At 50.1% G+C, this 139,646-nt stretch overlaps 6 protein-coding genes, 1 long non-coding RNA gene and 1 other non-coding gene across 10 annotated transcripts; 4 read left to right on the top strand and 4 right to left on the bottom strand.

Moving 5' to 3' along the window:
* Positions 1-38,073: 38,073 nt before the first annotated feature.
* LIG3 (DNA ligase 3) lies at positions 38,074-56,915 on the top strand. Of its 3 annotated transcripts, none has more exons than XM_066635254.1 (20): positions 38,074-38,102; positions 39,326-39,898; positions 40,735-40,878; positions 42,153-42,350; positions 42,865-43,016; positions 43,347-43,513; positions 45,024-45,101; positions 45,346-45,514; positions 46,369-46,524; positions 48,018-48,149; positions 48,879-48,958; positions 49,082-49,169; positions 49,678-49,755; positions 51,552-51,675; positions 52,825-52,967; positions 53,158-53,232; positions 53,505-53,651; positions 54,214-54,388; positions 54,767-54,858; positions 56,462-56,915. In XM_066635254.1, the coding sequence occupies exons 2-20, from the start codon at positions 39,346-39,348 to the stop codon at positions 56,696-56,698; spliced, it is 2,988 nt and encodes a 995-aa protein (XP_066491351.1). In that variant the 5' UTR covers positions 38,074-38,102; positions 39,326-39,345; the 3' UTR covers positions 56,699-56,915. The 3 variants fall into 3 exon arrangements, with proteins under 3 accessions (XP_066491351.1, XP_066491349.1, XP_066491350.1); XM_066635252.1 differs by lacking the exon at positions 38,074-38,102 and adding an exon at positions 38,121-38,190; XM_066635253.1 differs by lacking the exon at positions 38,074-38,102 and adding an exon at positions 38,205-38,254.
* Positions 56,916-58,610: 1,695 nt separating this feature from the next.
* Positions 58,611-88,599, bottom strand: RFFL (ring finger and FYVE like domain containing E3 ubiquitin protein ligase). Its single transcript, XM_066636376.1, has 7 exons — positions 88,557-88,599; positions 73,289-73,479; positions 67,159-67,572; positions 65,815-65,898; positions 64,204-64,411; positions 63,265-63,288; positions 58,611-62,610 (listed from the first exon to the last, which is right to left on the bottom strand). Exons 2-7 carry the CDS (start codon positions 73,472-73,474, stop codon positions 62,417-62,419), a joined length of 1,110 nt encoding a protein of 369 aa, XP_066492473.1. The 5' UTR covers positions 73,475-73,479; positions 88,557-88,599; the 3' UTR covers positions 58,611-62,416.
* Positions 88,600-89,808: 1,209 nt separating this feature from the next.
* Positions 89,809-97,917, bottom strand: RAD51D (RAD51 paralog D). Its single transcript, XM_066636582.1, has 11 exons — positions 97,880-97,917; positions 96,564-96,665; positions 95,211-95,272; positions 94,575-94,693; positions 94,357-94,438; positions 93,828-93,962; positions 92,811-92,906; positions 92,457-92,547; positions 92,122-92,192; positions 91,479-91,646; positions 89,809-90,629 (listed from the first exon to the last, which is right to left on the bottom strand). The coding sequence occupies exons 2-11, from the start codon at positions 96,643-96,645 to the stop codon at positions 90,546-90,548; spliced, it is 990 nt and encodes a 329-aa protein (XP_066492679.1). The 5' UTR covers positions 96,646-96,665; positions 97,880-97,917; the 3' UTR covers positions 89,809-90,545.
* A 1,909-nt stretch (positions 97,918-99,826) lies between these two features.
* On the top strand, positions 99,827-117,727 carry UNC45B (unc-45 myosin chaperone B). Its single transcript, XM_066636581.1, has 20 exons — positions 99,827-99,935; positions 101,503-101,664; positions 102,362-102,398; positions 103,575-103,750; positions 104,431-104,520; positions 105,313-105,480; positions 106,006-106,174; positions 108,451-108,621; positions 109,067-109,238; positions 110,847-111,147; positions 111,872-111,966; positions 112,541-112,682; positions 113,461-113,601; positions 114,106-114,233; positions 114,644-114,710; positions 114,998-115,111; positions 115,407-115,522; positions 116,224-116,341; positions 116,465-116,620; positions 116,976-117,727. The coding sequence occupies exons 2-20, from the start codon at positions 101,503-101,505 to the stop codon at positions 117,240-117,242; spliced, it is 2,790 nt and encodes a 929-aa protein (XP_066492678.1). The 5' UTR covers positions 99,827-99,935; the 3' UTR covers positions 117,243-117,727.
* Positions 117,728-119,416: 1,689 nt separating this feature from the next.
* LOC136659344 (schlafen family member 13-like) lies at positions 119,417-126,759 on the bottom strand. The gene is given in 6 exon segments (XM_066636481.1): positions 119,417-120,266; positions 122,235-122,934; positions 123,786-123,905; positions 125,606-126,369; positions 126,371-126,547; positions 126,611-126,759. Coding segments are annotated over 6 exon segments (2,760 nt in total).
* Positions 126,760-127,245: 486 nt separating this feature from the next.
* LOC136658797 (uncharacterized) lies at positions 127,246-135,141 on the top strand. Its single transcript, XR_010794804.1, has 3 exons — positions 127,246-127,348; positions 131,563-131,670; positions 133,635-135,141. It is a non-coding gene; the product is annotated as an uncharacterized lncRNA (long non-coding RNA).
* On the top strand, positions 130,041-130,137 carry LOC136659603 (Z30 small nucleolar RNA). The gene has a single exon (XR_010794869.1). It is a non-coding gene; the product is annotated as a Z30 small nucleolar RNA (small nucleolar RNA).
* On the bottom strand, positions 132,009-137,635 carry PEX12 (peroxisomal biogenesis factor 12). Its single transcript, XM_066635672.1, has 4 exons — positions 137,550-137,635; positions 136,466-136,629; positions 134,293-134,840; positions 132,009-132,878 (listed from the first exon to the last, which is right to left on the bottom strand). Exons 2-4 carry the CDS (start codon positions 136,589-136,591, stop codon positions 132,479-132,481), a joined length of 1,074 nt encoding a protein of 357 aa, XP_066491769.1. The 5' UTR covers positions 136,592-136,629; positions 137,550-137,635; the 3' UTR covers positions 132,009-132,478.
* Positions 137,636-139,646: the final 2,011 nt, after the last annotated feature.

Here is a 139,646-nt window from a genome sequence, read left to right as displayed (position 1 = left end):
AGGAATAAAAACCCATTTTACAAAGCTTTCCTAATTCTATTCTGCTTCGTTTTTAATTTATGTTTTCGATATAGCTTTGGAGGCTCTTTAAAGATGCAGTACAAAGCTTTTAATAAAAATGAAAGGAAAGGGGGGGAAAGAAACATGTGTTTCAGATTGCAAACCAGACCTCAGTCCCTGTCTAGACTGTCAGTTAATTTGGGGTGCGGGGAAGGGGCTTGAAAGCTCAGCAGTTAGCAGACTAGGCAGAAAACAAAAGAAATATTTCTACAAAGACGTATTCAAGGCTGCAGAGACTCTCCAGTAATTCTAAGGGGGAGCAAGATTGTGTCTGCTCTTTTCACTGCCCCCCACATCAGTGCGCCTATTGATCCCACATACGCAGAGCCAGAGCAGGAGGGCAGTGGCGTAGCTAGAGGGGGTGCAAATCACTAAGTTTTGCAGGAAGGCTCACTGCAGTGCGCAAGCAGCCCCTCCCCCTCCCCTTGGTAGCCATTCCAGGTGATGGGGATTCTGGGCATTCATTTTGCTCCCACAACCTGGAATGGCTCCGAAGGGGAGGGGCCTCTTGCACACCACAGTGAGGCTACCTGCAAAGCTTAGTGCTTTGCACCCCCCTCTAGCTATGCTACTAACAGGGGTGCAGTCGGTGGGAGCGTTAGGGAATCAGATCTCCCACCCGTGTGCTGGCGGCAGGTACATGATCCTCTTGCTTGCAGATGTCAAGCTGGAGGTCTGGCCAGCAGGCAAGTGGATGTCAGGGGCAAGACCACATTCAGCAAAGGAGGAATTACTGGAGATGATGGTTTGCTGTGTTTAATGAACAGGGAGTCAGGTAGCAGCCAATTCTGGATGGTTCCTGCAACAAAAGAGATATGACTGAACTTCTCCCTGCCCTGAACAGTCTGGGTCGGTAGCTGTTCCACCTGGCCGGTAAGGAGCTTCATCAGGTAACTGTACAAATGATAACCAATATCTAAATTCACTTATTCTCCTCTCCTCCAACCACAATAGCTCTTTCGTTTTGCACTACGAGACCCTATGAAAAGCCCTGCAGGATCAGTCCCAAGGGGCCCATCTCATCCAGGACTCTAATGGCCGACCAGATCCCTCTGGGAAGCCCACAAGAGGAGATGAAGGCAACTGCCCTCCCCAGAAACTGACTTCCAGAGGTAAACTGCCTCTGAAACTGGAGGCTCCATCAAGCCAGCATGATTTGTAGCTTGCCTTTTTGTTCATAAGCCATTATTCTCAGGCCGTAAACCATCTTGAGTGTTTCAATGCAGGGTAACAAAATAACGTCGAAAAGCGTTCTGTGAAATGGTGGCGGAGAAACAGCTGCAGTCAATATCAGACAGATGAGCATTTATCTGGCTGCCATCCATCCGCTGTCCCCCCACACCCCTTGCAAAAGATCTGCACCAGCTCCCCCAGGACCAGACGCCAGCGCTTCTCCTTGTAAGCCTTTCACAATGAGTCTGTAGCAGGAGATAAATATGAAAAGAGCTCCGTCTCTGGAGATACCCTTTGACAGGCGGCATTAATAACCTTCCGCAGGCAGCTGGCGAGATTGCCCGTCGGTCCTCGCCTCCATCGCTCAGACCGACCCCTGCCTCACCCGGCTGCCTGCCCCACTGACGGGAGCCCATCTCAGGGCCGGCCTTTGCGAGGGGCCAGACACTCACGTATGTCAAGGGTGAACAGAAAGGGTGGCCACGTTTTCTATTATCGCATGTCTTCCAGCCCGTACAGGATCCCCCCAACACACCCCACAGCACTCTTCTCTCGTCACTCCCTCTTCCACTCCACCCCCCTTCCTTTTCCAATCCAGGGAGCAGGAGGAGCCCCAGCAGAAGCAATGGAGGCAAATGTCACCTTTCGCCAATCTGCTACCTGATGCAGCCATCTCAGTCGGTCTCAGGGATGGGCCGGCCCCATCAATATCTCTAGCTACCATTGCATCTGTTTGAACAAACTCAAGATTCCCTTGTTGGTAATCTATCACTGCCGAGAGGCAGCCCAAGTCCTACCAACTAATTCATACTCAATTGCTTATGATGTTTTAATTGTCTTCGGCAAGGTGTAGTTACCGTGACTTTGCCTGAAACCGGAGGAACGACAATGTATCTTCTGATCTCAGAAGGCAACGCAAGCTAATTGCTTTCCAATCAGGGTGCAATAATAGCAAGCAGCTGCCCTTTGTCTTCTTCAGGCAGAATTGTTCCTCGCAAAGGCGGCAACACCTGCTCAGCACTCCCCAAAGAGGACAATGTGGCAACGAGGAAAAAAGGGATGTTGCTCCTGAGTTCTGACGCAAGGCAGCACAAGAGTTTATTTTTCCGTGTCTCTATACCGCCCTTCCTCCAAGGAGCTCAGGGTGGTGGACATGGTTCCTCCCCTCCTTCTGTCCTCACAACAAGCCTATGAGGTAGGCAAGTCTGAGCGATAGTGGTCCCCCAACCAACCTCTGTGTACACCACTGGCTCACACCCCTCCTCTCCCAGCTATGACTTCAAAGGCAACCTTCACACAGACAGGATGTCAGCACAGGGGTGTATCTTCCTTTGAAGACTGTTCTGCCAAATCCCAATCCACTGGGCCTTGTGCCCGCTTAAGGCTAATTAGCTTCCCTTGTTAAACTCACAAGTGCAGCAGGCAAAAGTCAGAGTCCAGTCCCAGTCCAATAAGTGCAGATTGCCAAAGCAGAGTCCAGAAACAATATGCCAGGTCACAGTCCAAGGTCAGGTCAGGTCTCCTCTGGATCAGGTAGCGTCTCCCTCTGGGTCAGGGTCAGGGTCCGGCTCCTGGCTCCGTCAGGGTCCTGCTTCCGACTGGGTCAGTGTCCTGCTTGGCCAGCCCTTTGCTCCTTCTGAAGCTGCCTTTTATCCTGCAGCCCCTTGTTATGTCCAAATTCAGCTCAGCTGTGAGCTACCTTGTTAAGTCCAAGTTAGGCTCAGCTGAGCCATCTCTTCAGTCCATGAGTCCACGTCCATTCAAAGTCCCATCAAGGTCAAATGAAGCTCAGGTGTCCATCCAGGTCTCCATTGGCCTTGATTGATTACAGCTGTGGAGCCAGCCCTGCCCTTCCCAGAGCTGTCAACCAACTGTCAAAACAGGGAATCGCTGGCAACACCACATCATCCGCCTGATGATCTTCTGATCTTCCACTACAAAGACACACACATACAAACACTGATATCTCATCCTGATGGGAGAGGAACCAGAAAACTGGAGCCATCTCATGTAAATTGGAATGGCTGAGAAGTTGGGGGGGGAGCAGCCTTTTTGGACGTTCCTTCTGATTAATTAAGCCAACTATTTTAGGAACACTCTTAAAAGTGCTAATAAGAACTTCGCTGGGGAAGGAAATTAGTTCCTTCTCGAACTCAATTCTTTTGCCAGATCAGCAGTTTTCATATCACAGCAGCTACATTTTATGTGCTTGTTGCTCATTTTTTTTTTAAATTTCCACTTAAATCTGTTTCCCGGCCTGATCGGTCAGGTCCACCCTGAAGCGTGTTTCTCTTGTCTTTGAATTTCATCTCCCTCCCTCTGTTTTTAATAATTAGAAAACCAGTTCCAAATTAGGTCACAGGATAAAAGAGTTGCCCTCCCTCTCTTCAAAATGTCTTCAGGTAATGCAAGGGGTAGCCAGATGCTAAGGGGGACGAGGCCCTGCTGCTCCCATTAGGAAAGGAGTTCAACTGGTGCAGCTTGTCACATGGGGTGAGAAAAGCAGCAACAGCCAAAATTTCCTTATCTGCTATTCAAAGGAACTTCCTGACATCTTTTGCAGCTGGCCGCCATAGCTGTGCCAACAATGAGGACAGCCAGCAGGCCTAGTGATTAGTGTATTGAACTAGAGAGACCTGAGTTCAACTTCCCCCTTGCTGTGATGCTCACTGGGTGACCTTGAACCTGTTGCACTCTTTCCCTGCTATCTCCATCACAGGGTTGTTGCAAACATAAAAAGAGGGACAGGTGGATGGATGGACTATGTGTACCTCCTTAAGTTCCTTTGTAATAAAAAATATAATTAAGAGAGGTTTGTACAGTGCATCAAAACACTCTCGATGCCAGTAGCTTAGCTAGAGGGGGTGCAAAGCACTAAATTTTGTAGGGAGCCTCATTGCAGCCTGCAAGCGGTCCCTCCCCCTCCTCTTCAGAGCCATTCCAGGCCGGTTTCCCCTCTCTTCTGGGGTACACCTCCGTTTTGCTCCCCAGAAAGGGAAGGGCCGCTTGCATGCCATGCTGAGACTCCCTGCAAAACTTAGTGCTTAGAGGAGGTGCAAAGGAGCTACACCACTGCCTCCTCCTAACCAGGGAGACCCAAGACGGCTCCTGAAGAAACACATCCCATTCTTTCTGCATTTCGGTTTTTCCCAGGCTCAACGTACATTGTTTGCAGGTGTATTCTCGCAGCTGACAGCCTGTTTGCGCGTTGCCTATTAATTTTAACCTTAAGGCATCAGAAGGTAGCTGGAGGGGGTTCCGTGGAAAGAGAGGGTGTTATTGGTTTTTACACTGCAAACACACACACACGCACAAAAGAAAGACATATACACAAACATAAATTATTTGCACATACTGTACGTGGAATGCTGTGAACCCCGTCTGATTGCCCCGTCTTCACAACTGTGGAGCAGGAAAAAGTGCCGAAAAGAGGAACCAAAATAATTGGGAGCATCTTCATTATATATATATATATATATATATATATATATATATATATATATATATATTCATACCTTGCCTTTCCCTCCAAATAAATGGAATTAATTTATATAAAATAGGAACAAAATGTTAACTGCAATAATAGTCAAAATCATGAAGAACAGTGCCATAAATGCAACCACAAAACCCTAGAGCAACTTAAGAAGTGAAGGCCTTGAGGAAAAGGCAAACCTCTTTGGAAGGCTAACAGGGAGAGGCAGTTCTGAATCTCACTGGGAAGGTGTTCCATAATAAAGGGGCTCTCAGCCCTTCCCATGACCACAGCTGGCCCAAGACTCCTGGCCCTTGGAGTGTGTGCCAAAGGCAGCCCCCCCTTTATCTGGTCACGTGCCCACTTCTGTTCTTCCAGCTCCTATGATTGGAAGAGGAAGAGGAAATGGAGCAGAAGAGGAAGTGTGGAGGAGACGTCCTCTTCCATTCTGCCTCCCCTTTTCCTGTTCTGATCCAGGGCGTGGGAGGAGTCGTGTAGCGGCAGCAGCGGTGAGGCAAATGGGTGGGTGAAAGTGGGCATCCCCCTCACCATGGTGCTGCCTGAGGCAACTGCCTCAGTCTGCCTCAAGGCGGGGCCAGCTGTACTCAGTGCTGTTTGTGCCCGACTCCAGTTAGTTGGTCTGTGGGTTCTAGTCAGACAATCCAGAGAGACAGCACTGGCACTAGCCTGCTGTGGGTCCTAGACCCACCCGCCACTTGGTCACAGGGGGCAGGGAGATACGTTTCTCTGGGTACCATGCTTTGAGGGGGTGTCCTAGAAGCTGTTTTGCTGAAAACCGGAAGTGCCTTTTGGAAGCTTCTAAGACATCATATGGGGAGGTGTTAAAAATTTTTTTTGGGGGGGCGGTATTATGGGGTGTTAAAAAATGTTGTGCCCTGGCTGCCAGGTGCCTTAGCTACACTACTGCTTGGCTTCCACTGGATACTAGGGCTCCTGGGGGTGACCAAGCAGGCCCTCCAAAGGATGTGAGTGCCCCTCAGTCAGTGCCCCCCAGCTGACCCCCAATAAGCCACCCCGCCCCCTGAAAACAGATTCTATAAGCCCGAAGTCTGCCCACGCCTGGCTAAAACCATTTTCCCTTGAAGGTTTGGATACCTTAATGGGCAGCAGGTCTGGCAACGGCTGTTCCTCATCCAGGTTCAGAGGCAGTCTACCTGTGAATACGAGATGCCAGGGACAAACCTTCCCAGCTCTGTTTGCGGGTTTTGCAGAGACTCATGCTGGAGTTGTCCCCTGTTGTTGCTGAGAGGAAGCGGGGCTGCATGGATGGATGGGTCTGATCCAGCAAAATACTGGCATGTTGGACTTGTGGGGCCCTGGACATGTAGGCCTCCCCTCCACCCCAAGAGAAGAAGCCGACTCCTCGACTCCAGGCGAGGTGAGGGTGCTCAGGTGGTGGAAGAGAAGCTCTACAAGACTGCCGCCCTTTGGAGTCTCCAGTCCAGACAGTCCACCCTTGCCATACTTCCAGACGGCTGGCGCTGGGTAATTGTTTCGTATCTCCTCCACGTCCACCCTCTTTTATCTCAGTCTCCCTGCCGCAGCTTTTTGGAAGCGCCAGCGTTCCCCGCTCCTCAGGCCGCCACCGCGTGTGTACTTGAAAATCCTTTCATTGTCAGCCGAGATACTCACTGCTAATTGATGCCTATTATTCCTTTTGAGCCAGTAATTGCTTTTCCTTTCTGCAACTTCAATTGCCTCTGCTTGCGCCTCTAATCAGTTCAGTTTCATTCCTAGTCTTTGTGGGGACGCGAATCAGCTGCTTCTTCATCCTCTGTGCCTGGGTAGACCCCTTGGTGAGAGGAGCAGGGGCACCAGGGGACCATCCAAACCCCCTGCAGGGTCTCAAACCAGCATGGCAGGTAGCCAACACCTGCATGCTCAGCAGATTCTTCAGTATATCCAAGACAGGCACTGGGAGGAGCCCAGTCTTCTCCTGGGGCAACAAAGCAGGGACATCCACTGACTGCTCTCTGACTTGAGCCACTGACCCCCAAGTCTGAAGTTAGGGAGGAGGGGTTCGTGGCCTTATGACCCCTCTCCGCCCAACTGGGAGTCTCTCCAACACTTGGCTCCAGTGAGGCCAGAGCTCCATTCCAGACGTTCTGGGGGGCAGCATCTGCCTTTGCCCCTTTGTTCCCGTTGAAGCAAACCCAAACCCACACCTGAAAACCAGGTCAGAGAGTGTTTGGCAACAGGTGTCTTTGACACTCCCCCAAGAGGAGCAGCCACCAGCACTCCCTAACAGGGATATGGCCTGGATGGTACCAAAAGTCAATTCACCACTAGAGGCAGCAATGAGACAGAAAGGGGGGGGGTAATTACAGGCCAAGCCCCATCTTTTGGCCATCAGGCAGAACTGCAGTCAGGGGGTCAGAAGCGATGAAAAGCAAAATTAAAACACTTTGCCCAGCTCTGGCGGATTGGATCTTTCAATGACACTTTGTCGAAGTCAAAGTTGTGTTGAAAGTCTGCCAAACCTTCTCCAAATCAAAATCTTTGCACCATCACGACTTCCCCTTAGTCATTATGACTTTCATCGAATCAGTGACATCGATCTGTCGGTTGCTGCGTGAATTTACAAGCAGCATTTAAAAGAAAAGCTGTGCAATTTTTCAGGAGAAAAGCAAAAAGAGCCCATCAGCTGTCCACGTCCACCTGAGCTCTCCCCACCAGGCAGGTGCGTTTTTGTGGCGCTTTCTGTTCCGCTGAACTGATGAGGACTCTGTCGGCAGAGGATGCAAGGAAGGCTCGACAAGAGCACTTGCTCATTAAGAACATTGCTAACAGAGCGCAACGTGGCAAGACCGTACCCAGAGACAATCAACCGTGCTGCTTAATTAAAAAAGAAAAGAGGAAAACAGGCAATAAATAATTAAGACTTGTGTCTGGTATTCCGCTGGGCTGCTCTGCCACTCGCACAAAAGTTCGGCAGATTTGTGCGCACAAGCTGCGCTTTCAGAGTAAACAGAGGATGACGCCCATGCCATGTTTATTCCGCTCAGTAGAAAGCCCTCTCCTGTCAGACCTGCCAATTTCCCTCCTTTGAACAGGAGGCAACAAACTTCAAGGAGAATCGACTTGACTGATCTAGTGGGCCTCTCCTCGCAGTCCTGTCAGATAACACTCCAAAACTGCCTCTGCCCCCTTCCTCAGGCCTCGATTACAGTGATTGTCAACCTTCGTTCATCTCATCGCACACTGAAAAGGCTCTAAAATTGTCAAGGCGCAACATCGTCCAATTGACGAGGCACACCTGACTGCCAACCGGGGCCCACTTCCCCTAATGGCTCTTCTATGACCCTCCCCCAAACTCCCATGGCACACCTGCGGACCATGCACGGCGCACCATTGTGCCACAACACAGTGGTTGAACAGGGCTGCTGTATTAACTACACTGGATTACACCCAAGCAGGGATACAAATCTTTTAATTAACAAGTATATAACTTCCACCTGACCTGAGCCTGCAATCCACTTCTGACCCTCCCTGGATCCTCACTTACCGAAAAAAGTCAGTGGACAAAAAAAAAACCCAAGCCAAGAAAAACCCAGCGCATCTCTGAATCCAGAGGTCTGAGAAGTCCTGGTTCCGAGAATCTCCTGCTGCCTCAGACATGGCACTCTTACCTCTCTGGCCATCCTTTGTTGCACCACAATCCTCTCACCTCCATCCAGGTGAGATCAAAATAATCCACACCTGCCATCATTCATTATCACCACAAGCCAGCACTCCCCTTATTGCCACCCTGGTCTCCCCCCTCCATGGCCTTGCTCATTCAGCTGCACCACCCCCAGGTCTCCTGCTCCATCAGCCTCATCTCACCCAGCAGGCAACTTTACCCTTCTGCCCTTGATGTCTCTTCTACCTAGACATCCTTCCATGGAGTCCCATCAATGTCTTGCTCCCATCAGTGACTCTACATTCCCGTTCCCCCCAGTGTCCTTTAAGCCTGTAACTCCTCCCCAGCGCTGCCAAGATATCCCCATCCTTTCAAGGACTTCATCCACTCTCCCTTGCTGTTCCTGATGCCTGGAACGTCCTCCCAGAAGAACTCTGTGGTGCCTCCTCGCTTTCTTATTTCAAATTTCTCCTTCGAGCCCATCCTTCCACAAAGGCTCAAGTGATACTCCTCTGTGATGTCAAGAGCAACTTTTGTGCCTGGCCTTGGGGCAAAAGGAGGCTCAACTGAGAAAGCAACTCAGGCAAGGAAGGGGGAAAGACTTCAGGCCAGGCCTACAGCCTCTCCTCTCCATTTCTGTCTCCCTTGTCCTGAAACTCCAAGGACGGCACCTGCTGGCATTAAGGAATCCAGAGGCAGCTCAGCTTTTACCTTGTGCATCACAAAAAAAGGAGCTTCTGACTCTTCGCCCCCCCTTCTCTGAAGCGCATTCCATGAAAAGCAGCTGCACTTGAGACAGTAAGGGGAAAGGAAGCAGGCTTTGACAAACAAACACTCTGGGAATCCTTGACAATAATAATAGCAACTACATACTGTACAGAGAGGGGGCCTGTTTTGTTTGTGGGTTTTTTTTTTTTTAACCTTTCTTCAAAAGGAAAACAAACAGAAGCAAACATCTGGGGAATTCCTCACAACCACACCAGAGAAGGCAGGCAGCCAGGCGGGGCTTTTATCAAGATTTTAACAAGGAAAAAGTAACACAGGCTCCCAAACCCACACAGGGACCATTTCCATCAAATTTCCAGTACAAACCTCCCCCCTCCTGTCCCCAGATGCTGTTGACCATCTCCAGTGTGGGATCTCTTGGCTCAGGATAGCAAGTTGCTGCCTTTCCCAGAGGACTGCCAGTTTCAAGAATCTTTCCGACAGGGTCGAACATTTGGAAAGCTGGGCCTGAGGTGCTCAGGTATTGTTTTGGGAACTGCTGGGGAGTGAAGCGATCAACACATTAAATTTAAAAAAAAACAAAAAACAAGTTCAGTGGCGTAGCTACTGGGGTTGCAAATCACTAAGTTTTGCAGGGAGCCTCTCCATAGTGGGCAAACAGCCCCTTCCTTTTGGGGCCAGATGAACGCCTCCATTTTGCTCCCACTGTCCAGAATGGCTCAGAAAGGGAGGGGGAGAGGTCTTTTGCATGCCGCAGTGAGGCTCCCTGCAAATTTAGTGCTTTGCACCCCCTCTAGCTACAACACTGCTACTGAGTTATAGACTGCCTCTTTTATGTTTGAACATATGAGTTTGCCTTAAGCTGACACAGAACATAAGAACACAAGAACAGCCCCACTGGATCAGGCCATAGGCCCACCTAGTCCAGCTTCCTTTATCTCACAGCGGCCCACCTAGACTAGCAAGGTCTACTGTGACTGACAGCAACTCTCCAGGGGTCTTTTCCTGCCCCATTACTTGAGATCCTTTCAAGCAGAGATGCTGGGGGTTGAAGTTGGAACTTTTGCACACATAGCAGGTGTGCTACCACTGAGCTACAAATGCTTTTGCTAAGGGGCACTGCTTTCCTCGGAATCAGAGTCTTGGCCTCTCTAGCTTACCTCCTCTGATTGGAAGCAGCTCTTCAAGAGATACAGAAAGAGAGGTCTTTCAGAACCCTGCAACTGGAGATTCTTACCTGAAGAGGCTTGGGGCTAAAACTAAGGCCTTCAGTATGAAATATGCATGCTCTACTATGCAACAGCTCATTTGATGATGCTCATCTAACCCAGTACTGTCACCTGACCTTTGCAGGTTTGATAGCTGCAATATCACCTTTGACCATCGGCAATGGGGGTGCTGAAGAGCAAGCCAACAGCTCCCTCTTCTGGTGAGCTATGGCAGTGACTCAGAAACTATTACACCTGGTCCCAATTGCTTGAGTCCTCTGTTCAAGATCCTCAGCGACCTATAGCTGTGTATATTTGTCTATCGCACATCAACTTCATTTGGGAGGGAAGCTTGCATTTTAATATTACAAAAATGGAAAACGATCCCCACTGTCGTTGGGTAGCTCCAGTGAGCAGCCATCTCTTCTCTTAAATTAGACTAGGAAGAAATATTCCAAGTGTTCTTCCCTTTATAAATAAGTTAAACCTCCCCATCCTACCCCCAAATTTCCTGGTGAGGTTGGTATTCAATCTGTGTTGCTACTTCACTTGTCTGATCAATAAATAATACTATACATGAATCTATGTTGGAGGGACTGGTTCATGCCAAAGAGTGGGGAAGGAGTAAGAATAAGCTATATATGCTTTAAGAATCCTTAGTGAAGCCTCTGCTGTATTTGAGGACATCCTACGTGGCTGTCATCTATTCTTTGGAAGGCAATTGGTCTTTCTGTGATGGGAACTTGCATTGTTTTATTTATTCTGCACATTTATTAGCCACCCTTCAGCATAAGCTCCCAGGGTGGTTGCAATTAAAAGAATAAAACAAGACAGTGCAATGAAAACAAATCTGGACTGACTTGGAATTAGGTCGACTCACTGCCAAAACAAGATGAACAAAGGGGCAAGACTGCCCATCCTTACTATAAAAGGTCAAACTGGGCTCAGGCACCAAAAGTTGTTGCAAAAACCGTCATGTTGCATAGTGGCATAGCTAGAGGGGGTGCAAAGCACTAAGTTTTTCAGGTAGCCTCACCACGGCATGCAAGCAGCCCCTCCTTTTCGGAGCCATTCCAGGTGGTGGGAGCAAAATGGAGGCATTTGCCTCCCTGCCCCCCTCAATTCTCCTCTGTTTTGCACCCACCACCCGGAATGGCTCCAAAGGAGAGGGGGAGGGGCCGCTTGAGTCTCCCTGCAAAACTTAGTGCTGTGCACCTCCTCTAGCTACACCACTGATGTTGCGCTCTGAGCAACTTGCCCCAGTCCTGCTGCATTTTGAATGCACTGTCATTTCTGGACCCTTCACAAAAGGCGGCCCCACGTTCCAGTTGCTGAATTAAAATACCCCCCCCCCCAGTGCCAAACATGTAGACTCATGGAAAGTAAAAGCAATTATGCAAATATCCCCACCACTTCCATAAATATTAGGCAGGTCACAGATACCGGGTGGCCTACTGCAGGGATTCTTAATTCTTTTTTGTTTAGTATGAAGTGTGCTCAGCCTTCTCTGTGAGCCGAATACAGTTCACTTGCACAAGCTTGATCTCCTGTCGCCCTGATCTTCTAGAGAGGGGTTGTGTGATTGGTTTCTTTGTCTACAAGAGTGAAAGACGACAACCAAAGGGTTTGTGGATCAGATCTCATTATCCCCTCCTTGTGATGTTGCCAGGACTGACGCTAGAATCTCACCACTGTTCATACTGATTGGGATTTTTTGTTTTTGTTTTTAATGATTGCATATTTATACCTGCCGTAATGGCGCCCAGCCTTCCTTATCCTTCAACATCAGCTAGCAAGAAAAGGAGGCAACTGATGTCTGGGAAACCAGCTGACTCTCCAGCAGAAATTGGGGGAAAGAGATTTTGGGAGGGAGTTCGAAAGATGAAGAACTCCTGCAGAACACGGGATTGCACAGGGAGGGAGGCAGTCAGTGCTTCTGCAGCATGACAATCCCTTCCCAATAAGTCATTCCCATACCAAAACAAAGTCACCAGCAGAGGTTTGTGACAGTTAAACCTATACATTTCCTCCCTGCTGTCACTTTCTGTTGAACTCTGCTTGAGAAGTGGGGATGGTGTCACATTTAACTGAGCAAGACACGAGTCTGGGACTGCTGTGTTGGGGGAAAGGGATTCTTCTTGCTGCCTGGACCACAAGTGTTCTACAGTTACTGCTCAGGTTGCTGGGGGCCCTAGACAGGGAGCCCCCACCTGCATGCTTATGGCACATTGACTGTTCAGTTGTCACTGGAACTACTGAGGCTCAGGGTGTGGCCCAACCAGGTGGGCCCTATGAGGTGTGTACGCCCTACATCAGTGCCTCACCTGGCTGACTCCCTGACAAGCTGAACCTCAGAGAGAAAACTTGTGAAAATGACTTGCTTTTCGAGGACACTGCTTTGAGGGTGGTTGTTTTGCAGTCTCACAAATGGACATGATCCTTTGCTTCCAAAGAACTCTTTATTTTGCTTCTGCTCACTTGCATGAGAAGCTGATCGTTCCTCTCCTTGCCTTGCTCCTTGACGCTTCCATGAAAACCGGAAATGTGCTACTTCCAGTTTCATTCACGGGGCAACGCTTTTGCACTGCCCCTGTAATTGAAACTGGAGGCCCGACACTTCTGGGTTTCATGGTAGCACACAAGGAGTATGGAAAGTGTTTTAATGGGGTCTTTCCGTAACTCAGAGGCAGCATATCTGAGATGGCACCAGGTGGTGTTCTGAATTGCATCACCCCTTTGCATATCAGACAAGAAGAGGTTTGTTATATGTTTATACGCTCTCGCTCTCTCGCTCGCTCTCTCACACACACACACATCCCCCTCTGGTCCATGGGATTGATAAAAGGGCCTTCTCTGTTTCTTGGAGAAAAGAGGGAACAGAAAGAGGGTGCCCACCCACTCCTTGGGTCATGGCACCCAACTTTCCAAGTTTATGGAAATCATTTATCATTTTTGCTGCCTAGCCGGGGCTAATCTGCATAAAAAGCTCCGCCAGCCCAAAGCGGCAGCAATATTTCACAAACCCTTAGCAATGCATTTTTTAATAGAAAACATCAATCCAGAAAAAAGGTAGCCTCCGGAAAGAATCCTCGTTTAATCATCTGCTGCTAGAAGAGGAAGAGAAGGGACTAATTTTAGACAAAAGCTCAGGTCCTGCGAGCCACCGACACTGTGTAATTGCGCAGGCTGTTCTCAACTCCTCGGCAGGGGGTCAGGGAGGGAGAGAGGCAGGTTCAAGTCTCCCACTTCAAAGTCAGTTCTCGGATCCTGTATTAATTACTGGGGGGGGGGGAATTACACTGGCAAAGATACTTGGCTACACAAAGAGGGATGCCATCTGATCTGTTTCAATGTCGCCTGGAACTCAGTAGGAAAATATTTGTCAATGCAAAGAAGGCATTTGGTTACCTCCAGCACCCCCCTCCTGAATAATTCATCTCTGGGCCAGCAGATCCCAGATCTGTGCATTCCCTCTCAATATATATAAAGCCATATATTTTTATCTGTATGCTAGAGATACTGTATCTCTGCAATTGCAAGAAAACAGTTAGCTATGTGGCGTATGACTCCAGCAAAGATAGACAGGATATATGACTCTGATGAAGGCAATGGTGGCATAGCTGATCGTTTGCACGTGTGGCCAAATGTGAGACAGAGTGCTGCAGGATCTGGACGAGCAGGATTCATCCCCCGCATGGAATTTTTCTACCCCTACTTAAGACCCAAAGGGCTGCCTTTTGACTAATGTGAAATTTGGTGGCATAGCTAGAGGGGGTGCAAAGCACTAAGTATTGCAGGGAGCCTCACCATGGTGCGCAAGTGGCCCGTCCCCTTTGGAGTCAGGCAACTGCCTCCATTTTGCTCCCACCACCCGGAGTGGCGCTGAAGGGGAGGGGCAGGGGCTGCTTGCATGCTGCCATGAGGCTCCCTGCAAAACTTAGTGCTTTGCACCCCCTTTAGCTACGCCACTGGTGAAACTACCCTTCTGTTGAATCCTGCACAAGGGCACGATGGGAGGGGGGGCTTCTATCTAAGTGATGAGAAGGCTGCAATTACTCCCTCTAAAAATGAATGTCTGAGAAAAATATGGGAAATGGCAACATTAGTTAAATTAACTGCATCTTTGAAATCAAGTATGAAATTCCAAGACACTTTTGCCATCTGGCCTAACAGTCTTCACTGTGTATCGGGAGAAAAAAACAACACCATTCTTAATTCAACGGTTGAATTTTTAATCTTGCATGAAATAAGGCGCTTGAAGGAGACTCTATGTCGGCTGATAGATTTGTGAAATTTGCTCTGTTTCGTATGCTTGCAATTAAAATTTTAAACTTTGAAAAAAAGAAATCACCCACAACCAAAAATTGCTTGATTTGGTGGATCAAAGGACTGTGGAATTATGTTTCACAGGTTGACGCTTTGTGGCCAGAAGGTCAGAGCATCCACCTCTTTACAGGCAGCAGAGATGGAGGAAGCCTTTCCTGCTTCTCCCGCAGATTTATCTCCAGGTTTCCAGACTCCTGCGGCATAATCAAACACAAACGCAGAGGCACTTGTTTTTTTGCTATGCAGGCTAGAGCAGAACTATTGCCGAGGAGCAGACACAGGGTTCTTTGCAAAGTCCCAGCCAGCAGCCCAACCACTCCTCAAGTTGTCTTCCCATGGAACGAATCCACCAATGGTTCCAGTGAGCAGGGGTGTCGTGGAGGCAGAGCAGAGCTCCAGGACATCTCTTAAAGCAGCAGTCATTGGTGGGGCTCTCCGGTATTGCCTCTGAACATTTTGCCAAAGGGCCTCAGCCCAAAAGAAGCATCAGGCCCAACAGGAGGCCAATGGAGAAATTTGCCTAAGGGCTAATATCTAGGCCAGCCATTTTCAACCACTGTGCCATGGCTGGTGGGCCGCGAATGGTCCCCAGGTGTGCCGTGGGAATTTGGTGGAGGGTCATTTATTAATAGGACTATTGGGGATATGAGCCCCCCCCCCCCCGCAACAGCAAGGTGTGCCTTGTCCATTGTCAAAAAATTGATGGTGTGCCTTGACAATTTTAGTACCTTCTCAGCGTGCAATGAGATGAAAAGGGTTGAAAATCACTGATCTAGGCCATTATCTTTTCCAAGGTCTGCCTAGGAAGACAGTGTGTGGCTCCTGTTACACTAGTTGTCCAATCCTGTGCAGTTTACCTGGGATATCTGAAATGTTGTGGTTCTTGAAAGACAGAACCTTCTTCAATTGTAAAAAAATCCCTATTGGGATTTAGTATAGCCTGCCTATGTAAACCGCCTTGAATTAAAGTCTGAGGAGAAATCTGACGACCAAGAAAGGCAGTATAGAAATACCTGTATTATTATTATTATTATTATTATTATTATTATTATTATTATTATTATTATTGCCTTAGTCCTATTGAACACAGTCAGAGTTACTTCTGAGGAATTATACATGGCCTACCACTCTAACACACCTCTAACATTTATCTGGTGTATATTTTTAATTCAAATTTTCAGAATGGATTTGTTTTAAACAACTGCAACCTGCTTAAAGAGTTCGGGATTAAACAAACTAGATTGTTAAATCAAGTTTCATTCAAAGTGGGACTAAGTGGCAGGAGATGAAAATGCTGAAAAGTTGTCATTGCCATTGTGTAATCTTAGTGGGGCTTGGCCCTGGGTGTGGCTGTTGAAGGGGTGTCAAAATTACCATGACCCCACTGAGAGGGAGTCTGAGGAAGGCAGTAGATATTACAGAACATGAAAATGGCGTCCCTGTGTCTTGTGCACCCCCTGGACTTACATCAGCCAATGATGGGAGCAAGGTGTAGGCATAAGACACAAGGAAACTGGATTAGAAATGCCATTGGGGGGCACAGATCCCTTTTTTTTTTGTCCTTGTCTAATATCAGCTGGGGTGCATCACGCTGCTGATCAGTGAGTCAGTCTGGGAGCTGTTTGGAAAGAGTTCTCAAGAACAGCAGAAGACCCCTGTCGGAGGAGGCCAAAGGTGTCTAGTAGCCCAACACCCCTAGATGTGCAGTGGACAACCAACTGCCTCTGGGGAACCCCTAAGCAGGAGAGGACAGTCATAGTCCTTTCAAACTCCACAGGTAGGATCAATGCCCCCTTCTGCCATCTCTGCTTCAGCTCCCACTGGGCTTGAAAAGGGGATCAGGGGTGCTGAGAGCATCTTCCCAGCACCTCCGCCTGCATTCTTCAGCTCTGTTCCCCTCTTGCATGTCAAACTCAGCAAATGCAGGAGGAGAAGGAACAGCAGGAGCAGGGGCAGTAGCCTGTGCCTGCCACTTCTTCACCAGGGAAGGGGTGCCATGGCATCTGGATCCCCACCTTGGGTCCCATAAACATTTGGACTGCCCTCCAGCTATCAGGAGACATCAACCTTAGTAATAACTCATGCCACTGCTCTCGCAATTCTCCTGTGTGTGCAGTGCATGTAACACATGCACACCAGAGCATGCGTACAACCTATCATAAGAACATCAGAACAGCCCCACTGGATCAGGCCATAGGCCCATCTAGTCCAGCTTCCTGTATCTCACAGCGGCCCACCAAATGCCCCAGGGAGCACACCAGATAACAAGAGACCTCATTCTGGCGCCCTCCCTTGCATCTGACATAGCCCATTACTAAAATCAGGAGGTTGCACATACGCATCATGGCTTGTACCCATGGATTTTTCCTCCAGAAACTTGTCCAATCCCCTTTTAAAGGCGTCCAGGCCAGACACCATCACCACATCCTGTGGCAAGGAGTTCCACAGACCAACCACACGCTGAGTAAAGAAATATTTTCTTTTGTCTGTTCCAACTCTCCCAACACTCAATTTTAGTGGATGTCCCCTGGTTCTGGTGTTATGTGAGAGTGTAAAGAGCATCTCTCTATCCGCTCTGTCCATCCCCTGCATAATCAATGACTCCTCTCCACCAACACCTCCTCACCAGCACTACACTGCTGGCTACTTCTTCCTACAGCCCCACTGCAACAATCTCAGCAGCACTGGTGAAAGAGGAGCCCAGGCCTGCCCCCCCCCCACTCCCTCCTGCACTCACACTCAAAGGAGAGAGCAAGAGAAGAGGAAGGACAGTGGATGAGGGGAGCAAGTTGTGGGGTGACAGGTAGGTAGAGAATGGAGGGCGCTCCCCATCAGTTTGCCAACTCCCCTCCCTGCTGCCACTCAAAGCAGCTATTTCAACCTGGCCTGAAGGGCAAGTTGCCTCTGAATTGGAGGGAGGGGGAGGGAGAAAGAAAACTGAATGTGCAAACAAGAGGAGGGAAAGAATCCCATCCTGGTCAGCAGATGGAATTTAATGAAGTGGCAGAGGGAGGGAGGGAGGGAGGGAGAGATACTCAGCACTGTCTAGGTGTATGAAATTTGAAGGTGATCAAAGGTAGTGCATCCTGAGCAGGATTAAAGATGTTTAATGCAGCTTATTTCCCCAATAAGCCAGAGCAAGATGAAAGACCTGCCACAGGGCTCTGCTGGAGGCGCAGAAATTGCTCTGCGAAAATCGGCTGCAGTTGATAATTAAAACAGGAGCCTCTGGGGGTGGGGTTTGGCGGGGGGGGGGGACTTGGTTGCTGCTCAGGAAATCACATTTCTGGCCAGACTGACTTTTACCTGGATTCCTCCAACCAGCCCATCCAAAAACTCCATGCAGGAAAAATGTACACACTGGGGTTCAGTATTGTCTAGGCTGACTGGCTGCAGCTCTTCAGGCTGTCAGGTGAGAGTCTTTTTCCAGCCCTCCCTGGAGATGCTTCCAGGATTGAACCTGGGACGTTCTACATGAAAAATGGGCGCTGCGCCCTTTAACTACAGCCCCTCCCTCTGTGAAATTCCCCTGTTGGAAGTCCTAGGTTCCCTATTGCAGGATGGGACATGTAAGGGCCAATCTAAGCAGGGGAGACCATGTTTCTTGTTTGCTTCTAGGGATTTTGGGTCCAGCTGGGCAGTCCTTATGGGCAGAGTTGGAGCCCTCTCTGGGGGGGGGAGGTGATGCCCCTGTTTAGCATGTTGGCATTTGAGGGGCACAACCAAAGTGACAGAGAAGTAGTCAATGGAGCTCCCTGGGTTGGGTTTTCTTGCTTTCCTCAAGGCCTCCTCCTTGTTTTTGAAATGCTGCATTTTTGACAAATGGCACACATCCGTGACTCTGTCCCTCTTTCTCGGCTATGATGAATACGACACTTCAGTCTCCCTGACACTTACATTTATTCCCAGATATCTGATTTAACCCTGCAGCTGGGCTCGTTTTACTGCAGGCCATCCGATGAGGCAGCCGATAAAGGCCGTTTCATCCTGGCTCGCGAATTCTCTGTAACCTCAGCAACCCCCTGAAATCCCTCATGAAAACAACTCTTTCCCCATGTTTAATGCTGAGATTTGCAGCCATGGAAGGAGGAGACTGTCAGGCGCTCTGTGGACGGAGGTGGCCTGGATCCAGGTGACCTGAGAGAAGCGCTGGCCACGTGTTCTGCAGCTGGGTTGATTCTCTTGGGCCAACATTTCATATGCAAATGTGCATAATTCATGGCAGATTTTGTTCAGGTTGAAATCCCCCAGGGCTTTTGCACAGTGGAGGCTAAGTTGCCAAGGGCAAAAGAGAAGAGAGAAAAAGTTCATTGAAACTCACCAGGTCTCACAGACCAGTTGAAGCTACTTCAGAAGGATTTAAGAAGAGCCCTGCAGGGTCAAGCTGTAGGTCCCCCAGCCCAGCATTAAGTTGCCAGCAGAGGTCAGCCAGACGCTTTTGGGAAGCACACAATCAGGGCATGAAGGCAGAAACTTCCCACATTTTTGGTCCCCTGCATGTGGCATTCAGTGGCACACTGCCTCTGAGCCCAGAGGTCCCTGTGGACAACCACAAGCTCAGCAGGTGTAGACTTCCGGCCCTCCATGTACCTGTCCAATCCCCTCTTACAGCTATCTAAGCGAGTGGCTCTTCAATTTTCAGGACCCTGGACAGCTCCAAGTGGTCCCTTTGCTCCAACAAAGGACCAAGTTCTCAAACTCATCCAGGATCTGCCTCTGATGCCTCACATCCCTGCCTGGAGGATGGACAGTCGTAGAGCAACCCTCTGGCCTGGAGTCTCACACGCCTCCTCCACTCCATCAGGTTCTTCCTGGCTCACTGCTAGTGCAGGCATCCCGGCTCAGGAAAGAGGTGGATCTGTGAGGGACTTGGATTCAGGGAGGGGGAGCTGCCTCTGTGGTCTTCGGCTTTGGGGTCTGACTGCTGGCCATCCCAGGCTTCACTCTGTGTCATGGCCTGGGACTAGGTTCAAGGTTGATCCTTACGACCCTCATTGGGATCTGACTCCACACTACTGCTCAGTACAGGGACAGTGACATTGTGATCTCTGGCAGGGATCAGCCGAGTCAGGCACCAGTCAAGAACCCATATCCATCAATGAGCCCACCCGGCCAAGCTGATCCCTGAACCCTCAGGACTGGTACTGGGTTCTTCCTCAGAACCCTCAACTGTCCCTGTTTTCCCCAGATAGGCCAATTTTATGGTTTCTCTTTCTAAAAGTGTCCTGTCCCCATATTGGCCTCTTCCAGATGTCTTGCTGAACTCACTTCTGGAGTAGGAGGTGTTAGTGTTGTGTTGCTCTGAGGTCAGCTGAACCTCAAGAGACTGCAGGACCTCCATCGCAGAGTCAGGATTGGATGCAACTCTATGATGTGAGAATGTCAAATGTGTTGCGCATGGTCACCAAGGTGCCGTGATTTACACAACCTGCTGTTCTGCACACAACAGCTGCTGGGGGATATTTTTAACTGCAGATGAACAGACTGCAGGAGTATCAGGTCTTACCAGAATAGGTTGGGCCAAAAGAGCCATCACCCCCTCAGCATACGAGTCAGAGGAAGACAAGCCATTGTGGGAATAAACAGAGGTGACAAAGAGCCTTCAAATGAGGGTTTGGTTGGGTGGAGATCAGAAAACAATAAGGGTGTGAGAACGAGGGTGTTACAGACAGGTCTCTATTTTCATCTGCAAGAGGCTGGAGCTTATACTTTCCATATGAGTGGGGTAGGTTTACAATGAAGTAATGGGAACATGTTGCCTCCGGTGCCAAATTTGAGGGAGCTGCAGGTTTGGACCCACTGCCCCCACCCAACACACATGTTCACCTCTATGGCAGCACCGCTCTAGCCAGCCCAACTCTATGGATTAGTCGTGTTTGTCCCCTGCTTTACATGGTCCACCTATTTGAAGTGCCGCCAGAAGCTACAGGTGATGACATCATCACCAGTAACTTCTGGGTTGGGAGGCTGGATGTCATGTGACAAACACCAGTAAGAGGCTCAGGGTGGATGGGAGGGGTTTTTTTGAGTGCAAAAAAGCACGTTTTGGAGCTCTGCCTACCAAGCCGAAACTCCTACTGCTGTTGGTTGTGTTGCATTCCTGGTTTCGCTGCTGGGTGGCAGATGCCCAGGAGTCCTGTGAGTCTTACCAGACACCACCTCAAGTACTATGAGTGGTACCTGTACCACTGGTTGAAAAATATTGCTCTAACCCTACTCTATAGGGCAAGAGAGCCCCTCCCCATCGCCCTGCCTCGTCTTCTACATCCTCTCCAGCTCTGGGGTTGTTGGGCTCTCAAGTCCCACCGACTCAGCAGCAGCAGCATGCCTGAACCAGCAGCCGACTCAAGTCCCACCCACAGAGCAGCAGCCAGGTGTGTGGTGTGTGTGTGTGTGTTGTGTGAGTGCTTAATGAAGGCAAAAGGGGACAGCATTTGGTGCCCTTCTTCAGGTGCTAAAATGTCTCAGGTCACTACTGCACAAGCAAGTGCACAATCCAAGGCCTAGTGTGGGCACCAGTCAGCAGCGAAGTGGTCCACAGAGCAGACATCAGGACCACAGGCCAATCCTCTGGCCTTCTCCACCCCCAAGACGCAGCAACAGCAATATCATTAACATGGACTGAACTCCAGCAGAGTCGCATTCCTCCTCCTCTGGCTTTATTTTCTTTTCCACCAGAAATATAATTCTCTAATAATGGGCCACTTAACAATGTTCCATTTTGCCACACGCAACTGGGGATATTAATCCTATTAGCCGCGTTCATCTTTTTGCAAAAACAAATAGAAACATCCAATCTCCTGTTTTCTTCGGGCAACCAAAAAAAGGGGGGGGGAGGAAGAACCAAGAAACACACAAACTCTTTAGAGATTTGTGGTTTGTGGCAGTTTTGCAAATTAATCGGACGGAACTGGTCTCCCACGGCTTCTGCACAGAATTCTATTATCACCTAATAGGGTGTCACAGGCAGCTCCATGATAAGAGGCAATTTGTCAGATTAAACATTAACTATCATGTTTGCAAAACTGTACATTTTTCAGCTCACCAGGGCATCCAAACCAATATCCTAATCCTTCTCTCTCAACACCGCCCCGCCTTTCTTTCACTATAGCATTTATCTTGGGTCAGCCAGGTTTCCGTCCCCTGACTCATGAATACAATTCGCTGAGTAGGTCGGGGGGAAAACATGAATACCAGAAAATGAAATTTGGCTTCCTTTCTCGCCCACCCCCCAATCTAGTTCTCCACCACAACCACAGGAAAAGTTAAAAAATCCTCCCTAGAATTCTATGCTATGGTGCTTCCTGTGGCAAGCCTGCCACCTAGAGGTGAAAACATAAAACTTCCAACTGCCCACACTTTAGTCCACCACCTAAAATTAATTTCCAGTTTAATTAATTAATTTTATTTTAATTTTTTTAAGAAACATTTTTACCCCACTTTCCATATCTCTGGCAACCCAAGGTTGCTTCCAAGCAAAAGAAGAACAACAATTCATAAAAGAAAACCATTTAAACTAATTAAACAGTGGTTCCCAACCTTTTCTGCACCAGGACCCCTTTTAAGGCACAACAACCTATCAGGATCCCCCTAAGATCTAGGACCTGAAGTGGCCATTAAACAGGAAGTTATTTCATTAAACAAGAAGTGACATCATTGAGCTGGCAGGGTCAGAAGTGATGACATCAAGCAGGAAGCGAGGTCATTATTTTTAATAAAACACTTTTTGAAAGTCAAACGGACTCCAAATCCTTTTGAGAATGCTCTGAATGCTTTGTGTCTAAGTGGGTTTCATTGATTCAGCACTGAGAACAACACTGCACAGATTGGGCTTCTCTATGCCATTGCTGATCAAGGCATAAAGGCAAATTTTAGGTGGCACTTCAGAGTATTTATGTTCCCTGTGTGTTGAGACTCATAAGAACCTACACATGCACAGGGAAAGCACAGCATGCCCGCTCAGAAAGGGAGGTGCCACTGCACCATGTAGTGCAACAGGAGGCCATTGCAGGAGGTGGGTTCCACTTCACGATCAGCTGAGAGGGGGAGCTGGAGGCTGAGATTATGTTCAGAGGAGTAGATGATACTGAAATGTGTAAAAGGGGGAACTTAACATTTCTCCAAAGAGTCTCTGATATGCTGAAGCTCAGAAACAAACACTCTGCTTTTATCAGGATAATCACTGGTTCCGTTCTCCACTAAGGAGAGTCTTGCTCACTCACCACAAAATACTCCATCTGAAACCTGAAAACAATTCCCAACATTAAAGGTCCTCATTTTTCAAAGGTCCAGTTATGTCTCTGCACTGGGTCCATTTTCTGATCCTGCTTCATCATTTGTTCCCAATAACTTCAAGGTGACTACAAAAAAATTCAAGAGGCCTTCTACAATGAAAAGATCAGCCATGGTGGACAAACATCTCTTGCCCAACACCCCAATTCACTGCAGAAAGACACCAGAGAGAGTGTAAGGTGTGTTCTCAGCTCACATGGGACAACCGTGGAACCAAGTAGCCAGGACAGCCCCAGTATGAACCAAAAGCTCACCTTAGAACCAGGAGAATCAGAAAGTAGATTTCTGGGTGATCTGCAGAAGTTCACCTGCAGATCACTTGAGTTTGCCTGAACAGCTTAACCAAAAGCCCTTCCCTCTGCCCGACATATCAGGCTGCTGAAATTCAAGTGGACAGTTCAGGGTGGGAGGAGGAAAGAGACCAATTCAGGCTCAACATCAGCTGGGTGTCAGGCAGAGAAGGGTCTTTCCCAGCTCCACCCAAAGATGCTGCCAGGGACTGAAATTGGGGGTCTCCTGCATGCAAAACAGGGGCTCTACCTCTGACACATGGATGCCACTGAAGGATGTTGGAAGCTGCCTTCTACTGAGTCAGACCCTGACTGTACCTGTCTACTCAGGCAGGCAGTAGCTCTCTGCAATTTCAGGCAGAAGACCCCGGAGGCCAAACTACATATGATCTCAAAAGTGTTTCTAATTAACACAGGGCCAACCAGTATCTTGCTGAAAATGAGCCACATAATAAAAATTGGGACCATGGGAATGGGTGGTTAACCCCTTCTCCTGCACTCTCTTCCTTTTAAAAATCCCCCTCCCAAAGCTGGTATCCACAGCTGGATGAGACGGGCCTTTGGTCTGATGCAACAGGGCTCTTCCAGTGTCCTTCTGCCTGCAGCAGCCCAGGTCACATCTGTGAGCTATCTCCTCATGGTGCAGTTGAACCAAGCAGTGTGCATGCCTGAACCAGTCTCAAGTCTTCTATTAGTGAGACTGTGAGGGGGGGACATGGTAGAGGGGGCAGCTTTTAGACATGGGATATTGGAAGTCATTTAAAGCCGCTGTTAAGAAGTTCAAGGAGAGTATTATTGCAAGAATGACAAGATCCGCTGTCCCCCCGGATCTGAGACTTTTCATATTCGGATTTACAAGGGATGTGTCTTTATCTGGAACATGGGGAATTGGTGTGGAGTTTGATTGCCACAGTTCCCCATTTCCGCTGCAAAGAACTGGAAAGATGCCAAGGCGCTTTCCAGTCAAAGAGTGTTTAAGAATCTCTGGAAGATTACGATAATGGTAAATCTGGAACATTCCACCGTACAAAAGGAGGATTCTTTGAAGCGGTCTCGTGAATATTTGGTCTCGCTTTTGCAGAACGGTGGAGTGGACAATGCAGCTTATGCCTGAAAATATCTTTGTGCTTTCAGTTGTGTGGGTCAGACATTTTCCCTTGTATTTTGTAGATGGGTTCAGTGGGTTATTTGGATATTTGTTCATTCATCTGTGCCAGCCCCAGGATTGTCCTTAGCCAATCCATCATACATGGATCCCCTTAACTTAGACAGGGTGTGTAATCTGAGAGTTCTCTTGTACCACTTCTGGGTGCTTCTGTGCAGAGTGAGAATGGCAGAGATTTGAACTGCTCTTGGGCTTCTCTAGATGCCCCTCTCTGGAGCCAGCCTTGATTCATATATCTGGCAAACTAGGGGTATAGGAAGCTGCTTTCTTCAGAAGCAGATGCTTGGAGATTCCAACTGAATACTGTCTGCACTGGCAGGGAATCTGTCCTAGGAACTGACACCGGCACATTCTGTACGCAAGACAGGGTTTCTACCCCTGAGTGATGACCCCTTCCAAATATTCCCAGACATAATCCAATACTTAGTCCAGGGGTGTCAAACATAAGGCCTGGGTACTGAAAGTGGCCTGCAGAAGCTCTTTATCCAACCCTCGGGCTCCCAGCAGCACCACCAGTTGCTCTCAACAGCTGAGCTGAGCTGAGGAGTCACTGCTGAAAGGGCAGCCCATGTGATAATTGGGCTCTCCCTTATCTTGAAAATATGATCAAAATGTGCACATTATCTTCTGTCATTCACAGTTAATGAGTTCCTAAATGAGAAAAATGTTTTTTTTTCTGGTCATCACCTGCTTAATGACATCACTTCCTGCTTAATGACATCACTTCCAGCCCTTAGTAGGCATCATAAATGGTTTTTGGCCTGCTGTATGAAATGAGTTGGACACCCCCAATCTAGACCAATGATTTTCAACATTTTTCTTCTCATGGCATACTGACCTCTATGGTCTTCACCTCTTGCGATGTCACTTCCAACTTCTGGGAGACTCTTCTGGGTTCGGCAGCTCTGTTTCTAGGCCAACTGTCTGTAGTTCCAGCTCTGCCAGCGGAGAAAGGGGGACAGACAATTTGTTACTACAGACAATTGCCCTAGAAACACAGCTGCAGAACCCAAAAGAGTTTATCTGCTATTTTCAATGTTGTGCTCCGAATTCCAGTGGCACACCCGTAGACGTCTCATGGCACACGAATGTGCCATGGCACATAGGTTGAAAACTGCTGACCTAGACTGTCTGTTCTTTGGGGCAAGGACCTACTTTCTCTTTCTTTGTCACGTACCATGTACAGAGATGGCTAATAGTCATAATCATAAACCACAGCAAAACCATAATAAGAGAACAGGAAGCCGAAGTTGAATGCAAATATCATCCACGATGTACCAAATATTAAAAGAGGTGGAAAATGGGACTTCTTTGTACCTCACAGTCAAAAATTGGGTCCTACGTTTACCTTGAAACCGAAGGCAGCATTTCATCCCAGATCAGGCTGCACTGGGGTACCATGCCATTCTCCGCACCTGAATTTGTGGAAAAAGCATGGCCAGGACCTCTGCCTGTGACAATGACAGCAGCAGCCGTTCAAAGCCAGAGACCGTTTCTGCCTTTCAAACATCTGCCCAAAACAATGAGACTCATCGAGTCCTTTTCTTAAGTATTCCCCCACAGTGTAGCCAAAAAACGTTCAACGCCAGTGGCTTTTTCTTTCCAAACATGAAATTGGAGATGTGAAGTCAAGGCATGTGGAGCCGCAGAACAGGAGCCATCTGGGGCAACGGCAAAATGGCCCATTCAGTAAAAGCTGCCAGGTTTCATCTACTCGATGCACGGATGCCTTTGGGCACACTGGAGAAGAAGTCGCGGATTCCAGGCCATGCTGAATTCTCAAGGTCTGAACTGGAACGGTGGAGTTTTCCAGTGTGATAGCAGCAGCCCCTGGTGGCCAAGAGGCTGAATACCCTTGAACGGAGGGTCTGATGCCGTCCCTGCACTGGGCCCATTTTCTGATCTGGCTACATCATTTGTGTGCTTTCTCACAGGCAGTCTTAGGCCGCAATCCTAACCAACTTTCCAGCACTGACAGAAGGGCAATGCAACTCCAAGCTAAGGGAACAAACACTGTGTTACCTTGAGGTCTCCGTGGCTGCCCCCCAACTGCAGGATGCAGCACACGTCCCACTGACAGAGCTATACCGTTGTTGGCATCCTTCAGTCTCAGAAGACTATGGTATCGCGCACTGAATGGTGGTTCTGGAACAGAGTGTCCTCTCCAGTGCACGAAGCCTGGGTAAAGTAGATATGGAGGATAGACTGTTTCCCATGCAGCCAATCCCCCCTCTTCACGTCGCTGAAATGGTCCAACAGAAAGGCAGAAGCCAATATGGTTGGTTCCAGCGGCGTCGCAGGAGTTGCCAGAGCGTGACTGTGTTCAGCCATGAACTGCCTCAGGGACTCCGGCTCCGGATTTTGCCTTGAGATTGACTCCTGAAGCCTTTTCCATAACTGGATGTAGCCACAAGGCAGTGGAGGTTTGCGATCAGAGTTTTCCTTCTCTCAGATGAGCTGCCTTCCCAGGCTGACGAGTCCCATCTACCTGGTGGCTGTTTAGTCGCCTCTTACGACAAGTACAGCCAAACTGAGGGCCTATTCTTATCCCCAGCCCCCAGGGGAAAGAGCTATACCAGTGCTGTGGGTTAGGATTGCGTCCTTAGTTTCCTTTCTTTTTCTTGGCTTTCCAGCACTACGCTAGGGGTACAAAATTAGGTTTTAGGGAGGGCCATAGAAGGGTGACAGGCCACCAACTTTGCCAGCAGCCAGTGCCAAGTTCAACTCCTAGAATCTCCAGGTAGGGGAGAAAAATTCCTCCCTAAAGCACTGGAGAGCTGCTGTCAGTCAGGATCACAAGCCTAGCTGGGTGGGCACGTGGGCTGATTCTGTCAGACACAGCTTTCAATGTATTATTGTACTCTGGGATATCAGATTTCATCACTTCAAATGCAGTCTGTTTTGAGGAGGAGAGGAAAATAATTCTGAGAATGAGAGAGTGAGATGGAGATTGAACTACATCCCTCAGCTCTCCATCTTTGCTCCTGAAATGGCCAATATGCCTACCATCCAATCAAGCACCAATTCAGCCATAAATCTTGCCCCTTTTCTCATATTCTGGCTGGCATCTACATTTTTTGAAAATGAAAATGCAATATGAACATTACTTGATTCCTTCCCTCGATGTCTTTTTCTTAAGAAAAAAAATAAAAGTAAAAGCCGTTCTGTGGATTGCGGCAGAAAGATGGACGTTACAAGGGCTAGCCAATCGGTGCCATGCTCAGTTTCAGATTTTCAGAGCTTAACTGGAGAAGAAAAGGTATATTTGGATCAGTCACAGAGAGGACACTTCGAGGATGACTCTGCTGTTTTCAGCATAATACATCCATCTTCACTCACTCCATTTTATAGGAGAGATCTGGAATGATTTTTAAAAGCTCACAAACAACAATAAAGGAACAGGGAGGAGAGAGTTTCATTAAGACTTAGTGCTCCGGTTGTCCCATCTCAAAAGTGATATTGTAGAGCTTGAAAGGGTGCAAAAGAGGACAACCAAAATAATTGGAGGACCGGAACACTTTCCTTACAAGGAACGGCTACCAACATTTGGGGCTTTCTAGGTTGGAAAAAGGGAAGATTCGAAGGGACTTGAGTGAGACTTGTGAGATTATGGATAGTATGCAAAGAGAGAACTGTTTTTCTCCCTCTCTCACAATACTAGAACCAGCAGCTATCAATGAAACTCTGGCGTGAGATTTAGAATGGACAAAAGGAAGGACAAGTCACACAGTGCGTGCTTAGTCTGGCTACCATTCAGGATGGACTACAGGCTGCCTCCAGAGTAAGTGGCATGTCTCTAAACACCAGCTGCAGGGGAGCAGGGGTGGAGGAAGGGCATTGCCTTCCCCTTGCTTGGGGCTTCCCAGGTGCAGCTGGGGGAAGCAGGGTGCTGGGCAAGTGCGGCCCTCTCGGGCCAGTTCCAACCAGGTTTTTCTTACGCTCTTCAGAGAGAATTTGTAGCTTGCCAGCTTTCTCCAGCAGGGTGCCTCATTACCATAAATCCATTATCTTCGCAGCCGCCCGGATTAATTGGAAAGCTTCCATTGTCGCTCAGCGCATCCCCGTGCAAGCCTGGAGTGTTTTAGCCAAGCCATTGAAAAGATTTAGAATATTTCACGTTGCTCCATGAAAATTGTTAACAAAAACAGACATTCAGCCACAGCAGTCAGGACACCAGGACTGAGGAGGCTGCAAATGTGACTGCATAAAATCCCGATTAGCCGCACCGGGGACGCAGTTCGGTCTTTGTTCCTTACGACGCAGCCTCCTGCCGAGTCAGACTCGTGGGCCCCCTGGCTCAGCGCTATCTGGCAGCAGCTACTTGGTGGGGTCCCAGAGGGATTGAACTTGGGACCAGCAGCATTCAAACAGGTGCTCGACCACTGAACTGGAGCCCTTCTCCAAACAGCCTTGGGGGGGGGGGTGGAGTTGACATTCGATTGGTATAATCAGCTCAAAGTCATCACGACCCTAAGCAGCTCACCAAGGATGCCAAGAGGCTTCTTGGAGCTCCGTCTAGTGTTCCATAACTCCCTGACCTCCTTTGGCAGGCATGGCTGCCCCCTAGAGTCATGTCCATGTGGCCCTTTTCCAAAGAGTCGTGGAGATCTTCCAACTGCCTGTTGAGGGAAGCTGCTTGCATCTCTCGCTTGCTTAGCATACAGGTCTAGCAGAACTGCTCAGAGCTTAAGCACCTGCTTGGCATGTAGAAAGGTCTCGGATCCACCCTGGAAGCAGATGTGCTTACAGGTGGGCTGGGAAGACCCTCCCTTGCCTGGAATCCCGCCAAGGTGCAAGTAGCCCTGATCTGGGTGAACCAATGGCTTGACTCAGAGCCCAGCAGCTGCCTCTGCTCTCAGAAATCAGTCCCATGGAGCACACTCATAATGTGGGTATGCCGAGGACTGCAGTCTTAAGTAGCCGTACTGTGAAGGCTGCATTTGACTCCCTGGGGAACTCAGGCTGTCCCTGGCAGGAATAAGAAATAGCCGGCTGTGGGTTGTCAAGGTTTTGCACCAGTCCTCCTCCGCCCCCCATTGCAAATCGCCCGCCTCAGCTCAGGCTGGGAATGGCTCCAAAGGGAGGGGCTGCTTGCCCGCCTCACTGAGGCTCCCTGCCAGCCTGAGTGCTCCGCCCCCTCTGGCTATGCCACCACAGGGAGGCTCCCTGCACAACTTAGTGCTCCGCCCCCTCTAGCTACGCCACTGGTTCTCACCGTCTCCTAAGTCTTTTCATTTGACAGCCCGAAACATGGCCTTGTTTCCCCCTCCACTCTCCCAGCTGCCAGGGAATTCTTAAGTGCCTTTAACTCCATTACAGTGAGAAGTGTTCATGCTAAACGCAGCCTTACACTACTGCAGCTCCCTGGTGCTCTGGGATGTCGGCTGGCGCAAGCGAACAGATCCAGCAGCAGCAGAACATGAGATGAGGAATTACCACATTGAGGCCGCGTATGGTTCATGTCATCCATGCTCAACAGTCACAGCATGCTTTTGTGGGGGGGGGGGGTGCACTATTTCTGTCAGGACCATGGCACTGTGGGAAATAGGCTGTGGCCCTGATCCCTATCAGTCTCACCACAGCCTCTGTTTGCATTCAAGCACAGGCAAATGCAAAATCAACACATAGGCAAACCAGTGAAAAAATTACAGGCACTCAACCCCATTGCCGGTCTGGGATGTGTCACGCTGCTTTTCAGAGAGCCACTTTGGGGACCAGTTTGGAGTGGGGAGGACTGCTGCATCCGCCCCAAGATCCATCTAGCTCAGTCATCCTGTACCCACAGTGGTCACCCAAATAACCCCATGGGAATTCCAGAATGGGGCATGAAAGCCACAGTCCTCCACTGCCATTTGGATCCAGTAACTAGTATTCAGCTATACTACCTCTAAACCTGGAGGTTCCATTGAGCCTCAGCTAGACATGTCCTTGGCGGCTTTGTCTAACCCCCCACTAAGAAGGAACACTCTAAGAAGGAAGCATGTAGGAGTCAGTAGACAAGTCAGATTGTCGCACCACCTGCTATTGTCCAAAAACATATCACACCAGTGGCTGAGGGTGTGCACTGCATAGTGCTCATGCGTTCATTCGCATGTATTCATGCTACAGAAACGATGGGTCTACTTGCTCTAGGCCTCTCTGGGGAGGAGCCCAAAGCATGCTATGGGCAACTCACACTAACCAGCATTTCCAAAAGGCAAAAATACAGCTCAGCTTTTACCTTGTGCATCGCAAAAAAGGAGCTTCTGGCTCTTTGCCCCCCCCCTTCTCTGAAGCTCATTCATTCCATGAGCAAGAAAATGGGGGCCATTCCTGAGTTATTTGATTAATCTAAGGATTTGCCTTTCCCGCCCCACCCCCAAAAAAGTGGCTCACAGCAGCAAAAAGTAAAATGAATCACATAAAACAGCTTTTAATGAATTAAATGATCTCCAAGACAAGGCAAACCTAATTGACCTAGAGAACAATAAAGTCACAGCAGGCAGAACAGAATGATGGACGCAGCTGCCAGAGACCAGTCATGATCCGGACATTCTTTGTCCAAGCCTGACTCTGAGCAATTGCCAAGCACAAAAGGAAGACTGCTGGGTTGGACTATTGGAATTCCAAGAGTTGTTCTGCAAAGGTAAACATGTCGAATGACCCCGGGCTTGTTCAAATAATTTATTGTGACATTCGGGTCTGTCTTCTCCAAGGGATCCATTATGGGGAGTATTAAACAGCCCATCCTCCCCCAAAAAAGGAATTCATTTTTTTACAAAAGACAACAGAAGGAGGATTTAAAGCTGCGGTGGCCCAAAACTTTAATGGACAAGTTTGCAAATTGACCGTTAGATTAGAAGGTGCTAGATCATTAATTGATTTTGAATTTTGGGAGAGCAGCAGCCAGCTATGAAAAAAGCTCACTCCTTTTCAGCATGGCACTCTTTTTAAAAACTGCCAATTGCCCTGGAAGAACATGGCGGGGCTGTATCACCACCCACATCCAAGGACTAGCTGAAAGAAGGGGAGAGAATCTCACACTTTACTTGCCTCTCCTGCGCTTCTCTCGCCTCTGAAGGGTCTTCTGAGCTCAGCGGTGACCACACGTGTCTGCCTGTGGCCCCTGCTTGCTCAGAATGGTTGAAAAGGCAAAAAAAAAAAAAAAAGCAATTTCCAGTTTTACAAAAAAACCAGAAGTGATTTTTTAATGCCTCGTAAGGCATAGGGAGGCCTGGGGAGGCCTGGGGAGTTCACTGGGGGTTCTACTACCCCCTCACGCTATTGCTCTGACCGCACCAATCACTGGCCCCTAAATTGCTGCTGCTGCACTTTTCAGCCCAGGTGCAGATAAGGTGAGCTTAAAATAAAGCGGTGGGGAGCAAATTGAAAAAGGGAAGCAGCAAAGAATGGACTCAGTTTTACCATAACTGTCCAAATAATTAGCCCAGCTCAACAGCATAAATGCATGATAAAGGGCACAATCTGAACCTCTTATGTCAGTGCTTTCCAGTACTGACATAAGGGCAATGCAGCTCCGAGGTAAGGGAATAAACATTCCCTTACTTTGAGGAGGCCTCCGTGAGTGCCACCCAACTGCAGGATGCAGCACACGTCCCACTGGCACCGCTATGCCAGTGCTGGAAAGCACTGACCTAAGGGGTTAGGATTGCGCCCAAAGTTACTCTTGCTTCTATCAATGCAGCTCACAGCCACAATTACAAGGGGAAAAAAATGTGCAAATAAAGGCTAAGACATTTCTAAGTGAAAGAAAAAAAAAGGAAGACATAATAATTTCATATCCCCCCCAAACAAAAAATTCCAGAAAGCTTTTAAGCGAAGTTTCCACCAAGACCAGCAAAGTCTGGATAGAAAATCTTGTTGTGACTTCAGAGAGCTGGTCTCAATTAGGACTTGAATTGTGAATGTCACATTGCACACATTTTAGATTTCCTCTTTGGGTAATATTGTAGCCATGTTTCACATCGATAAGAACATGAGGCTCCCATCACATTAATGCAAACTGGGTTGGATTCAGAAGGACAGACACAATTTAGACAAGAGGGGTAAATATTCCAAATACTTTCCATTGTGAAGCTTCAAAATAGCCAATGATTACAGACTGAAGAGGAAATATATTTTACCCATATAAAATGAAAAATGGATGCAATTTAGAAGCATTATATAGAAAACATTCCAATTTTTTTTATTTTGAAATAGGAAATAAAAGAGATTTATGGACCTGGTGTTTGTTGCTGTGTTTGTTTCATCCAGCCTTGCAGACTGATGAATACACAAATCACAGCTTTTTGTGTTTTTGATGCAATCTGAATATAGCTGCTCTGTGCTCAGTGAAGAGAGAGAACAACCAGCATGTGTTCTGCCTAGTCCCAAAATGCTAGCAAGTTGAGCTCATATGAAAATATTTTATAAGCTGTTGGCTGCCTTAGCCAGCTGTTGGTTGGAAAGGTGGGGTACAAATATTTAAATAAAAGCATACAAAATAAACTCTTGGTTTCAGAGGCAGGCTGCTTCTGATTGCCAGATGCAGGGGAGGGCACCGGGACGCAGGTTATATCTGTTGTCTTTTGTGCTCTCTGGGGCATTTGGTGGGCCACTGTGAGATACAGAAAGCTGGGCTAGATGGGCCTTTGGCCTGCAGGGCTCTTCTTATGTTCTTATGAGATGCCTGTGTTGGCTTGGTCATGTTGTGAGAATGGGCGATGGTCAGATCCCAAAGGACCTCCTCTATGGAGAACTTGTGCAGGGAAAGCACCCTATGGGTAGACCACAGCTGCACTACAAGGAAATCTGCAAGAGGGATCTGAAAACCTTAGGAATGAACCTCAACAGATGGGAAACCCTGGCCTCTGCGCGATCTGCTTGGAGGCAGGCTGTGCAGCATGACCTTTCCCAGTTTGAAGAGACACTTGGCCAACAGACTGAGGCAAAGAAGGAAGGCCCATAGCCAGGGAGACAGACCAGGGACAGACTGTACTCGCTCCCAGTGTGGAAGGGATTGTCACTCCCGAATCAGCCTTTTCAGCCACACTAGACACTGTGCTAGAACCACCATTCAGAGCGTGATAACAGAGTCTTTCAAGACTGAAGGTTGCCAACATATGCATGTTCTTAAAACTCATGACAAGGCTAAGAGATGGATTGACTAGTGCGAAATTATGGTCTGGGCAAGGCATCAGTGCTGCAGTGTCTCAGAGAGGACATAAGAACAGTCCCGCTGGATCTAGGCCCATCTAGTCCAGCTTCCTGTATCTCCAAGGATCCTGTAGCTCCAAGGATCAGGTGGGTAAGGAACATTTTCTTTTCCAGAAGTAAAACTAATAGCATGCCGCTTCATTCCCTCCCCAAAAAAAGTTTTGATTGTAGAGAGTAAGACTGCACATTTGCATAGTTTCTCTGTGAGTAATTGTTCTGAGCATGCCTGCTAGCCAGTGGTGGGATTCAAATAAATTAATAACAGGTTCTGTGTCCTAATGACAATGTCCAGTCCCCCCAGTATCCCCCATCAGGTGTCCAGTAGCCCCCCCCCCCAGTATTCTCATCAATTATCCAGACACCCATGGGTGCACATGGGACGGGGTCAGGCCTGCTTGGGTCAGGGCTGTTTAGGGGAGGGGGGTCAGGGTTGCATGGCAGAGGGGGTCAAGGCTGCTTGTGGGAAGGAGGGTCAGGGCTGCATGGGGGTCAGGGCTGCTTGTGGGAAGGGAGGTCAGGGTTGCATGGGAGAGGGGGTCAGGGCTACTTGTGGGGAGGGGGGTCGGGGCTGCTTGGGGGTCAGGGCTTCACGGGGTCAGGGTTGCATGGGAGAGAGGGTCAGGGCTTCATGGGGTCAGGGCTGCTTGTGGGAAGGGGAGTCACAAGTACCACCAGAAAGTACCACTCCAGGTACCTGTACAATTGGTTGAGAAACAGTGTCCTAGTTACTGGTCTCGCTGCCAGGCAGTCGATATCAGGAGGTCCCACAAGTACCACCAGAAAGTACCACTCAAATACCACTGGTGGTACCCGTACCACTGGTTGACAAACAATGTACGAGTGTAAATATGATAGTTTCACCCTCATACATTTCACTGCAGATACAATATTAATTAACTCATTTTTGCCCAGCCTACAGGTGTACACATTTGTTCCCTGCTGCAAATATGCAACATTGGGCAGAAATGGTGTAACTACTCAAAACATTCTCCTCCAATTAGCATGAACCGAACTCCTGAGGACTCTGTGAGATGAAACCAACTTCATCTGTATAAGTTGTTATGCTGTAAAGAGGCATGACGCTACTCACATGGTTAATCTGAGTTTGCTTCACATGTTGTCTATATAGTTAAAATCAGAATACAAATGCCTCTTTAACCATAGATTAAGGGACACCCCAGATTTTAAAAAAATGAGGAAAAATACTGTGCCTACCACCAGATGCATAAAAATATAATTAACACCCTGAGGCAACTCTGAGTATAATTCAAGGATGCTCAAAGGAGCCAATCCCCTTCTGCATTTCATTAACAAAACTCTCCCCCACAGCTATTGCTGGAGAAGGAAGATGCCTGCAATAGTAACAGGACTGGGTGGTGTGTGGGTGGGTGGGTCAGTCACCTAGAGTGAGGCACAAGAAGCAGTCTCCCTCCCACTGCTCAGCCCTTCTGCAAATCAATGGGGGGGGGTTAAATGGGGCTAATGGAGCCCACCCCAAGAGCTGAGAGGAGCAGGGGTGGGGGAGGAAGCCCAAGAGGAGCCTGCGGGGTGCTGCTACCTGCCTACTGCAGAAGAAGTAGCAACAAGGAGGGACTCTGCTCCTCTCCTCAGCTAGTTGCCCTAGTGAGGAGGAGGAAGGCAGCTGCCCGTGTGAGGCGCCCGCCCTTCCCAACTGCCGTGGGCTTCCCCTCCTCCTTCTCCTAGGAGAGGAGCCGGCCAGGCGGGCAACGCAAAGCAGAGCAGAGTGGGGGAAGCTGCAGTCCCCTGAGGGAGCAGGCAGGGCTCCCCTTCGCCAGAGGGTTTCAGAAGTCAGTCCCATTCTACTCAATGGGGTTTACTCCCAAGGAAGTGTGGACAGTATTGGTAGCCTCACAGCCCCAGCCTATGCGAGTCTCCTCAGAAGTCAGTCCCATTCTACTCAATGGGGCTTACTCCCAGGGAAGTGTGGACAGGATTGGTAGCCTCACAGCCCCAGTCAAATCGATGGTAAGGCCACACCTGGAGTATTGTGTCCAGTTCTGGTCGCCGCATCTCAAAAAAGACATAGTGGAAATGGAAAAGGTGCAAAAGAGAGCGACTAAGATGATTACGGGGCTGGGGCACCTTCCTTATGAGGAAAGGCTACGGCGTTTGGGCCTCTTCAGCCTAGAAAAGAGACGCTTGAGGGGGGACATGATTGAGACATACAAAATTATGCAGGGGATGGACAGAGTGGATAGGGAGATGCTCTTTACACTCTCACATAATACCAGAACCAGGGGACATCCACTAAAATTGAGTGTTGGGAGAGTTAGGACAGACAAAAGAAAATATTTCTTTACTCAGCGCGTGGTCGGTCTGTGGAACTCCTTGCCGCAGGATGTGGTGCTGGCGTCTAGCCTAGACGCCTTTAAAAGGGGATTGGACGAGTTTCTGGAGGAAAAATCCATTATGGGGTACAAGCCATGATGTGTATGCGCAACCTCCTGATTTTAGGAATGGGTTAAGTCAGAATGCCAGATGTAGGGGAGGGCACCAGGATGAGGTCTCTTGTTATCTGGTGTGCTCCCTGGGGCATTTGGTGGGCCGCTGTGAGATACAGGAAGCTGGACTAGATGGGCCTATGGCCTGATCCAGTGGGGCTGTTCTTATGTTCTTATGTTCTTATTTCACAGTGGCCTATCAAATGTTCCAGGAGTACACAAGACTACAAGAGACCTATATCCTGGTGCCCTCTCTTGAATCAGGCATTCTGACATAGCCCACATCTCCTGTTGGGTGTCTCATTTGGATGGAGGCTCTTCATTCACTTACATGCACATTGACCGTAAAGGGTGGGGTGGCATGCTTGAACATGACTTGCGCAGGAATGAAGCTATGCACGCCTACAGATCCAGGGCCTCACACAGGGAACAGTCTTCTGTAACGGGGATGTGCACACCAAGGTAAGTTCATAGAATCATAGAGTTGGAAAGGCCCTAATAGGTCATCTGGTTCAACCCCCTGCCTTAGGCAGGAAATCCTCTTAGATTTTATTTGGCCCTCAGGCTCTCATTTGCTGAGCACTGCTGTGGTGTTACTGTTGAAAGGACAGTCCACATGAAAATTGGGATCTCCCATATCTTGAAATATGATCAAGATTTGCATATTTTCTCTTCTGTCATTTGCAGCTAATGAGTTCCTAAGTGAGAAAAAGTGCTTATTTTTGGTTATGACCTGTTTAATGACATCACTTCAGGACCTTAGCAGGCATCATGAATGCTATTTGGCCCTCAATATGAAACAAGCTTGACACACCCGTCTTACAGCATCTCCAGCAGGTGCATGTCGAGTCTCTGCTTGAATATCTCTAGTGGGGGAGAGTCCGCCACCTCTCTCGGCAATCTGTTCCACTGCCGAACTGCCCTGACTGTCAGGAATTTGTTCCTGATGTCTATATAAGTCCAAAGTCCAGCTGAAATGTCTGCGTGACTTCCTCTTTGCCGATGATGCAGCTGTCACTACCCACTCTGCCAACGATCTCCAGCAGCTCATCGATCGTTTTAGCAAGGCCTGCCAAGATTTTGGACTGACGATCAGCCTGAAGAAAACACAGGTCATGGTTCAGGATGTGGACTCACCTCCCTGCATTACAATCTCTGCGCATGAACTGGAGGTTGTCCATGACTTTGTGTACCTTGGATCAACGATCTCCGACACTCTTTCTCTCAATACCGAGCTAAACAAACGCATCAGTAAAGCAGCTACCACTTTTTCCAGACTCACAAAGAGAGTCTGGTCCAACAAGAAGCTGACGGAACATACCAAGAGCCAGGTCTACAGAGCTTGCGTCCTGAGTACGCTTCTATACTGCAGCGAGTCATGGACTCTTCACTCACAACAGGAGAGGAAACTGAGCGCTTTCCACATGCGTTGCATCCTCGGCATCACCTGGCAGGACAAAGTTCCAAACAACACAGTCCTGGAACGTGCTGGAATCCCCAGCATGTATGCACTGCTGAATGGCTACGAAGGGAGGGGCCGCTGAGGCTGCCCGCCAGGCTGAGCGCTCTGCCCCCTTCCAGCTACGCCACTGCGCTTGTGAAAGTGGCACCTGCCCAGTAGAAGCCAAGAAGCACCTGCTGGCCAAGACAGGCGAAGTGCTTCTGCGAGGCAGCAGTCCTGCCACGCTTTCCTGAGAGTAGGTCTCACTGAACACAGCAGGACTTGCTTCCGAGGAGACATGCCCCAAGTCACTCCAGTGCACTTCTAACAGCCCAGTCCTCTGTACGTCTACTCAGAAGTAAGCTCCATCAGTGTCAACGGGGCTTACTCCCAGGAAAGTGTGGCTGGGACGGAGCTGCAAGAGACACCCTGCGTGCGTCTACTCGGAAGAGAGCCCCGCCAGAGTCAACGGGCGCAGCGCTGCGCCAGCGCGCGAGAGGAAGAGAGGCAGCAGCTCTGCAGGGCGGGGCGTGGCCAGCAAGGAGGGGCGTGGCGGCCGAGCGGAGGGGGCGTGGCGGAGCCTCGCGCCTGCGCAGAGAGAGGGGGCGTGGCGCCAGCTCTCCAGGAATGAGAGGAGGGGGCGGCGTGGGTAAGTTGTGCGCATGCGCCTTGGCTCTTGCGAGGGGAGAAGGCTGGGAAATGCCCGGATTTAAAGGGGGCGCGCGACGGCGAAGGAGGTGCGTGTGAGGGGGGGCGGGGCACTCACTTTTTCCCCTTGCATGGCAGAGGTCTGAGGCCAGGGTGAGGGGCCTGTGTGTTGGGAGGGTCTGTGAAGGGAATGGGGATAGGGGTTTGTGTATGGAGAGGGGTCTGTGTGAGAGGTGTGGGGGGAGGGGTCTGTGGGTGAACGGTCTGTGTGGGGGGAGGGGTGTGTGAGAGGTGTGGGGGAAGGATATGTGTGTGGGAGAATGTGGGGTGGGGGGGTGTCTGTGGGAGGGGGAGTATGTGTGACTGTGAGGTATGTCTGTGTGTGTCTTTGTGAAGGTGTGTGTGGGGGAGTGTGATGGGCATATGTGTGTGAGGGAATGCCCCTTGATTCTGCCTCATTTGGGGGCTCCTGTCAAAGTGCAGTGAAGCCCCCCCCCCCGAATAATTCTCAGGATTGTGCCTTCTGGCCCTGATAATTGCACCATCCAAGAAAACAACTCCGGGGGAAAAAAATTTTTTTAAGGTATCTTTCCCTTTTTTTCCTTTCCTCCAAGGCGCTCATAGTGCTTGCTGTAAATGGTTCCCCTCCTCCTTTTGTCCTCACAACAGCCTTGCGCAGTTGGTGAGGCAGAGAGTGAGTGGCCCAAGATCACCTAGGAAGCTTTGTGGCTGAGCGGGGATTTGAACCCAGATCTTCCGGGTCTGAGCCCAGCCCCTGAACCTGAGTCTACACCATCCTGGCTCACTAATTCAAAAAAAAAGAAAAGAAAAGTTTTCGAAATGCTTGATTTTCTTCAAGTTTTTTTTTAAAGGTTTTTTTTTTCTTGATATGGTGCAGTGCATAGAAATATTAAGTTGGCCAAAAGGCTTCTGATGGTGGTTGAATGGTGCATTAATGTATGGAGGGAGGGATAATAGGACAGTTCCCCCCCCCATAGCATTTCCAAGATAAAATTCAGCACTAGGGAGGGGAGCAGTGGCAGGAGTTATCAGGGAAGAATATTCATTCAGTTATGCCTGCTTTGGCTCAGCGTAGTGAAGGAGGAGTGAGGGATGGTGGAACTTGTAGTGACAGCATCACTTGGGTGTTTTGGCCAGGGTAGACCTCATAATGATTGTGACTATTAAACTTTTTTTCCTATATGCTGTTGTTGTTTTGCACAGGGTTAAGCTAAGAAGCTTGCATGCCTGTCATTCTCAGAGTGCTGCTCCGACAGACAGCTAGGACCCTCTTTAGAAGTGAGAAATCAGGCTGGCTGCAGACCCAGATCTCTCCAGTACACTCTGGCCTTCTCAGTTTCCCAGACGCTGGGGTGTTCCGCAGGTGCCCATCGTTGTGGAGGACTAGTGTTCAGGTGTTGGCTGGCCAACACCCAAAGTGTGCCCAAGACTTTGCTTTCCCAGCACCTTCGTACGTTTGGTCTGTGAAGACTCTGTGCACAGCTTCTGAGATGGCAGAGCAGCGTTACTGTGTGGACTACGCCAAGCGAGGCACTGCAGGCTGCAAGAAGTGCAAAGAGAAGATCCTGAAGGGGATGGTGCGCATTGGGAAGGTTGTCCCTAACCCGTTCACGGAGTCTGGTGGGGACATGAAGGAGTGGTACCACGTGAAGTGCATGTTTGAGAAACTGGAGAGGGCCCGGGTGACAACCAAGAAGATCGAGGACATCACAGACCTGGAGGGCTGGGAGCAGCTGCAAGATGGCGAGAAGGAGCTGATAACCCAGCACATCTCGGGTGAGATGCACAAGTGGTGGTGGTGGTGGTGGTACACTAGGGAGTGTGTCCAGCCTTGCTGATAAGAAACTGAGCAGCAAAGCTGTGTGTCTCTGATTCATGTTGCTTCTGCTGTGAACTCACTTGGTGACCTTAAAGGAGCGTCTGTTTCTGGTTCAGCCTTCCCCACCATGCAACATGGAGAGGGTAGTGCCTGCCTTTCAGAGGCGTGGGGTTATCTCAGGATAATGCTTGTGACATGCTGTTAACGCTTTAAAGCACTAGACTGCTGTTGCTGCAGTTTGTATCAGATATTGACCTCCCTCCCCAGCAATGCTTTGAGGATTGCCCCCGTACTGCAGAGGGGGACATAATGAGGCTGCGAGACACTGATTTGCTCAAGGTTGCCATATGAGTTCATAATCGGAGTGAGATTCAGACTGGTTCTCACTTGCACCCACAATGAACACTAAAATTTCCTGAAGGTGTGGTGCTGTGTCATGACATGGCTTCTGTCCTTGCAGGACAGACCTGTAGAGCCTGTAGGATAGGGCGGTGTTTCCAAACTGGGTTGCAACTTGATGCTCCTGGTTGTACCACAAAGCATTTTGGGAGTCTCTGAAGGCAGCCTCTGGGTCGTGCTGGGCCCACGACCCACTCCATTGGCCTCGGTGGGGCCCAGAATGCCTTGGAGAAGCTACTTCTGGTTTGCTTCCGTGTGACTAGGAGCATCGCGTCATGACCCACTATGGAGGACGAGGTGGGTCACAGCACTAAAAAATTTGGGAACTGCTGGAGTGTGGCATTCTGAGACTTGCAGTGTTTGACTACATCACTTCTGTGGCCTCATTTTACAGAACTGACTTCCAAAACTGCAACCACACCGAAGAAAAAGGCTGTTGTCCAGGCAAAAATTTCTCCCAGTGGGCAAATAACCTCCCCCAAGAAAGTGCCACCTGCGTCTTCTGATCCATCACCAAAGAAGTTCTCAGGTTTCACAGGTGCGGATGCGTATTGGGGGCCTCTGATTTTGTTCGTAAGGCATTGTTGGTATTTTATCTCAAAGCAGAGATGGTGATTGGGAAATTGCTAGTTGGGAAATTGCTAGAGGTGACTGATCTCAAGATCAACGAGTTATGGGCAGCATAGTGCTTTTAATAGTACAATTGAATAGGTAAGTAAATGTCACTGGGCCTCCTACCGAAACCTCTATAGAAACCTCAGCAGCTATGAATGCAAGATCTACTGGATCACAACAAAGGTCTGTGTAGCCCAGCATCCTAAGGTGGCCAAACATGCCTCCTGGAGACACAAAAGGAACGTGTGAAGGCAATAGAGGTTCTCCCTCCCCCCCCCCCCATTTGTTTTCCAGGGCACTGCCTGGTGACAGCCCATTCCTCTTCCTCCATGGAGTTGTCAAATTCTTTTTTAAAGCCATGTAAGCTTTGACCATCGCTGTACCTTGTGGCAGTGAATTCATAAACTAAATATGGATATGTGGGGAAGGCCTTTTGTCTGCCCATCAACTTCATTGGCTGAATATAAGTTCTGGTATTAAAAAAGAAGGAAGAAAAGTCTCTTTCTTTCTCAACTGCAATTGTGTTTTTTAAGGTATTTTAAAATTCTGTTTCCTGTAACTTCTCAGTCTGTTTTGCTTTCATAGTAGGCTTTTAAGAGAGATGGAGCCACTGGGAAGAGGTTGTGACTGGGTGGCAGAGGGCATGCTTCGCATCTGGGAGGTTTCAGTTTTTATTCCGGGCCTCAACAGTTAAAGAATCTTGGATAGGAGGCCTGGGAATGACTCCAGAGATCAGCTACCAGGGATGCCCTGTTCCTTGGTATCAGTAATTCTCATACTGTGTGCCAGGGCTCTTTGTGTTGCTCTGAGAATGACTTCAATTAAAGGTTCCAGTGAGTCCAGTGTAACTACCCATGAAGGAATCTACCTTCTTTAACTCTGAATGAGTCACTGCTCTTGGTTTCCCTCCTTCCAGTGGGGAAGCTCATGCAAAATGAACTTCTCTAAGAGAAAACCATCATAAGCACCTTCCAGTCAATCTGCTTGGCTGTAAGAGCACAGCATATTTTAGTGTGGAGTTAGGGGGGCGGGAAAGAGTGCATATCTTTCTCACTTATTGAGAAACAGCTGCCTTATATAGCTCTTTAAAAAAAAAGCCCGTCCCAGGATGGCCTAGAAGTGTAAATAGGTCTGGGAGAGAGGAAATGGCCAGTCAATGGCAGCTTCTACCAATGCTCTGTGTCTTTTTTTGTACAGCTAAGCCAGGCAGCTCTGAGGAAGGTGCCCCCAGCACTTCGCAGCGATCCAGCTTGTCTGCTGAGAGATGTGACCCCAAGCACAAGGACTGTCTCCTGCGAGAGTTCAGGAAGCTTTGCGCCATGGTGGCGGACAAGCCCAGCTACAACGTGAAAACCCAGATCATCCAGGGCTTCCTGCAGAAGGGAACTGGTGGAGGTATAGTTGGTGTCAGTGTATTCAATCATTGGTGCAGGTTTAAATTGCAGCAAGGGATGCATCTATTAAATGCTAACACAAGAACTTCCTGATGGTAAGACTGCTTTGGCGGTGGTGGACTCTTCATCTTTGGAGGGCCATAAGCAGAGGTTGGAAAGCAGCTTGTTGGAGATGTTGCACTTGCCTGCGTTGGCAGGGGGTTGGACTTGATGATTTTGTAGGTCCCTTCCAATTCTGTGATTCTGAAGAAATACTGAAACCACAGCCTTGGAGTAGCAACAAAACATGTGAAGAGACACCAGGCACTAGACATTCCTTGACTGATTCTCGGCTTCCAGTGCTTTGATTAAAAACCCTTCTGTCTAAACGTCCCAAGTGGGGGTAACTTGGCAGGGTGTGACTTAGGTGGGGATCTAGATTCACTTACAGTTGGTGCCCTTCTCATGGACTCACACAGAGGCTAGACCAGCCTGTTTCTTGCTCACATGCGTGTACCCCGTCTGCCCTGATCCAGATGGTTTCCGAGGGGATCTCTACCTGACCGTGAAGCTGCTGCTACCAGGGGTCATTAAGAGTGTCTACAACTTGAATGACAAGCAGATTGTGAAGCTCTTTGGCAGGATTTTCAACTGCAACCAGGAAGACATGGTCCGGGACCTGGAACAGGTTGGTGAAGCAGGGTTTGCTGCCACTGGATTAATTGCAAGAGGACAGGTCCCTGCCCTGAGGGGCTTAGTTCAGGGAACTGGGCATAGGGTTACATAAGAGATGTCTTCTATGGCATTGAAACTGTTTTCTTGCCTTACTACGAATGAAAGTTACCCATTAAGATGACCTTCCTGCATTGTTGGTTGCTCACATGTCATGACAACTTGTCCAGAAGGGGCATGGTTTTCTCATTAGAGTGTAAGTGAAGAGTATCTGGCTCTGGTGCCTTCGTGCAGACATCCCAACCCTCCTTTCGTCTGACTTCTATATTTTCTTCTTTTAAAACAGGGCGACGTTTCCGAGACAGTGCGGCTCTTCTTTGAGCAGAGCAAATCCTGCCCTCCTGCCGCCAAGAGCCTCCTGACAATCCAAGAGGTGGACGAGTTCCTAGCACAGCTTTCTAAGCTTTCCAAAGAGGATGACCAGCAGAGCTTGCTTCAGGAGGTGGCAAACCGGTAGGCTTGATGAGATCAGCCTTATTGGGAAAAGGGACACCTAGGAGAAGGTCAGCTGACCAAGGGGAGTAGTTCCTAGTGGTTAGCGCTCTCACACCCCTTCTTGCTCCCTGCTTCTCTTTTACTGGACCAGCTGCTGAACTGGGGGGGGGGGGGCCTTGGTAGTTTCTGTCCACTGTTACAGGCAGAGGAGGGCTGTTGGGGGGGGGAAGAGAACAAACCCTTCCAAAAGAGCACTGAACCCCAGGAACTTTTATTAAAAATCAAAGCCACAGTATCATCTGCAGAATGAAGAGATGTGATAGTCCACTGTATTACCCACAATAATGGACCAGGTAAGGTAGGTCAAGGGTCAAAATTTAACTTAAGAACCTAAAAGAAGGGGGGATTAAACAATACAGGGAAAGAAAGGTGGGTAGTAAAAGTATGAGCAGGTGGATGGGAAAGGGTGAGCTTGGCTGGAAAGAAATATTTTTAGCAGACAGGTAGAACAGCAATTAACATCCAGCAGATGGAACGCTCAGCCCATGAACTGTTGCTACCTTGTAAACTTGGGGGGGGGGGGAAGAGTGTGCATTCAGACTGGAGTTGTAAAGCAACAAAAGGTCCTGATCATGATTTAAGTCCCTGGCTTAGGCACACTGTGCAAGGAATCTAGTTGTTATACTTACGGATGAGCAAGTAGATGCCCCTTTCCGAACTCCCAACGAATGGGATCAGTCAGGCAACTGGCAGAGAACAACCAGTTCCCTAGTATGGGCTGGGAAATACATATAACTTTGCTTTGATGAGGTCATCGAGTTATCCGAGCCAGGAAATGGAGCCCACCTGATCACACCATCCCACCCCTTGGCCTAGTTGGACAGGTTTGGCTGCCCATTTGCTAAGTGCTTGCCAGTCTCTGGGTGCAAGAAGAATTTCCCCAGTCCACAAAATGGCACATGGGGTTGGATAATGGAATTTCAAGCGAAGGGTGAAGGCTATTTGCAATGGGTACCCCAGCAGCATTTGAGGCTGGAGCTTCTGAGGAGTTAAGTGTCTGAAAATGCGGAAAACAGCCCCCCCCCCCCTCAAAAAACCAAAACAACAAACCTGAATTAATTGCAGACCTGTTGCAGATGGGAGACTCAAGGCTGTGGGTACCACAGTGCCTATTCCCTGATGGAGAGACCCATCCAAGAAAATTTCATAGTTGGGGGGGGGGGGGGGAGGTGGCTTGGTTTATTCCTGAAGCTGCAGTAGCTCAGAAATAAGCTGAGTTGCTTTACCACTTAATAGGGGTTGAGAGTGAACCTTTGTAAGATTCCAGCCACTGTGAAATCCAGAGAGCAGCCAGATGTCAAGGGAGTGCCTCTCAGTGCCTGCCGCAATATCATTTCACTGTTGCTGTGCCATAAGCCCCCTTAATATATTAGCCTACTTCTTGTTGTCATAGCTGGGGTCCTCCTGATTCCCTGCAAGAGGGGGCATTTAGACAAAGACCCACTGACTCAGCTACCTTTATCTTTAGGTGCACAGCGAACGACCTGAAGTGTATCATCAGGCTGATTAAGCATGACTTGAAAATGAATGCTGGTGCAAAGCATGTGTAAGTGCTTCCTCAGATTGGAACAACAGCTGGGGTGGGGGGGAGACTGCCTTTTGGTCTGCTTCAGCAGATCTCTGCTCACATTCTTATTACAAGAGACTGTGTAAATTATTTGATCAGCTTTCTTTTCTAAGAGCAGGCAGAATAGATGCAGGCAGTTCTCACCTGGGGAGGGAGGTACGTGATAATGAACCTACCACTGCGCCCAAATAAGTGGAATGTTTTTCTTTGCTGTTCCTTACAGGCTAGATGCCTTGGACCCAAATGCTTACGAGGCATTCAAAGCATCCCGCAACCTCCAAGATGTGGTGGAGAGGGTGCTGAGGAACCAGCAGGAAGCTCAGAAAGTTCCTGGCCTGAAGAGGACTCTCAGTGTGCAGGCCACTCTGATGACCCCCGTCCAGCCCATGCTGGTAACAGAACTGCAGCCGCTGTTGATGCGCTCAGGGGACCCAGCCCAGCCCAAGTGGCATCCCATTTATTTAAGTGGGCAAGTTAAATCAATTCTTCTAATGTGGACGAGACCCAGAAGTGCTTGAACACAGCTGGATACAACCCGTAGACTGACCAGTGATCTCTGTGGTCTCTCTAGCTCAGCACAGCTCGCCCCAACTGCCCTGCCTGCCTCTTTGGGCTTTTTCTGGTGGTGTTCTTGTTCACGTGGAGCTCTGGCCGTGGCTGCTGAAGCCTCTTGTGCTGAGACTTTGGCTTGTGTCCCCTCTTGACTCAGAAAAGCAGACTCAAGATGCCACAATCCAGCTCTTGAGTACACCTCCCCTCTTCTGTGTAACGTTATCTAAATGTGGAGTTGTGGTACATTGTCTTTCATGTCCTTACCTCCATGGAAATAAGTCCAAATGTACTTCAGTAGAAAAATATGTTCTGTGGACCTGTACTCCTGATAAGATCCTCTAGAGCTATCAGTGAGCTGTATCACAGTAATGGGGCACATTCTTTGAATGAGGAAGTGCCACGATTGGTCCCTGGCATCTCTGGAGGGCTGCTGGGGGGGTCTTGGGAGACTGTGGGTCTGCACTGTGGGCCAGGGCCGCAGCTCCAGGGGAAAGCACTTGCCCGGTGGTCGGGGACCTGCCGGGTTCATATCTGGCTGGGGCTAGGAAAGACCCACCTGAAAGCTCCTGGCAGTGAGAAAAGGCAGCACTGAGCGAGAGGAACCGGGGCCTGGCTCAGGGGAAGGCAGCTTGCTGTGCTCTTGTCAGGCTGTGGGCAACTGTCAAATGTGGTCTTCCTCTCCTTTCACTGGCAGGCTGAAGCCTGTAAGTCCATTGAGTACGCCATGAAGAAATGCCCCAACGGGATGTTCTCAGAGATCAAATATGATGGGGAGCGTGTCCAGGTGCACAAGAAGGGCGACCACTTCAGCTACTTCAGTCGCAGTCTGAAGCCTGTCCTTCCTCACAAGGTGAGCAGGGTCTTGTGACTCATTGCAACAGTGGCCAGCTCCTCTTCTTGACCTCATGGCTGCTGCTCGCATTAATTCCCCCAGCGGTTGAGAAATCCACTCAGAGCCCAGAGTCACTGGTTTCATGTCCCCTGCTGGCAGGGTGAAAGAGAATTGAGGGCAGAACATCCAGAGTCTAAGTAGAGGTGATTTGTGGCCTGGTTGTATTTGGACGCCAAGCTGATGACATACCCAAACTGGTGCAACCTCTGTTGCATCCCAAGCCTGTCCAGGCAAGATTATGGTGGTGCAACCCTTCCCAGTATCTTCCCCCACCCCCCGGAAACCCTGACACAACCCATTGTCCATGGAGCAGCACCTTGGCATTGGTGCAGCTTCCCAGGAATCTCGCTGCATCCAGCCTACCCCAGCACTAGTGGCCAAAGAAGTGCTCATAGGATGAACGAAGCAGGGGCAGGGCAGGTCCAATGAGTAGCCATCGGGGGGGGGGCAGCCCTTAGCAACACAGTGGCAGGCACTACCGCCAACCATGGGGAGATGCTCCAAGGACTACACACACAAGGATGCCACAGCCTCCCCCCACAGGAGCGACTGGCATCAGCAGTGAAGGAACAAAAGCAAAGGACTGCTAGGAATCTCCCCACACAGGATTCAAGTCCCCTGATCTCACCCACACAAACGCACGCACCCAAGGAACACTGAGCAGAACAGAGGAAGCATAGGAATTTTGCTTCCTTGGAAGAGGCAGGCAAATGAAACAGACACACAGGTCTCTCTGGCAAGGTTTGAGTCTGAGGGAGTTGATCAACTGGGAGGAACATTTTTTTTTGCCATGGGAGGGACTCGACCAATTCACAAGGGGAGCCACCACAGCACTTGGACAAAGCGGCACAAAGGCTCACTGCACAAACGCAGGCCAGGAGCCAGGCAAGATGGGTTTGGATGCCGCTGAAGGACTTGCCCTAACCGGACAGGCCAGAAACACCCATGGCAGGGACAAAAGAAGAGGAGATGGCAGGTCAGCTAGTCCACAAGGCTGCTCACTAACCACCCAGCCACAGCAGGAGCCGGGAAAGAGCCCCCTCATCTGGCATTGAACACCTTTGTGCATCATCACAAATGGGCACACCTGGCCAGGAGGCAGTAGGACAGAGACCTATTAGAGGGAGCACTGCATGGGCCAGGCATTGGTCTGGCATGTGACACAGTGCCTACTTCAACAGCATACCCACCTGTCTATGCTCCCATGCACGCAGTAGTGTGAATTCCCAGCGAGTCCAAGGTTCCGTTTTCTTCAGTCCCATCCCGATAGTCTAGCTTGCAGGGGTGTTGCTGTTGGTCTGACTTTATCAGGGCTTCTTCTAAGTATTGTAGAGAGAACTTGTGTGATGCACTTCAGACGCTTCAGGAACAGCATCTGTAAGCACAGCTCTAATGCGCATGATTGCTGATTGGCGGGATGTGGGTGCCTGCTTGTTTTTGTTTTAAACCAGGTGGCTCATTTCAAGGACTTCATTCCAAAAGCTTTCCCAGGAGGACACAGCATGATTCTGGATGCGGAAGTGCTTCTGATAGACACCAAGACCGGAAAGCCACTGCCCTTTGGGACACTTGGGGTGCATAAGGTACATGAGGGCAAGGATGGATGAGGCAGGCCACCCTTATACTGAAAAGTGATAAATACTGTTAATAAAAGGCAAGACCGTGAGCCACTCATTGTGTCCCTTGGAGAAACCCTGCCTGTGTCTTTCTGATGTTTGAGTCTGGAATTGTTTCATATAGCTGGGGAGGGTGTGTCCCTGGCTCAGAGAAGTAGAGCTTTTTACCCCAAAATTGACTCAGAAATAAGCTGACCTGTCCAAGTTTGAACCAACGGTGCACCTGCCACTTGCCCTCTTTTTTTCATGCTCAAGTAGACCTGGATCACAATCTGTTCTCCACTTCCTTCAAATCCGTACTTTTTCTACTATAGCCTTTAGTAGCCCACTTTTAACCCTTGTCCCCTGTTATAACTGAGCTTACCTACATGTAAGTTGAATATGCTTCTGCTCTCCTTCTGTTGTGGCAAAATCTAGAGGGTAAGCCCCTTGGGGGAGAGACTCATCTTCTCAATCTGTGTGAAGTGTCATGTATGTTGATAATACTATATAAGCAAGAGATATGTATATATAAAATTCCTATTTTGATTATTAGGTGCTTCCAAAATAGGTTGACCAATTAGGTTTCAGTGGGAGCCTCATCCACCCTTGTGAGCATACATGCCCCCCCCAACCCTGATCTTCCTGCCTCTCCATCCCATGGCTGCTGCCCTCTTTACTGTCTCTGCCTTAACTTTAACTGGCTTTCCCTTGCAGAAAGCTGCATTCCAGGATGCCAACGTCTGCCTGTTCGTCTTTGACTGCATCTACTTCAATGACGTCAGCCTGATGGACAGGTGAGTGAGGATGCTTTGGGTTTCCAGTGAGTGCCCATAAAAACTTGGGTCTAATCTATCATGGAACCACCAAGGCAACTTCCCTGGGATGACTTGATTGCACCCTGTTTTCCCACCCCGCAGACCCCTGCGTGAGCGTCGCAAGTTTCTCCATGACAACATGGTGGAGATACCCAACAGGATCCTCTTCTCAGAGATGAAGCATGTCACGGTAGGTTCTATTTCAGAAGGTATTGCCGACCCTTAAAGGGGTCAGAGTGCCCATGGAGACCCTGGAAGTCTCGCAGGGAGAGACTTGCTGAGAGGGAGAGAGAGGGAGGCTTGCGGTTTGATTAACCTTAATGCATCCTTCCTGTTAGTTCAGATTAGGCTCAGATGTTTGCATTCTCCTTATTGGCAGAGAAGCAGCAGCATCCAGGCCATAAGTGACACAAGGGACGTGGTGAGTCTGTGGGTGGAGGTCCCAGGTGCAACCTGTAGTTGGGGGATCCTGGGCAACAGGACTCAGACTGTGCAGAGCAGGCAGTAGTGGGCTGGGTAGGCCACTGGTCTTGTATGGGATAACTTAGCCCATCTGGGAGGGACTGTACTGATAGATCATCTACCTTAAACACACAGAGTCCCAGGCTGAGCCTTAAACATCTCTGCTTAAAAGTATTTCCTGTAGCAGGGCTAGGAAAGTCTCTCATTTTAACCTGGCATTTTCCTTTCAATTTCAGAAAGCTTCCGACCTTGCCGACATGATCAACAGGGTCATCCGAGAGGGGCTGGAGGGGTTGGTGCTGAAAGACGTGAAGGTCAGTCCACTGATGTCCATAATGGGGCATTCTGGAGAGGCCCCTTTTCAGACATACCAGAACTCTTCTAGGGAGAATAATTGGTCATCTGATTTGTTTACACCTGTTGCTATTTTTGTTGCCTTACAGTTACAAATCAGCTTTTGATAAAGGTTGGAAATTGTGGCTGCATTAAACATAAAGCAGTCTTGAAGGCAAAACATGGGAGGCCACCCACAATTCTAAGCTTGAGCGTGGCTCAGAAAAAGCCTGGGATTCTGTTCTCGTGGCCAAGCAGATAGACAACTTGTAAACCAAAGAGGTGGGAGGAAAGACTGACAGAACTGGGACAAATGTATTGATATCTGTTCTTTCAGTAACACTCGACTATAGCTAAATGGACCACTGCAGTTCTGTGATAGCACCAACTTCTGTTTTCTGTTAAATACCTTTCCTCATAAGCTCTTTCTTGTCATAACTGAGTTTGTGTCAATCTGAAAATCATCCTAATGAAAAGTTAGGAACTGCCATCCCGACACCATCTCGCTGGCTGGGCAATGTCCTTTCATGCTATTCGAGACAGGCTTTCAGGCAGACATATGGGTGTTGGGGGACGGGATGCTTATTTTAGGGAGAGGGCCCAGGGCAGAGTGTATGTTGCATGCAGAAAGTCCCAGGTTTTATTCCCTGGCAGCCAATCCAGATGGAGCAGGGAAAGATCTTCCCTGTCCAGAACCTGGAGAGTCGCTGCCCATCAGTGCCCACAGTCTGGAGCTGTCTGGACCAAGGCTCTGACTCTGTATTGGGCAGCCTTGTGTGACTGCAACTTAATTATGCATAATGCATCTCTTATTTGGTTTTGCTTTTGCAGAATGGCAAGGAGCTTTAAAAATTGTTAGCTGCTTTGTTCCCTTCTCAGAGGAAAAACCAGGCATCAGTTGAAGGTTCTGTCTTATGTTTCAGAATTATCGATTAGGTCAGGAGCATGATGGAAAGCAGCAGATCTCTGACCAGAGTTTGGTTCAGGGCTCTGGGCCAGAGTAGGCCTGGTTCCATGCTCGCTGTGCCCCAGGATGTAGATGCCAGAAACCCCTGAGAACAAAGAGGGTGGCAGGAAAGATGAGGCAACTGGAGCACAGCAAGTGAAGTTGCAAAAGCACCAGTAAAGGGAAGGAAACGTGAAAGGGTTTAGAAAGCAGTTAAGCTCTTCTGTCTCAGCAAAGGAGGCACGAAGCTTCTGTGCACAAGCGATTGCTCCTGGTCAGCCTGTGCCAGGCTTGGATCCTCTGCAAGGGTCAGGGTAAGGTGGGAGATCATCTTGAAGATGTGTTTAGCTCAAAAGCTGGAAAGGGGTCTGTTTGGGAAGGATTTGGGGAAGCAGAGTAGGGGATTCCGCTTGCTCTAGGACTGTAGCTTTTCCCCCTGTACTGAGTTTCTTTGTAGTTCCTTTTGCCTGAATTGGGATCATTGCATCCTGAAACCCTCTGTGCCTCCTATATTGGAGGGAAGGAAAGAAGATTCCAGCCCCCTGCCCTTGAAGACCCAAGACCTGCTATTTCTCCTGCAGGCAGCTGGAATTAAATGCTGACCATTGGAGCATCCCCCTCCCCCAGTGGAAATCTTTCTCATCTGCTCCTCTGACTTCAAAGAGATGGCAGGCAATACCCCATACATGGTTACAATCCAATTGTCCTATCAGTAAGACTGAGGAGCTTTACTTTATTTGTGAAATATGGCATGCATACACAGCTCTGCAGGAATTGCACCTGTCGCCCCTTCTGATCTCTCTGATGCTTTGCTCTCTTTCGTTTGTCCAGAGCACCTATGAACCTGGAAAACGCCACTGGCTGAAGGTGAAAAAGGACTACCTGAATGAGGGGGCCATGGCCGACACGGCAGACCTGGTAGTCTTGGGGGCTTTCTATGGTCAAGGCAGCAAAGGTGGGCTTGTGTTTCCTGGAAACCAGAGCAAGAAATGGTCATGGAAACCTGAAGAAAACTTTCCTTTCTTTGGGGGACAGACTTGGACAAGCCAGTTCAGCATGTATAACTCCTGGCTTCTTGCATGGTGCAGCTCTTCTTGGAACTGTGCCACTTCAGGATGCTGGGTGACATGTGGTGATACTCTCCCCATGTCAAAAAACAGACCAGCTCGTAAAAGCCGCCCCTACGCCCCTGCCATCGCTGGCTGACTTGAGAGAAGCCTTGCCTGGCTTTTGGGAAAATTCTGTGACTTGAACCCCTGGACAAAAGCCGTATCCTGGGAGCCTCCTGAGTTGAAGTAAATGAGGTTGTTAGTGACGCGAAAGACTGCTCCCCCAACCCTGGCTGCTCTCCCCCAGTCTGTGGTCATATTGAATCAGGAGTTGCATGCTGGTGGAGGCTCTGGTCTCTGGAGCAAATCAAGGGTTTGTGGCTGCAAAATGAAGGCACCTGTCTCAAGCTGGGGATGGGCTGCTAAGGCACAAAGGAAAGGTCCTTGGTGAGCTCAAAAGCCCTTCTGTGTCCCCTCTGGGGATTTGGGGCATAAAGGGCCAGGGCACAGACCCTGGTGGCCATTCCTTGCCTCATCGGCTGGTGCTGTGTCTGCATCCCCGCTCCATCTGCGGCCCAAGAACCACCCCAGACATTCAGTGATGACATCCTCACTGACTTCCAGGTAGCTGAGCTCTGAGCTGCTCACCTTAGAAGGAACAGTACTCCTTTTCCCTTGTAAGGATTTCTGCTCTTTCCCTCCTACCAAGAACCGCTTATGTGTAGGGAGAGTTGTGTGAGTAAGTGCAGAATATATTGCTCTGCATTATATTACTGATTCTCCTTCACTTTTGTTGTGTTTTCCCCTCAAGAAAAGGTACCTCTTGTTATGCCTTCAGACTGTCTTCCTCTTTTTGCTCCAGTGTGCGGAGCTGTGCCATTGGCCGTTGTGCTCAGTCCCTGCACTTTCCTGTGTGTGTGTGTGTGTGTTGCACACATCTTAAGCTGACATGTGACAAGCACTCTTAGGAGACAGTGATTGTCCTGGATTGATTCGCATGAAAAGCTCTTATTACACTGAATATAGAACTCTTTTCATATCTCCTTCTGTCCCAGGCGGAATGATGTCTATCTTTCTTATGGGCTGCTATGATCCCGACAGCCAGAAGTGGTGCACAGTGACCAAGTGTTCTGGAGGGCATGATGATGCCACCCTGGCACGGCTGCAGAAGGAGCTGGACATGATAAAGATCAGCAAGGTACAAGGAGCCTCCCCTTTCCACTGCATCCGGGGACGAGCAGCATCACTGCAGTGCCTGTTGCAAACTTGCCCCCGTCCCTGAGCTCAGCCATTTGTAAAGATCTGGGGCGCCTTCTGGACATGCTAAACTGGACTGCATTAAGATGATTCTGGTCAGGTGGCTAACATGTGCCTTGTCTGTCTCCTAGGATCCCAGTAAAATTCCAGGCTGGCTGAAGATCAATAAGAACTATTATCCGGACTTCATTGTTCCAGACCCAAAGGTAAGCTGCCTAAGGCACTGGTGGAAGGGGGGGATGCGCACAATTTGGAAGGGTGTGGTGTCATGGCTTTCTACAGCGCCTTTCTGAGGAAGGAGCACCTGGTCTAGGAACATTTGGTACTGCAGAATTGCTGGAATGCTGCCCCTCGCCCCAGCGTTGGTATGGGAGGCCTGTGTGTGAATATTGGGGCGGGGAGCGCCAGAGAACCCCAAGTTGTTGAGGGCAGGGGAGGCAGTGCTGGCCTGCTCCGCAAGTGTGTTGCTCCACCTTAGGAGGCTCCAGTGTGGGAGATCACAGGTGCCGAGTTTTCCAAAGCGGAGGCCCACACGGCTGATGGGATTTCCATCCGCTTCCCCCGCTGCACGCGCATCCGTGAGGACAAAGACTGGACCACAGCCACCAGCCTTCCACAGCTCCGGGTGAGTCGCCTGCTTCGGATTTCCCCGTGCAGCAGTTCAGGTTTCAGGCTGGAGGCCTCTTCTGTGTCGGAGGAGGGAGTCCTGGGCCAGGCTGCTGCTCTTCGCTTGCTCACTCTAAAGATGGGGGAGGGGCCAGGAAAAGGAAGCTGCTTCCCATAATGCCCCCCCCCAATAGCAGCCAACTGTGGTTCTCAGTGGTGGAAAGGATAGCATCTCACTGGCCCAGTTGGTGCTGCTTATCCTCAGTTGGAGGAGGAGTTGGGAGAGAGGAGGACACACCTGTAGGATGCCTAGTTCATCACGAGTGGCTCTTCTTTTGGTTGGGCTATATTCTTTGGGCCTGAAGCTTGTCTGCAGCTGGAGAACATTCATAACTATTTTTGCCGTGCACACCGTATGCATCTGAAGTATCCCATCAGTGGCTGGTTCTCCCACAGCTTAATCTAGCCAGGACCTCATGAGTGTGCTGTTCATTGCATCACCAAAAGGTGGGAGGTGACACAGGTTGGGAGTCTGTAGGGGTTTTTAATGAATCTCTGCTCTTTGTGGGGGGACGGGACAGGAGCTGTATCAGCTGTCAAAAGAGAAATCTGACTTTGTCGTGGTCGCCACGGAAGAGGAAACGTCCACAGCTGGCAGCAGTGGGGAGAACGAGGGGCAGTCCAGGTCATCTACTCCTCGCAAGGCTATCAAGCAGCCCACTGGCAAGTCACCCATCAGAGCCAGGAAGCCTGAAGGTGAGGCTAGAAGTGGTCTGGGAGGGGCTGCTGTTAGCCTGGACTTGTAGAAATGGAACTTCCATGCACAGAGGCAATCCACCTCCAAGTACCAGTGGTGGGAAGCCTCAGCAGAGAATTCCTGCCTTTGTGTCCTGCTGGTGGCCTTCACAGAAGCATCTGGTCAGTTAGTGAGGGAAGTGGGAGTCTGGACTGGTTGAATCTTCTGGCATGATGCCATCAGGGCTCGCCTTGTGTGTGGAAATAGTTAAACAGCGTGGCAGAAGAGGCCATTTGCCTCTGGTTGTGTATCTAGTGTAACCTTCTCCATCTTTCCTTTCTCCCCACCCCGACCAGTGCATCCTGAGTTTCTGACATGGAGGGTTTTTCTCCTTGCAGCCAGCAAACCCACCGAAAGGTCCCCCCCAAAGAAAGTTGAAAAGCGAGGAGAGAAAAGGAAGGCAGCTGAGATGGAGAGCAGTGAGAAGAAGGTGAGTGTTGTGCTCTGGCAGCTGGACAAGCAGAAGTTGGCAGCTGTACGAAGAAAACAAGAAGTGGCCAATTCGGAGAGGAGAGCCCTGGGTGCTCTGTTGAGACAAATGGGTTTTGTGTGGCTTTGCCTAATGTGCCTATATTAAATTCTAGGTTAATTTTCATCAGGGTGAAATCCTGAATGTTGAGTTGTGGGGGGTCCTGTTCCAACTACAGCTTGGGGCAGCAGGAGTGTGTCTGCAATTTCACAGGTCCCTTGAAACAATGAGCGGGAGAAAGTTGCAGGGATGTTTCTGGTCAGAGACTCTGTGCTTCCTGCAGGGCAGAATTTTTAACAGCCGTGTTGACAAGACATGTTCTGAGTAGGTTCTCTTCAGATGACAAGGAAACAAAATGGATGCAGGGAATGACCATGAGACATGGGAACAGGAACCATATTTTTAATGTTAAGAAACAAGCCCACACCTAAGGGGTCAGTCTGTTGATAGCGATGGGCGCTAAGGAACTTCTGAGTTTAAAAGGGATGGTAGAGTTGCGGCCTTCGTGCTGTGCTTCCCAGACGCCTTTGACTGCCCATTGCTGGAGACAGGACTGGGTGGCCCTTTAGTCTGAGTCAGCATGTCTGTCTTGGCTTCCCAACCATCTGCAAGGGGCCAGATGGCAACAGCCCAGGCAGGCAAGACTAGGCCAGCCAAACGTGGTACCATGACTGTTTTCTTGCAGATGAGGTGAGGCAGAGAACTGGCTGGCAGGCCAACTCAGTCAGTCAGAAGAAGGCACTGAGATCAGCAACCCCAGCTCAAGAACTAGCAGAGTCTTCCACAACAGCACAGTTAGTACAGCAGTCATTAAAGAACAAAGTGCAAGAGGTTGTCCGGGCCTTGTATAGGAGCAGGACTGGGCCATGCTGGCTTCTTGGGTTTTCTCAGTGCTGTGCAAGAGATTAGTTTGTCCCCTGACCCTGAAGCCAGGGGAGCCCCTGTTCTGCTCTGGAAGGCAGCAGATGCATTTCAGACCCCCAAACGCTCTGTTGTCCTGCTGCCATAAGGAAGTCTATGTTCTTTCTGATAATGTTCTCTTCTCCCCTCCCAATGTGACTCTTGAGTAGGCCTAGAACTACTGATATACACTGTCTGTGTATTGTACACGCTTTCTACCGCTTTTCAGCCAACCAGGCTCTAAAATCAGTAAGGATAGTAAAAGGTGTGATTTGGTCTTTAAGCAGGAGGTTTTAAGGGCTGCTTTTGCAAAGAACCATGAGGTCAGCCTCTGCCTAAGAGGCTAGCAGTCCTCTAGTTGACATAGGAGGAACTGGGGAGCAGGGTTTAACAGGCAAAAATGTGCATTTTTCAGTGCCTCACACTTGCGTTTAGGGACAACAGAGAGAGATTGGGTTTGAGAATGTGCGCGAAAGGATTCAAAAGAAAACAGCACTGCCCCGTTAAGTCATGCAGTGGCTTCTGCACTTCTGAGGGGTGGTGTTCTGACTCCGGGGAGGTCTTTGCTGCTCTCCTTCCTTCCACTAGAAACTATTTCCGAATCAAGCTCCCTTCCATTCTCTGCTCACCCCCCTCTTGTGTCTCTCCCCCACCTGCAAAACAGCAAATGCTGCTGGACATATTCAGCGGGGTGAAGCTATACCTGCCACCTTCCACGGAGGACTTCAGCAAAATCCGGCGGTACTTCATAGCCTACGACGGAGACCTGGTTCGTGAGTTTGACACGGCCTCTGCCACGCACGTCATGGGGGATGTGGAGGAAAACCCGGACGCCAAGCAGGTCTCCCCAGCCTGGATCTGGGAGTGCATTCGGAAGAGGCGGGTGGTGGCCCCTTGCTAGCCTTCCTGGGCTGCGGCAAAACACTGGCAGGAGCCCAGGGGCAGGCACATCAGGAATGGCCGCTTTAGTCTCTATGGACACCTTAACTATGTTTTTAATCAACACCCCCTAGAATGAAATGGGTGCTTCTGGAAAAGGTGACATTGCACAAATCCTTATCACTTTTTTCAGTTTTGTATGTTCTATAAATAGAAGGGCAACAGCCTTCTTGCTGGAACCCCCCACTGCCTCCTGTTATGTCTAGTAAAATGAATGACTCCCTTCTGCATGAGAGGCAGCGCTGCTTCTCCTTAACTTGAAGGTTGTCAAATGTTTGCCAGCTGGTGTCACTTGGTCAGCATGTCTGCTAACCTTTTGGAAGGTGTAGTCTCACTAGAGACTTTCTGAGTTGCTTGTAGCAGGCTTAAGGTGTAGGGGGAAGTTCAAATGCTTGGAGTCCCAGGTGCCTGTGACCCTTTCCTGCCTTTCAGATGCTTGTTTGCAATCTCTCTGCAGAACCATTTCTGCTGGTTTGAAGTGGGCATGTCACTGCCTCTGTCACTCTCCAGCTGTTTTGTGTAATCTGCCTAGAGGCAGCAGCAGACATGACAGACCCCAAATTCAACTACAAGAAGTCTAAGAGTGAACAGGACTGTCTGGCAGCAGGTGTTGCTGTAGCCCTGCTGTGATGGCATTGCCTTGGAGCAGCCATTCCATTTTCTTTACACAGTTGGTAACAGTCTATTTTGAAGCTGTGTAAAAGGCCCCAGCATTTGTGCAGGAAAGTTGAGGTTGACTGCCTGGGTTCTTGAGCCCTTGGGGGGGGGGATGTGGAAGGAGGACTGACAGTGGCAGAGGAGGGACTAGTGCAGCTTTTTCTGTGGATAAACTCTCACAGTGCAGTGAAGGTGGTGTTGCAAATCACCCTGCATAGCTTCAACGCCAGGGCTTGTGGCCACCCATCTATTCAGAACCCAGGCACTCAACCCCCAACCTCACAGCTTAAGAAGGGGAAAAAGACTCTGCTTTAGGGGACAGGGGAAAACTCCTGGCTTTGGAAACTCACAGGGTTTTTGTATCCAGGGTGAAACATCTGTGGGAAAGGCTAATTTCCACTTGGGTTTCTTACATAGTTGGTCTGGCCCTTGGTTGCTCATGAGAGTAGTAGGCACAGGCCAGGCTAGGCTGGGATAGATGAGATTCTGTTGGGTGTCAATATGGGGGAAGGGGCAGGACAGCACTAACGACGGGGCCAGAGGAGTCCCTGCCAGTGTTTGGTCTGTCCTGCATGTTTGCTCTTACCAGGAATACCTCTCCTCTCACCCCTTTAACAACAGAGAGGTTTGTGGATGGAGTCCTGCAATGAATAACCCCACACATCCCTAGAGGGAGTAATTCAAACACATGAGTGCAAGGGAGCTTGCAGGTATTTCACAACTGCAGTACTGGTGCCAGCTACTGCTACAGGCAAGCAGTAAGTCCCCTCCCCCCCTTTGATGTTCAGTAGCCCTGCAGCTTTTCCTGTGCTGTCAGTGGTGTTCAAGTTCACACCAGGCTGACTAGAGTTCAAAGCTCTCAGGTGGCGCAGGCCAGCCATCCTCTCAGCCTAACATACTCTCCCAGCCTGCAAGGGCTGCCAGGACTGAAGCTGGGCCTTCTGCATGCAAAGTATAGTGTGGGGCTATATCTACCCCCCCAAGCCTGTGAGGTAGCTTAGGCTGAGAGGATGGTTTGGAAAGGGGTGGAAACAGTGCAGGGAACTCTTTCAGTGAACGTGCAGTCCTGGGCACAGCGCACTGACTCACAGTGGTGTGATGTGTGCACTGCCCATTCCTCAAGAGTGTCCTCATCTCTTACACCAAAACCTAGTGCAAGGACTGGGGGTCCAGCAGCCCTGCACTCTGAAGAAGAGACGAAACTGACTTGGCCTCACGTTTCCCTTTTATTATAAAATTATAAAGCAGAACTCTGTACCAAAAGGAGTGAAACCCCACAGTGTCTCACAGGCTGGTCAAGAAAGCAGACATTGCTACACGAAAAGACATTTTCTTCCCTTCAAAGAGTTTATCCTCCATGGTTTTCCATCAGTCATGAACCAACATCAACTTGGAGAGAAAAGTCCCCCCTTCCTGTCAGATGGCAACTTTGCAGCTGCAGTGGAGGGGGGGGGGAGAAGAGGAGAGGGCCAGCTGTTTAAGGCTCAGTTCTGGCCTCTGGTCTACACACAGCAGGAGGTGATGGAATGTAGAACAGCCACTAGGAGGTGCTATTCCTGTATACCAAGCTTTCTGCAAGTAGACACAAACACCCACTGAAAGGAGAGGTTCTCTCCCAGTCGTTACCTGAGCTGCTAATATTCAGACTGCAGACAGTTTCTTTTCCGAAGGGAACATTCAAAATGCCATGGCAGTCATGAGCCATCATCTCTTCTGCTACATAGTGTAAACGAGGCCTGAGAAAACCTACCAGTGAAACATTTCTATCCTCACTCCCCTTTCTACCCCTAGCCAAAGGTCAGTATAGAATGAGATACTCCCTGCAAAACCTGATAATGCACTTTATGGCAGAGATTCTCCAACCCCTCAGGAGGTTGAGAACTGAGGTAAATGAGGGGAGGGGCTAAGGCAGCAACACAACCCCAGGATCACACTGCTGCTGCGGACAAGAAGGGTTTTTCCCCCATTGCAAAACCAGAAGTGCCTTTTTTTAAAAGATATTTGGAGGGCTCTCTGGACCCCCCCCCCCCCAGAACTCCAACACTGGCTGCAGGTAGGTAAAAAAAACAACCCAATCCCCAAAAAACTGTGAGCCTGAGGCTGGTGCCTTTGCCTTTCCCTTCCCCCACCCCTTAAGGGGCCAGATGCAGGGTTTCTCAAGCTGGTGTATTGCAACACCCCAGTTTGAGAACCTCTATTACAGGTACACCCATATTCTTTCCTCTTTGAATTAACTCTCTCTTCTCCCACCATTCCAGCTTGAAAACTGAAGGCAGCATTCAGATGTAATATAAACCCTGGTCTGCTGTTAAATGCACCAGCCGGCTCCCTCCTCAGCTTGTGCGCAGAGACTGCAGGACCAGTGTACACAAACCAGACTGTGGTCAACCACAACCCTCCACTCGCAGGAAGGCGCACACAAGCTCCAGGCTGGTGCCTGCTCATGCACGTACTCAAACCATAATTCCCTTTTGTTTCCAATCATTCCTCCAGCTGCAGTTAAGTCAGCCATGGTGGAAGAGGGAGGGTTCATGGCTTGGGGGGTGCCTACCCACAGGGTAGCTTCACTATGAGATATGCAGGGGAGGAGTACAGAGTCTTTCCTGCAACTTCACGCAAATGCAGTCAGCCACAGGACACCCAGAGATGGACTGTGAAGTTAAGATCCAAGAACCTTGCAAAAACCTTTAGCTCAGAGGCTAAAAACAAGGTGCAAAGTACCAGCTTAATGGCATTTTCAGATGGGCATTTAGGTGTCCAGAAACACCAGTGTTTTGTTTTCCATATTTTGTTTTAGTCCATGCCAAGATCAATGAAGCAGGTTGTGGTCCTTTCCTGGAGGCAACAATGAAGCTCACAACCACCCTCTTCTCTAAGTGAGTAAGACAGCAGCAGCCACGGCCCAACTCTTTGGTTTGGAATCATTCTGCAGAAGGACTCCCACTGTCCACAACAGTAGGGAAACAGTCTATAAAATGTTACAGAAACCAGCATCACCAGTGATGCTATCAACTGCTCTGAACAGCTGTTATGACAAGCAAGTGGGAACAGAGCTTCTCCAGGGGCAAGGATGGCAGGTGGCTCCATCACGTTCCTCGCCCCACTGCCATCCGATCCAGCCCCACACTCACTTTGATGCAGGTTCTTTGGAAATACCTGTGGGGTGTACTTTTGCACACATGCAGAGGTTTCCAGCAGAATGTTCCTTTGGGTGTCTATACTACCATATTGGGGAGGGAGGAGAAGGGAATCACTTGCAATCAAGGCCAAGATTCAGCCTGACTCTTCACAGTGAGCATGTCTCCCACAGGCAGGGTATTGCACATCAGCACATTGGCCACCCCAACGTACACCACTATATGCAACTGCATGTTTTCTGCTGCCTGAGCTACTCTTCCCCCCCCCCACACACACACACAGAATACAGGAGTGTTTAAGGCAAATTAAGGCCTCCTCAATCTGTGCTGGGTTTTTTAAAAATAGAAAGGAGGGGACAGCTGGCATGCACTCCAGAAGGCCACTGGGGTGCAGTCGAGGCTTAAGACACGACAGTGAAGGAAGCAGCGGAGATAAGGCCTCGTCCACAAAAGGGAAACAGTGTGCTCTTTAAGGCCTCATTGGAACCACCCAGGAGGGAGCCACAGGTCACAGCCTCTGGAAGCGCCCCTGGGAGGAGGGGGGGGTATAAACAGCTGTGCAACATTTCCTAGCCATCTCTGAGAATTGCCAAGGAGCAACTCCACAGTCTCTGGGGAGGAGGCAAGCTTTTGTTCCAGGACAGACAGATAAGTTTGGCCTCTCCAAACGCCCACTTCGGACCAATTCCACAAATTTCTTCTCCTTTCCAAAGTTCACAGGAATTTACAAGCTAGGCAGATGGAAGAGTCCAGCAATTTAAGGAAAGAAATAAGAAAAGAGCCCAGGACTTGTGGCCCACCTGTGAATGGACCTGAAATGTCTCCCCCACCCCCTCTTTGGCAAAATCTCCCCAACCACATGTGCAAACTTTGCCAGCACACCAGTGGACACCTTGATGAGCTTGGTGACTAGCTCATCAGGCACATCCATCTTTGGCTCCCAGAAAACAGCTACTTGGAAACAGGTGAGCAGACAATCTCTGGAGAACCACATCATTACACCACAGTAAAGCTGCAATCCCGAGTGCAGCTTCCAGTGAAAGCGTTTGCAACCACAGCGTGGCCTTTGGGGGGTTCAAAGTTGTGCCAGAACAGGCAGCTCTCTACTGCCCCAGACACAAGCAATGGGCCTGGCACATGGCCCTGCTCCTCCTACATGGGACTCAATCAGCACCCGTATAACTTGTACTTCCCAAAAGCTACTGTGCTGCCTTAAATGACAACACAATGCACATGACCCAAAGATACCCACATGCACTTTGGTGATGTTTTATACAGTTCTTCACAGTTTTAAATCCACTTCCTGTGCCGTGCATCCAATAGTTGGCACCCCAGTGGACATTCCTTCACAGCTGTTGTGAACCTAGGATTAAATTCACTTATCAAGCCATCAAAAGGGAAACACTTTCACTTGACCTGCAAGGCTAGTTAATGAACTAAAAATGTTAAGTTAAAAAAATCCTCAAAAAGAGCACAAATTCCCCCTCTGTAAGAGGCCCAGCTGTTTCAAAGGGAGAAAGGAGAATTGATTAACAAGTCTCTCTTCCTCTCTCGTGGGCTAAATCCTTTAGACCACCTGGTTTATTCACTGCAGAAGGGGGGAACCTCAACCGCCTGGAAAGAGGCAAGAATTTCTTCACCCCCCCATGAGCCAACAGAGTGCTGCTCCCGAGATCTACCGAGAGTTCCCAGCTCTTCAGGCACCATGGTATAAGGCGCAGGATCACATGGGGCACACAGCCAATCACAGCCCATGTCTTCCATGCCTCTTCTCACCTATCGCCTGCAAGCTTCTTCGGCCCGGCAGGCTGGACTTAGCTGGGCCGTGCTCCTGTCGCAGCAGCGAAGTCTTCTCGGATGGTGGTGCTCCTGGCTCCCTGGCACCCTCAAGACCTGAAGACATGGACTGCCCGGATCACATATTGCCGGCAGATGGGGCATTCGTTCATGCGCTTCCCGCACTTTGTGCAAGTGACCATATGGCCACACTCCAGGAGGACGCAGTCAATGACGGAGTCCATGCAGATCTTGCAGAGGTTCTCTTCTGAGCCAGGGAGTGTGGCAGTGTTCCCAGAGGGAGCTGGGGGGGGGGGATGGGACAAGAGACACGTGAGTGGAAGTCACAGTCGTCTCTGGGCAAAGGCTGCAGCCTATCAGCTCTTAGGGTCTGCTCCACAAGCTACTTATTTTTTTAAAGTTTTGTTTGATGATGTCTTTTAAGTCTAAAACACAGCTAGATGTCTAGTAAGTTACACAGCTTGATGCCTTCCCTTATGTCACCACCCGGTAAGGTCAAAGCCCTCCAGTGCAGGGGCCTGACTCTATATGCACAGTGCCAGGCACACTGAAGGCAGAGTGTGTGATCTCCCAGGACATGGGAAGCCACAGACAAAGTCCTCTCTTGCACACATGCCCACCTGCCACACCCTGGAGAGCAGCAGGACGCGCAGGACAGCCTCTCCTGGTGACCTTAGGCAGCAGACAGGCAGTCCTTTGAGCCCAGGTCATTCAGGCCCTGCAGGTTATAACTGGCATCTTGAGCCATGCAAAGAAGGCTGTCACCTGATTAAAGAAATCTCAGTCGACTAACTGCATGAGTGTTAAGACCACCAAGCCACAAGACAACGGTGCTGCCCACAAATCATTTCAGGCACAGACATATTTGCCCCACAAATGAACCAGTCCCCCACTCCTCACTCTGACATTTGGGAAAGTGGGAGGAGAAGCCACTTACCAGATTTATCATGGATGTCAGAAACTGAAACAGAGAAGACAAAAAAAAATTAAAATTCAGTCCAATTTCAGTCCAACAAGATCTTTGGAGCAAAGGATTCTGTGGCGGGCCTCCTGGGAATTGCCAGGCTCCACCATACCCAGTAACTGGAGAAGACAAGAGGACTGCAAAGGGAACAGGGCTTAGGGTTGCAGGGTTCCTGCTACACCTGGAAGTTCGAAGGAGACCAGGTCTCAGCAGGCAGAGGCAGGTAACACTGAGTGCTGGAGTTGTGGCAGTTCCCCCTTGCAATCTGGGGAGGCAAAGGGCCACGTGGGAGCCTGGAAAACACACTGTCCTGCTCAACTGCAACAGGGGCTCCCTCTTCTCTGCAACACTTGTTCTTTACTTCAACTTGCAAAGCCCCAACTGGTTTGCGCCCACGGTAGCCAGCAGGCTTTGTTCCAAAGAGCCACTGAAGATCAGCCAAAAGAGGCCCTCTTAACACCATTATTGTTGGAACATCCAAGTAGCCACTGCAGAGCTACAGAAGATGCACAAAAGGGCTATCAAAACAATATTTGGGGCTTATTAGTTTGAAAAAGAGGCAACTGAAGGAGGCTGAGAGACTGGTCAAAGTCTCTGGGTTTTTCTCCCTCCCTCAGAGGACTCAGGTATCCAATGAAATAGTATAGCAGTGAATTCAGCCCTGAAGGAGAAGGGAAAAAAAAGAACTTCACACAGCTGAATAATTAACTTGTGGGATTCACTGCCACAAGATGTAGCAACAACTGTTGACTCAGATGGACTTAAAAAAGGACTAGACAGATTCGAGGGGGGGGGGAAGAAGAAGAGTGGTCTACCAGTAGCAATGAGTCTCAATATAACTCCTGCAATCTACTGCAAGATCATTGGTGCTTGCTGGGGACAACGGTCAATTGTCCACATTTCCAGCCTTACCCAGCTGCTGGAGGTCCTTCTCTTTGTAGAGGCGGGTCACCCTCTCCATCAGCTCCCACTTCTCACAACAGCCCTTGAAGTTGACAAAGTTGCGAGCCAGGATCTCCTTCAGCTGACGGACTGAGAGGGCATCAATGTCTTTCACGCTCGTCAGGTCAGACAGGGAGGCCCTCCGCCCCACGACCAGGTTGTCCTCCGAGTCAGTGGACTGAAGGGAAAAGAGACTATATGTGGTTGGCTGGGACTCAACAGTGGAGCTGCCCTGGCTTACCACCATCAGAGTAAAGGGCTGCCTGAGGTGGGAGCCCGACTGCCTGCACCCCAAATGCCTCTTTGGGGAAAGCAGAACTATCATCTGGGCAGCCATCCTGGCAGGTGCTCACTGGGCCCCACAAAGGACGTCTGGTCATGTGCACAGGCAGCCAGTGGTGCAAACCAAGCAGTGACTTACACGCACCCAGCAACACACACAGATCCATTGCCAACCACACCCTTCTGGCCTGGCCAAATGTGGTGGACACAGGGCTTTGTGGTCCCCTTGGGACCAGCTGCAGGTGTGGGCTTCTTTCAGGTTTTGCAACTGAGACACAAAAAGGCGGCAGTGGCAAGAGCCTCTGGGGGCTGGGGATAAGAATAGGCCCTCAGTTTGGCTGTACTTGTAAGAGGCAACTAAACAGCCACCGGGTAGATGGGACTCGTTAGCCTGGGAAGGCAGCTCATCTGAGAGAAAGAAAACTCTGATCCCAAACCTCCACTGCCTTGTGGCTACATCCAGTTATGGAAAAGGCTTCAGGAGTCAACCTCGAGGCACAATCCGGAGCCGGAGTCCCTGAGGCAGTTCATGGCTGAACACAGTCACGCTCTGGCAACTCCTGCGACGCCACTGGAACCAACCGTATTGGCTTCTGCCTTTCCAATGGACTATTTCAGTGACGTGGAGAGGGGGGATTTGCTGCATGGGTAACAGTCTATCCTTCATATCTACTTTACCCAGGCTTCGCGCACTGGAGAGGACACTCTGTTCCAGAACCACTATTCAGAGCGCGATACCAGTCTTCCGAGACTGAAGGATGCCAACTGACAAGAGCCTCTCGAAAGCAGGATCACCCCACCCTCTTCCTCCACTCCCGCACCATGTCACCCATTCCACATAGTTGAAACACATTCCAGTGAACCATAATTATATGCCACTTTGGAGGCTCACTGGCCTGCTGAAGTTGGAGTCGCAGCTCCAGAAAGAAAAGACCGGAGGGCCAGAAGGGAGTGGGGGTGGGAAGATGGAGAATGGGCAGTCCGACGGGATCAGCTCAGCTTGACAGTGGTAGAAGAGGGGCTGGGAGTCAAGACTTACATAGGGCAACACAAAAGGGTGCCATGGTGAACTGGGGGCTGGACCCCACCTACATGATCAATGGGTAAATGTCATCGTAGACCAGAAGGACAACGGCCTGTGGCTTGGAGACACTTTTTATTGAAAAGTGGTATATAAAATGTTCTAAATAACCATATAGTAACACCCAACCCCACTGTCGCACCAGCAGTAACAGACAAGAGCAGCAAATGTTTGGCTGCCCCGTTCCCACGTCCACTCACTGGCTGGCCCTTCCCTACCTGCGCCTCCTCCTCGATCAGTGTTTCCACTGCGTTCTCGACTTCCGCCATGTCGCCCTGGCTCTGCGGCACATGCCCATTTGCCTGGAAGAGGAAGACGTGTGGCTGAAAGGCCAGATCCCCCAGCCAGTCCTCAATGAAGAAGAAAAGGGTCCAGCAGCCTCCTCCATGCGCTCCTTGTGTGCTCATCCAGGAGAAGATAAGGAACCACAAGAGGAAGCCTGGAACCCACAGCATTGCCAAGCTGAGCGCAGCTACACCTCCCATGGCTAGTGCCAAGGCCCTCCAGGCCCCCTCACCTTACTGTTGACTAGGCGGATCTCGGAATGGCTTGGCGTGAGTGGGAAGGCCCCTGGGTGATCCCTCCGAGGAAGCAGGCCTGGGGCCAGACATGGTTGAGCTGCACACAGCCACCGGGAGAGCGGGCTGTGAAGCACTGGCCCTGCTCTGCTGCCTTCCATTGTGACACAGCGTGTGACGTCAAGGAGAATGCTGCAGTCACAGCTCTGCAGGCCCCAGAGCAGCACTCCCACCACTGTTTGGAGGGGGGCCCGGCGCCTGCACGCAGGGGCTCAAAATCTTCCCCCTCACCTCCGCTCGCCAGTTTGGGAGGTGGTCTCCATTCCGGCTTCAAACAAGGCCAGATGCCCCGTGGCAGCGTGGCTGAGTCCAAGAGGAAGGCTGCATCACCGTGGTGTCCATGTAGTGCCACCCTCTACTACAGAGTCAGGCCACTGGGCCCTCCAGCTCAGCACTGTCTGGAAGCAGCTCTCCACATCCCCAAGGCAGGTGCCTTTCCCTGCCCCGCTTGGAGATGCTGCCATGAACCGAACTGCCAGGCAAAGGAGGGGCTCTCATCACTGAACTGAGGCTCTTCCCTGTATGGGGGAAGGATATGTGGCCACTGTTTTCCTCCTCCCTCCCTCCCTGTTGCTTTTCTCCTGTGCCTATTGCAGGACAAACAGACCTTGCAGGAGCCAGGCCTGCTGCCTCTTCTTCACCTATGTACAGCACCTCCCATGCGGGTCCAGGCAGAGCTCTGAGTCTGGCCCAGCTCTGCGATCAGGAATCCCTTTTGCACTGAAGAGTCCAGGGGCCTGAGCCCCAGATCCAGCAGGCAAAGCAACAACAGCTCTACGGCTTTGCCACGCAGTCCCCACCCTGTGCCCACATGCACCTCCTTGGGTGGCCAGAAGTTCCCATGCACTTTAGCAACAGGAATTTCTCAGACTCCACTTGCATGCACAAAGACAAGCAGACACATAAACCCTCACCCTCACAGGGCAACCAATGAGAACGAAGGCAAGCGCGCACATGGGTGCTGTGCTGAGTGACGGGGGGTACCTGCGGCTGCTCCTCAGTCCGCAGGGCAGGCTCCGTGGTGGCCAAGGCCGAAGCACTGTCGGCTGAGGTAGGCGCAGGGTTACCAGTTGGCGGAGGAGGTGCAAAGCCATGCTCCTGAGCAGTGCTACCCATGGCTGATGGAGGAACCCGAGGAGTCCTGCCTTCCCCGCAGGGGACTGCGGGCTGCTGGTCAATGATCAAGTCCACCAGCTCATCCTTCTCACGACACAGTTCCGTGGAGATCTCCCGGAGCTCCAGGTAATCCCGCAAGTCCTTCACCTTCATCTTGATGAGCTCCTCCCTCTGGAAGGCCGTGGCACGGAAGCGTTCACACAGGTGACACAGGCAGGACCCATTCTCCAGCTGACGAGCGCAGAGCGGGCAGAAGTTCTTCTTGCAGTCCAAGCAGACATACTATTCAAGAAGGAAGGGGGGGGCGTGTTAATAAGAAAACAGAAATCGCTGGATCAAGAACTTGTGCCTCAGACAACCCCAAGGACACGCAGACAGGCCAGCCAAAGGAGTTTCGTGCTCATCCAGAGAGAACCTTGTGTTCCTTTTGGTCACAATCACGCCATCACAAGATGGCTTCCTAAGATGGAGGAACGCAACCCTCTGCGGCAACAACATTCAGTTCTCGCATCAAAGAGCTGGCGTAAACGAACCACCACCCCAACCCCAGCAAGGTGGCAACAACCACCTGGAGATACGGTGTTCTCCAACTTTATTGTGCCAAGAGTTAGCATAGGTGTTCAATCCCAACCACCATCTGTTTTCAATGGACCACTCTTGTATGGGACTCTCCCCTCCTTAGGCCCATCCTTATTCCTTCTGAGCTTTGCATCTGATTCCGCCTGCTGCCCATCCTCAATCTCTCCCACTTCTGCCTGCAAGTACTGAAACCACCCCTCCCTGCTAGGCATCAAAGTCTTCCTCATTCCTCCCTCAATAAAAACACTGCCTGGACTACCTTCTCTTTCCCTCCGTTCTCCCCGTGCCCCACCCCCGCCACTCCTTACCAACTCCCACCCGTCTATGTCCTGGTTTAGGACCAAGGCAGCACCCTCCCTCCATCTGGAGCCTTACAAATGCGAAATACAGATCTAGCCACACTTCCAGGTTGCACAGAACTCTTCATCAGGTAGCAGCGATCTGCCCAGCTCAGAGAGCCTGCAGGCTCCCTTGTCCACAGGGATTGAGGAACCAAGCTGTGACTCACAGTAGCTAAATAGCCACTGTTCCCCCAAAGTATTTCTTGTGTGCTGCCATGACGTGCCTACAAAGAGAACTCTTGCTCTCATGGAATACCTCCCCATGGCTTGACACAGTCATCAGGAAGAGCTGCCAGCAACCCATCCCTCCCCCCCCCCCAACAGCAGGGCTGCTCCTGTTTGTTCCATGCCCTGTTTGTTGCCGGAACAGGCTGGTGCACTTCAGCACAGCACTTCCAGAAAAACATGCTCTCTGAAACAAACAGCTGCTTTCGCTTCCAACACAGCCGTGCCAGGCTGTGTCCCTAAAGCCCTGGGGAGCTTCTGCAAAGCACACACCGCTTGTGCTTTTAAAGGGGAAGGAAAAAGAAGAGCAGGGGAGAGAGAGAGAGAGAGAGAGAGAGAGAGAGAGAAGAGAGTTTTCTCCTCATCATGCTCCCAGTGGATCCAAAACAGTCAATGGGCTTAGAGCAATGGACCATTCCGACATGCTTGGAAGATGGGATGCAAGAGTCCAGAGGCTCCTGTCACTCCAAACATGGAGAACACAGGAAAGGTCTCTCAACTGGATTTTTAAATGACCAATACTGGAGACCCAGGAAAACACTTGCCTCCACCTCCAAAACATCATGAATGGTTCTGGCAGAGGGTGGTGTCTTTTTTTTCTTTTTTAAGGACTAAGAGGCAGCCTATACCTTTTTGTGGAAAAAAAACAAAAAACAGGAATGTGCTCAAAGCAAGGACCAGGTCAGGTCACTTCAGCTGACCGAACCCCACCCTCCCCTGCAGGCATCCACCACTTCAAAGCTGTTCTTAGCATCACTTTCTTAACACTTGCCAGCAAAGCAAATGACAGGAGCTTTTGAAAAACTGACCAGCATTCCTGCGCCATGCTTGCTCTGGTCAGTTCTAAGTGGGACACTGGGAAGGGTCTGCAGGACTTGGCAAACGTGGGACATGGCTAAAACTAAGCAGGACAGGGGTCTGGTCAGAAACCCCCACCCCAGTCATGCACCATCTTGAGTTCAAGCATGGAAGAAAAGCTGAGTATTCATGCACAGCAAACCAAACAGGTCCACTCTCCTTTCCCTGCAGCTGCAGCCCAAGAAACCAAGGGATGCTTCTCCTCCAGCATTTGGGGCTCTTCAGTCTCGAAAGAAGGCACCTGAGGAGGGACATGACTGAGATATACACAGTCATGCGGTGGATGGATGGATAGAGGGAGGCTCTTTTCCCTCTCATACAACACCAGAACCAGGGGAGATCCACTAACATGGAGTGTCAGGAGAGTGAGAACAGACAAAAGAAAATATTTCTTGACCCAGCATGTAGTTAATCTGTGCAAGTCCTTGCCACAGGATGTGGTGATGGCACTTGGCCCAGGTGCCTTTAGAAGAGGTTTGGACAGATATACGGAGGAAAAGTCCTAATAGGTTACAAGCCAAAATGGGTATACGCAACCTCTGGGCTTTGGAAATAGGCTACCTTAGAATGCCAGGTGCAAGGGAGTGGCAACAGGATGCAGGTGTCCTGTTGTCTTGTGTGCTCCTGGAGGCATCTCTGAGATGCAGGAAGCTGGATGAGACAGGTCTTTGGCCTGATCCAGCACGGCTCTTCTCTCCACCTACACACACCCCCTCCCCCAGTCCAGCACTGCTGAGGGCATCTGCTTGGACCAAAAGCCATTTCAGATGCAGTCAAACACCGTTTCAGCCCAGGCTGCAGGGCTTTCCAGCCTCGTTTTGGAAGGATCACCTGTTGTGAGCCCCAGGCAGTGGTGCAACCGCCTCCAGCGCAGTGACACATCAACACCCCCCATCTTCACACTTGGCAGGGCTCGGTCAGGCAGAGCATGGTCATGTGGGCAACTGTGTCCACCAAGGGCACCACCTCTCCTTCTCATTTCTGCCTTTCTATGTAAAGGCATCTGCACCCATAACAGAAGGGCAGAGGACAGTCACGTAGTGGGAAGAGGTAGTCCCTTCGGTAACCAGGAGAGAAGAGCGACTGTACCAGGCCAGACCACCAGTGGACTTTCACACTGGTGGTTTTTTCCTCCAATGCAAATGTCACTAGATTTAACCTGGCACAGTGAAGCAGCCAGTGTGTCTTTAATTGGGTGGCAGCTCCAAGAATAATTAACTGAACACTGCCCATTGTGCAAGAGCCCTGGAGAACATTTTCGCACCGAGCTCCAGGCTGTATTCCTGCAAGCAGCAGAGTCTGCCACAGCCATGGAAAGAAGCCCAAAGCAGGCCTGCACCTTTAACTGCCGCGCTGGGTCAGGAGTCTCTTCGGCCTGGAGACGTTCCATTCGCTCCCTGTGCTCAGAGAACCTCTTTGTTTTGCAACAGTCCCACGATTAATGGCTGTATTAATGACACAGCACCTCCCTCTCTCCAGCTAAATGGGGCCTTGTATTGCACTGAGCCCTGGGCTGTAAACAAACAAGGGACTGGCTGAAATGGAAGCTTGTGGGGAAGCTGAGCTGGAACTCGGGGACAACTCGGGGAGTGGCCCCCCAGGGCAACATCTGACTGTAAACATGCTCAGAGAACTTCTTGGCAGGCTGTTCCTCCTGGGGAGGCAGAGCGCACTGTAGGAACCAGTGTGGTGTGGTGCTTAGAGCGCTGCACTTTGACGCTCGGGGTGAAATCCTCACCCACCCACGAAGTTCCAAAAGTGACCCCACAGGCCTTTGACAGTCTTTTCTCAACTACCCCAACAAGGTTATTTTTTTAAAGAGACATTTTGTTTCTGGTTGAAATCCCACAACCAACTAGCATAAAGAATCCACCAGTCTACACAGAACGTAAAAGTACAGCAGAGCCAAAGGGAAGAGGAAAGGCCTTTCTTCCTGATCCAAACAGAAAGGCTGGAATCAATCTGAAGCTGGTCCCGTTCCAGCCCAGCCCGGACCAGCACATTTTCTCTGAGTGTCGCACAATTCCAGGCATCCAAAAGGAGAAACCGGATCTTGTGGACCTTTTCTGTTCCCCAAATCCTTCCTCGTCAGGAATGCTTCCAATTTTATGCAAAAGCAGAAGAATCCCCCTCCAATGGCGAGGTTCTCCCTCTTTTCCCAAGGAGGGGTCACGTGGCGACACCCACATAGTTGCTGTGATGGGGTGAAAGGGGGAAAGAGAACCTCAAATGCTGCCCTGCACAGGTTCTCCTTTTCCCACAAGAGTACAGTGGGCCCTTCTTATCCATGGCTTGGCACCTGTGAATTTAACTCTACGTGGATCCCAAGCCCGTGCTGAAAGGCCTGAAAAAGCCTTTCAGTTGCCTTCCAGTCACATCAAAGAGGCCACACACAACCTCCCCATGCCTCAGAAGGCCTCCTCGTGGTGGCTTCTAAAGGGCATTTCTGGTTTGCCAGCAGCCCCAGAGAGCCTGGGAGAAGGTGAAACAGCCCCCCAGCTGAAGGGCAGCAGAGTGTAGGAGAAAGCAGTTCCCAGAGTTGGGCCTGATACAAAGAAGTGTGGAGGTCTTCGACAGGTTGGTCAACGGTAGTGCTGTCACTGCCATTGTCTTCTGTGGCTCAGGCCTAAACAATCTGAACAGAGGCCAAGGCGCTCTGTGTTATGTGTTCCTGGCATTATTTCCTATGGCACTGTACCATCCTGTTTAATTATGGACAATGTACACACCTGATGCCAGGTGGTGGCAACCCAGACAGCCCTGCCTGCTTCCTTTACCAACTGGTGCCATCATTGCCCTGTGGACTACTGCACTGAGAGCCTCTAGACTTCAAATGGACAATACCAGCTCTGGCCACTGGTCCTCCTCAAACTCAGGTCAAGCCTCAAACTCCATCTAGAACACTGTCTTCCTTTGGAGGAGGAGGAGAGGAGGCTTTTGGCTGGCTCAAATGCAGAACAAAAGCACCCAAAGCCAGGAGAACTTGAAAAACCAGACTGCAAGGAAACGGAAGCTCCTTTGCGAGAGGGCTTCTGGGCAAGGTGGGAGAGGGAGAAGTGCCAACAGCAACTCTTCTCTTGTGGAAGGATTGCTACTCTTGGCCCCATTCCCCCTGCAGCCACCTGCACCTGACTTGCCAGAAGGGCAGGTCTGCAGAGGCTGGTGCAGAGGCAGCCTTGTTGCAAGGCAAGAGAAAGAGGCACTCAGTAAGGGGTCTGGGGTACAATCAGAGTGGGAGACTTACAGAGCTGGCCTGGGGGGCTCAGTCCACCAGAACGCTCTCCTGATCAAGCCCCACTGAAATAAGAATTGCATCAGAGAACTCACCAACTCTACTCTCTGGTTTAATGGGGCTGGAGAAGGAGGCAGCCCTGGTGGATTCCACACCAAGAAACTGTGCCCCATGTGGGTTTTAAGCAGGGGCCATCACTCAAGGCACAAAGCTTTATCATTCCAGTGGCTTAAGGAGTTGGCTGGGGGGTGGGTGGGTCAGGACTGATGGCAAAGACTCCTTGCCTAGAAATTGACTTTTTCTTTGCTGCCATGGATCTGAAGCGCCCTCCAGCTACATCCTCACTCATCTTGCACCTCACATTTGTAGCCCCTGCATGTTTTCAGAACAGCCAGAACAGGGGAATGGCAAGAGAGACCAGACACCCCTCTCTTTTGGCTAGACTTGGGGTTCTCCTCTTCTCCTCCTCTTGTCAGAAGAAGGCCAAGCTTCAGGGCATCCACCACCTCAGGTAGGGTCCCCACAATCTGCATAACAACCAAGCTGCAGACAATGCCAAACATCTGACTTGCAAAAGACATGGGCACATCAGGTCCTCTGAAGGACCTGATGCGCCCTGCTACAGACTCAGACTGCCTAGCCCCTAGCCCAGGCCAGGGTCTCCGGCAGGAACCTCCCATCAGCTCCAACCCAGAGATGCTGCCAGAGACTTTGCTGCAGGCAGAGAGGGGCTCAACCACAGATCCCTCCAATCCTCACTCACCTTCAGGGAGGAACTGCTGAAACGCACCCCACAGGTCTTGCAGTTCTGTTCAGCCCCCGTGGGCGAGGGGAAGGAGCTGTAGCCGGCGTTGGCGTAGGCCTGGTTCCGACTCCCCTGCTGGGGGCGATGCTGCATGTCCTCGGGCTGTCCATTCAGGCAAAACCAGTTGCAACAGGCTGCCCACATGGTAACTGAGGGGGAAAGAAAAATGCACAAGGTCAGTCATCCGGCAGGCAGGGGAAGGCGCCTTCCTTAGAGGGAGCAAAGAAGGGGAGAGCGTGCCACGGTAATGCTTAAGGGGGCCCGGTTTCCAGGGACAAACCCTCCCTTGTCTGGCAACAATCTGGACTGCAACTGCACCATCTCAGGTGGCCCCACGAAAGCACCTGCCTATGCCTGGCAAGCTCAGAGAGATTCCAGCCAGGCCTCCCCGACAAGCAACAGGGAGAGAGGGAGGGAGTTGTGGCAGTTTCTCTCTCAGTATAAAGGAGCACTCAGTGTGTGCTCCAACGTCTGCAGCCCAGGCACAGGTCACCCGTCACTCCCGGTCAGTTGACATGCAAAGCCACAGACACATTTCCTGATGCGTAATGGGTGGGGTGGAGAATGGCCCAGCCTTACAAATGGATCTCTTGATCCATCTCAATTTCATTCACTATATTCACCACATTTGTACCAGTGACAAATATAGCATGTCACCTGTGGGAGAGCCGTCTAGTAAAAACAGGATGGCAACCTGTGGTCTGAAGTTGCTGTGCACATTGCCCACAAGAATATTTTCTGCCTGGCAGAGGGGTTGCAAAGATCACTGCATGTCAGCATCGCGTTTGAAGTGTTGTATTTTGACCCCACCGCTCAGCTTCCGTTTCCAGGCAGCAAAGCAACTGCTAAAGTCAGCCCAGGAAAACAAAACTGTTTTCACTCAGCAGCAGCCAATCAGGCACCAGGAGAAGGGGCAGGAGCTCCAAAACTGGCATGCCACCACTGGGAAAGCTCAGCCCACGGCAGAAAGCCACGAGGCTCCCTGTGCCTTCTGCAGGCTGCCACTTCCACTGGCACAGAACAGCTGCTGGGTGGCTGCCCGCTTCTCCCTCATGAAGGATAAACTAGCAAGAGCAGATGACAGGTCTGCCAAGCGAGGCGTCCAAAACAGTGACGGGCACTTCCTCCAGCCTGCTCCTGGCAGAAGAAGCGACGGCGCTGGGTCGGCCTCATCAATCCCACTCACGCCATTTGCAAAGAAACAGACAGCTCGGTAACTCTGCGCACAGGACAGAGAGCGGGGAATGCAGCCTGGAGGCTGCAGGGACCGTCCCCAGCCAGGAGGATCCTGTGCTCAAGTCTGACATTGAGAGCCCCCAGACTGGGAAGTTAGAACCTTTCACCATTTGGGTTCTGTCCGGCTCCATTCCACAGGCCCCGAGCAGTGTGCGGCATTTAAGCAGGGAGAGGAGGCGCTGTAGAAAGGGAAGTCCAGGACCTCATGACTACCTGAGTCACTCCGACCACAGCTAAAATGGTCTGCGCCCCCCCCTGCACATTAGCCTTGTCCGTGCACACACACAACTTTCACATCGCCTTTTCGCCCATCTGCCAGGGCAGATCATGAGAATGGTGAACCAGGTCACTGCCAGGGGTGCCAGGTGGGAGGGGGGCAGCCTCAAGCATTTCAGCCACTCTCGCAATTTCAAAGCATCTACAAAGCATGTGTTTCATAGTTTACGTGACATGAATGAGCAGAGATTTACAGACTCCCGCGTGAAGCCAGTTGTATGGCACTGACGGCTGCAAGCAGACACTCCTGTTTCTGACGAAGTGGACTGCCATTCGCAAGCACTGGTGCTAAAACAAACAGGGCAGCCTGCAAGGTGTGACAAGACTCCTGCTAGGTTCTGTTAGGACGCTTGCCCAGCGACCAGCCCTTGGAGGCCATGCGACCCTTCACAGTCCAGAGCCCAGTGACTGTGCGTGTCTGGTAATGCAACACGCAAGAAAGGACACTGCAGGGTCTCCACCTTCTGCTCCCTCTTCCTTGCGTACACACCTGACCCACCTCTTTCCAAGGTGAACACACTGAAGGCCTTCAAATAATGGGGCAGGGGGAGAATTCTAGATCACCTGTGGCCCCAGACAAGAGGCAAAACCTCCTCCGGCTGCTGGGATCAGACAGCCTCCGACTCCTCCCCCGGCAGAACTCTGCAGCTGCCAATGCACTTCATGCTACTTGCACTAAAACAAAGCCCTTTGCTCTGGTGACGGAATCCACCAAATCAATTCTTTTCATACACAACCAGGAACCTAAAAATAGCTGCAGTCCCTCTGCGGTGAGGGGAAGCACCCACTGCAAGACGCTGACATTACCAGCACCTGCTGGGACTCCTGGGGCTCTGCTATGACACACAGGGAGGGGCACAGGTGCACGATACTTGGAAAAGTAACCCCCTGCTAAGCCATTTCTGCCCAACGCTGCATTCACGCAACAGGGGTCAAATATGTACACCTGTGGGCTGGGCAGAAATGGGTTAAAGAAACATGGCAGAAGCCAGCAACCGCCTGCCTAGAGCGTTTTAAAGCAGAGGTGTCGCTTGCTTCTTGGGGGGAGAGTAGTTATGCAGAAAAGTGAGACTGCTCTCGGCCTGATGCCCTGGAAAGCAGGTGCCAGCTAGTACACACAACTTGGACTTGGTGCAAGTCTTACAACACTGCACTACACTTGATGTTGCGCCCTCTTTGGTTCCCTCAAGAGGTCCACCACCTGCACGAAACAGGAAACACGTTCAGTGTGAGCACGGAGGTGAGGAACAAAGAAAAATGACTCCCTCTCGCATTGTATCTACGTCCCAGGAGGGTGGAAATGGAGCAGAGGCATCTGGATTTGAACAGAGGCAAGTCGGGAAGTCACACTGACCTCAAAGGTGCTTCTGAACAAGTATGTTTGAGAACTAGCTGAAAATCTGGAAAGTAGCAGAGAAATCCCAACCCTCCCCATGCGAGAAAGGAGAGGTTAAGGCTGAAGATGGCCTGTCAGTCAGTGGCAGACCTCCCACTCTGCATGCAGAAGGGCCCAGGTTCAGTCCTTGGCAGTCGCTGCTGCTGCTCTCCTGGAACACACTGCCAGCAAGTGTAATCCAGCAGTCAATTCCCAGCTCCTGAGGAAACACCCAACTATGGCGGGGGGGGGGGGAGGCTGAAGCTCATGGAGGGGAAGGACAGTTCCCTGGTCAGCAGCGCCTGCCTGCCGCGCTCCCAGGCATTTCCAAGGGATAAGATCGCAGCCGTCGCCAGAGGGCTGCGCACAAACAGAACCCTTTGCCTGGCCACCAATTTAGTTCTTCATCTGTTCAGTTCATCTCTAACACACTAAGGCTGCAGAGACAGGCAAGCCCCGCAGTGGTGACCCAGAAGCCTTTGAAGGGACCAGGAATCTCCCTCGCATTGCAAAGCCTCTCCTCTCAGGACCAATTTATTTATAATACACCATCAGTGCGGAGGGCACGTCACCAATAGAAAAGCTGACAGCTCCCTGCCCCAAGAGGCTCCCAAATTAAAAACCGACACAAGGAAGGAAACGGGGGGGGGGGGGGTCAGGCCAGGGCTGATGGCGGAAGACTGCACAGTTATGTCATGTTTCTGGGTTCAAGTGCAGGACGGGATCCCTCCCTTTCCGTCTGGCCTGGATTTGAATGTTAGAGATAACTGAGAGGATATCAATTGCTCACTTCTCAATGTGTGAGTCAAAAGGAAGAAGGAAGCAGCTACAGAGGAGAAGGAAACTCCAACCTCTGAAGTAGGAAGAATGAATTCAGGGCAACCACTCTGCTCCAGAGACAGTCTTCCCACAACAATCCCCCCCAAACTTCCGCCAAGCCTTTACTTCTTGTCAAGGTCATTTCTCAACAGAAGCCACAACAGCCTGCCAAGCCCACTGTGGACCTTGCAGCACAGTTCAGAAGCCAAAGTTTAAACAACTCTGAATCACAGAAGCATTTTTTGGGGGGGAGGGGAGAAGCCCTGTACAAAGGTCAAGTGACTCACCCCACACCACAGAGGAAGTCAGCAGCCAAGCCAGAACAAGCAAGATTCAACCTAGAGGCCCAAAGAGCTAAAAGAGGTAAGAACAACAATACCCAAACATAGTCCCATCGCCCCCGTTTAAGCTGCTGAAACACTTCAGACCACTTCTCGGTGAACCCAGCCTAGCAGCCAGACAAGGGCCGGTCCTTTCTTGGTCAAACAGTTTGCCAGGCCTACTGTCCAACCCAAATCCTGGAACACATTTATTGCCTTTCAACATGTGCCTTCTCCACAAGGCCTCACCTGGATACACAGCAAACCACCATAGCAAAATATGTTACCATAGAAATATTATGACACTAAAATATATATAACAGACAGACAAGGAACCTGCACCACATGGGCCTTGGGCTGCTCATCAGCCCCGACCATTATCTGCATTTACTTATATAGTACCATCCACATACGAGACATTTTGCATGGGATGAAAATGCAGGTCCCTGCCCCAACAGGTTTACAGTCTAGATATGGACACAAGGGAAGCAACACAGGAAGAAAAGGGAGATGGAGACAGGGTAAAACAGGGAAGTGTATGCCATTTTTTGTTGCACTGTTATTAAGAAGATTTACACCCCACCTGTCTGCCTCAGTGTAGGGCAGAGACCAACCATAATTAAACACACTAAAAAGGAAAAAAAAACAAAAAAAACAGGCAATACCAGCTAAACAGCACCATAAGCCACAGGGCATCAGATTAAAAAAAACAACAAATTAAGAGCTAAGTACATCAAAGGCCTGCTGGAACAACAGCAGCTTCTTACAAAATGTCATCAAGGAGGACACTGTGTCGATCTCCTGAGGCAAGGAGTTCCACAGCCTAGCTGCAGCCACATGAAAGGCTCTGTCATGTGCCCCTGGTCACTGAACTTCAGAAGGCGGAGGGACAGGCAGAAGGACCCCCAAGATGATCTTCAAAGCAGGCAGGCTTGTCCTTTCCCGCTCCTAGAACTAGCACCAAGCATTCCGTGGTTAAGAACGTCCTTGTACAAGCAACACCTGAGCTTCATCTCCCCTTGTTTCACCACACGGTTTTCCGTTTCCTCACATGGTCCATATCCTTCCTCTGGGCATGTGCTGCAATTGTAGAACAGAAGCAAGAGATAGAGAGCCATCACATCACTGGGCTGGGGAGAGAGTAGGAGGCTCTGCTTTGGGACCGGAACATTCCTGGGAAGGGTCAAACTCCACAGTCTCTGAGAAGGTTGCAGAGAATTCAACTGGCATAACTCTGCGTCTTCTTACTCGGCTAATGAGCTGACCGTTTTGACACTCAACTATTTGAGTGGCTTCAAAGCAAGTTGAAAAGTTCTGTACCTAAAGCAACTTCCAAATTAGCCTCCACAGGAGGGAGAGGCCAAGACAGCAGAGCCACAGCCGGAGTTGCATTACTTGTTTCCAGTCTTTGCCATCAGAAGTTATCAGCAGAAGGGTGTGCATTAGTATTTAAGACCACCAGAAGCACCTCTCTGCTGGACCAAAGCATTCCGCTCCCCAAAGTAGCCCACCAGCAGCCCTGGGAGCGGAGAGCCCACTCAGGAGAGGAAGGCACAAAAGCACTCTCCCTCCGCTGCTCCCTGACAACAGAGGCAGGCACCTTGACACTGCTGCCATCTTACCTGCCTCCTCCGCCCAGCCTCTTGCCTTTCCTTCTGCGGCTCACACACACTGGACTGGCATTTGACCTCTGCAATCTTTGCAGCCCAGTTAGTGAGATGCAGGCACAGTCCAAGTTAGGAACACAAACAGGAAAAACCTGCCTCAGGCAAGGATCCTACCTGAAGACAACTGCTGAAAGAGGCTGCAGAGCAGCGGAAGAGCCTCTCTCTTCCTTGCCTTGGCAATTACAAAGGCATGCAGGAGTTGTTAGACGGAAAACATTATTTTCAGTGCTGCAGGCAAACCAGGACAGACGAGCCCTGGAGCCAGGATACAAAGAGCTGTGGGGCCCCGGTGCCCACACAGAGTTCTGAGTCAGCACCTCCAGTCTACTACGCAATGTGGGGAAAGAGCCTGTGGACACAAGAGGTGGCCACCTCCTCAGTCCACTCAGGACTGGGTGGGAGACGCCTGGGAATCCACACCCCCATCTGTGAGGGATGACAGGCAGGGCACAAATACCACAATGCAGCTGTGCAGGAGAACAGATTGCAATACAAGCTGCAAATGTCAAATGCTGCTAGGTTAAGAAGGGGGACCCCCCCAAATGCTTGCACGGGGAGCTTGTGCACCCAAAGCCTCTTGGTGCCACATGGCCAAAAGGCCTTCCCTCCTATGACCTGACACCAGGCACAATCTGCTCTGGCACAAGGCCAGCTGCAGACAAACAGGGCCTTGAGCTCCCCGTGCTAGCAATGAAGTCTCCATGGGAGAACTTTGACCTGGGCTGAGCCTAATGGGGCAAGGGCTGCATAACAAGCCTCGATGGTGTCCCCAAATGATTATCTTGCTCTGCTTCGTTCAGTGCCATCTGCATGCACTAGCTGGAGGCTTTGCCCAGACCTTGGAACAAGGGAGGTCCAAGACTCTCTCCCCCCCTCTAATAAGCAGTTACAAGCCTCCTATAAACAGCGGCTGTGGCACGCAACCCAATTGCTACCAGACAAGAAAATGCAATGAGCTCTCAATTCAACAGACTTTGGAAGTACCTATTTCGAGGATTCCTGAGGTCATGAACCCCCCTCCCAAGTTCCCCCCCCCCAAGCAGTGCTAAGGGAGTCACAGGCAGGGCCGTGCTGGGGGAGAGTGGTCTCCCTTCCAGAGCTGGGACTGGAGCTGCCCTTCTCCATTTGGCCCTCAATCAGTCCTAAGTAGCTTCAGGAATGGAAAGGGCTCCAGCTCCATCACCAGCCCTGGAAGGGAGACCAATCTGCCGCTCCCCCAGCCCTCTCCCAACCATGACCTGCCTTGGAGAGCTCCATCAGTGCTGCTGCCTCACCTCTTCCCACCAGAGGATTCCTGGAGTACCCTGAGGAGGAGTACAGCGGGACAGCACCCACACAGCTGTCAAGGGTGAGGGTTCAGTGGACGAACAGGTGATGGTGATTCGGATTCAGCAAACTCCTCTCTCCTCCCTTAGACAGTTAAATCAAGGGTTCAGGCACCATCAATAAAATGTCATCATGTGACACTGGGGGGTCCCTGCTCTTCCACTTTCTGGCTGCACATAAATTAACCACCACCACCGCTTGGCTGAAAGTATCTGCAGTTCCTCATCGGAGCCACTCCCAGAAAGAAGGAAGGCTCTCCACCGAAGGAGTTCCAAGGCAGAGGCCTGCCTACCTGCGTACAGAAGCTCCCAAGTCCAGCCCCTGGCTGAGAAAGGAGTTGCCAAGTGCAGCAGGCACGGTCGGGCTGGGCGGACCAGCGTTCTGACTCAGGACAAAGGGAACCCCACTCAGGCATTTCCAGAGACGGAGGCGGCTCCAACTACACAGCGCGTGCAGCATCCACCTGCCCAAGCTCTGCGAAACAAGATGTTTCATGCACACGCCTGACCTGCCAGAACTCCTTCTGCGAATGAAAAAGCCTCTGTGGACAGAAAGGGACACGGAGCAGGCGGCCCATCCCCAAGAGGGCACAGGCAGGCAGGCAGAACAGGAAGCTCTCCTTTCTTTCCTTCTCTCTCACCATCGGAGTTGGCCAACTCCCCCAGCCTCAGGCCTCCCACCTCAATGAAGCAATTGTCCAGGCTGCCCAGAACAAACACAGGAAGAACCCTGCTCCATCTGCACGGCCAGGGACCAAGGAAGTCACCAGGGCAGTCCAGCCACTCTCCACCAGGGTACTGCGGTTCCCTGCCAGCCAGGTGCCACCAGGTTGGGTGAAGAGGCAGAGGGGAGCCCCACCGCTGCCTAAGCCAGCCCCACAAAATGCCACCCACATGTGTACACCCTGCATGAACTCTCCACCACTGCTGCTTCTCTCAAGACATGTTTGAACATTCTGTGCGTGTGTTAGTGCACACGCACCCACCCATGGGTGGCTGGTGAGGGGGAGCCAAGTTCCATGTGGATCTCCCACTGCTGCCACCTCCCCCCCCCCCAAAAAAAAATGAGTTGTTAAATATGCTGCCCCTCCATCTCACCACAGACAGAGGAATTCCAGTCTCTTCCCGCTCGCAAGAGAATCTGCAGCCGCCTCTCCATCTTACCCACAGCTTCAGCTGCTCCAGGCACAGCCTCCTCACTCACCCAACTCATGAATACTGGGTCCTCCCCCAACACACACTTCCAGAGGAAAAAGAGGACTGCTGGTGCCCAGAACCTCTCATGAGTGGGAAAGGGACCAGTGGAGCAAACGAGAGCACCTCTTGACTGTGGAGGGAGCAGCAGGAAAGCATGAGGTGCAGAGCCCCCCTTCTCTCCTTTCACCACCCCATCCAACGCAAAGGTTTCGGGTCGTGTCATCTGTCAGCTGGCCCAGCCCTGCACTCACTTCCATCCCACCCCCACACCCATTCTGCTGAACATCCAGGACCAGAAGCAACACACCACCATCAAAATACACTCACACACTCGACCCTCCCAACACACACCTCATGCTCAAGTCTCTTCCTCCCTCCACTCCCGCCCCCCATGCTTCAGGGAATCAACTGCATCCAGGTAGGGTCCTGTCTTCTCTGTTTGCTCAGGGTCAAGCGGGTGGGGGCAGTGGTGGTGGAAGAGGTCATTAGCGGGCGAACAAGAGCTGGTGCGCAGCACCTCAGAGTGCCAGGCTGACTTCCGATCCCAGCTTAGCCAGGACAGCCACTGGGCCAGTCACCCCACCTCACAGTGACTCTTGATTGGGGGGGAGGAGGAAGAGGAGAAAGAACCAAATGCACCCTTTGATCTTGGGAGGAAGGGTGGGGTAAAAATGCAGTGAACACTGAATTTGAAACATTTACCCCGAAGCACAGAGGAGTCACACCCTTGGCCCTTGCCTGCCCAGTTGAGCAGCAGCTGCCCCAGGGTTTCCAGGAGGCTCTTTCCCAACCCTGTCTGGAGACACCAGCAAGGACTGTCTGCATGCAAAGCAGGGGACAGCACTGTCTGAGGCTACTGCTCCAGGTATGTTGCAAAGACCCCAACAGCCAGCAAGATGACCAGGTCAGAAACTAGTGGAGAGCAGAACAGGAGTGAAAACTTCCCACGGCCATAGAACGTTTGGAGGCCAGTGTGTGCCGCTTGTCCCAAGACAGCCCAGGGCATACTTGCACCCCTGGTCAATGTCTTTCAGAAGGAGCTCAGAAACAATCCAGGCCTCCTGGGGCAGGCCACAGCCCTTCCCAAACACCCAACATCTGCCGCACAATTGTTGAGCTCCCAAAATAAGCCATTGCCAAGGGTCTGCAGCAAGATCTCCCAGGCAAACTCCAAGGCCAGAAAGACACCCCCTCCTCCCATTCAGAAGCCTGGAGGGGCAGGCTCTCACATTGCTTGCTGTGCCCAAGGCTTCTTTCTTCTCCTCCAAATACCTGCAAAGCACTCTCTGCACAGAGAAGGTCCACCTTCGCAGATGAAGGACCTTCTCCTTGTCCCAACTCAGCAGGGATGCATCCAAACAGAGGAGCCGCAGAGCAAGTCACAGATCAGGCAGCACAGCTAGCAAGCCAGTCCTCCCACCCCAGGAATTCCAGAGCTCAGCAGGTTGCTGAAGCTATTTGGAGACCAGGAAGGCTCCAGGGAACAGGCAGGAGAGTGCATGACAACGCATGATGCAAGACTGCAAAGCATGTCATCAGGAAAGATGACGAAACGCATGGCGCAGCAGCAACTGCGGAGCAGGACAAGGACTCCAGGAAAGGCAGTGCTTCAGAGTGACAGGTGGCCATCAGGTCACATGCAGCATGCCCTTCTGCAGGCAGCCCCAGAAGCAGGTCCAGTCTCCAGCACCCGGAGCAAGGAGCATCCCAGGCAAGACATAAAGAAGAGCCTGGCTGCTGGACCACATGGCAGTGTGTCCATCCTGACCAGCTTCCTGCTTCCCACAGCAGCCAGCCAGATGCCTCCAGGAAGCAAACAGCCCCATGACCAGGGGGATCGTTCTGCCAATGGTGGTGTCCAACTCCATTGACAGCACAAGGGAGAACTGCTGTCAGAGTAGTCAGTGCTGGGGGAAGGGGGGGAATGGGTCCACAGGCTGCATCAGTAAAAGGCAACCTTACATCCAAGGACAGCCACAGACCACTCTAAGAACTGGATCAAGCCACCCTCGTTCAGACATCTCAAACTCGCAGACATGGATCAACACTGGAGGAAGCGCTGGGGCTCCAAGTGCTCTCTGAGCAAACTCACCACATATACAAGGCCCCAGCACTTGCCAGCATCCCAGGCCCCTCACAGGCCATCGCAGAAACAGACAACAGCACAGGTCAGTGCAATGGGGCAAGTCACAAAAAAAGACAAGGAAAAGATAAAAGTATTAGAAAACACTGAAACACTTTGCTGAAAGATACCACTCTCAAGCAGTTGGGACTAGATGATCTTAAGGAGAAGCAGTCACCTTCCTCATGGGGTTCTGGGTCATCACAGATAACCCCAAGTAAACAAACACCACACTTTCCAGCCTGGCGGGACAGAGACGGCTGAAACCCTAGAGCTGTTTCCTTCCTTATTTATGTTCCACGGAGTTGCACAACGTGTCTGTTCAAAGGGAGAAGGCCCACGTCAGAGACATACCATGTGCTTTCCGCACATCCTGCCTGTAAACACAGGTGGCTCCGCAGATAAGACTGGGCCCTCCCTGGCATCCTGCCAAGGCCACCTCAACAGACCCTTTGAGGTTCTGCTGTTCAAAAGCCATTAAAGTCAAGAGTGATCCGTTTGCATGCAAAGGACACAGCCATCAGAAATGCAGAAGCTCTTCCACCAAGGTCTGAGTTGCCTTTGGGATGCTACCTGCCTTGCTGTCTTGTGTGCTCCCTGAAGCATTTGGTGGGCCACTGTGAGATACAGGAAGCTGGACTAGATGGGCCTTTGGCCTGATCCAGCAGGGCTCATCTTATGTTCTTATGCCTCAAAAGCAAATAAGTACTTGATGGGAAACAAAGGGAGCTAGTGCAAGTTGCAAGCCTCACTGCAAAGATCTAGGGGTGACTCAGCTTAGTTTTAACAAAACACAAGAAAGCAAAGGCTACACACTAGCCAACCTTTTAAGCCCAAACAAATTTTTCAAATGGTACTGTAGAGAGTTAACATTAGGACATGTTTTTTGTGAGCTCTTACTTGTGCCAGAAGATATCAATCCACTTTACAAGTTACCTTGATGTGAGCAATTTTTTTTTAAAAAGCTATTTTCAAAAAGATTGTCGATGAACTTCAGCCTCTGGTCCTCTGCAAGAACCAGGTGGGCAACTAAGCAGATAGCCAGGGAGATTCTTGGCTTGATTCTTATCACAGAAACAATACTTATATGGGATCTAAAGAACCTCCCAGCTCTTACTGAAGATGTCATCAGCTGGACGGTGGCCACTGTAATTTTTCTCTTTACAGGAGAACTTCTCGGAACGAGTAGCACTAGCCAGGCTTATTCAGAAATACTTCTCGTTGTGCACAACAGAGCTTACACCTGGGTAAGTCCACAGAGGATCACAATAATCAGATCTTCTATCAGCCCAGAGGTACACAGTCAAACAGTGTCCTATAAAGCATTTGAGGTGATCACCTGCTTTTCCATTGCTTCCAAGGTCACCAAGGAATCATCTTTGGTATAAGCCAAATGGTTTCTCTCTGAGCTGGGAAACCACCTCTGACATTTGACTCATAACCCACAGCCTTTCATGGTCTCCTGTTTCCTGTCTTCATTGCCTATTTAAGAAGTAAAAGTTGGTTTCTGGATGTGTTCCCAAGACAAAAAGGGGAACTTTTCAGAGTGGTAGCTCTCAACCATAGCAGTGGTGGCGGTGGCAGCAGCAACTCTGAACACCAGCTCACAGCAAATGCACCTCCCAGCAGCTTCACACAACCACGCAATTTGGCTCTGACCAGCCAGCTAGCGGGCCATCTCCAAGGCACCTTCAGTGTTCCCAATATAAAGCCACTGGCACAATCTCTTAGTCCAGTGATTTTCAACCTTCTTCATCTCATGGGACACCGAGAAGGAACAAAAACTGTCAATGCACAGCATTAGTTTTCTGACAAGGCACACCACACTGCCTGCCAGGGGCTCACATCTCCCCATGGCCCAACTCATATATGACCTTCTCCTAAACTTCCGTGGCACACCTATAGACCATTTGCAACACACCAATGTGCCGCCACATACTGGCTGAAAATTGGTCCCACTCTCCCTACTACAACTGAAATAAGCGCACACTCTTCCTGTTTACCCCACTTCCACTTCAGAGGGTTCCCTTGCATCTAGACTGTAAGCTCCTGGAGCAGAGACCTGTCTTCTCATTCTTTGCCAAGTGCCATTTACATGACTGCTTTATACACACCCACTACCTTCCCCCTTACTCTGCCTCACACGGGGCCTGCATCTCCAGCACTAAGCAGAACAGGCACCTGCATAACTCTCTCTCTCTCTCTCTATTTTTTTTTTAATTCAGTTCAACAGGAAGACCTGCAATCTAAGGCTGTAATGGCTGGTACTATTAAACAGCCTTAGCACAGAGAGCAGGATGTGATGGGCAGATGTGGGCTCAACTAGACTGGTAGGTACAAAACAGTCTCCCAGTTAGTGCTGCAGTTAAGAACCATTCAGGCTTAACGGCTATGGTCTATAAAGATTTTCATCTCCTAACATTTTGCCCACAACTATGGTGGGCATTTTCAAAGGACTATTACATCACACTCAAATTTATAGGGAAGCGACAAGAGATCCAAAAACACCACAACAATATGAACAAGGAGGAGAGTTTGAGCATCAGTAACGTTTGACTACCAGCCCTTAGAAATGCTGGGATCCCGGAATTCGGAACAGGAAAAGAACCAGGTTGTGAAAAGAAAGCGCACAGTCCTTTAAGGAATGCATGGGGAACAAAGAGAAGATCAGTGGACAGTTATTGTCAGTTGCTCTGGGGTGAGATGAACAGCCTGTGGTTCTCAGCTCTAGTCTTTCAAAAATGCCCACCATAGTCGTGGGTGAAATGAAAAACTTCACAGACTATGGACATTAAGCCTGAATAGTTCTTACCGCAACACTATATTGCACCTACCAGTTTAGTCCGGCCCCCGTCTGCCCACCACATCCTGCACTCTGTGCTAAGGCAGTTTCCAACCTCAGGCCTTTGAGGCTTTCCTGTCAAGGGTGTCAGTTCGTCATGTCTCTGTCTCTCTCTCCCCCTCCTATCCCGTTTTGTTTAACACAAAAAAGTCTGAAGAACTCAAGAGCAGGCATATGACCCTGTGACATTTAAATAGGCTGCATGTGAAAGTACTGCCCCACTGCAAGAGTCTATAGCTGCAGCTTACGACTTGCTCACGCTGAACCCTCTGACAGACTGCGGAGGTGGAGAACCTCACTTGTGTAACTAAGCAGTGGAGCTGCCAGCACAGAAGTCAGAAATGTCACTACTGGAATTGAAGAACAGCTGGAGGATGGGGTGGCTTGCATCAATACCTTCCACTCAAGGAAGTTTCACCCCACCATCACCCCAGAAAAGCATTTCCCATAACAACTGCAAAGGAACCAGCCCCTGCAAATCCAAGATGTGTTTTGGGGAGATTCACACATACTTAGAAGGGCCAGCAAAGTCTTGGCTGCTCCCAAGAGGGGTTCCATGCCAGTACATGACTGGGGCTTTTCCTCCTGCCTGTCCCACATGGCCAGAACACTCAGGCTGCCTTGTGTGCACAGGCAGCACAAAAAACTGATGGTGTGCAAACTGACAGTTCTCACCATCCACTCCAGAAGGAAGTGAAGTCATCCCCTGATCTTAGCCAACATCCCTGAAGTCCCTCTCTCAAAGCAGACACCCACAACCTCATCCCCCCCATGGCAGAATCACTTTGCATCATCACAACACTGCAAACACACCCCAAGGTGCTCTTAGCTCCTCCCCCAATACGCAGCTCCAGCAGCTCTGCTGCCTAGCTGTAAGCAACGTTCAGGTGCCACTCTTTCCCCCACAGCCCCCATCCACATAAGGTGCCATCTACACCTTTCCTCTCTCCAGATACTGCACCTCTTACAAAACAGGCACCTCCACCCTCTCTTGCATCCTCTTCTCAGGACCTTCTCCAAACCGGCCAACGACCAGTCCCATGATGACATTGGCTTCCCCTCTCCAGGCCAGCTGGAACTTCCCACAGCTCTCCCCTGTGCACTTCTCCCATCCAGCCTGCACTTCCTTCTCTGCTTAACACACACAAACACACCCTGCATTTCCCATAAAGCAGCAGCCGATGCTTCCTTTTCCCAACTCTGCCTGTGACCTGCTCAGAAGGAAGTTTCTATCTCACATCCAGACCACGCAGAGGTCCACGCCAAGCTCAGCTCTGGAGGCTCCACTATGAAAATCAAACAGCTGCAAGTGAAAGTGAAAACTGAGCACATGTCATGCTTGGATCCAGAAGGATGCGAAGGAAGCAACAGGCAGTCAAGTCTCAGGCCAGCCCAAGAGTCCTCTTGTGCCCCCCTCGACTGGCCACTTCAGACCTCACCCCACTGATTCCACCTGATTCCAGGACCCATCTCAAGGCAACAGGATGATGCTCCATTTCTCCAGACACCCTTTTCTGCCCTCCATCCCCAACCAAGCTCCTCCTCCTCCACCACGAACCTGGCTGCCCCCTCACAAAGGAATGAGCCCCCTGCACTGCCCACAGCCCCCCTCAACCCCCATGGATTCCCTCCCACTCAAGACCCTCCACAAGACCTCCCCCATAACCAGCCCCATGAATTCCACAGCCCCTCCCCCTCAAGAACCCCCACACCCAGTCCCACAGATGCCACAGCACCCCCACTTTTGGTGGCCTCTCCCCCTTAAGACCCCCCCACACCCAGCCCCAAGGGTTCCACAGCCCCTCCCCCTTCTGGTGGCCCCTCCCCCTCAAGACCCCCACACCTAGCCCCACGGATTCCACAGCCCCTCCCCCTTCTGGTGGCCCCTCCCCTCAAGAGCCACCACACCCAGCCCCGTGGACTCCCTTTGCCACCCGGTGGGCAGCCTCAGCCCCCGCCCCACAGAGCTGGCCTGCCCGCAGGGCCCCCCTCTCGCCCCCAGCCCGAGGCAGAGCTGGAGGGCAGCCCATGCCCCCCCTCGTCTTACGGGGCGAGCGGGCAACAGCTCCGCCCTTCCTCCTTCGCCGCAGGCCGGACTCCGAGTGAGGGGCCGAGCTGGGCGGAGCGGGTGGGCGGGGCTCGCCAAGGACACGCCCTTCGCCCGCCCGCCCCCTCGGCCTGCCGGCCACAAGCCTCTCGGCGGCGCTGCTGCTGCTATGGCAACCAAGAGGGGCGGAGCTGGGTGGAGACGAGGCAGGGACGGCCAAAGCGGCGCCCCAGCCATAGAGAGGCACGCGCTAGAGAGGCCGCTGAGCGCAGGCACGCTGTCAGCTCCTCCCTACGCCCCCTATCGCAGCGGAGGGCACAATGCACGTTAACAGGCTATCTTGGGGTTGCCAACTGACCAGCAAAGAACAGCCCAGCTTGCTCCTGCGCCTTGAAACCTTACCTCCTTTAAGCCAGGAAGTGCAACATCTCAAAGGGAAGATGGAGTTCAAAGGCAGCACCAGCTGAGGAAGGCGGTGACGAGTGCACAGCCACAGGGGCACATGAAGAACTTGGCAATCCTCCTGGGCACATTTCAGTGACCCGCCTCAGTTGCTCGGCCACATGATCAAGAGGAGATCATTAAGAACATGTGGCACCAGGCCAGGCACCATCACCCATCTTGCGGCAAGGAGTTCCACAGATTAACATTGGTGGTGTAGCTGGAGGGGGGAGCACTCAGTCCGGCGGGAAGGCTCAGAGGGGTGGGCAAGTGGCCCCTCCCTTCGGAGCCATTCCCGACGGGGGGGGAAACAGAGTTGTATGGCTCCGGAGGGGCCGCTTGCCTGCCCCGCTGAACCTCCCCGCCGGACTGAGTGCTCCCTCCCTCCAGCTACGCCACTGACTAACATAAGAAGAGCCCTGCTGGACCCAGCCAAAGGCCCATCTAGTCCAGCTTCCTGCATCTCACAGTGGCCCACCAGATGCCTCCGGGAGCACATAAGACAACAGGACACCTGCATCCTGGTGCTCTCCTTACATCTGGCTTTCTCGGGTAGCCTACTTTTAAAACCAGGAGGTTGCACATCCACATCACGGCTTGTAACCTGTGATGGACTTTTCCTCCAGAGATCTGTCCAATCCCCTTTGAAAGGCATCCAGGTCATATACCAACACAACATCATGTGGCAAGGAGTTCCACAAACTAATTACATTCAGCAAGATTGGAATCCCAGTATGACCTCCCTGCCTTTGCCATGATGGTTTTACAAATTCACAGAAGTTCAACACATGAATGGGCATCTGCACAAAGAAAAATAAGATCTGTTTATTGAGAGCCTGGCTTTATACAACTTTTCAGGCACCAGCAGCCCAGTCAACCCCATCTTCTCCTGGGAAATTGCATCATCTCAAGTAACCCAGTCTCCCCCTGCATGCATGCACCAGCCACTCACTGGGTTAAATGATACCCCTGAGAAAGAGAGGAACCTATTTGTTCCACACACAGTTTCTTGTTCCAAGAAAGGTGACTGCAAATGAATCCTGAACTATAGTGCTCCTATAGGACAGCTCCTCTTGCAAGGTCCAGGTGTCACAAAACAGCAGAGGAAGTAGCAAACTTGTGTCTGGACTATAACACTTCAGGTTGAGGTTCGTACTGTTTGCGCAAATCCAAACCTAAGAAACCAGTTCAATTCAGATCAGTCTGTCTGAAAGTGCACGCCTGCTTTCCTTCTATGAGGTTGCTAACGTTTTTATGCTTTTAAGAGATACTTTTCAAGGTTATATCCACCCTGGGGAAATTAGTCTCACATGGGCTGTAAGTTGCAAGCGACCTGACCCAACATATGGCAACTTAAGCTGGTTTTGATACTGTCGATTTGGGAGAGACAAGGAGGAATGACTGTGCCATACTGAGACAAAGCAGACACTGTCTTTGTTCTTCCTCTCTGGAAATCCATTTGCCCTCTCCGCTTTAGAGTATCCAACTTGCAACAAACCAGTCCTTGGGCAGGCTAGCAGTTGAATTAACAACCATCAGCATCTTCCATCATGGTCCCTCTCCAGGTGCCTTCCAACTGTCTGCTAACAGTTCCCAGTTTCCCAGGTCCAGCTGCACCTGAATCCCAACAGGCTGTAAGATAAGAGGATGAGAGCGCTGTCAGAAACTCATATTAGCAAAAGTGGAGAGTCTTTTTTTTAAAAAAAAAAGATTCCCTTTCTTAATGTATATTGTGCTTTTTCTGTCCTAATCACAGGGCAACCAAAGCAGGTGATGATGATAATAACAGAAGTCAACAACAGATGGCACAAACTTCATAGCAGAAACAAATAACAATAAAAACAATAAAACAATGGAAAACAACAACAAAAATAAAATAGAGTAGCAGACTTAAATCCCAGATATGGTTTCAGCAGGTGGCAGAATACCTGGATGGAAGGAGGGGGACTATCCAATCTCATGAGGCAGGGTGTTCCATAAACTAGATGCCACTATGGAAAACCAGCAAAATTATTTAGTGCAAAATCCTAACCAACTTTCCATCACTGACTTAGCCGCAATGCAGCCCCCAAGGTAAGGTAACAAGCATGTCCTTACCTTGAGGAGGCCCTCTTGACTGCCTCCCCACTGCAGGATACAGTGCACACCACACTGGCACAGCTATGTCAGTGATGGAAAGTTGGTTAGGACTGTGCCCTAACCAATCCTTTTAGGGTGGTTAGAAGCCACCAAAAATCTAAAAAATTACCCCACAAAAAATGAAAAATAACCCCACATATTTACAAGAGTTTTCTCCCATAGCTAAGGACAACATTTTGAGTCTGGTGACCAGGCTCCAGAATTCAGCAGTACTTCAAATTAAGCTTTATGACAAGAACCCAAGTCATGAACAAAAATCCTGTCCGTCTGCTCACCACTAAGCCACATGGCCTCTTCCAAGGGGGCCTCTTCCATGGCCTCTTTTAAGGGGGGCAACCTCACCTGTCGTGGAGATTTTGTCAAGGACACAATCCGACAGGAGCTGGTTTCCCCACGAGGCTCCTCCCAGGTCTCCAATAGGACCCGGGTACTAGGAACAAAACTCCAGGAGCGGCCCAGTGCTGGCTTGAGGCGGCCACTATTGAGGTCTCTGGTCACGTGATTTGTCACCTGAAAAGAGAAAAGCCAGCTCTGTCATCCCCCTTCAGGTGCTCACAATTGCTGCTGCAGCAAAAACTCTACAGTCAGCCACTTGTCTCCAGAGAGAAAAAGAAAAGAAATCATGAAGCGCAGAAGCCTTTTTTTCCAAGGGTGTCGTGGTTCAGGTGTATTTTTATATTTCATCTCTATTTTTCAGAACAGGCTCTCAAGACAGCTTAAAACAACAATATCAGCACTATGGCCTGGTAACAAGAGGCAGCTGTAAACACAGTGGTCTGCTTGCACACTTTTGGCTGACCGCAGCTGGCTGCAGAATTCTGGGCTATAAGGTCTTTCTAAGCAGATCCAGCAAAAGCCATCGGTCTCGTCTCAGAATTGGCATTTCTCAGAGGCAGAATGTTCTTGGGTTTCAGGGGAAAACTGAAAATATCGCCCTCCCTCTGCACCTTCCTTCGGCTTGCCAGAAGGTCCCAGGAGCACTCACCACGACAGCTATTCCAAGCTCTTTGGCCAGGGTCTTCAGTTCACATCCCAAATGTATCATGAGGGCCATGGCTATGAAACAAGATAACAGTTCATGCTCTGCTATATATTTCCCAGAGACCAAACAGGATCTACCCAAGATGACTCAGAACACGCACATCACCACATTAAGTGGTGGGAGAATATCTGAAAATTATCAACAACTTTAATTTCTTAGCTAATTTGATTCTGTTAGTTTAGGACTCGATCAAGGGCAGGGTTTTCCCTCCTTCACTACCGGCGCTAATTACCATTGATTAATAAGTGATCAGTGGAAGACAGACACCTGTCACTCACCATCAGGCTGCCGGCTTCCCAAAAGAGGGGAAATGACAGCAGAGATTGAATCTACCACCAGAACCTTCACCGGCAGAGAGGCATTCATTATCTAAAGAAAAGGTAGATAAAGGAAAAAAAATAAAACTACAATGAAAGACTGCAGCCCTGAACATTGTGGAAGAGAGCTGGGTTTCCCTGAGCATGCACCGAGTGCCATACCCCCACAGCTTTGTAAGCCTAGTCAGACTCCATAGCCCTGTGATTAGGGAGCAAAGGGAGAAAACTAACTATGGCATCTGTCATTTCTAAACAAGCTGCCAAAATGATCAACGGGTATCATGCAAGCAGAAGAAATGTAAGGGATGACCCCACCTGCTGGGCCACACTGCCCCGGAAGTCCTGCAAGACATCCAGCATTTTGTAGGCATCAAATACGCGAACAATCTGGATCCTTCGAAGTGCCTCTGCCTGCAGAACGAGACACAGCCAAGGATGAGTCGCATATTTGGTGTTCTCCTCCACCTTGCAGCAGAAAACCATACTTGACATTTACATGCCCCAAACAGGTCACGTACGTGATTGTTGGTGAAAACCAAACAGCCACTTTGCAAGGTAGATCGAAATATCACTCCCATATTATAGATGGGGAAGATTGAGGTTGAAAGCCAGAGCCTCACCCCAGAGACGAGATGCGAACAAGGGAATTTCCAATTCCTAGCTTGTTCTCTGAAAAGCTCCACCACTCCAGCTCTTAGTACCGTCTTCATAGTGTGAAGAATATTACAACAAATTTAGTTTAAAAAGCAGGGCACTTTCCTAGCCCTAACTGAGTAGCCCCTTGGAACATATGAGGCTGCCCTTATACCGAGTCAGACCGCTGTTCCATCAAGCCCAATATGGTCCACACTGGCAGGCAGCAGCTCTTAAAAAGGTCCTTCCCAGCCCTGCTTCCCCAGATTCTTTAACTGGAGATGCTACTGGGCCTTGAACTTTGGACCTTCTGCATGCAAAGCCGGCACTCCGCAATGTAGGCATCTCCCTTCGCTCTCAACTCTACCAACTGCTTTTGCTGAGCAATGGTCCTTCCTCGTGTTTCCAAAGCCAGAGAAGTGGAAGGAAGCAAAAGACCTCCAAATCCAGCCTGCCGCCTCCAAGGTAGAGCAAGCCACAAGGACAACCTGCCATCTGGTATTCTGCATTATATCCTGGCAGGAAAACTTCAGGGTAGAAGAATTTCTTCCCAGTGTCAGCCTGAACATGCCCCAGTTGAGAGAAGTCAGCCATTGCCTCAGTATCTTATGAAACACACAGCTCTAAATATTTAGTTTCCCCCCTTTCCGGGCAGTGACAGACTCAGATACCCAATTGCCCTTCCAAGCAAACACTGACCTGCTGGTCCTCCTTCTCTGTCCTGTATTGAAGCAGCTGCAGCAAACGGAGAGCCGTGAGCCCCCCGGTGGAATCAACATACAGGACACCCTGCTCAAGGCTTTGGGACACGCTTGCTGCTATGTTAAGGCACACCTAGGAAAACACAGTGACAGGAATTGAGCTCCTGTCCATAGTGGACCTAGAAGGTGGTTCACATGTTTGTTCATTTTGACTATTTCCACCTTGTTTGTTTGTTCCTCCAGGAAGGTTGATAAGAAACAGAGACACAAAAATTGTCACATAAAAACAGCCGCAGATGAAAAGGCAAGCTAAAACCAGCAATAAAAAGTCCTCCTGATGCAGAGGACTTGACTGACCCTCCAAAGCACAGAGGAAAGGGGAATGACATATATCCCTTTGGACTGAATGCCAAGGATGAGAGGCCACCACTGAGAAAGGCCCATCACCGGGACCCACCAACCAACTTGCAGCAGAAGTGGGTCAGAGATCAGGCCCAAGAAGCCAGATGCAACACAGAACAGCCTACCTGAGTTTTACCACTGCCGGAGGCTCCCATGAACTCGGTCACTTCCCCGGTGTACAAGCCAGAGTCCAGGAGCTTGTCCAAACTACAACAGCAAAGAGAGAGACACATTTCAGAGAGACACATCCTGGTTGCCTGACTTTCATCCTACACCACGCTCTCTTTCCCAAAGGATGAAGATCTATTTGAAACCAGTTCCAGGAGGGAATGCCTCTCCTTGCCTTTTGCACCCAGTAGACAAGATGGCCGTGGAGTTCTTGAGTTCCTCATAGAGGTCCGCCCCGTTGACAGGGAAGGAGGAAAACTGCGCCAGCAGCACACGTTTGACTGCAACCAAGGCCTAGAAGGAAGAGAGGCAGGCTAAGGTGAGACCTGCCATCTTTGAGCGATGGTCCTCCAACCCAAGTCCAGTCCTGGATTAATGACAAGGCAGGGAACACTATGGCAGAACACAAAGCCATACAGGATAGCCTCCTGCCAAGGGACAGGTCCCAACCATCACTAGCACCTCACAGTTCAACCCCTGTCACCTGTGATCCATGCCAGAGGTGACTTGGAGGGGAGGTGATCCTGGCACAAAGCAAGCCAAGTTTGAGACAGATGGAGCTGAACCTGGGCCACAAGGAGGAAGTTCTCTTGCTCAAGCCTCACTGAATCAAGTGGGAATTGTGCAAGAGCATAGCAGCAGCTGGCAACATCATGGGCTTGAGCCACTGGAGCTTTCTGCTGCAGCACTCTGGCCCGGCTCCTCCTCGTATCTTATCTGGTTCAGCCCTGTTTGAACTGCGAAGTATTTTGAATGCTTGATAAGTGCACACCGTTCAGCCTTAGAGCGCAGGTACACACACGCACCTTACCTTGTAAGACAACAAACACTTTCGGGCAATTTCCTCCAGATCGGACGAGACAAGATCCACCACTATTAAAAAAAAAGTTGGGACAAGAAAAAGGATCCATTGGAAATCAGTGTCACAGTCCCAAATACTGGCTACCTCTTTAGGTTTGGCTTACACTATTTTTTAATCTTTGCTCACACCCAAACATGTTCATTAGGTTCACTTACGGACCACTGGCTCCACCACTGGGTTCAGCTATTTTTAACATCACAAACTGTAACCATTTGAAACCTAAAGCCCTTGGTCCACATCCCTGAGCAAAACAGTCCCTTTTTAAGTACAGGGTGACCCAAAAAAAACAACAACAAAAAAAAACAGAACCCACAAATCTTCAAATAAAACTGTCAATTTCAATTTTTCATCTTTTTTCTTTCAGGGTATACAAGTCGACTTTGTGCATAAAATATTGGAACAATAATCTTCCCCAATAGGTCTTGGTCAACCAAGGAAAAGTTTCTTGAAATTTACTGGACCTTTGTAGGATTTAATAAAATTTTTATGGGTTCTGTTTTTTGGGGTCACCCTGTATGACTATGGGAAGGGCTGTCGCTCAGGGATGAAACTCACCTGTTTTGCTGGCAGAAGGTCCCAGGTTCACAGCCCAAACCTATCCAACCTTCCAGCACCGGTGTAACCACAATGCAGCCCCAGGGTAAGGGAACAAATGTTCCCAAACCTTAAGGAGGCCTCTGTGACTGCACCCCCAACACAGGAAGCAGTGCATACCCCATAGGCACAGCAGCACCAGCACTGGAAAATTGGATAGGATTGGGCTGCCAGTCCCTGGCTGCAACTCCAGGCAGGGCAGGAAAAAGCTTTCTTTGACATTCCGGAGAGCTGCTGCCAGTCATTGTTGCCAACTGAACTGGCTTGGTCTCAGCAAGTGGCAGCTTCCTAGGTTCCTGCACCCAAGTGTGTGCATATTCCTCCTCCTCCTCCCTGTTATTTATTACTCTTGATTCTTTGCAGAGAGCTACAGTGTAGCCATGTTTGGAATACCGTTTACAGTTCTGGTCATCCCATCCCAAAAAGGACACCTGACAGCTGGAAAAGGCTCTGACAAGGGAGGTCAAGGTGATCAGAAGTCTGGGGCATGTTCCCCACCCCAATCTCCAGGGCTGGGTCTCCTCCTTTTTCCCCATTCATTCACTCTAGAGCAGCTCAAGGGATAAAAGGGAGGACAGAGAATGACCTCAGAAATGCATCAGGTCCTTCCCAATGGCTGCTCGTGCAATTCTCCCATAACCAAGGCATTCCCATAGCTATTCTCTGTCCTTCATTTTAGCATCCCCCCCCAAGGAGTCCAGTCTTTACCTGTCTTGATGCCATTGGTCTTCAGAAGCTGGACCATCTCGGCCGTGAGGCCTGGACACAGCTGTGGTCGGAGGATCATCATGGCATTCCTGTCATGCGAGCCTAGGCAAAGAAAAGTGGGCATCAGAAAGTCTTCCAGACCCATCAAGAAAGGAAGTTAGCAAGGTGCTTGCAGGTCTCACTGACACACAATCACGTAGCCACAGGTGGCAATCAGGGCCGGCCCAGGACTGCCTGAAGAGTGAGACACCATGTTGGTGCCTCACCTTTCCCACCAGAGCATGCTGGCACCTGCTTTTCACACTCCCTAGACTAGGAAAGAAGAGGGGACAGTGCAGAAGCCTGTCAGGGAGAGTGGTGGGTTAGATCAGTGTTCTTCAGCCATGGGGTTGGGGCCCCAATGGGGTTGTGAACTCTCAATTATGGGATTGTGACAACTTATGGGAATAAGTTCAATTTATGAAATAGGTTGAAGACCACTGGACCGTTGGGTAAGGGGGAGGCATCTGGTGTACCCCTTCAGGTACCAGGAGATGGTGTCCCAGTCCTGCTTAGGTTCTTAGCAATGGTGCTAAAATAGTGCCAGGCTTCATCGTTCTTTGCTCTCTCTAATAAGAATATTTGGCTATGGTGAACAGTGCTGGGAGGGTGTTATAGGGACAGAGTGGGCAGCAATGGGGGTGGGCAGAGAGGGGGTGGGATTGAGGGTGGGGTCCCTCCATCTGATAGTTTATTTATTTATATTGGGGTTGTGGCATGAAAAAGGTTGAAGAGCACTGGGCTAGAGTGTCAGAGATGCTCCTCCTTTCCTCCTCTGCTCCCTCCCCTCCTTGCAGTTCCAGGAAGACTGGGAAAGAGTGGAAGAAGTGCCAAGGAAAGGAGAGTGGAGGGGTAGAGTGTCGGAGATGTCCCTTATAAACCAGAAAAGAAGAGGCACAGAGCAGAAAAAGCATCACAGAGAGGAGAGCGGTAGGCTAGAGTGTTAGGCTGCTCCTCACTTCTGCTCACTCCCCACTTCCTCTCCCAGAAAGAGCAGAGAACTGACTGCCAAGAACAGAAGAGTGGCGGGCTAGAGCATCGGGATGCTCCTCCTCTACTGCCAGGCCCATAAAGGCGGGCAAAGAGTGGAAGGAGGCTAAGAAGAGCAGAGTGGCGGACTAGAGCGCCTCACTTCCCCTCCCAGGCATGGGAGGAGGTGGAGGCCAGAGGGCAGTGAGAACCCCCTGCCACCTGCTGGCCCCGCCCCGCCCACCCTGCAGTCACCCAGAGCACTAGGGGCCCTTGGGCCGGCCTGGCAGCGCCCCCTCCGCGCTCACCCGCCCTGCAGCTGCCTGCGGGACCGGAAGCCCCTGCGCTTGCACTTCCGGTTGGATTCCTAGAGCGGCCGCCCGCGGAGCCCTCCGAAAGCGACTCCTAGAGCGGCGGGCCTGGAGTGCTCGCGCGCCCCCTGGAGGCCGGCGGAGGAGCTGCGTCCTCTCCAGTGTTCCCCCTGCCAGGCAGTGGCGTAGCTGGAGGGGGGGCGAAATGGCTCCGTTTTGCTCCCTCCGCCGAGAACGGCTCCGAAGGGAGGGGCCGCTTGCCCGCCTCCCCACCTGCCTGAGTGCTCCTCCCCCCTCCAGCTACGCCACCACTCCCAGGCACTGTCCAGGCAGAGCCTTTCTTGGCCCAGCAGGTCGTTCACCTACAGAACTCCCTGCCGCAGGACGCAGGGTGGCACTTGGCCCGGCTGCCTTTCAAAGCCCCTCACAGGCCGCAAGCCAAGAGCGGCACATGCAGGCTGAGATGGGCGAACCACAGCAGGTGCCTCTGCCTAGTCCAGCACCCACATTCCTTTACCCTGCATGTCATTGACCTGTGGAACTCCCTGCCACAGGACGTGGGGTAGCACTTGACCTGGATGCCCTTCAAAGGGGTCTGGACAGATTTCTGGAGGAAATGCCCTCACGGGTGACCAGCCCTGGTGGGTCTGGGCAACCTGGTTCTAAAAGTGGGCTGTCTCTGAATGCCTGGTGCAGGGGAGGGCACCAGGACACAGGGATGCTGCCTGAGGCACCTGGAGGGCCACTGTGAGTTCCAGGAAGGTTGACCTTTGCTTTGCTTCAAGGGGCTCTTGCCGTGAGTTCTTGCCCTGGTTCTTTAAGCTCTTCCCATAGGAAATGCATGAGGAGGAGGACGGGTCAGGTGGGAATTCAGCAGGTGAACACCTAAAGCTGCCTGGTCCAGAGTCAGAGCTTTTGGCTCAGGGCTGTCTGCACTGCGGTGTTAGGAGGGGGTTTCCCCCTCCCAATGTGGAATTTCTGCCAGGCAGTAGCTTAGCTTGAGGGCGTGCAAAGTTTTTGCACAGCACCTCACTGCGGTGTGCACTCCAAAGGGAAGGGGGGCCTTTTGCACACTGTGGTGAGGCACCATGCAAAACTTTGTGCTTTGCACCCCCTCTAGCTACACCACGGCATCCCTTCATTCAGGGGTCTCCAAACCCTGGCCCGGGAGCAAGATGTGGCCCGCGGAGAGCCTCTGTCTGGCCCACGGCCAGCCTCTGATCCCCTGAAAGCCTCTGGCCCTGTTGACCAAACACAACCAGGGTCGTGCTTGTGGGGTGGGGGAATGGGGGTCCATTTAAGTGTGTGCTTTATTTCTTGGGCTGTGTTGGCACTTGGCAAAATCCTGGACATTTGAGCCCATTCATTCATTCATTCATTCATTCATTCATTATTTCAAGTTCCATCTCTAATGTATTTATTCAGATTTTACATTTAATTTTTTTTTTCTGGCCCTTGACACTCTGCCAAGCTATTTGATGCAGCCCTTCAGCCAAAAACTTTAGAGCCCCCTGCATTTTAAGAAGGGAAGAAGCAGCACTGTGATCTTCACCTATGATTTCCACCTCCAATGACTTCTCGAAGCTACCAGAGGTGCCCAGCAGCTGCTGAAACGTTTCTCAAATGCTGGAGTGCAGCCATTTGTTCCCGAGTCTCAAATGTCTCACACCTCCTTAAATAGAGAGGAGAGGGTCTGGACATTGGGACAGGGTGGGCTGACTGTTGTCTATTTGCATTTTTGCAAATTAAACAGGGCCCCTTTCCACCTTGTCCAGTGTGGATGCAAATTCTGTCTCTGTATTTCAAGGAGGGTTTTTTTGGACGTGTCCCTTTCTCCTGAATTAAAACCAGGGGTCACCTCTTGAAGGTTGGCCCCCACCCCTAACTGGCTGACTGTGCTGTGGTCCTTGGCTCGTGACCATTTCATTGAGCTATATATAACTGTGAGGTCCGGGAGGGCAATCCTATCAGCAGTCTACAAGGAGAGAGGGTGTGCACGGAGATCTGAACTAAAGGGATTGTGCCAAGCTGGTGATCTGAGAACGTGTTTAAGGTACGGAAAGCTGGAGGGGGTCGGGTGGGGGTGGCAAGCACAGACTGGGACCTGAGACCTGGCAGTTTGTCCTGTTCTGGTACTCAGTGGGTCTGTTTTACCAGTGTGCAATTCATTATTTGCCCAGGGACCATAGTGGAGGATTTCCCCCCCCCCAAGCAGTGACAGGTGACTGTGACAAATCCCAGAGGCACTGTACAACTGCCCAAATATGGTGAGGGACTGAAATACATGGTGAGAGTGTGCCATTGTCACTCAGTGCAGGCTGTGGAGAGTTCCTGGTTCACATGTCATCTCCGCCACAAACTCACAAGCTGGCTTGAGGAACTGGCCATTTGCTCAGCCTCAACCCTCCAATCTCCAGTATGGGGACAAGAATGCTGGGCTATTTTGTAGTGGCCACAGGGATAAAGGATGCTGAATGCTGTCTCAAAATGGCAAATTCTTCTTACTTGCTGCTGCCATTAACACTGCAGCTGCTAAGGGAATTTCCTGAGGAGGTCTAGAGAGCCACCCAGTCTCCCAGTATATCAGAATGGGATGTGTGGTATTTTGTGTAGTGCCAGCAAATTCACTACTTAGGGGTACCAATGAAGTCCAAATTAGCATCTTTTGGGTTACTTTTAGCCAACTGAAGTTATTACACTGCTCTGGGCCAGGGTATCTTAGAGATCGCCTACTCCCATACAATCCGGCTCATCCTCTTAGGTCATCAGAGAAGGCCTTTTTACAAGTGCCGCCATCTAGGGAGGTATGTGGGGCGGCGGCAAGAAATAGGGCCTTCTCAGTAGTGGCACCAACGTTATGGAACTCCCTTCCCCTTGACTTAATAACTGCTTCCTCTCTTGAGACCTTTCGGCGAGGCCTGAAGACCCTTCTGTTTAAACAAGCCTTCTGAATTCTCAGCCTTTTTAACATCTTTTTTAACATCTTTTAATATTTTGTACAGGCCTGATTCTTTTATGATTTGCTGCTGCTCTATGCTCTTTTTACCTATTTTTTTATCTGACTGCTGTTTTTATGACATGTGTTAATATGTTTTTATTTGTTTTAAATTATGTTTTTTAATCTGTTGTAAGCCGCCTTGAGTCCCTTCGGGGAGAAAGGCGGGGTAAAAAATAAAGTTATTATTATTATTATTATTATTATTATTATTATTATTATTATTATTATTATTACTACACATTAAGCAAGACTTTTGATTTCACATTTGTGCTTGTGCATAATATAAGCAGAGAAAGACAGTTCCCTGCCCCAAGGAGCTTACAGTCTAACAAAAACAGTACATATGATACCGAAGGAAGGAGAGCTTTTTTCAGAATACAAACAAGTGAGCAAGACAAACAAGTGAGAGAATACAAACAAGTGAGCAAGAGCTTTGACCAGGCAAGCAACAAAAGTGCAAGTGGTGGACATAGACTCAATTTGGGATATGCTTAGTTTGGGATATATACTCATTCTGGTCAGCACCAACCACCAAAGCATTAAGGACTTTTTCCCTGAAATGCTTTGATTTTCTCTGAAATTGCTGCTCTCCCAAGACTGGTATCTTGTTTTCTTTTCCTAGATGGAAGACCCCGTGCAGCTGAAGGAGGAAGGAAATAAGTACTTTCAAGCTAAGGACTACGAGAATGCAATTAAAAGCTACTCAGCGGCCCTGAAACTTGCCAAAGACAAAACTCTCCAAGCCGTCTTGTACCGAAACCGGGCAGCATGTTTCTTGAAAAAGGTGAGGGGGAAGCAGGAATGCTCAGAAAGAGGTCCCCCTAAACAAGAACACCCTTTAACCGGTTGTTATGATGAGCAACACCTAATTACATTTATTTATTTATACAGGTATTTATATACCGACTTTCTTTGGTCGTCAGATTTCTCCTCGGACTTTAATCCAAGGCGGTTTACATAGGCAGGCTGTTCTAAACCCCTGTAGGGATTTTTACAATTGAATAGTTCTAGTCTTTCATAGAACTCCTTGTTCCAGCTGGATTCCTTCCTGGTCTGGCCTCTCTCTGTTACAAAGCATTGTGACACTGCAAATGGAGGCATTTCTGAAACAAAGTCCTTTCTGTCTTAGAGCATCTAGCAATTTTTTATGGTTTCTAAATAATCAATAAGGAAAAGCAGCATGAACCTGGATAAAGTTGCCAGGATGGATGTATCCCGAAGGCTGGGCTTGCAGAGACAGGGCTGGTGATGTCACAAAACTCCCAACCTTTGTTAAGGGGGGAGGGGCAAGGGGAAGAAGCTGATCCCTGGGGAAAGCCCAGTGGCAAAGACCTGGAGGCCAGTGGCAGCCCCCAAACAGCTTGATATAAACCTTTGCCCCACCATTGCGCCTGAGAAAGCAAAAGAAGCTAGAGATGCGGAAGCATTTGTGGCCAACTGACAGCTCTAAACACAAACCTTTCTTCTTTCCGAATGCTTAGGAGAGCTACGTCCAGGTGGCAACAGATGCAAGTAGGGGTAAGTCTGACAATGGCATTTTGGAGTCATGGCATCTGTGTTTGACAAGTGCACTGGCTGTGATCAAGTGCCACTGGACACAGTCCTGCTGCTTTAGGGCTTGGATTTGGAGTCATTCAGCGGTAGTATGATGTTCAAGTACCACTGTGGTTGTTTCAGGAATCCCAGAGAAACAGTGGTAAAAGCGAATACATCCAAATTCAAAAATTTATACCCATTTAAATGTCAATGTTTCTCTTTTGCTGTCTCTTCCTCGTGGAACTAAATAAAGTTGCCTGTGAACATGGAAGCGAGTCTCTTAGTTTATGGAAGGGCAATGAACAGCTAATATGGCTGCAATCCTAACCACACTTTCCTGAGAGTAAGCCCCGTTGAACAAAATAGAACTTACTTCTGAGCAGACCTGGTCAGGATTGTGCCCTAAGTTGGTGATTTTGCATACGGAATAGGAAGAATGTTTTACTGCCTGGCTGGCTGTGAATTACCTCCGCTTTGGGTTTCTTTTTACATGGCAACACACTCAGTTTCCACAAAACGATTGCCAACAGGATGTACATCACAAGCTGCGTTGTGCACAATTCCTTAATGCCCATTCTCTACCGCAGCAGTTGTCAATATTCTCATGGAACACCGACCTCCATGGTCTTCCCCTCTTCTGATGTCATTTCCTCTGTGGTCTTCACCCCTTGTGTTGTCACTTCCAGCTTCCAGGAGACTCTTCCCGGTTCTGCAGCTCTGCTTCTAGGGCAGCTGTCTATCCCTCTTCCTCTTCCCCCAGCCCTATAAATAGAGCTGCAGAATCTGGAGGAGTTTTTCAGCTATGTTCAACCACTGTGCTCCAAACTCCCATGGCACACCTACAGATCTTTCACAGAGTGCCAGTGTGCTGTGGCATACCAGTTGAAAATTGCTGCCCTGCACCAACTAAGCCTACTCATACGTAATGCAGTGAATGCACATCCCTCCTCTGTTTACCACTTGCCTCTGCTTCTACCCCTTCCCCGTCTGCTGTCTCTCTAATGTCTAATTTTAGACTGTCCTACGGGACAAGGACATGGTCTCTTGTGCTTTGTAAAGCACCAGGTACACAATGGCACTGGAGAGATGCACAAGTAAATACCATTTGCCGTGCAATGGCCCTGCCTCTCAGCCTGTCACCCCCCCCCCTTTTCCCAGCCATCGACATTGATCCTTCGGATATCAAAGCCTTGTACCGCCGCAGCCAGGCTCTGGAGAAGCTGGGCAAACTGGACCAAGCCTTCAAAGACATCCAGAGATGTGCCACCATCGAGCCACGGAACGAAAGCTTCCAGGAGACCCTTCGCCGACTTGGAGCCAACATCCAGGAGAAGGTGAATTTGCACAAGAGTCTTGCTGGGGAGCAAGGCCAGGGGCTTTCATCAGAGGCAGAGCATGCACAGTGCTGTACATGGGGAACTGTGACATTCTTTAGAACAGGGACAAAATATGCAGTGAACATGTCAGGGCTCAGCAAGAGTCAGGCTGCAGGATGCCAGGTTCTGGGGCACAGGAAGAGGCCGGCTGGCAGTCCACGCATGGTCCAAAACAGGCAGGTGTCCAGATCCAAGGTACCCATAAGGAGGAGGCATTTAGGCTGTGTCTCCACCCTAGAGACAAGTCATTTGAGACTGAGGAGTCAGATCTGAGACTGGAGCTTTGTAGGGTCTGATGGGCAGGGGTTGGCTCTTGGGGGACAGCTGGCAGAAGACTCCAACAGGGTGGTACTGCAAACCAGAGCCAGAGAACAAACACTGCCAGGTGTGCTGTGGAAACAGAGGCAGGTGGCACAGGAAAGACACCCGTGCTTGGCTAATGGGGGGCCCAGGTCTTGTGGCAGTAAATCCCATACATTAACTATCACTTGTGTATTGTATGAATCCCATTTGTGAGTCTGGTGAATTTAACTGTTATGTTTGCATGAGCGCAGCTTGTCATTCTCTGAAATCTTCTCCATGTTCCCTAACCTCTGGCCCAACTCACGCCTGTGTTTGCCTTCAACCCTCCCTCCCAGCTGCGAGTCCAGTTTTCTACAGATGCCAGAGTGCGGCAAATGTTTGACATCCTGCTGGATGAGACCAGTGACAAAGAGAAGCGGGAGAAGGTGGGAATGCTTAAGTACCATTGAAATAAAATGCAGGGGGAAAGGAACATATCACCAGGTCCAGAAACTGCTGAGAGGTTCTCCATGAATTTTTATCATCATCTTTTGAAGCCCTAATAAGTCAGTGGCTGTCATTATGCCTTGTGGCTGTGAGTGCCACCAATTAACGATGGGTCATTTGAAGATGTAGCAGCCCCTCTCCCTCTACTGCCCCCCAGCAGTGACTGTTCAGAGGCAGGCTGAACAGGGACATTCTATTTAGCCATCATAACAAATAGCCCCTGAGAGGCCCGTCCTGCATGAATTTCCTTCAATCAAAATCTGGGGGTGCAGCTCAGTGGCGTAGCTGGGGGGGGCAGAGCGCTCAGTGTGGCAGGGAGCATGTGAGCTGCCCCTCCCACATTCCCAGTGGGGGGAGCAAATCAGAGCTGTACGGAGGGGCCGCTTGCATGCTCCTTGCCACACTGAGCGCTCCGCCCCCCTCCAGCTACGCCACCGGTGCAGCTTAAGCAGAGAGAATGTCCCATTCAAGGTGTGGACTGCATCTCTCTGATTCCAGCATGTCCCTGGGACTTTTTGGGGGGAGCTTCAGAAGGACCCCAGTCTAACCAACTGTAGTCAAATTGTACAGAAATGACTCCTTTCTAGATGTCCCTAACATTGCTGTCTCCAGCACTGCAGGCAATTCTCCATGTGAGAAGATGCTGTGTATTGTGGGTCCTCAAAAGCTGTGACCAGAGCGGCTGCCATCACCAGGGCTCTCCTGTCTTCCTTCTCTCTTGTTCAAATCAGGCTGCAAACAACCTCATTGTTCTCGGCCGGGAGGAGGCAGGGGCTGAGAGAATCTTCGAGAATAACGGCCTGAACCTGCTCGTGAGCCTGATAGAAACCAAGAACCCGGAGCTGATCCTGGCTGCAGCAAGGACCCTTTCTGGGATGTGTACGGGACACAAGGCCCGGGTGAGCGCACCACTGACTTGCCAGTTCTCCTCCTGTCCCTCGCGACCTGCCTGCAGGTCACTCAAAAGCAAATCCAGGCCTTGTTGCAAAGAATGAAAACCATTTGGAACATGAAGTCTTGGCCCACCCAGAGGCTGACTGAAGCAGTGGCCTCAGCTAGCAGATTGGTGGGGGGGGCACCCCTTCCATCTGCCTTCTGACCTCTGCTCTTTCTTCCTCCCATTGGAAAAGGAAAGGGGGTAGAATGGAAGAGGAAGTAAGGAGGAGAGTGGTGGCCTAGAACGTCATACCCAGTTCATGGGGTCAGCATGTGACGTGCCCCTCACAGGCGCTTTGATTTCTTGGGCAGGCCTTGACTAGGCTTGCTCAACTTCCCGAGACACTCAGTTTTGTTCTCCTCGGCATAGTAATTTCTGTTCAGCATTAAGTTTCTAGATTGGATGTTTGGAGGAAATGCTGGCAGGACTAAGCCAGCTCCTCAGTGTGAGAAGAGGATGAAAATCATCTCATTCCTTCCTTGAACAGGCCACGGCCATCCTGCACATGCTGAAAATCGACAACATTTGCCTGTGGATGTCTGTGAAGCATGAGGAGATCTCCCTGGCCGTCTCTGCCCTGCTGCAATCCATCATCGACTCTTTGTCTGGGGAGGGCAAGAAGGAAGAACACGGGAAGGAGGGTGCCGTGGTGCTGGGTAAGTGGCGCTGGCCCCAGCTGGGCACATTCGTAAGACCTTTAGGGTATCGAGCCAGCATGTGTATTGGAACAGAGACCAAGGAGAAGAGTGATGTGCTAGAGTGTCAGACAGAGCATCACGGATGTTCTAGCCCACCGCTCTTCTGTCCTCCACACTTCCTCTTTCTCTCTGTTCCCCTCTTCCTTTTCCATTCCAATAATATAAACAGCAGTGGAGGCAAGTGCATGGAAGGAAGTGAGCACCCCTTCCACTCTGCTGCCTGAGGCGCTCACCTCACTTGGCCTCACTGACGGGCCTGCCCTGCAAAGTACTGCAGAATGAAAGCGGTCTAGAGTAGAAGAATGGGAAAGCAGATTGCATAAGAATCCTCTTTCGGGAAAGTCAGCAGCAGACTTACACGTGAGAAATGGAATCCAGGATGAGAAGCCTTTCTTTGAAAAGGGCAGTTATTTGTTATTGATTGGAAGGAAAAAATAAGACAAATATCAGTAATGTAGATGTGCCTGAAATGTGCCTGTTGATGCAATGAAGTGATTTAAAATAGACTTAAAATTTCTGCTCAAAATTTGAAAAAATAAATCCTATGGTTCCCAGGATTCCTAAGAGCAATGAAGGGACTCCAAAGAAATAGAGCAGTGTTTCTCAAACTCTGGGTCAGGACCCACTTGGTGGGTCGTGACTAGATTTCTGATGGGTCCTGCAGAGCCTCCAGTAAAAACATGGGTGATGGAAAGATCTGATATCTCATTGCCTCTAGCCCTGAGGCTCTGACCCCAAAATCAGAGATCTGCTAACTGCCCTGCAAAAAGCTGAGCTCCTGCAGTTTGCAAGCTTGTGGAGATATAGAGAGACAAATATCTGAGCATCTTTTTTCTGATGAGTGAATTTCCAAGTCCATCAATGACCAATAGTGTGGGCAAGTGAAGGCTGGGTCCACATAACTAAGCCCCTCAAGCTTTGAGGCTATTCACTAGGTCTGCTTCATTACGAGAAACGGATCAAGATTTTTGGAAATAAATACAATATTACTTGTAGATAAAAATGTTTCTTTCTAGATCTCCTTGTTTCAAGTCTTGTAAAGCTAGCTGGGTCCTGAAAGAGTGTCATTTTTAAAAAGTGGGTTCCAGTGCTAAAGTGTTTGAGAACCACTGAAACAGAGGGACAACTTCTGTGAAGCTTTCATTTCTGACTGCCTGGAAGTTCTCAGTTCCTCCTGGTTTCTGGAAAGGCATATGACAGCTGGCTGAGGCTACAATCCTATCCACACTTTCCTGGGAGTAAACCCCATTGATTATAATGGGACTTACTTCTGAGTAAGGTATTGAGAACAAAACAGCTAATATTATAATGCTGTTGTACAAATCAATGGTAAGACCACACCTGGAGTATTGTGTCCAGTTCTGGTCGCCATGTCTCAAAAAGGACATAGTGGAAACGGAAAAGGTGCAAAAGAGAGCGACTAAGATGGTTACGGGGCTGGGGCACCTTCCTTATGAGGAAAGGCTACGGCGTTTGGGCCTCTTCAGCCTAGAAAAGAGACACCTCAGGGGGGACATGATTGAGACACACAAAATTATGCATGGGAAGGATAAAGTGGATAGAGAGATGCTCTTTACACTCTCACATAACACCAGAACCAGGGGACATCCACTAAAATGGAGTGTTGGAAGGGTTAGGACAGACAAAAGAAAATATTTCTTTACTCAGCGTGTGGTCAGTCTGTGGAACTCCTTGCCACAGGATGTGGTGACAGCATCTGGCCTGGATGCCTTTAAAAGGGAATTGGACAAGTTTCTGGAGGAAAAATCTATTATGGGTTACATAATAACCCATAAGCCATGATGTGCATGTGCAACCTCCTGATTTTAGAAATGGGCTATGTCAGAATGCCAGATGCAAGGGAGGGCACCAGGATGAGGTCTCTTGTATCTGGTGTGCTCCCTGGGGCATTTGGTGGGCCGCTGTGAGATAAAGGAAGCTGGACTAGATGGGCCTATGGCCTGATCCAGTGGGGCTGTTCTTATGTTCTTAACTACAATTCCCAGGAAGCCTTGCAGGTCTCTTGTTATCTGGTGTGCTCCCTGGGGCATTTGGTGGGCCGCTGTGAGATCCAGGAAGCTGGACTAGATGGGCCTATGGCCTGATCCAGTGGGGCTGTTCTTATGTTCTTATGAGTAGACATGCATAGGATGGGCTCTAAGACAACAGCACATGTTTGCGCAACCTTGAAGTCCTGACACTCTTGCTTTGTGCTGGTGTCGTATTTTCTGCAGATACAAAGAAAGATTTGAAGGCAATCATAGTCTTCCTCCTGGACATGCTTCCCAACAAAAAGGTGTCTGGGCAAGGCCGGGACCGGGCTCTCAATTTACTCAACAAGAACATACCGAGGGCGGATCTGAGGAACCATGACAACAGCCGGACCCTCTTTGTAATAGACAACGGTATGCCCAGCCAAATGGACGTGCTCTCACTTTCTCTCTCCCTCACTTCCAGTCAAGATTTTGCAGTCATGCAGGAATGGGCAGATCAGGAGCACCCTCAGTCTCTGCTTAAACGACAGGTTGCCCACTCTGAGGAACAGCTGGTGCACTTATAAGGCTAAGTGGAACCCCATTTGCTCCTCCTTAGCAGCTGGTCCCCTGAGGGTTGGTAACTGCATCACCATCCTCTGGCCACTGGTGGTGGCGGCAGGAGAGAGCAGGCCAACAGCCACTTCCTCTGGAGATCTAGTGGCTCCAAATGCAAGGAGTCTCAGTCCAATTGCTAGAGCCTCTAGATGGCACCTGACAGTTTCACTGGGAAGGTCCTGAGACCAGTTTTCTGTTTCTTTTCCTGAGACCAGTGGAGTCTCCTCATTGGCTCTTATTATGCATTCTTTATCCCCAGGTCTAAAAAAGATCCTGAAAGTCGCTAGCCAGATCCCAGACTTGCCCGACTGCCTCCCCTTGACAGAAAACACCCTGCTGACAGCAAGCGTCCTTCTGAACAAACTCTACGATGACTTGCGATGCGATTCTGAGAGGGACAATTTCCGGCTAATCTGCGAGGAATACATCCAGTAAGTCAGGCCTTGGAGAGCCTTCTGTGGAATTTTCAGAGACAAGCACACTCGAAACAAAACCGAGTGGAACCACAGAAATGCAGCAAGGTTTGAGGTTGCCCAGGGAAATCTGACAAAGCCAAGAGAACCCAGATCACCTCACACCAGTGGCGTCACTCGGGTTAGCACCAGCCAGTGCAGGAGACCAGCATGTCACCCATGATGGACCTCCTCCCATAAAGTGGGCGGGGCAACCCCCCAGGTGATAGGTGTGGTGATGTACGATTGCGCTGCCCCTCTGGTTTTTTGGCTATACATTTTGACAGAACACAGACATTTCAATGGGGTTTGTTTCACTGCATTCTGCATAGAATTATACATCAATTGATATATCATATTATGGTATTATTCCTGCAAACCGAGATTTTAGTGATTTTGGTTACTAGTGGTGTCACCCCTCCTCGAGGGTGTCACCTTGCTAACACCTTGTTGGTTCTGTGCTGTGTCATAACAACATCTCATTGGCTCTTTGAACAATCAGTCTCATTGGTCTGCTTTGAATTAAGGAAATGGATTTTTTTTTGTTACTTAAGACAGTTGCATTTTTATTTTCTGGTTTTTTGACCATAACCTTTGATTGAATGGAGATATTTCACTCCAGGTTTTTTTTATTGCATTCCGATATAAATTATGCATTGAATGGTATATACGAGCATGATGGTAGCATGATGGTATTATTCCTAAAAACCATGATTTAGCAATTTTTGCATGCACGGGAAGGATAAAGTGGATAGAGAGATGCTCTTTACACTCTCACATAACACCAGAACCAGGGGACATCCACTCAAATTGAGTATTGGGAGGGTTAGAACAGACAAAAGAAAATATTTCTTTACTCAGCGTGTGGTCGGTCTGTGGAACTCCTTGCTGCAGGATGTGGTGATGGCATCTGGCCTGGACGCCTTTAAAAGGGAATTGGACAAGTTTCTGGAGGAAAAATCCATTACGGGTTACAAGCCGTGATGTGTATGTGCAACCTCCTGATTTTAGAAATGGGCTATATCAGAATGCCAGTGCAAAGGAGGGCACCAGGATGCAGGTCTCTTGTTATCTGGTGTGCTCCCTGGGGCATTTGGTGGGCCGCTGTGAGATACAGGAAGCTGGACTAGAGGGGCCTATGGCCTGATCCAGTGGGGCTGTTCTTATGTGTGTGTGCCCCCCCCATGCATGTCACCCGGTGTGGTCTGCACTCCCCCACACCTCCCTAGTGACGCCACTGCCTCCCACATACAATTGTTCATTTGTATGTTTATTCTTCCTTGAATTTAAAGAAAACAATAGTGAAACCATCTGTAAAACAGTTGCCAAGCTACATTAAGGGTTGTGGAAGAAGTATTTGTTGCATGATGGCACAAGAGTTAGCCAGTCAGTGCCATCCACAGCTGCCTTTTCCCCATTCAGACTCAAATTGGCCCCAAAAGGCAGCTCACCCTGAAGGAATCTTTGGGTCTGAATGTGGTGGAGACATTTCTAAACTGACCCCGCTGAGATGAAAGTGTTGTACCTGTCTTCCCCCAAATGCTGTGACGTGTTCCCCTTCCTTCCTGTGCTGTTCCCTGCCTGCAGGAGCAAAATTGACCCCAAGGACATGGACAAGACTCTGCAGGCCATCCAGACGGTGTCCGCAGTGCTGCAAGGCCCTTTCGATTTGGGCAACAAACTCCTGGGCATGAAGGGAGTCATGGAGATGATGGTGGCTCTGTGCGGCTCCGAGAGGGAGATAGATCAGCTGGTGGCCGTGGAGGCCCTCATCCACGCGTCAACCAAGCTGAGCCGGGCCACCTTCATCATCACTAACGGGATCACACTGCTGAAGGAGATCTACAAGAAGACCAAGAACGAGAAGATCAAGATCAGAGCTCTGGTGGTGCGTTCCTCCTTTGTGCTCTGTGAAAAGCCCTCGGATCTGGAACAGAGCTGGCTCCAGACCAGACCTGGTGGTGCCGGGGGGGAGGGTGGCACCAAATGCTGCTGCCTTTTCTCTAGTAGTGCAGCTGGTGCCATGATTGCTTCCCCTGCTCCCTGCATGCCAAACAGAAGACGGGGTGGGGAGGACATGTGAAGGAGAATAGTGTGGCAGGCTAGAGCGTCAGGTACTCTGGGGCACTGCTTTGCGCCACACTTCCTCTTCTTCTTCAACCCAGTGAGAAGGGGGAGGAGCAGCAGAAGTGGGAGGTAGACACCCCCTTCCCATCTGCCCCTGTTAGCCTTGTGAGTGACCCCACCACCCTAACTCAGGAGACCTAAAATTGCCGTTTTCTGATGCTTCCGGCAGCAAGGGAATGAATCAAACCGAAGCTTTAATGTGGCATGAAATCTTTGCCCAGGGGAAAGGATGAGTAGATTTGAGTGGCCTGGATACTTAGTCAGGGCAAACCCAGGCAGCGCAGAAATTAAACTTGCTTTCAGAGCAATAAAGAAAGGAACTGGGTCCTTCCCGACACTCCACAGTTAACCCTTGCAGGCTGAGAATCTGCTGCAAGGCTTAAGGGGAAAGAGGGTTTTCTTGTTGGTGTCTACACTGAAGTGACATTTTGCATTAGCATTTGGCGCAAAACTGTGCCAACCGCTGCATTGCGATTCTTTCCCAGGGCCTCTGCAAGTTGGGCTCGGCTGGAGGAACAGACTACGGCCTGCGACAGTTTGCAGAAGGATCCACCGAGAAGCTGGCGAAGCAGTGCCGGAAGTGAGTGGGGGCTCGGAGGGCTCGGCCCTGGGAAAGGAGTGCATATCCTTCGCTTGCTGTTTTTCTCTCTCCCTGCAGCACTTTTGGTTGTGCGGGTCTCTGCTAAGCTTGACTGTCCATCCCTCACTTCTCAGTCAAGCTGGTTTTTGGAACAGACTCATAGCAAGGAGCAGCAGGGCTGGTGCAAATACTCCTGGTGCCTGAGGAGGTGGTCCAGGGCTGCCCCCCTCCAGCTTCTGTGTCTCTTTTTGGGTGCTTCTCCCCTTTCTGGTTGGTGGCCCAACCCTGCTTCTTGAAGCAACCACGTGAGCCAGATGGAGAAGGGCGAGTCCCAAGTAGCAGCAGGAATGAGAGGAGGCAACAAGTATGCAGGAAGTGGAGATACTGAAAAGGGGGGGGGAAGCTGGGATGGCCCGGGAAATATTATGGGCACAAAGCCAGGGATGGAAAGGTACAGAGGCTTGAGAGGCGGCACAAGACCTCTCCAAGTTGGCTGTCAAGGTGGGGTAAAGACCCCAGCAAGCCAACTTGGATGCTGCAGAAGGCGCAGGAAACCATTTTCATTCCCGCCCAGATGGCTGTGCAATCCCGCCATAGACACCCGGACACGGAAGTGGGCCGTAGAAGGACTCGCCTACCTGACCCTGGATGCTGACGTGAAGGATGACTTTGTGGAAGATGAGCCGGCTATGCAAGCCATGTTCGAGTTAGCCAAGGTAACACCAGCTACGCATCCGCTTCCCCGGCGTGCCAGACATGTGCAGATCCTTATGCGCATAGTGGCACATGCAAGGGTTTTTTTAATTGCACACACAAGTTGTGCATGTGTTGGAGTGGCTGCAGCCAACTGCTGCTTCCCAGTGGGAACCACTGTGGAAAATGCCATGAAGACTATTGGCAGCAGTCGATTCAGGAAAGGCGAAAGGAAGGACACCTGGCCTATTCCCCTTGTCAAATTTGCTGCCTCAAGGTGAGGTGAGGGCCAGCCAGTTCCCTGTTACAGTCTTGCCTCTGCATTAAGCTCACCAGCTGGCCTCAGATAAGCTTTTCTCTCTTAGCCTCAGTCTTCCCTATCTGCAACCTGGGGACAGTAACATTGGCCCACTTTAAAGGGTTGTTGTCAGGATCACTGAGCTAATGTATGTGAAGCATTTTGAACACTCTCAAGTGCTGTTGGAGAAAAACCAAAAACTGCAGTCCTTTGTATACTTATCTGAAAGTTCCACTGAAGATAGTGGTGCTTATTTCTGAATAAACATGTATGGGATCATGCTGCATGCATGATTTTTGTATGATATGCACGTATGATTTATGATTCTGTATCCTATTTTTTTAAGTTATTGGTTGACTGGTTGGTTTTATTTTATTCCCGTGGTTTGTTATTTAGAAGCCATTTTTTGCATTGTTCTTGAAAGGTGGAATATGCGTTCTTTAAAAATAAAACACCCATAGATGACAGCATCACCTTAAAAGCTTTGATTTGGCTGTATGCAGGCGAACGACAAGACCATTTTGTACTCTGTGGCCTCTGTCTTGGTGAACTGCACCAACAGCTATGATGTCAAGGAGCTCGTCCCTGAACTCGTCCAGCTGGCCAAGTTCTCCAAACAGCATGTCCCTGAAGAGCACCCAAAGGTAGGCTGGGAGGCTTCTGAAATTCTCTCCTCCTGAATGCCTGCCTGGATTTGGGCATTTCCAATGCCTTGGTCTTGCTTCTGAAATGAAAGTGACACACGAGAAATCCCCTCTCCTCTAGTCCTTATTTCTTTTTTTTTTGTACAGACTGCCCATGTGCTGTTTGCCGCAGGTATTGGTTCAGTCCTGTCTTTTCCTACCCTTTCATTCCCAATGCACTGGTGTGCATTGATAAAGCACTGCAAAGAAGCAATCTTGATGTGATTGAGCATGTGTGTTTTATCAATGCAAGAACACCAGTAAAACTACACACAAAAAATGGTGACTCATGTGTATGGCCACATCAAGACTGTTTGATCACAGTGTTTCATCAATGAACATGTCCACGTTGGTTGCACTCTGGGAAATGACGCAAACCAAAGTGGGGAAAACCCTCCCTTCCCTAGTAAAGGTTGAGAGTGAAGTGAGGCTTAGTCTTCTTCTTCTTCGTTCCTTCTCTCCCAGGACAGAAAGGACTTTGTTGCGAAGAGAGTGAAGCGTCTGATTGCAGCTGGTGTCACCTCCGCCCTGGTTTGCATGGTGAAGGCAGACAGTGCCATTTTGACAGACCAGACCAAGGAGCTGCTGGCCAGGTAGCTTGCCTTGTGCTCAGCAGACCTTGAAGAGGGCAGGGCAAGTAGGGAGGGGGGGGGGTCATCATTTTAATAAAGGCTGCAGTCTTGATGGAGGGTTGAAGCATTAGGAACCAAACGCCTTCAATGAGTTCTGAGGCCAACTTCACAGCATGGCAATCCCACAACCATGCTGCCAATGTTCTTATGTAGGGAGCTATCTTCCACTGAGCCAGACCCTTGGTCCCTCTACCAAGTGTGGTCTACACTGGCTGGCAGCTGCTGGGCTTCAGAGAAGAGCCTTTCCCAGGCCCAAGTGGAGTCACTGCCAGGGATGGAGCCTGCTCAGTGAAGGCACTATATTAAAAAAAAATTGATGAGGATGATAATAGGATGTTCATCCAACGTCTGTTGTTTTTATTTTTCGGCAGAGTTTTTCTTGCCTTGTGTGATGACGCCAAAGACCGGGGTACCATTGTTGCTCAAGGGGGTGGAAAGGTAATTCATTCTCATGGTTTCACAATCTGCAATATATGTTCCTATTTAGGGGTTTTTAGTGTAATCAATCAAAACATAAGAAGAGCCCTGCTGGATCAGGCCAAAGGCCCATCTAGTCCAGCATCGCACTTCCTGCAGTGGCCCAACAGCTGCTTGGGAAGCCCACCAGCAGGACAGAAAGTCACCCCTCCCTCCCACCTTCACTTCCCTGCAACTGGACTTCAGGGGCAGAGGGCCTCTTGACACCCTGGGGCTGGGTTCAGGAGTTCTTTGTCCCCTATCATTAGGCCCTCATCCCGTTGGCTCTAGATGGCACAGAGGTTGGGAAGATCAAAGCATCTCACGCGCTGGCCAAGATTGCTGCCATCTCTAATCCAGACATTGCATTCCCTGGGGAGAGGGTGAGTAGTTCCAGGCAGCCTGGAGCATCTTCAGGACTTCCTAACAGGTACAGGCCAGGATGCAAGAACTGGGTAGTGATAAGTGGACTTCCAAAGCTGCCTCCTCTGAGTCAGACCCTTGGTCCAGCTAGCCTGTTCCTGTCAGCTCTGACTGGCAGTGTCTCTCCCAGCACCTTCTAGCTCAGAACTTTTAACTAGAGATTTTGGGGGTGGAAGCTGGGACCTTCTGCCGGCAAAGGCGGTAGGCACCCCCTCTGAGCTCTGGCCTTCCCTGAGGTGACTGCCTGTCTTGAAGGTTTACGAGGTTGTGCGGCCGCTGGTCAGCTTACTGAACACCGAGCGTGATGGGCTGCAGAACTACGAGGCTCTGCTGGGCCTCACCAACTTCTCCGGCAGGAGCGACAAACTCAGGTGAGTCACACTGGCCTTTGTTCTGGGACAGCACCTTCCCTTTGGAACTCCTTGCCTCATGATACATGTTTGATCATGTCCCTTCCACTTTTTAAGAAGTGCCTCAAGGCCGATCTGTCTCACATGCCTTTCACATGCCTTCAGAGGGTCTCTCTTCCTCCCATGTCTCTCCTGTTCCTTTGATTATTGAAACCCTGCAGACAGGATCCTTTAGTGATTCATTCTAAGTGTTAGATCATACAGCATTTTGGTTCTTAAGAAAATTAACAGTGACAGTAAAAACAGGAGCCCTTGAAGCAGTGCCTAGAAGACTGAAGAAACACCTACATGCTCTTGGCCTTGAGCAAATCACACCAGCTCAGCTCTCGAAAACATTGCTTGAAACAGCAAGAATCCTATATGGTTATCGCTGCGATTCCTAGGGTCTTGGCTGGATCCCAAATTGCAGACTATAACCAGCCCAGCATGAAGCTAAATTCAATTTGAAGCAAAACTTCACTCATCCAGACAGCACAGGGATTATAAAATGGCACACATAATCACGGTTATAAACGTTTAGCCAAGATGAGCTTGGTTTCCAGCCAGGAGCTGCCTTGGGGGCCTCTTCATCGGCCAGAATGGAAATCTCCAGAATGAAACATCTCAGACCACCTCCTGCCTGGCTCATTACATCCCCTGCCCTAATTTCGTGTCTGTTTCAGGCAGAAGATCATAAAGGAGAAAGCTCTGCCCGATATTGAGAACTACATGTTTGAAAACCACGACCAGCTCCGACAGGCAGCCACAGAGTGCATGTGCAACATGGTGGTCAACAAAGAGGTAACATGTTTAGTCTCTTGGTGCTGCAGCTGAAGGAACCTGAGATGCCCCCCCCAACTCTCTAGGTCTTCCATGCCCCCCTCCCATTGTAGGGTTTGCAATTACATTCTTCTTTGCTCCCAGGTTCAAGAGAGATTTACAGCTGAGGGAAACGACCGACTCAAGCTGATTGTGTTGTTGTGTGGAGAGGATGATGACAAGGTCCAGAATGCTGCTGCGGGAGCCCTGGCCATGCTCACAGCATCCCACAAGTCACTCTGCCACAAGGTCACCCAAGTGGTAAGGATCTTATTGCCCCTTTGATGTAGGGGGATTGTACGTGTCTTTTTTTTAAAGTGGCATTTATCACTGCAGACCTTGCCGGAGAATCCTTCTAGAGCCACTGGTGCACACGCTAGCCTGTTTTGCTCTCACGGCCAGGAATGGCTCCAAAGGGGAGGGGAAGGGGCCAGCTGCATGCCAGTGAGGCTCCCTGCAAAACTTAGTGCCTTACACCCCATCTAGCTACGCCACTGGAACCGCAGAGTTGAACCATTAATTTTTTTAAGTCTCTGCTGTAAGTCAGTCCTGGCTCACTCCCATATCACAGCACCTGTTCTGGAGACTGATTTGCTTTGCTTGTTTCTCCCTGCAGACCACACAGTGGCTGGAGATCCTGCAGAGGCTTTGCCTTCACGACAGGCTAGATGTTCAGCACCGGGGGCTGGTGATCGTGCACAATTTAATACACGCAGAACAAGAGCTGGCAAAGAAACTGGTGGAGAGCGAGATGCTGGAAATCCTGACCATCATTGGCAAGCAGGCCGATGACCCCAAGAGGCAGAACATCCTGAACGTGGCTCGCGAGTGTCTTGTGAAATGCATGGACTATGGGCTGATCAAGCCTCTGTCTCAGCCCTAAGGATGCAGGGAGCAAAAGAAGCCTACGTGGAGGACTGGCAGACCAGCGAGAAAGTGCTTTGATGTGTACGGGACCTTTAAAAGGAAAACTGAAGCATCATCTCTAAAGGGTTGGTAAGCATGGCACAAGGGAGGTTTTTGGCCAGGGAAACAGTCAGCTGGAGTAATGCCTAAACAAGTTTGTTCCATGGATCCCAAATTTAGATTCCTACCAGCAAACCTCCTTTGAAGTGATCCCATCAAAGGCCTCAGGTTTCAGAAAATACTGCAAATGTTCAAAGTGAGCTAAACACATCTTTTTTTTTTTTAAGTACAAAATCATTTTTTATCTTTAGAAGTTCCCACAGGTTTTGTAAGCATAGTGTAGTCAATGTTTAATGGCTTGCTGGAAGCTCAATAGAAAAATTTTTTTATAGCGACTAACGTTTGTGTGATTGTCATTACGGGGTGATTTCTTAATAAAACCTTTGTTTGTGATCACTTGTATTTTGTGAGGCTTCCTTAAAATTATGTGTTGTGTATAATCTAATGTTTTTGATAACAGCACCCTTGAAAAACTCACATCATTAAAGCTACATCACTATGTACACTTTGCTGGGAATAAGTCTCACTGAACACACTGGGATTTACTTCTAAGTAGACATGCACAGGATTGCACTGTAAGGCATGTAATGTTTGAAATAGCTACCCCCTCATACCATAGTCTTTCCAAGGCTACCATAGTCTTTCCAAAGATACCATAGTCTTTCGAGACTGAAAGTTGCCAATACCAATAATATACCCCCTCAGCACCTGCCAGCAATACATATGGTACTCTGAAGCGTAAGAGCATAGTTCCCTGCCCCCCAGAGCTTACAACTTAATAAAAATTAGGAGTGTTGTTCCTGGCATGATTATAACTGGTCTGAGCATCAGATAACGTTTACAAGACAGACACAAGATTTCCTTGTTCCTTGCCACCACATCCCTCCCATCAGTCCAAAACTTCCTTGGCTAGCAACTATCCCAAGAGCAGTAAGATTTGAAAGAAACAGAATTTCAAAACTTCAGTTGCAGATAGCATTAAAGCATGCATAGTGTTTATTTCATAATATTATCAAGAATCATTCAGTCATAGTGAGACAATACGGAACAGCTTACAAGTTTCCTTCTGATCAACCAGGGGAGCCATGTCACCAACATTCCATTCTACTGGTAGAAGGAAGACAAAGAGGAAGCCATGCCAGGCCACACCAACCACACAGAGATGACCTGGGGTTTATGCCTTGGTGCGTGTACCCACATGCATGCAATTCCCATCACACCCCCCACCTCACCAGCCCTGGTTCCTCTTCATCTTCCACTCTGAAATGAAGGTTGCTCCATGCTAAAGTGCCATGTTTTCTTTCAGTTTGTCCAGGTTTAAGTCATTGCTCTCTTCCTGAGGTTCATCCACCTTCCTTCATTCTCAGAAGCTCTCTTTGATAATTTGGACAGAGGAAAAGGTCGCAATAGTGAAGGGCAGAGATCACAACAGTGGGAGGTAGTGCTTGCCAAGTGGGCAGAGAGGAAAGGTTGTATAAAGAAGTGCAACATGACTTGACAGGAAGCCTACAAAAACCTAGTCTTCTCTGTATCCGTCCTGTGCAGCTTCCTAAAGCCTGACAGTGCAATCTTATACTTAAGACAAAATCCTTTTGAATGGCACAGGATGTGGCAGAAGTCCTCAGCCGCCACCGTCACACCCTGGGCAACCCCAACAATGTTTAATGTTTTTTTCTCCTCACGGCCCACTGACCTCTGTGGTCTCCACCTCTTGATGACACGTCCAGCTTCTGGGAAACTCGTCTGGGTTTTGTGGCTCTGTTTCTAGGCCAGTATTCCTCAAACTGTGGGTCAGGACCCACTAGGTGGGTCATGAGCCAGTTTCAGGTGGGTTCCCATTCATTTCAATATTTTATTTTTAATACATTAGACTTGGTCTCCCATGGTATGTGACTGCATTTGGAGAACTGTGACAGACCTGTACTTTTAACAAGCTACTAAGTATATTCTTTAAACAATGATCGTCAATGGGACTTACTCCTGGGTAAGTGTGGGTAGGATTGCAGCCTAGGATTGTTAAAACTTTTCTTGCTTGATGATTGCACTTCTGGTCATGACATCACTTCTGGTGGGTCCTAACAGATTCTAATTCTAAACAGTGGGTGAGAACCACTGCATTAGGTTTTCCACATCTAACCCCAGCGGAGAAGAACTGTCTGTATCCTGATGTCGCTGATATAGCACATGAAGATGCAGGTTAGCTCTTGAAGCCAGGGAGAGCAAGAGATTGTGGGAGACTTCTACTTCGGCACTGACTGGATTGATACCAAACACAATGGGCTTCTCCAGGCCAGAAAAGCGACGAATGCTGTCCAGAACTATCTCGTCTCCTGGGTCCCCATGTGCTTTCACGAAATGCAAATTCATGCACAACTTTCTCATTTCCTGGGTAAGGAGCCTTTCAAAACTGTTGGCGGTTTCTTGTGTGCTACATAAAACTGCTATATCTTTCTTGGAGTATCCTATCTGCAGGTACTGCCAACACATTCCAGCCACATAACATGCAATATCTTGCCTGGACATATTTTTCTGTATATTACAAACACCTGATATGGTATGCCTACAATTTGACTCTTCCAGCAGCTCTCTCAGCACATGGTGAGGAATCCTTAGCTTTGCATTTTCTACAATCTTTTCCATCTCTTGTTTCATTATCTTATATATACTGGTGGCATTCCGGACTACTGTGGTGAGCCACTCCTGGGGATACTGGCTTTCTGGCAGAGGGAGACCAGTTTCAAAAGGATGGCTCATTTGAAAGTAGTCCAGAAAAATCCAGAGAATGCCAGGAGCACCACGCTGGACATTCTTTTTAGCTTTCTCATACCATGGGCCATGCTCCATCCGGAAATTCTGAGCTTCATCAACAACAATGTGCTTGATGTGTTGAAAACTTTTTAACATAAAAGTAGCTCTTGTCACTGCTTGGTACTTACGTCTCCTGAAAATTGAAGAAATGTTTTTTCAAGATTGAAAACTGGTTAGGTTTGAGCTGAAACACACACACACACACACACACAGCCATTTGTCCACAATTGTATGCTTCTGTTCTTGTGACTTCTTTTAACTCATGTGCCAGAGAAAATGACAGAGCGGAAATCATAGCTGACTGGTAATGGACCTATTCTGCATGCAGAAGGTTTCAGGTCCAAGTCTGACATTATCAGCTAACTGAACACCTGGGAAAGTCCCAGTTAGCAGACATTGAACTACGAAGGACTCAGTCTACCTCAATCCAAGACAGATTCCAAGAAGGTTTGGTGTAAAGTGCTTTCAATTTTCACGTGTGCCAAAAAGGATGGAAATGGGAACGTACTTAATGATAACTGCAAATAGAGAAGCTGCAATAAAGCGAGTGAAGAGGTGCAGCACCTCAGCACAACTCTCTTAAGAGCTGATGTGACTTTGGCCCATTCCTATAGAGTGCATGCTGGCTCACCACCGGCACACACTGCTGCAAACATGCCATAAGGCATGCCTGTGACTCCTACTACCAGCCCAGTGCCAGAGCTGGCCCAACATAAGCTCAGCAGGGGGAAGGTGTGGCAGAGGGAGTGGGATGGGACCACCGGAGCTCAGCTTTGCCAGATCCAATGCCTTGAGGTCTGATACGAGGTTTCTTGATTCTGTGCCGGCTATATAGCTGCCACAAAGTAGCCCCATTGCAGGGCTACTTTCCTTATGCAGTGGAAGGGAACTAATGTCCCCTTCTCCTGAGAGGCTGCTGGTGGTTGCCTGGTGAGCCCAGGATGCTGCAGCAGTCATTTTTGGCGCTAAGGCAGCCCCACATGCTGGGCAGCTCAGGATTGGGCAGTTATCTCTCAATGTCAACTTATTTGTGGGCAGTGAATATTAAGAAGGATCCAAAGGAAGCAAAACCCTGGTCATTGCTGCCCTTGGAACTTCTCATTGTTCAGAGAAGTGGCGTGCACAACAATACAGTAACAGCCTGAAAAAGCATCAGAAATGGCCCACAGGACCTGAACACTATCCCAGAGGTGACAGTGGAAGTGGCACAAGAGAAGGAAGCAAGGTGTCACTGAGGCATTTTGAGAACCGAAAGCAGGGAGAAGGGGTGTGTGTCTGTTTGTGAAGGTTGCATAGCCATGATACAGAAAGCCTCAATGGGAGGGGGGGGAGTGTAATTTAAGAGGAGGGGCCATGGCTCATTGGTAGAGTTTCGCATGCAGAAATTACCAGGTTCAGTCCTCAGGTAGGTTTGAACAAATTCCCACCTGAAGCTCTGCACAGCTGCTGACAAAACTGAAATAGGTGGACATCAAGGGGCGTACTCAGTACTTCCTGGTTGCAATGAGGCTTACACAACAATACAGTAAAAGTATTACACAACAATACAGTAACAGTATTACACAACAATACAGTAACAGCCTGAAAAAGCATCAGAAATGGCCCACAGGACCTGAACACTATCCCAGAGGTGACAGTGGAAGTGGCACAAGAGAAGGAAGCAAGGTGTCACTGAGGCATTTTGAGAACCGAAAGCAGGGAGAAGGGGTGTGTGTCTGTTTGTGAAGGTTGCATAGCCATGATACAGAAAGCCTCAATCGGGGGGGGGGGAGTGTAATTTAAGAGGAGAGGCCATGGCTCAGTGGTAGAGTTTCGCATGCAGAAATTACCAGGTTCAGTCCTCAGGTAGGTTTGAACAAATTCCCACCTGAAGCTCTGCACAGCTGCTGACAAAACTGAAATAGGTGGACATCATGGGGCATACTCAGTGCTTCCTGGTTGCAATGAGGCTTACAGGTTGGAGCAAAGAGTGCAGAAGGGATAAGCCAATTCAGGACAAGAAAAGAAAAGATGTGTCAACAAGCTTGTTCCCACAAACACCCTGAACTCATGAATTCAAGGCTGTTACAGTAGATAGGACAATGTCTCTCACATAACTCACCCCACAAAGTCCCGAAGTGGTCGATTCTCACAAATGTAAAGGATTTCACTAGATGTGCAATTAAACTCATTTTTGATTTTTTCCAGAATCTTCAAGGCTACAACCGTTTTCCCGCTTCCTGGCAAGCCATAGATAAACTGGTGTGGGATCTTCCTGAGGTTCTTGGAAAGCTTTTCATATTGTTCAGTGGTTAAAAGGTTAAGAAACTCAACCCCAAGCCGGTCACTTAAGACAGATGTAAAACCAAGCAGGACGATGACAACTGATCTCTGTAGGGAAGGCAGGTGTTCTTCCTGCAGACTGTAGGTATTGGGGTACCACACGTCCCCTGGATTGGCATCACCACAGAGACAGAGGATCCTTGGGATGACACAGATCTTTTGGGAGTATCCACCGGTGTTTACCAACTTGTGCTTCAGCTGCTTCGCTGTGCGCCTTGAATGTTCGCACACATCAGCCGTAGGAGCCTTGGTGACACTGAAGAGAAGAACAGGGCTTCCGGCAGCTATCAAGACGGCATCACATATGATATCTTGGTTCTTGGGCAGTCCGATGTCCACAGCCCAGCTTTGGGAAAACATCAATGTCCCTTGGACTGGTGGCTGGATTTTGCTCTCCATTAAGTCCTTCAGTTGCGGATACTCACAGAACAGCTGGTCGCAGAGGGCTTTTGGGATGAATCCAACCCTGTCTGGGGTGGCTAAAAGAGCCAGGAAAAACAGAAGATAATGGAAGAGAGGAGAGTTCAGTGCTAGTATATAAGCACCTTTCCCTCTCCACTCAATCTCCAGGGTTGGCCGTTCATTCCACCAGGCACAGAAAACTGCCTTATGCCAAGCAAGTCAGATCGTGGGCAAGTTTAAGCCAGCCTTGTACACCCTGGCTGGCAGCAGCTCTCCAGGGTCTGAGGCAGTGAGATACTTTTCCCAGCCCTGCTTCCAAAGGTCACTTCAACTGGAGAGGCCAAGAGCAAAACAAGCACTCTAACCTTGGACCCTCCCCTGGTTCAAGTTAAGTGTCACACTGAGAGGAGGACCAGTGCTGCAGCGTGGACAAGAACTGCACTGCACATCCGCTGCCTTCAACCAGCAGGAACACTAACAGAGCCCAAGAGGGTGAAGAAAGTTCAACACCCTGCATTGTTTTAAACTGTTTTTAACTATTTTTATTGTAAACCACTTTGAGCTCCTGGAAAAGCAGTATATAAATCTGTTTAATCAATCAAGTGCTGATGCTGAAGACACTCCAGCCCTCCACTCTCCTCTCCTCCACACATCCCCTTCTGTTCCATTTTCCTCTTCCCTCTCCAATTGGAGGAGGAGGGGGAGGAACAGGGGAGGTGAGTGGGCAGGCAGATGTTGGGGCCCCTATTAAGCCACTGCCGAAGGCAATCGCCTCAGTTATCCTCATCCATACATGAGAAGACTAAAGTGTGAACAAAGCTTTCAGCAGTTACAGGTTAGAATTTGCCTTTGGGTTTGGCCAGTGCTCTCCTACTTGGCTCCAAAATTCTAATTTAAAAAAAAAATTAAAAGAATCAAAAGGCTGTACCTGGAAAGAGATATTTCTGCAAGCTGTTAAGATCTGGGACTGAATAGACAGGTTTGACCAATGGAGGCCCGTCCAAGAGACTCAGCACTCTCGTGAAATCGTCAGCCAGGTTGGAAAGGTCTGGGTAACAAAGGAAAGGTTGTTCATTTAGAAAGAGCAACATTATTCTTCTCAACCAACCCATCTCCTGGTGCTATCCCAGTAGCTCCTGATCCTGCCTTCCTCATGAATGTGCAGGCCAAACTGGTCTTCACTGAACATCTGCCAGTCACAAGGTGTTTCACACTGTCAGGAACAAAAACGCAGGGCTCAGTTCCTCAGTTCAGTAAGACCTTTATTGGCATAAAATACAGAGAAAGAACAAAACAAAACAAAAATATACAAAGACAACACAACATAAACATCAGTCTTTTCCTCACATACTGCCCAGAGTTCCAGAGCTCTGCCTGGCAATTACCCCAGATAGAAAGGAAGCGACCCTATCAAGGGTCTCAGAGTCAGGTGTGGAAAGGAGAGACTGAAGCATGATTGAGTCCTCCCAGCCCTGCATCCTAGTTAGCAAAGGGCCTAGATATTTCTTGCGTAAAACGTCATGAAGTGGGCAGTAGAAAAGGGTATGTGTTATGGTCTCAATACAACCCCTACCACACTTGCATTTCCTCTCCGAGTAGGGAATACCACTGAACCTGCCCGATAACACGGCTGATGGAAGAGCATTACATCTTGCAAGTGTGAATGCTCTCCGAGCCTGTGGGCACTCCAGGTGATAAAAGAAGGAGGCCGGTTTCCCAAAACTGATTGGAACATGGAGATAGAGTGGAGAGCATGTGGTTCTGGCGGCACTTAACAGCTCTTGTTGTTCAATATCAAGAATTCTTTCTTTGACGATTCTGCAAGCAGCATCACAACCAATCATGCAGTGTCCAGCCCTATTGACTTGAGTTTGGTTAGAAGATCAGTGATCTCTAATGGCAGGACTGAATCCGACAATAATTGGTGCATTAGACCAGAGGAGGAAGGGTTAAATAAAATCCTAAACCAAAATTTCAGTAATCTTAGCCAAGCAGTCGTCTTTAGCCGAATTAACCCCACCTCGAGACACAGAACCGAGTAGGGAACGCACCTGGGCAAACCCAAAATCTTCCGCAGAAAGGAGGCTTGAATGCGTTCTAATGGTTGGTTAATAGCCTTATACCAGATGGGAGAGCCATAAAGAACCAGGGAAAGAACCTTTCCCTTAAACGCCTCCAGAGTGGCTGGAACATAACCATTGCCGCAGGTAAAAAAGAAACGGGAAATAGCTGAGGACGCTAGTTTGGATGCGTTCTGCACTGCCTTACGATGAAAAGCCCAAGTGAGCCGGCTCAGTTCCTCAATATCGCTTCTGCCCTGCCCTGGAAGCCCTGCCCCCACAACTCCAACTGGGTTGGATGCATCGATTGAGCTGCCTGTAGTTGCATTATTGAAGGGAACAGGCCACATGGGTACTTCTGGTCCCAGACAATCAGTGTCATTTCACTTTCCTTGGCAAGTCTTGTGTCTTTTCTGCAAAGCAGAATTAAGAGATTTAAGAACAGCTACAGATACCCGAAAATAAACCACTTTTTGATGTAAACCCGTTTACATCATTAGCAATGATATTTTAATTACCCTTTTCATCTCACCTTCCTCCCCAATGTTTAGGCAGACCCCTCCCTTGTCTACTGCTAGGGAGTTCCCTGTGGACTATCAGAGGAATGGAAGCTTGACCCAAACCCCCACCACCACCACACTCAGAACAGGCAGGCTTCAACTGAGAAAGCCACATCTCTCTAACAGACCTGGGTCTTCCGCTGTCATCAGCTCCATCCATCTATCGACCATCAGTCTCTCCACACGATCAGCTTCCACAATCCATGAGTCTGGGACACTCTGAAAAACCACACCAGAGAAAGGCTCAAATCTCACAGCAAAGACGTGGCCCCGGCTTTCTCCATCTTCATCTTGAACAGGAAAGGACTTAAATTCAAAGATGACTTTTTCTCCAGACGGACAGAAATGAAAATGGGGCAGACGCTCGATGATTGCACCAACAGCCTCTTCCAGCTGAACAGGATCTACACTTCTGCATCCAACAACTTTCCGAGAATCTTCCACACCAAAAATTAAACAGCCCCCTTCTGCATTTGCAAAAGCAGAGGCATAGCGAGGGAGAATCCTGCCCACAAATGCCAAGCTGTCCTCATCTCTTGGGAAGGCTTTAAACTCAACAGTGTCTGACTCAGCAAAATCCAGGATCTCTTCAAATTCTAACTGGTCTCGTCTGAAAAATTTTGCAGCTGGCCTATGAACAGCTTCCTCCCCTTCCAGACTAGCCTGACGTGAAGTCTCTTGGTCATCACTATGACGAGCCCTCTTGGCTGCTGGTCTTCCCGTGTCCACAGAACCTCTCTTAGCAACATATTTTTTCATCTGAAAAAGCTCCACAGCATTTTTAGGTTTTGTTTCCACAGCACTGCTACCAGACCGCTCATACAGGCCCGTGGTCAGGCTGCAAACACGAGGGAACAAGTTTTCACTGCTCCACGTCTTAACAAAAATCCATGTCAGAATTTTTCTGCTCATAGTCAAAAAACAAAGAGGACCTTCGATCCTGAATTAATTTCCGAAAGCTGTTTTCTATTTTTGTTCCAATCCCATTTTCTTCAAGGGAATACTCTTCATTCTCAATCTCAGCTCTAATCACACCTCCTCCGGAGTTCAGCAGGGCACAGGCTGCGCAAGTCAGATTATTTATTTGATACTCGAGTTTCTTGTTTCGTTCTTTTCCCAAATCCTTGTAGGATTTTGAAGACTGTCCCTTCTTGTTCGTTGTTTCAGGGCATTTAATCTTTTGGTTTGCATTCAAACCAAACTTGACTTTCCCCACGTTGATCACATTCTCTGCATAACTGGATTCTGTGTCAAGGCACAGCTGAGGCTCTTCCTGAACCATCTTCCACCTGGTCCAGCAAGGGAGGAACTGAAAGGAAACAATCAATGTATCAGTGAGAGTAAGAACAGAAGAGTCCTGCTGGACCAGCCTGCCAGGACCCCGCAGACACGGCCAAGCCACCTCTTCCTTCCTTCCTTCCTTCAGCGCACCAGCTCCGACTGCACCTCACACTTTTGACTGTGCCTCAGACTTTCGATTTACCGCCAGCAGGCTAAGTTCCCGCAGGAGGCGTGGCCAGGCCTCTGCCGCTTCCCATTGGAGCGGGGTCGCGCATGCGCAGAGGAGCCGGCACTGCCCTGCACTCTTCGCATCCCCCTCTCTTCGGAGGGGGGCGGAGAGGACCGCCTCCGCGGCTCATCGGAAATGTGCCTGGTTCATTCGGTTAGTCACGTGCGCAGCTTCGGGGGCCGTGATTGGCTGGAAGGGAGAGCGGGCAGAAGCCGCCGCGGCCATGCTGCTTTTGGTCTTCAGTCCATCCAAGATGGCGGCGGAGCTCCCAGGTCAGTGTGGGAGGCAGGCGGGCCCGCCCGCCCCGGGGGGGAGCCCACGAGGAGGTCGCCTGGCCCTTTCTCCCCAGCAAACGGGTCAGGTACGCTGCTCCTGTACCGGGAGGCTCCACTGGTGGGGAGGGGGCTTCCCAAGGCCAACAGGCCTGGCCTGCATGAGGCTGCCACCCTATCAACACTTGCCTGGGAGTAAGCCCCATTGACTTCAATAGGACCTACTTCTGAGTAGACCTGCCTAGGGTGGGGCTCTGAGTCTCTCCCCAGCATTGGCCAGGCAGGGGCTTCTGGGGACAGCCCCATCCTGTGCATGTCTACTCAGAAGTAAGTCCCACTGTAGCCTGTAGGGTTTACTCCCAGGAAAGTGTGAAGAGGATGGCAGCCTTAAGAACATAAGAACAGCCCCACTGGATCAGGCCATAGGCCCATCTAGTCCAGCTTCCTGTATCTCACAGCGGCCCACCAAATGCCCCAGGGAGCACACCAGATAACAAGAGACCTCATCCTGGTGCCCTCCCTTGCATCTGGCATTCTGACATAGCCCATTTCTAAAATCAGGAGGTTGCACATACACATCATGGCCTGTAACCTGTAATGGATTTTTCCTCCAGAAACTTGTCCAATCCCCTTTTAAAGGTGTCCAGGCTAGACGCCATCACCACATCCTGTGGCAAGGAGTTCCACAGACCAACCACACACTGAGTAAAGAAATATTTTCTTTTGTCTGCCCTAACTCTCCCAACACTCAATTTTAGTGGATGTCCCCTGGCTCTGGTGTTATGTGAGAGTGTAAAGAGCATCTCCCTATCCACTCTGTCCATCCCCTGCATAATTTTGTATGTCTCAATCATGTCCCCCCCAGGCACCTCTTTTCTAGGCTGAAGAGGCCCAAACGCCATAGCCTTTCCTCATAAGGAAGGTGCCCCAGCCCCATAATCATCTTAGTCACTCTGTTTTGCACCTTTTCCATTTCTACTATGTCTTTTTTGAGATGTGGCAACCAGAACTGGACACAATACTCCAGGTATGGCCTTACCATCGATTTGTACAACGGCATTATAATATTAGCCGTTTTGTTCTCAATACCCTTCCTAATGATCCCAAGCATAGAATTGACCTTCTTCACTGCCGCCGCACATGGGGTCGACATTCATCGACCTGTCCACCACCACCCCAAGATCTCTCCTGATCTGTCAGAGACAGCTCAGAACCCATCAGCCTATATGTAAAGTTTTGATTTTTTGCCCCAATGTGTATGACTTTACACTTACTGACATTGAAGTGCATCTGCCATTTTGCTGCCCATTCTGCCAGTCTGGAGAGATCCTTCTGGAGCTCCTCACAATCACTTCTGGTCTTTACCACTTGGAAAAGTTTGGTGTCGTCTGCAAACTTAGCCACCTCACTGCTCAACCCTGTCTCCAGGTCATTTATGAAGAGGTTGAAAAGCACCGGTCCCAGGACAGATCCTTGGGGCACACCGCTTTTCACTTCTCTCCATTGTGAAAATTGCCCATTGACACCCACTCTCTGTTTTCTGGCCTTCAACCAGTTCTCAATCATGAGAGGACCTGTCCTCTAATTCCCTGACTGTGGAGTTTTTTCAGTAGCCTTTGGTGAGGGACCGTGTTGAACACCTTCTGAAAGTCCAGATATATAATGTCCATGGGTTCTCCCGCATCCACATGTCTGTTGACCTTTTCAAAGAATTCTATAAGGTTCGTGAGGCAAGACTTACCCTTACAGAAGCCAGGCTGATTCTCCCTCAGCAAGGCCTGTTCGTCTATGTTCGCCTTCCCCACCCCCAGCACCTGACAGTCACAGGTCAAGTGCTCCTGGACAGGGAGGCTCTACTCTGGGCTCCTCTAGGCCAGTCCTTCATAGCAATTCTTTCAAAGGTGCATTAACATATGTGCCAATTACATGTGCCCTGCCTTCTTCCATGGAGGAAATCAGGGCAGCAAATAGAGTAGTCTGTATATACCAGGGACATGCGGTGGGTGGGGAGGCAGGGGAGGCAGAGCCTCCCTATTGGAGCACTTTGAGAAGTACCACCACTGCTGCTGTGTGAGGTGCTCAAGCGCACTCAACCCTTGCGCTTGCACATGGCATGAGTGTGCTCAAGCATCTCACACAGCAGCAGAGGTGGTGCTTTTCAAAGGGCTCCAGTAGGGAGGCTCTGCCTCACCTGCCTCCCTACCCACCACACATGAGGCACAGGCTGGTGAGGCAGAGCCTCCCCACTGGAGTCCTTCGAAAAGGCACTGCTCTGCGCATGGGTTGTGAATGCTTGCACACCTCACGCAGCAGCAGTGCTTTTCAAAGGACTTGAGTGGGGCATTTCTGCCTCACCTGCCTCCCCACCCACCACACATCCTTGGTATATACTGTACACACAGAAGAGACAAAATTGCACATGTCTAATGCAGGCATACACCGTCGATGCAAGAACATGACTATTAGATGGCAGGGAGAGGGGCAGCATATAGAGTTCCCAGATAGTTTATATATACCATACACACACAGACAAAATTGCAGGTGTTCCACTGTGGGAAACAGCATGCAATGCTGGGCCAGTCCATCAACCAGCTTCTGGCGTCCTTTCTGTGCTGGCTAGGCTGGCTAAAGGGCCTGGCCATGGGTGGCGCAGGAGGAAAAGTGCCAGGCTGACTGTAGGAGGAGACCCAGCTCAAGATTCATGTACCCCTGGCACAGTGCAGCCAATAACTGTGGGTGTGCATTGTCCTCCAAAGAGGGGTTCTTTGTAGAATGTGCCAGAAGCAATGATGAACGAAGTATAGTCTGAACTGGTATTGTCAGGACTTTGGTCCTAGCTCTGACCAGGGCATGATCACGTAATCTTCTCTCTGAGCGGATTCTGGCCATCTCTATGCAGGTGAACCTCTCCCGGTTTCTGAATTCTAGTGTTTGTGAAAACTTACATTCTTTATCCCACCCTCTATAAGAACAATCTGACCCTCTTTTTGCCCGGGGGGGTGGGGGTGGGGGGTTCAGCTTGACCTTGGGGACATGCTACGGTGACATCGAGGTTAGATTATTGTAACGCGCTTTATGTGGGGCTGCCCCTGAAGACGGTTCGGAAACTGCAATTAGTGCAGAATGCGGCGGCCCGTGTGGTCACTGGAGCTAGGCGGTTTGACTCTGTCAGCCCGCTTCTCCGGGGGCTACATTGGCTGCCCATTCGTTTCCGGGCCCAATTCAAGGTGCTGGTTTTGACCTTTAAAGCCCTATACTGCTCTGGGCCAGGTTATCTTAGAGATCGCCTACTCCCGTACAATCCGGCTCGTCCTCTCAGGTCATCAGAGAAGGCCTTTTTACAAGTGCCGCCGCCTAAGGAGGTACGTGGGGCGGCGGCAAGAAATAGGGCCTTTTCAGTAGTGGCACCAACGTTGTGGAACTCCCTTCCCCTTGACTTGAGAATGGTTCCCTCTCTTGAGTCCTTTCAGCGAGGCCTGAAGACCTTGTTGTTTAACCAAGCCTTCTGACGTTCTGGCCTTTTTAACATCTTTTATATATCTTTTAGTTGCTTTTTTACAGGCCTGATTCCTCTAAGAACTGCTGTTTTATGCTCTTTTATTCTGACTCTTCTGACTACTGTTTTTATGGGTTCTGCTAATGTGTTTTTTAATATGTTTTTATCTGTGAAATTATGTTTTAATTTGTTTTATATGTTGTTAGCCGCCCTGGGTTCCTTTTTGGGAGAAGGGCGGGATAAAAATAAAGTTTTTATTATTATTATTATTATTATTATTATTATTAGAATCACAGTTGCAGTTGCAAAGTTTTGAGAATGTGTACAGAAAACAGAAGTTTATCATATCTGTAGAAATACTGAGGAAGTGACCCTTTTTATTCTGAGTATAGCAGTTTATTACCTGTGCTAATGTTTTTCTTCCAACGATACCTCGGTCTGTGCAGCTGGGCATATAGGCACCCACTGTGCCTCCCAACACCCTCTGAACACTGCCTAGATATAACATCATTCCAAGGTATCTTTGGCCCCTTGAAAGACTGACAAATTCCAGAGGGATTGTGCTGTTGCTTTGTTGGAGCAAAAGCTACAAAATGTCTGCAGGCAGGCAAAGCAGAATCTTCCATGGGCCAAGAATAGAAATCCCTGGCATGCTACCCCCCACATGGCAGGCTTGGCTGCCCCTGTTTAGACAGGACCCCACACAGATAAATCTGTCAGGTAAAGTTTTTGCACACATGCAGTGTAGCATCTAATTCTGGTCTAAGAGCCTAATCTCCTTTGTTTCTCAAACTCCATTTTCCACAGGAGCCACATTCTAGACTGCAGCAGCCCCAGAACAGAACCAGCAAGGGAGGAGCATAGTAGAAGCTTTGGTTGCCCCCTGCTCTGACATGAAGTCTTCCAGGTCAGAAGGTGTGTTGAGCTTCTTTTCACATTTCTTTTATTTGGTGGAAAAGGGAAGCTGGAGAGGAGCTCTGCTCTTATGCTGCCATCTAGTGTCTATCAATGAGGACACCTTTCAGGGAGAAAATTCTCAAGCCTGGCAAGTTGGCGCTAAACTGGGTTCTCATTCTCCAAGGTCCCAAATCTGCAGTTAATAATTTGGTGAAAAAGACTGCCTGTTAGGAAGAATGAGAGGGAGGTGGTGGGCAGAATTCCAGACTGCACTGATTCTCTGGATGCTCCACCCACATAAAAACTCCTTGCATGTAGAGAGCCAGCATACAAGAGAAAGGACAGTGTTGGAACTCTTTTTCTGATGTGCCAGTTTAATATATGCGGGGAGCTCCTCTGATCTTAACAACATTACAATCCTCCAGTCACATTTGCAACCAGAATTCCGCCCCTTCATTCAGGGGGGAATGCAGTGAATGGCTTGGAGGAGCCCAGGTGCATGATAGATGTGTGAAAAGCAGACAGGAGCTACTGCTGAGAACTTGGAAGATTCTCATTAGATAACTACAGTAGAGATGCTTTGGCACTCTCAAAGAGAGGGGGGAAATGCACTCAGCTAATCTTCCTTGCTCCTCAAGATAATTAGCAGACTAGGGAATTCTGAGATGCTTTTCATGTGGTGAACATAATGTATAGCCAGGGTCCTAGAGGCCAAGGACTCTGGAAATCAAGAGTCATGGCATGCCTTTGAGCTGTGCAGCCACATGGCAGTCAGCACTGGAAAACTCCACATCTCAAGTCCAAAGAGGGAAACTGGGAGCCCCCTTCAGCTTTCTGGTGTGTACAGCTTCACCAGGTGCTGAAGTTCTGTAGCGTAGCCAGTGACTGGACATCGTTGGCAACTCTTCACATAGCTGTAGGCGCAGCGATAGCAGAACACAAAGCCCGAGGTGGAGAGGGCCGTGTCATTGACCCGAATCTTGCGGCACAGTGGGCAGACAGTCTTGAGCCTGGGCAAGAGCAGGGAGTCCGTCCCATGGTCGAGGTGCACAGGTGGTGGCGGGGCAGGCAGGGCAGTCAAAGTCTTGATGGTCTCCTGGTTTTCAGACGAGTACCACCATTCCAGGAACTGGAGAAAGAAGACTCCCACAGAGAGGCCAGTGGAGAGGGAGATGGCCAGGCCACCCAAGACCTTCTTTGCTGCCAATTGCACCCTCTCTGTCATGCTGCAGGAAGGAGACAGACATAGAACAGCATTAACAGACTGATACAGAATGCTTGCTCCCCTTCACTTAAAGAAAAGTCATGTAGCCCAGCTTAATGATTCTGGGACACTCTCAAGCAGAGCAGCTCTTCATTTAATGTAACAGGTTCAAACGCATCCAAGTGCTCATAGTTACCACTAAACAATGGAAGGGTGTGTGTGAGGAGAAAGCACTGCTGGGGTGATGGCTTCAGCCCCAGGTGTGTGTGCTGGTTTGAATTGGCTTATGTGGTGAAGCAGAGTGCAAGACCCAGTTTGGGGGGGGGGGGAGAGTGATAATGCTTGGGAAAAAAGTCAGTTTGTTTATAAGAACTCAAAAAAACTTACATTTTTCACTCGAAATAAGTTCGTGCAGGCGGAATGGCAATTTTTTGCTACCTAAATACAGCCACACTAAAAATCTTGATTTCTCCATTGTTTTCTATGGCGAACTCCCACTTCCATTCTGGGGCAGAACAAAACTTTAGTGTTCAAAGAGAACCTGGCAGCTCTTTTCTCGGAGACAAAGAAGTTTGTTACTCTGGCATTTTCCTTAACTGGTTCTAACACATTCCATTTCCTTAATTAGTTCAGAACATGTTTCCTTAACTGGTTCAAATGCATCTCTCTGTGGGTGATATACGAGGCCCTATTCTAGCTATGCTAGTTTTGCACATAGTGTTTTACACCTTGTGGTGTCCTTGCTGTATTTAATGACTGTATCTCTGGTTTTCTGTAGTGCTGAGACTTCTTAGCATACAAACAAACCTACCAGCACCGAGATGTACGGAGACGCTGTTTGTGGACTGGTTAGGAGAGGCTGGTGGTGAAGAGGCTGGGACCCCCTCAGCCTGACTTTGATGACTGAGCATCAGTGTGTCAAACAAAAGAGCCAACCATACTTTTGAAGATCTAACCAAATCTGGTACAAAAAGAACCTGTGGCTTTTGGACTGGCCAGAGAGAAAAACTTCAAGTTTGGAGGTGAAATGAGCTAGATCAGGACAATCCAACTTTCACCACTAGGGGGGCCGCAGTACCCTGGCCCCAACCTCAAGGGCACAAATGGATTTGGCAGGATCCAGCAGTGGGCTTCTCACATTTTGACATGTCCATCTTGGTCTCCCGGGTCCTTTAGCACTCCTCTACCAATGCACAAGGCTGTTATTATTATGGAAAAGCATATCCTGCTTTCCAACAAAGAGGTTTACATAGTAAAAAAAGGTGATAAGCAGCTCCCCCATCCCCAGAGGGCTCACAATCTAAAAATGGATGCTAGAGAAACCCAGCAAACAGCTACTGGACAGCTGCTGTCCTCCTGCATCAAGGAGAACCCCCCCCCCCGAGCCTGTGGCTTTGCTGTTTCTTGTGCCGCTTGCAAGATCTCCTTCAACTCACCTGCTGGACAGTTTTGGTGCTGTTCCCCTCCCCATTAGTTTCCTTTCCAAAGCGTGCAGGTCCTCTGCCGTGAGCCGGACCAAGCGCACTCCTGCAAGCCTCAGCAGGGGTGAGTGGTGCCAGGCCTTCCCCAGGATGTAGCAGAGCTGCTGGGCTAGAAACCAACCCTCCCAGGCAAGGGTCACAAAAGGGTAGGCTGCCAGGAATGCTCTGTAGAAACGCTTCCAGAAGGAGGATGGAGGGTGGATGGAATAGTCATCCTCTTCCCGCAGGCGGGAGACGAGCTTCTCTAGTTTGGCTCTCAGGTACGGAGCAAGGACCAGGAAGCCGAGGGATTTCCAGTGGTGCTTCTGCGGCAGCCCAGCGGTGGCCAGCCGCCCTCTGCCACCTCTCAAGGCAACCCTCTTCAAGCCATAGAAGTTTTCGGAAAAAGAGGCGCTGCACCTGGACAGGCAGTAGTGCTGCAGCAGCAGATCCAGGAGGGTGAAGCTTTCATCAAACCAGCGCCAGAGGAATCCGTAACGAGCAGGGTTGGATTCGGCCAGCACCTAGTGCCACAGGAGACAAAGGAGGACAGAGTCAACACTGGGCACAACCAGGCAAAGGGCTGGGGCCTCCCCGTCCCTGATGTTTTGGCTGGAAGAGAGAGAAGCAGGAAGTGGCTGGGCTTCTCCAGGGTAGCAGGTGGATCAAGAAATGCCATTCCTGTGGTGATCCATGGAGCTCCTTCTCTCTTCTAGGACTTTTCTATTCCAGCAGAAAAGGTTTTGTGATCTTCAATGATGGCTGAATTGCCTTATTCTGCTTTGTTTTAAGGTGACATTTAAGTTATTTATTAAATTGCATTTTGGATTGTGTTTATACTGTGAACCCATTTTATTGCCATGTTTTAGAAAGCCAGGAAATCTACAATGTGGTCTGGCTGCCAGCTGATTGCTAGTTTATTTAGCTCACACTTTCGTGCTATCCAGGGTGCACCACGAGGAGGCGAACTAGCATCATACCCCAACAACCCACTTTTACCAGTACATGCCAATCTTCCTCATCTATCAATTGGTACGCTTAAATCCGGGACATAAAATAACAAAATGTAGCACAACAATTAGCGAAAGCTATAAAACCGTCTGTACTCTCAAATCTGTGTTCTGGAAATGATGTTTTCATTTCAAATGCCTTAAGAGGTCTTCCCCAATGACCATCCCCCTACACAAAACCCATTATCTCCACTTTCAACCCAATCTGCTTTGGACCAACCCACTACCCCTCCCCAAATACATACAGCACTCCAGCGCGCTACTCCCCCCATCTTGTCACACACCTACCTTTCGGAAATTATTATTCTCCCTGCAACTCCACATAGCACATTTCTATTGGAAAAAAACTCCTTCCACACCAGACAGATGTTGCCCCTTCTCATAGTGGCACTCTTAGAACTATTCCTGTATACACCTTTTTGACCCTCTCCCTTAGACCAGTGGTTCCCAAACTTACCTGGGTCACAACGTTCCCACAGGCTCTTCTTCCCAGCTCTGCCAGGCACCACAATCTTGGAAGATCTTGCAAGATGGTGGCATATTGTAGGAGGGGCCACCATCCCTGTGAGTGTGCCACAATGTCTTAAGTCGTTGCGACGCACAGTTTGGGAACCTCTGCCTTGCATTGTCACCCTCAGTCTGGCCCAATACATTGGCATGACACATACTCCTAACCCACCTATGCCCAATTCTCCCCCACAGGCAGGATAACTGCACAGTGTGCTCCATGACAAATATGTATATGTGTGTATAAACAAGTGGCTGAATCAGAAAGCAGCTTCACATCAGGCCATGTGGCTTGTGCTGTTTCCTTTTGACTAGCTGTTGCTCTCCAAGGTCTCAGGCAGAGAGAGACCTTTCCCAGACCCCCTCCCTGAAATCTTTTAAGAGTAGCTAGGGATTGGTCTTCTGCATGCAAGGCACATGCTTTCCCCCACTGTCTGTTTGGACAAGCCAAGTGTTTCCTAGCCCTGCTCAAACAGGTCCTTCTGGTTGCAGGTGCCAAGGACTCAACACCTTCTGCATTCAAAGCAGGTAGTTTCCCACTGTACTGTCTCTCTTCTCTGATCCCACCCACAACTGCAGGGAAGTAGCAATGGTCCAGCTACTGCCATGCCCTTGTGGGACATTCTGCTTACCTTTGCAACGTGCTGAAGTGCTGGTCTCACAGCAGACATCAGGCTTTCTTGGGCCACAACCTCAAAGATGGACGGCCTGTCCTCAGGAGCAGAAGCAGCAGTGAGGTGAGCCCCACGTTCTGCCATGGCTACTCCCTAGAGGAAGAATCTGGACTCTGTGAAACCTGTCAATCAAACAGAACTTATCAAAATCAATCAAAAAACCGCTTTTCTAGTCAGAAGGCTGCAGGGAGACATTAGGGCTCTTTGGCTTTCCGCTTGTAATCTGTTAGTCCTTACGGTATGTTGGCTCCCAGTTTCAGATTTAAGTGGCTAGTTGTCAAGGTGGCAATCGCCCTGTCCAAACTTTGTTGCCGTTTCCAACACAATCAAGCCAGACATAGCAAAACCATGTGTTGCTTGTGAAGGACACACAAGGCATGAATCCAGTGAAGCGGTCTTTAGTCCCAAGTGTTTTACTCTTGGTAAATCTTCTGTGTGGGATTCCTTCCTCACAAGCTCAGACCCTACAGGATGACACTGTTTGGCTGTCAGGAGTCAAGAACGCCAGACATAGCTCCAATTTCTCTCTCTAGGATGCAACTCAAGGGTGCGTCCGGGGGGGTCGCCAGACTGTCTCCCACACTGAGGCACTGACAAGACCAAACTGCCTGGCCCATCACACACCTGCAGCCCTCCCTCTGTGCTCCTGTGATAGGGGCACCTCCTCCCCACCCTCCCCTCCCAGCACTCAGCATACAACATCCTACCTCCTGGGTGAGGTGGGGGGCTGAGGGGGCTCGGAACTGCTCGTCTCCCCCAGGATGGGCTGCCCTGTACCTTGGGCCCTAACAGAGTGCAGCACAGACCCAGGTCCGAATCTCCCCTTGAACTCAAAGCCCATCCTGTGACCCTGGGCCAGTTGACCTCTCTGAGCCTGGCCTACCTCGCAGGGCTGTTGTGAGGCTGAATGGGAGCAAGATTCCCCCGCCTCCCTGAGCCTGGCCTATCTCGCAGGGCTGTTGTGAGGCTGAATAGCTGAACTCGAACCCCCCCCCCATTCCGGGGGGATGAGCAGATCCCTCCTGAGGCCCTGCCCACCCACCTGGGCCGCTCCTGCTCTTCCAGCCCCTGAAACACCTCGCAGAGCTGTGCCAGGTTAGACGGTCCACCCAGGGCAAGTCTTCCGGTCAAACCCGGAAGTGAGATATGGCAGCTCTCTATCCTTTGCGAGCTCTGTGGTCAGAAGGTTCTTTCCCTGTTTCCGGTTCGGCGCCGAAAGTGGCCGGCAGGCAGCACGGCGGACTCCATGGTCTGTGGACGCTCTGGGCGGGAAGGCGTGGCGGGCGTCCATGGTCGGTCCTCCGAGACAGCCTGGCTTCCGGTCGCCTCCCCATCCTCGACCGTTGTTGAGCCGCCGCCATCCTCCGCCCTTCTCCCCCAGGGGCCCCCGGAGCCGCCTCTCAGGTGAGCGGCAGCGCAGGAGGCGGCAGCAGCCCCGCACCTCAGGAAAGGGGGCAGCAGGGCGGGGGCGTGGGGGTCTCTCCCCTGGAATGGGGGAGGGGCCCTTCCCTTGGGGGGGCTGCAGAGGGGGAGTCAAGGAGCCCTTCCCTTGGGCAGGGGGTTGTAGGGAGCAGGCCCAGAGCCCCCTCACAGCCAGCCCCTCCCCCCTTCGGGAGCCCGGCCCCCCAGCCCTTCTCACAGCCAGCATGTGGTTTGCCCCCCCCGGGAAGGGTTGCCACCCTGGCATGGGGGGCTGCAAGGAGGGGGGCCCTGATCACCCCAGAGCTCCTCTTCGCAGCCAGAAGAGGCACAATGGCAAGGGCTCCTGGCCTCCCCTTGGAAGCCTGGCTGGGTGGAGGCTGGGCTGTGGGGGGGGCAGCAGAGCCCAGCAGAGCCCAGCCCCCAAAGGCCCCCCAGTCGCCTGCAGCCTCAGGAGGACAATGCTGAGGGGGAGGTGTGCAAAGGCTGTCCTGCTGGGGGGCAATGTGGGGAGGAGGCTGTTGCTCTAGCTATTGGTGGGGAGGGAGGTGTGGCTCAAGAATGGAGCCGGGGCCAGGCTAGGTTGGGGGGGTGGATGAGAAGAGGCTCATGGATGGGGCCTGAGGCCGGGGCCATGTTGATGTCCCTCCTGCAGCTGGGGGGAGGGGCCAGAGGAAAGCTTCTTCAACAGGCAGTGTTTGGGGTGGGTGGGTGGCACAGGCTCTGCAGAGGTCCATAGCTGCTGTTTCAGGCAGGGGGATTTGGGCACGATGGGAATGTGGGGGAAGGAGCGGTGCCGATTTCTGCCCCCTTTTCAGACCTCTCACTCCTTCTGCGTCTTGGGCTGCAGTTCTTCTCTGGGGTGGAGCATCGACACTTGCCTTCGAAAGGGCCCACAGGTGGTCTTGCAGCCCGGATGCCTGACCTTTGGCTGTCCCCACACTTCAGTGTAACGTTCTGGGATGGGGAGCTTTTGTGTGTGTGTCAGAAAGTGCAATGGTTGCCACTCTCAGATCATCTCTGTGAGCCGGGGAGGGCCCGATGAGGTACTAGCCAAGGGCCCTCACCCATTCAGGGCTTCCCCGGAGCATTCTCCTGGTGGCAGTGAGAGGCCTGAGTGTGCCACGAGGGCTCCTGCACTCCTTTGCTGCATGGCCCCCAGCGATTGGCTCCAGCAGTGCTCTGAGCAGTCCCAACACTGGCCAAATAGAAGCTGAGTGACATTTTGAAAAGTATTGTTTTGAGGAGAGCCCTCTTTGCTGGCTTGCTTCAAAAACTTCCTTTCTCAAGCCCTGTCACAATGAATTTGTTCCCAGGAACTGAAAAGCCTTTTGTCCTAAAGCTCCCTCCCCCCCCCCCATTCTAGACGTGTGCACTCAGGGAATGCACCTGTATACATTCATAGAGTGCCTGGTGTCGCTGCACATGTTCTTGGGCTCAAGCTGAGAATTGCCTGGAGCCCTGGAAGGACATTTTGCATCCCTAATGATTTGGTGTTTATTCCTGACCTTGCAAAAGAAGACTTGTCCTGTTTCCACAGGGAGCCATTTCTGAGATGATGATATTTATACATTTTAATTTTCTGGCATCAGCATCAGATGTTTAACTTTGAAATTTCCACATGGCTGGCAGGACTGATACTTAAGGATCAGTCTTTTCCCGCATGAGCCTTCTTGCCAGCTGGAACTAGTTCTTAGGGTGAGAGCCCCCAACTTATGGA

The sequence above is a fragment of the Tiliqua scincoides genome, chromosome 8, assembly GCF_035046505.1.
Source record: "Tiliqua scincoides isolate rTilSci1 chromosome 8, rTilSci1.hap2, whole genome shotgun sequence".
Lineage (NCBI taxonomy): Eukaryota > Metazoa > Chordata > Lepidosauria > Squamata > Scincidae > Tiliqua > Tiliqua scincoides.
Note: the sequence above shows the minus strand (reverse complement) of the source record. Positions and strands in the feature narration are given on the sequence as shown.

Bases quoted from the DNA above. Each gene is read 5' to 3' on its own strand.
- PEX12 (XM_066635672.1), bottom strand. From the start codon at position 136,591: ATGGCAGAACGTGGGGCTCACCTCACTGCTGCTTCTGCTCCTGAGGAC. The intron at 134,841-136,465 runs GTAAGCAGAATG...CTGTGGCACTAG, and splicing joins CACTTCAGCACGTTGCAAAG to GTGCTGGCCGAATCCAACCC. The intron at 132,879-134,292 runs GTGAGTTGAAGG...TCCTTCCTGCAG, and splicing joins GCACCAAAACTGTCCAGCAG to CATGACAGAGAGGGTGCAAT.
- RAD51D (XM_066636582.1), bottom strand. From the start codon at position 96,645: ATGATGATCCTCCGACCACAGCTGTGTCCAGGCCTCACGGCCGAGATG. The intron at 92,907-93,827 runs GTCAGTGTTTGC...CTCGTTCTGCAG, and splicing joins CAGAGAAGGAGGACCAGCAG to GCAGAGGCACTTCGAAGGAT. The intron at 91,647-92,121 runs GTGAGTGCTCCT...TTCTCTTTTCAG, and splicing joins AGCTTGGAATAGCTGTCGTG to GTGACAAATCACGTGACCAG.
- LIG3 (XM_066635254.1), top strand. From the start codon at position 39,346: ATGCCTGTCATTCTCAGAGTGCTGCTCCGACAGACAGCTAGGACCCTC. The intron at 45,102-45,345 runs GTAAGTGCTTCC...TGTTCCTTACAG, and splicing joins AATGCTGGTGCAAAGCATGT to GCTAGATGCCTTGGACCCAA. The intron at 46,525-48,017 runs GTGAGCAGGGTC...GTTTTAAACCAG, and splicing joins AGCCTGTCCTTCCTCACAAG to GTGGCTCATTTCAAGGACTT.
- UNC45B (XM_066636581.1), top strand. From the start codon at position 101,503: ATGGAAGACCCCGTGCAGCTGAAGGAGGAAGGAAATAAGTACTTTCAA. The intron at 104,521-105,312 runs GTGGGAATGCTT...TGTTCAAATCAG, and splicing joins ACAAAGAGAAGCGGGAGAAG to GCTGCAAACAACCTCATTGT. The intron at 112,683-113,460 runs GTAACACCAGCT...GGCTGTATGCAG, and splicing joins CCATGTTCGAGTTAGCCAAG to GCGAACGACAAGACCATTTT.
- RFFL (XM_066636376.1), bottom strand. From the start codon at position 73,474: ATGTGGGCAGCCTGTTGCAACTGGTTTTGCCTGAATGGACAGCCCGAG. The intron at 65,899-67,158 runs GTACCCCCCGTC...TTCCTCTTCCAG, and splicing joins GGACTGAGGAGCAGCCGCAG to GCAAATGGGCATGTGCCGCA. The intron at 64,412-65,814 runs GTAGGGAAGGGC...TTTTCCCTTCAG, and splicing joins TGATCGAGGAGGAGGCGCAG to TCCACTGACTCGGAGGACAA.